General features: G+C 39.5%; 4 protein-coding genes across 10 annotated transcripts in view; 3 read left to right on the top strand and 1 right to left on the bottom strand.

Annotated features, from left to right (window-relative positions):
- Positions 1-22,013, top strand: part of pde4d (phosphodiesterase 4D, cAMP-specific) — a 323,831-nt gene extending 301,818 nt beyond the window's left edge. For all 6 annotated transcript variants that reach the window (XM_072432614.1, XM_072432613.1, XM_072432616.1 and 3 more), the window contains 9 exons: positions 4,155-4,248; positions 4,859-5,031; positions 5,845-5,943; positions 6,131-6,295; positions 7,224-7,323; positions 11,161-11,315; positions 11,834-11,956; positions 13,136-13,318; positions 14,493-22,013. In XM_072432614.1, the coding sequence (XP_072288715.1) occupies positions 4,155-4,248; positions 4,859-5,031; positions 5,845-5,943; positions 6,131-6,295; positions 7,224-7,323; positions 11,161-11,315; positions 11,834-11,956; positions 13,136-13,318; positions 14,493-15,095 (1,695 nt within the window). In that variant the 3' untranslated portion in view covers positions 15,096-22,013. The remainder of the gene's footprint in view (positions 1-4,154; positions 4,249-4,858; positions 5,032-5,844; positions 5,944-6,130; positions 6,296-7,223; positions 7,324-11,160; positions 11,316-11,833; positions 11,957-13,135; positions 13,319-14,492) is intronic.
- An 8,609-nt stretch (positions 22,014-30,622) lies between these two features.
- Positions 30,623-54,290, bottom strand: rab3c (RAB3C, member RAS oncogene family). 2 transcript variants are annotated; one of them, XM_072432623.1, is made up of 5 exons: positions 54,239-54,290; positions 48,663-48,887; positions 40,318-40,436; positions 32,060-32,184; positions 30,623-31,211 (listed from the first exon to the last, which is right to left on the bottom strand). In XM_072432623.1, exons 1-5 carry the CDS (start codon positions 54,254-54,256, stop codon positions 31,021-31,023), a joined length of 678 nt encoding a protein of 225 aa, XP_072288724.1. In that variant the 5' UTR covers positions 54,257-54,290; the 3' UTR covers positions 30,623-31,020. The 2 variants fall into 2 exon arrangements, with proteins under 2 accessions (XP_072288724.1, XP_072288725.1); XM_072432624.1 differs by lacking the exon at positions 54,239-54,290 and adding an exon at positions 52,033-52,242 and having other exon boundaries at positions 30,625-31,211.
- A 1,830-nt stretch (positions 54,291-56,120) lies between these two features.
- Positions 56,121-63,531, top strand: LOC140346830 (adenine nucleotide translocase lysine N-methyltransferase). The gene is made up of 6 exons (XM_072433044.1): positions 56,121-56,210; positions 57,806-57,977; positions 60,163-60,267; positions 60,791-60,931; positions 61,162-61,212; positions 62,717-63,531. The coding sequence occupies exons 2-6, from the start codon at positions 57,816-57,818 to the stop codon at positions 62,897-62,899; spliced, it is 642 nt and encodes a 213-aa protein (XP_072289145.1). The 5' UTR covers positions 56,121-56,210; positions 57,806-57,815; the 3' UTR covers positions 62,900-63,531.
- Positions 63,532-68,586: 5,055 nt separating this feature from the next.
- On the top strand, positions 68,587-82,160 carry plk2b (polo-like kinase 2b (Drosophila)). The gene is made up of 14 exons (XM_072432619.1): positions 68,587-68,783; positions 68,864-68,971; positions 69,092-69,208; positions 69,293-69,422; positions 70,810-70,993; positions 71,675-71,873; positions 73,013-73,160; positions 73,942-74,036; positions 74,712-74,844; positions 76,098-76,178; positions 76,301-76,460; positions 78,297-78,426; positions 78,514-78,624; positions 80,851-82,160. The coding sequence occupies exons 1-14, from the start codon at positions 68,607-68,609 to the stop codon at positions 81,040-81,042; spliced, it is 1,965 nt and encodes a 654-aa protein (XP_072288720.1). The 5' UTR covers positions 68,587-68,606; the 3' UTR covers positions 81,043-82,160.
- Positions 82,161-132,500: the final 50,340 nt, after the last annotated feature.

Genomic DNA, 132,500 nt, shown 5'->3' with positions numbered 1-132,500 from the left:
CACTGTGTCTGAAATGTCTCCACTGTGTCTGAAATGTCTCCACTATGTCTGAAATGTCCCCACTGTGTCTGAAATGTCTCCACTATGTCTGAAATGTCCTCACTGTGTCTGAAATGTCCCCACTGTGTCTGAAATGTCTCCACTATGTCTGAAATGTCCTCACTGTGTCTGAAATGTCTCCACTGTGTCTGAAATGTCCCCACTGTGTCTGAAATGTCCCCACTGTGTCTGAAATGTCCTCACTGTGTCTGAAATGTCCCCACTGTGTCTGAAATGTCCTCACTGTGTCTGAAATGTCCTCACTGTGTCTGAAATGTCCCCACTGTGTCTGAAATGTCCTCACTGTGTCTGAAATGTCCCCACTGTGTGAAATGTCCCCACTGTGTGAAATGTCCCCACTGTGTCTGAAATGTCCCCACTGTGTCTGAAATGTCCCCACTGTCTGAAATGTCCCCACTGTGTCTGAAATGTCCCCACTGTGTGAAATGTCCCCACTGTGTCTGAAATGTCCCCACTGTAAATGTCTCCACTATGTCTGAAATGTCCCCACTGTGTCTGAAATGTCTCCACTGTGTCTGAAATGTCTCCACTATGTCTGAAATGTCCCCACTGTGTCTGAAATGTCTCCACTATGTCTGAAATGTCCTCACTGTGTCTGAAATGTCTCCACTGTGTCTGAAATGTCCCCACTGTGTCTGAAATGTCTCCACTGTGTCTGAAATGTCTCCACTATGTCTGAAATGTCCCCACTGTGTCTGAAATGTCTCCACTATGTCTGAAATGTCCTCACTGTGTCTGAAATGTCTCCACTGTGTCTGAAATGTCCCCACTGTGTCTGAAATGTCCTCACTGTGTCTGAAATGTCCCCACTGTGTCTGAAATGTCCTCACTGTGTCTGAAATGTCCCCACTGTGTCTGAAATGTCCTCACTGTGTCTGAAATGTCCTCACTGTGTCTGAAATTTCCCCACTGTGTGAAATGTCCCCACTGTGTGAAATGTCCCCACTGTGTCTGAAATGTCCCCACTGTGTCTGAAATGTCCCCACTGTCTGAAATGTCCCCACTGTGTCTGAAATGTCCCCACTGTGTGAAATGTCCCCACTGTGTCTGAAATGTCCCCACTGTAAATGTCCCCACTGTGTCTGAAATGTCCCCACTGTGTCTGAAATGTCCCCACTGTCTGAAATGTCCCCACTGTGTCTGAAATGTCCCCACTGTGTGAAATGTCCCCACTGTGTGAAATGTCCCCACTGTGTCTGAAATGTCCCCACTGTAAATGTCCCCACTGTGTCTGAAATGTCCCCACTGTGTCTGAAATGTCCCCACTGTGTCTGAAATGTCCCCACTGTAAATGTCCCCACTGTGTCTGAAATGTCCCCACTGTAAATGTCCCCACTGTGTCTGAAATGTCCCCACTGTAAATGTCCCCACTGTGTCTGAAATGTCCCCACTGTGTCTGAAATGTCCCCACTGTGTGGACTAATGGAGGTTTATCTTATCTTAAAAGGTTCTGCATCATAATTTTTCAACATTTATCTATTCGTCTACTTCATGCAAGTTGATTAATTGTTGTTAAAAGGTTAAGAATACATCGACATAAAATCTGGCAAAATAACAATCAATAATGCTTAAGTAAAAAGGTTATATATATAAAGGAAGTATCTACAGAGCCGTCATGTTATTTTGTGCCGCGGCTCCTGAAACTGCTGCGCTATTTGACCGCGCCGTTTTAGACCACGCCAGGTTAAGGTTAAGGTTAGGGTTAGGGTTAGGGTTAGGGTTAGGGTTAGGGTTAGGGTTAGGGTTAGGGTTAAGGTTAAGGTTAGGGTTAGGGTTAGGGTTAGGGTTTTATATAAAATGTATAATATACATTTTATATATATTATTTATATATTATTATGTCACCGTATTCTTATTGTTAACCTTTATTTAACCAGGAAATCAAAAACCTCTTTTACAAAGGTGATGAATAAAAATGTATTTATTTCAAAAGACAAAATCATTTAACGATTAAATCCAAAAAAGTCAACGCAACTTTGCTGAATAATTATAAATTATCATTAAACAAATAATGATCTTATTAACTTAAACAAATCATTCTTAGATATTTGGCATATATTAATACATGGAGTTTACCATAAAAGACCAAATATAAGACCAATATAATAATACACATGAACTCTCGTTTGGGAAATAATACATTTTCATGCAATTAGGTTGTTCCAGCTGCCCACACAGAACACGGCAGAAAGCAATTCATTCATAAAACGATTAAAAGCACGTACAAATACAAAAACATAATGCTGAAGTGGACGCCATGTACTCCAGGCTTTTCAGTGCTGAGTTTGCATGTTCCTCCCGTGTCGACCTGAAACAAGAGGTCAAATCCTCAAGCTGAAGTCTTGACCAAGACCTGAGGTTAATCCATTCATTTTGACACATTTGACAGTATCATTCAATTTTTTGCCGATTTAGATTTAGTTTTTAGTTTAGTTTTAGTTTAGTCAACGATAATTTCACGTTAATTTAGTCGACTAAATCCATAATAGTTTTGGTCAACCAGAACATATATAATTATTTTTAACTGACATGATTGTCTTGTGTTTTGTTCTGAGAAGTTGAGATTGTTCCTGCTCTGGTTTGAGCCTCTGGGTCTGAAAAGTGGAACTTGGATCTCATCTTCCCTTTCATTCATTTATCTTTAGTTATTATTATTTGATGAAAATATCGGTATTTTATCTGATAAAATAATTAGGGATGAGCGATAGTTTAGTTTCAGTATCGGAAAATATTTAGCGTCACTATTTTCATTTCACATTCTGTTATTAATTTAGCTATTAGTTATTATTGAGTGTAAAGTTACTAAAAACTTTAACCTTGCTATGGATTTTAAAATCTAAAATCGACACCGGCAAATATCTAAATGCATGTAATTTTAGTCATCGTTTTAGTCTCTATTATTACTTTTTATTTTGTATTTTTTTGCTTTAGCCAGCAAAAGACAAACACGATGATAAAAACATTGTAATTGACACGATCAACACTGTTGCCGCCGCCCACTGCTTCTGACCAATAGAATGAATGAATTATTAGTGTCATCTCTTTACATCCTTATTGTTTCAAACGTAAGTGCTATGACCAGGTTTTTTGGGTCTCGATCATGTCTTCAGTTTAATCAATTACACATTTTCAAAACATATAACATCATTTCCATGTTTAATTCTTGTATCCGCTGCGTTTTGTGAAGGGGCCTGTGCAGCGTCAGTGTCAACATCAGTCAGAGCAGGAGGCTAAATTTAGGAGGAGCAGACGGGCGGCAGATACATGTGTGAATGAAGAAGACGCTTTTCTCAACCTAAATGACAGCATATGAAGGTTTTATTTAGTTTGTTTCTTTTGGTTTGTTTTTTTGTTTGAGAAAAAAAGATTTAAAATTAAATAAATAAATAAAAAAAGGGTTTTTCATAGGAGTTTTATTCAAAAGTTGTTCTACACTGTCCTGTCTTATGAATATTTAAGTTCTCTACATGTTTATAAGTATTACACGGTCTAATATATTAATGAACTTGGAAGGGTTAGACATATTGACATTGAAAGTGTAAAATTGCTTGAATTAAGAGGATCTTTATTTGAATATATTTTGAAGAATAATGAAAAATACATGATATATGGCAAGTCATTATCCAAATCTTCGCAAGCAATTTTTTTTTTTTTATCCTAGGCTAAATTAAACAATAAGTATAACACATATCACTGTGACCTGAGAAATAGTTTGAATTAGGGATGGTCTAACAATAATTGACTTGCTGTTGTGCCCGAAACGATAAACCGATATTAAGACCACACATTTATGTGAAGTTATAGCAAATAAACATTTCACTTTTGTATAAATAATAACATGTATTTATCTGTTGCATGATTGCGTGAACATACAGCCCATCACATCACCGATAACCGATATACCATCCCTAGTTTTAATCATATTTCATCATGAACTGTTTGGTACTACAATAAGTGTGCTGTATTTCTCGATGATTCGCTGTCCCCTTTTTACCTATAGAACACCACGTGACATTTCTATCATGTAAAACTGTGTTAATACGTCGTGAGCCATAAGCAGCGCTCCTCATGTCCGTGTGTGATGTTTGTTTCAGTTCAAGAGGATGCTGAACCGCGAGCTCACGCACCTGTCGGAGATGAGCCGCTCGGGGAACCAGGTCTCCGAGTTCATCTCCAGCACTTTCTTAGGTCAGTGAAATGAGCTGTACACACGGAGAGGGTTGTTTCTTCTTTCTTCAGCAAAAATACCTGCTGTAATTATCAGTCTCATTTGATTTTTGAAGTAAATAGTCTCAATCAAGAATGCTGCAGTTTGTATTTTTAATGTTTAATTGGTTAAATCCTTGGATTGGATGAGAAAAATCTCCAATACAACTGAAGAAATGTGACTCGTTGATGAATCAAAATGATTATAATTTCGGACTAAAGTAGACAACTAAAATATTCGTTAGTTGCAGCCTTAGTTTGTGGTAATTACCATCAAAAGGTCTGTTAGTCTGCAGGTTTTTACTTTAAATATAAAAGATATTAATAATACTCATCATCATTTTTAAATAATTATAAAATACCTGTATATATTTTCATGTTAACTATCTGAACAAATGCTCCAGTGCACATGTTTGGTTCTCTGTAAAACATAATAAATCTTCTTCTGATCTTCTTTATTTATGGATTTAAGTGACAAAAAAATAGGATTGCTGCTATAATCATGAACAATTATTATTTTACAAAGATCAGAAGTCCTTAAAATGGCATCCGTGCAGAAAAGTATTGTGACTTGTTCCTGCTTGTATTTCAGATAAGCAGCATGAGGTGGAGATGCCTTGTCCTCAGGCGCAGAAGGACAAAGAGAAGAACAAGCCCATGTCTCAGATCAGTGGAGTCAAGAAACTGCAGCACTCGTCCAGCCTCACCAACTCCAACATCCCACGCTTCGGAGTCAAGACGGAGGCTGAGGACGCACTTGGAAAGGTCTGCACCACAACCAGAACAGCACCAGAACAGCACCAGAACAGCACCAGAATAGCACCAAAACAGCACCTCTCAAGAATAGGGAAAGAACAGCACCAAAACAGCACCAGAACAGCACCAAAACAGCACCTCTCAAGAATAGGGAAAGAACAGCACCAAAACAGCACCAAAACAGCACCAGAACAGCACCAGAACAGCACAAAAACAGCACCAGAATAGCACCAAAACAGCACCTCTCAAGAATAGGGAAAGAACAGCACTAAAACAGCACCAAAACAGCACCAGAACAGCACAAAACAGCACCAAAACAGCACCTCCCAAGAATAGGGAAAGAACAGCACCAAAACAGCACCAGAATAGCACCAAAACAGCACCAAAACAGCACCAGAATAGCACCAGAACAGTACCAAAACAGCACCAGAACAGGGCAAAAACAGGGCAAGAACAGCACTAAAACAGCACCAGAACAGCACCAAAACAGTACCAAAACAGGGCAAAAACAGCACCAGAATAGCCCTAAAACAGCATCAGAACAGCACCAAAACAGCACCAAAACAGCACCAGAACAGGGCAAAAACAGCACCAGAACAGGGCAAAAACAGGGCAAGAACAGCACCAGAATAGCACCAAAAACAGCACCAAAACAGCACCAAAACAGCACCAGAACAGCACCAAAGCAGCACCAAAACAGCACCAAAACAGCACCAAAACAGCACCAAAACAGCACCAGAACACACAGTTTCTCCTCTCCCTCTATGATTGTTTCATTTAGAACCATCTTTAACGTGTATCTTCCTGTTTGCTCTTTCACAGGAGCTGGAACATGTAAATAAATGGGGCCTTAATGTTTTTAAAATCTCTGAGTTTTCTGGGAATCGGCCGCTGACAGTCATGATGCACAACATATTCCAGGTTCGACTCTCACTTAATATTGTTTGTCATGTTACTAGTGCTGAACATTTTTATTCAGGGGGCCGATGGCGCAGATTGGCAGCCTATCTTAAATGAAAAATGCAATGTAAAGCACTTTGGGTGACTTGAAATGCTCATTATAACTCTATTAACACCGTCGAAACTTTGCCCTTTTTTTCTTTTGCAGGAGCGAGACCTGTTGAAGACATTTAAAATCCCCCTGGACACCTTTATAACATACCTGATGACCTTAGAAGACCATTACCACGCCGATGTGGCTTATCACAACAACATACACGCTGCTGACGTCACCCAATCCACACATGTGCTGCTGTCCACCCCCGCCCTGGAGGTACGCTCGAGTACTGCAGGGAGCTGACCTTTAGGGGCTGTTGACCTTTAGGGGCTGTTGACCTTTAGGGGCTGTTGACCTTTAGGGGCTGTTGACCTTTAGGGGCTGCCTCTTTGTCATAAGGCCTCAGTGATGGCCTCAATGGTGGATGAGACATACATGGACTTTGATGATGAGGGACATACTGGGTCAACGATGTATAGAACCTTCCAGAAGTGATGTGTAAAGAGTAAATACACACATAGTCCGGAACTTGCCTGAAACTTCTATCACATTTATTTTAATGAGGCAGCAAAAAAAAAAACTGTAAATGTGCTTTTTGTAGACGGCGCAGACACATGGTTGTTTTTAGATGTTCATGACATTTGCCAGCGAGTTCTAACTATCAATATCTAGTTCACTTTTTTAGTGCCTGGTACTTTTTTCCACACTTTTTTGGACTCCTTTGGCTCCTGCTCAGGGGCAGCTGCTTTCTAGTCAGACCAAGAACCTTTTGGGTACTTTTATAACACTGCTATTGTTTGAAAATAGTCAAAAGATGAAATTCTACATGAGTAAATAGTAACTAAAATGTCTAGTCGAGTGATGTTCAATCACCAAAACAGCTCTCGATTTTTGTAGTTTGCGACGTTTGGAGGCTAACGCTAACTCTTGAATTGATAATGCATCAGAGATAACTTATACAATGCAATGTGTTGTTTAAAACACTGGAAGGGTCTATACATTTATATGATATAATTGTTGCATAGCTGAGTTTTGCCTCTAGCGCCACCTGCCGCTGTAAAGAGTCATTACGTCTCACAAAAGAGCAGATGGGATTGAGTATTTTGGCAGTGTAAATGTTTCTAAAGACAAGGGGGGCCGTGTTGTGGGGTCCCCTGGTGTAAAGCCTTCTTAAAAGATTGATTTTCTCTTCTTCTCCGCTCAGGCTGTGTTCACCGACCTGGAGATCTTAGCTGCCATCTTTGCCAGTGCGATCCACGATGTTGACCATCCAGGAGTCTCCAACCAGTTTCTCATCAACACAAGTGAGTAGGAAGAAACAGTTATGTGTTTATTTATATGTTTGTGTGTTTTTTTTTTTTTTAAACTACTTATAAAGTGTCTTCACTACAATCTGTTAAAGTCATATTTTGTCAAAACGATCCAGGGAAAGAACCAGAACAGCAAAGGTTTTCACACAAAGACCATTTTTACACAATTTTCACAACGTTCAGTTTAGTTCAGTTTATTTGCCATTTGTAGTGTGAAAACCACTTTGGAACACACACACGTACACACATACATACACATACACATACACACATCCATACACACACATACACGTCCACGTCCACACACACATAAATACATATACACATACACGTACACATACATACATACACACATACATACACACACATACACGTACACACATACATACACATACACACATACATACACACACATACATACACGTACACATACACACGTACACATACATACCCATACACATACACGTACACGTACACATACACATACACATACACATACACATACACATACATACATACACATACACACATACATACACGTACACACATACATACACATACACATACACATACACATACACATACACATACATACATACACATACACACATACATACACGTACACACATACATACACATACACACATACACACATACACACATACACACATACACACATACACACATACACGTACACATACACATACACGTACACTTACACATACATACACGTACACACATACATACACATACACACATACACACATACACACGTACACATACACATACACGTACACTTACACATACATACACGTACACATACACACGTACATATACACGTACACGTACACATACACGTACACGTACACATACGTACACGTACATGTACACGTACAAATACACACACACATACACATACACTCTAAAAGAAGCATGAGTAGTTGCAGCTTACAAAGTCAAGCACGTCCTGCCTAATGTGTGTTAGTCATTGCTCTTGACCGAAGTACCTGCACACACACTTCAGTTTCATTGTGAGAACCTTTCATTATCCAAACTGGAAACCCTGCGGCTCCGGTGACTCACTAACTCCTGAGAACTCTTTTAACGGAACCTCTAACTCACTGTGGGCAACACGGCCATGTCACCACTGCCCAAACCTGTGCTAACGAGCAACACATTTCATATCAATATTATTTACACATTCATTAGATTATTATTAGTATTATTATTATATATAACTTCTCTTCATAAGCATAAACAAGTCATTATGGCTTGTTTTGCCGGGGCCATTTTACACAAATAAATACAATTTGTTGCTCTCAAGTCTGAACTCCAAACCACATGCTTTTATCTACAGAGCATTGGCTGCAGACCTCTTGATTAAAAAGCCCCAAGCTGACTATTAGGGATTTCAAATGACTGGATCTAATTGCACAGTCCAATATGAACATATAATACAAAGCCCCGGATAATCAAACCTCTTTTATACAATGTCTTTGGACTAATAAAGGGCGCGGTACTCAGGCTGGACCAAACCTCAAGTGAACAAGAAGAGGAATGATACATGTGACTCACCAAACGATTAAAATGTATCTGTTTGGTTTATTTAACAGGAACATTACACATGGTTTTATTGTTTTATTATCATATTTATGATTAAATATTGCCATTACGTGCTTGGTCAGTGGTGCAGTGGTTGAGAGAGTTGCACATGTGTACTTGCTGCTAATAATAAGGATTTTGGTTGCTTATGTATCAATAAGTAATTATAAATGTGCTGAAATTTAGTTTATGTTTAACTTGTACGTGCCGAGCTGATTCCAATGAACTATGGCTCTATAAAAAACACTGTTTGTCTTAAAGCGAGGAAGTTTTAGATGTGGATACGCGTGTGCTGTTGAAATGTCCCTTTAACAGTGTGTGGATATGTGTTTGCTGTTGAAATGTCCCTTTAATAGTGTGTGGATACGTGTTTGCTGTTGAAATGTCCCTTTAACAGTGTGTGGATACGTGTTTGCTGTTGAAATGTCCCTTTAATAGTGTGTGGATACGTGTTTGCTGTTGAAATGTCCCTTTAATAGTGTGTGGATACGTGTTTGCTGTTGAAATGTCCCTTTAATAGTGTGTGGATATGTGTTTGCTGTTGAAATGTCCCTTTAACAGTGTGTGGATACGTGTTTGCTGTTGAAATGTCCCTTTAATAGTGTGTGGATACGTGTTTGCTGTTGAAATGCCCCTTTAATAGTGTGTGGATATGTGTTTGCTGTTGAAATGTCCCTTTAACAGTGTGTGGATACGTGTTTGCTGTTGAAATGTCCCTTTAATAGTGTGTGGATATGTGTTTGCTGTTGAAATGTCCCTTTAACAGTGTGTGGATATGTGTTTGCTGTTGAAATGTCCCTTTAACAGTGTGTGGATATGTGTTTGTTGTTGAAATGTCCCTTTAACAGTGTGTTGATATATGTTTGCTGTTTAAATGTCCCTTTAACAGTGTGTGGAAATGTGTGTGCTGTTGAATTGTCCCTTTAACAATGTGTGGATATGTGTGTGCTGTTGAAATGTCCCTTTAACAGTGTGTGGATACGTGTTTGCTGTTGAAATGTCCCTTTAACAGTGTGTGGATACGTGTTTGCTGTTGAAATGTCCCTTTAATAGTGTGTGGATACGTGTTTGCTGTTGAAATGTACCTTTAACAGTGTGTGGATATGTGTTTGCTGTTGAAATGTCCCTTTAACAGTGTGTGGATATGTGTTTGCTGTTGAAATGTCCCTTTAACAGTGTGTGGATATGTGTGTGCTGTTAAATTGTCCCTTTAACAATGTATGGATATGTGTTTGCTGTTGAAATGTCCCTTTAACAGTGTGTGGATATGTGTGTGCTGTTGAATTGTCCCTTTAACAATGTATGGATATGTGTTTGCTGTTGAAATGTCCCTTTAATAGTGTGTGGATACGTATGTGCTGTTGAAATGTCCCTTTAACAGTGTGTTGATATGTGCTTGCTGTTGAAATGTCCCTTTAACAGTGTGTTGATATGTGTTTGCTGTTGAAATGTCCCTTTAATAGTGTGTGGATACGCGTGTGCTGTTGAAATGTCCCTTTAACAGTGTGTGGATATGTGTTTGCTGTTGAAATGTCCCTTTAACAGTGTGTGGATATGTGCTTGCTGTTGAAATGTTCCTTTAATAGTGTGTGGATATGTGTTTGCTGTTGAAATGTCCCTTTAATAGTGTGTGGATACGCGTGTGCTGTTGAAATGTCCCTTTAATAGTGTGTGGATATGTGTTTGCTGTTGAAATGTCCCTTTAATAGTGTGTGGATATGTGTTTGCTGTTGAAATGTCCCTTTAATAGTGTGTGGATATGTGTTTGCTGTTGAAATGTCCCTTTAATAGTGTGTGGATATGTGTTTGCTGTTGAAATGTCCCTTTAATAGTGTGTGGATATGTGTTTGCTGTTGAAATGTCCCTTTAATAGTGTGTGGATATGTGTTTGCTGTTGAAATGCCCCTTTAATAGTGTGTGGATACGCGTGTGCTGTTGAAATGTCCCTTTAATAGTGTGTGGATACGCGTGTGCTGTTGAAATGTCCCTTTAATAGTGTGTGGATACGCGTGTGCTGTTGAAATGCCCCTTTAATAGTGTGTGGATACGCGTGTGCTGTTGAAATGTCCCTTTAATAGTGTGTGGATATGTGTTTGCTGTTGAAATGCCCCTTTAATAGTGTGTGGATACGCGTGTGCTGTTGAAATGTCCCTTTAATAGTGTGTGGATACGCGTGTGCTGTTGAAATGTCCCTTTAATAGTGTGTGGATATGCTTGTTCTCCGTCTAGACTCCGAGCTGGCTCTGATGTACAACGACTCGTCCGTGTTGGAGAACCATCATTTAGCTGTGGGCTTCAAACTGCTACAGGAGGAGAACTGTGACATCTTTCAAAACCTGACCAAAAAACAGAGACAATCACTGCGAAAGATGGTTATCGACATAGTAAGTACACAACCTACATTTATTTAAAGATAGCTGAAATATTGTCTAATAAGGAATAATATAAAAACTGATTGTATTCCGTTTTTTAACAATACATAGATCAAATTATGTATCAATCACTTAATCTGCATTTTCCAAGGTTTAGAGCTATTTTAACTTGGATTAGGGTGTAAAACTTGTAATGTTCTTATCACCAGCAGATTGAGCAATTACAATGGACTTTTTACAGCACTTTTTCTAAAGTCCGTCAAACAGCTTCAATTAGTTCAAAATGCTGCAGTTCAAAATATTCAATCTTAAATCTCTCAGTTGATTTATTAATCTATAAATGTTTCCGCGGTGCAGTATCTGACTGAGATGCTTCTTCCATGGGTTTTATTCTTGACTTATTACTGTGATCCTTTTTTTTTTCTTCTGCTGCACAGGTTCTGTTTTGTATGAAATGTCCTCATGGTTGAATCTAGGTTTGTAGTTTTCTTGTTTTTGTGGCTAAATGTTTGCCTGCCGTGTGTGAACAGGTCTTGGCCACTGACATGTCCAAGCACATGAACCTCCTGGCTGACCTGAAGACCATGGTGGAGACCAAGAAGGTGACGAGCTCCGGTGTGCTGCTGCTGGACAACTACTCGGACAGGATACAGGTGAGTGCTGGCACCTGCGCCATCATCCCACTTATTGCTTTCCTTTCAGCAGAAGTATTTTAACACGTGTATGTTGTTTTATAAGCTCAGTTTTCACAAAGATCGTAAAACATGTACTGTATTTTCCGGTCTATAAGTTGCATCGGCCAAAAAATGCATTATAGAGAAGAAAAATACATATATAAGTCGCACTGGAGAATAAGTCGCATATATGGGGGAAATTTATTTGATAAAATCCAAGACCAAGAACAGACATTTAATCTTGAAATGCAATTCAAAATAATAACAGATTAGAGAACATGGTGAATAGGTGTACGTATGCTAACATTTGATCAATATAAAGATTTCATTGTCAATATCATTGACAGACAAAATACTTGACATCTATAATGTGTGCCAACATATTTAAGGTCATTTAAAGGAGACATATCATGCTTTTTTTTAGGTGTTTAGTATTGAACTATAACATTAGTAGATCATCATTTTTACATATTATTCAGTCTAAACCCAAATCAATGATCTAAAATGGCATGGTAATCAAAACAGGACCTTTTACTTCCTGTTCAAAACTGCATAACTAATAAGCACCGCCTCCTCATCGTGACATTTCACCTTAACAAGCAGCAGATTGTCATTTACGAGTTTTTATTGTTGATTTTATTGTTGGCTACGTGACGTTTTCCTAGGACTTTTTAATGACAGGAGAATACAGGATTACTCAAACATGCATTGATCGATCCAAATACTACTTTGACTAAACTAAAGTTGAGGAAACACTGTTGTAACAAACAGTAAAGCTCATCTGTCCCCTTTAAATTAGAGTTATAAGTTCTCCGTCCACTCCTCACAGCCTTTTCCAGTCATTAGCAGTGTTTTTAAGCTCTGCAAAGCCTCCACAATCAGTGTTAGTGCCTCTCCAGGCGTTAGCGTTAGCATTCACAATTGTCTTTGCCTTACTTCACAACTCTGAGCAAAAACAACAACATGATGTAATTATTAATCAAACACATATTTTGGCATCGAGGGCCCAAAATATAACAGAGAACTATACTAATATTATGTGTATGGAACATTAAATATTACTGTCATCCAGGGCTACCCCAACAGCAACCCCACAGCTCCCTCTGGTGGCCACACGTCAGACAACAGTGTGGTCCAAACACGTACTGCTGTGTACAGGTTTTGCAGAACATGGTGCACTGCGCTGACCTGAGTAACCCCACCAAGCCCCTGCAGCTGTACAAACAGTGGACGGACCGCATCATGGAGGAGTTCTTCACCCAGGGCGACCGGGAGAGGGAGAGGGGCATGGAGATCAGCCCCATGTGCGACAAACACAACGCCTCGGTGGAGAAGAGCCAGGTACGACGCACACAGGGGACAGCACATGGGTGTTTTTTTGCATTTTTAAGATAAGATAAGATAATCCTTTAATGTCCACACATGGGGGATACAGAAGGAAAGGACAGATTATAGGAAGTTTCTCTTAATTGAAGAACTCTTATGAACAAAACAAAAAACTCTCGTTAACAAAACTCCTCTCATATGTTAATAGGGAATGGAGGAGGGGGGATAAAATAAAATAGATAAATAAAATAAAAGATAAAAATAAGATAATAATAAAATAATAATAATAAAATAAGACTAACTAATACTAATAGTAAGTAAGTAAACTAAATAAAACACTCATATTTACATCAGTTATATGCACATGAATATGGCCTTAATTGCTTGTGAGTACAACAGTAATTGCACATGAATATGACGGTATTGTATATGGTTAATTCAGTTTTGCGCGTGTTCAGGGCTAGCAGTGTTTGAATGTGATAATACAAAGACACAAAGATATATAGGCCATGATGTGTTTAGGACATCTGAGCACCCAGGTTGGTACTTTTGCAGGCACCTGGTTGTTGTTTATATGTTTATCATATTTGCCAAAGATGAATAACTATCAATAGCTAATGTCAACCACCACTTTCTGAAGTTCACTCATTGCTGTAAGTTTTGTGGCGCTTGGTGCAACAAAACAAACATGTTCTTGTCAAACTGTTGCATGTTTTTTAGTGCATTAATGTCCAGAATCATGTTAGATTTAAGAAATGATTCTGCGTAATCCCTCATTTGCCATTGTAGTTTCAAAGGTAATCATCTGGACATCAGAAAGTTATTTTCAATCTGAGGAGCTGTACTATACACTACTCTGGGCTGACTAAGCCCTGCCCAAACGAACCTCCCTCTGTCTACCTGTTATGGGCCATTACAGTCCTGTTGGGAGATTCCGTCAGATTGTAAGGTTTAGTGCTCATTTTGATCTCACTAGTTCCAAAACAATAAAAGCAGTCAAATCAAAGCAAACCATAAATCCCTAAAACACAAAAAATGACAATAAACAAGTAAAGTAAGTTAGCCAGAGAGTAAAAGTAGACCTTGAGACGAGACTTAGAACACTTGGACGTGACAGACTTGAGTGTCATGACAACACTTCCTTTAAGAAACAGTATCAGAAAGTATCACAGACTGTGCTTTGTTGTAGGTGGGCTTCATCGACTACATCGTGCACCCGCTGTGGGAGACGTGGGCCGACCTGGTGCACCCGGACGCCCAGGACATCCTGGACACGCTGGAGGACAACCGCGAGTGGTACCAGAGCACCATCCCCCAGAGCCCCTCCCCGGCGCTAGACGAGCCCGACGACGGCAGCGGGCGGCCGCCAGGGGGAGACAAATTCCAGTTCGAACTGACTTTAGAAGAGGACGGAGAGTCGGACACAGAGAAGGACAGTGGCAGCCAGCCCGAAGAAGAGGAGGAAGAGGAGGAGGAAGAGGAGGAGGAGAACAGCTGCACCGACTCCAAAACGCTGTGCACGCAGGACTCTGAGTGCACGGAGATCCCCCTGGACGAGCAGGTGGGGGACGACGTGGACGAGGGGGACGACGAGGACGAGGAGGGTACACTGTGCTCCCCGTGCGTCCCAGAGGAGGAGGAGGAGGAGGAGCGGGGGACACTCTGCTCTCCCTCCTGCGTCCCGGAGGAGGAGGAGCGGGCGGAGGAGGAGGGGGAGGCGCTGCTGTGCTCGCCCTCCTGCGTCCCAGAGGAGGACGAGGACGCAGACGAGGACAGGACCGCCGACACATAGCAGTTTATACTCACCCAACGTACTCTTCTTAGTAATGACAGAGAATTATTTATAGAATATTTTTGGGGAGGGGCTGGGAGTCTGCGGCTACGTCCACGCTAACGCATCGTGTGTGTGTTTTTAATGCTAACACTACTTAAACGCTCCAGCAGCAGTTTTCAAAGTGCAATATACAAAAAGTATGTAAGACTTGGTGCTTCACATTAGTGTTGTAATTATAATTATGGATGTTATATTACTACTAAAATACAAGCAGTTTGGCACAAAAATATACAATTGAATAACGTTTCGAGCATTGACCTCTACAAATGCAAATATTCAAACTATTGTCATTATAAGTTTGTCCGTCGAACGATTAGTATATCATTGCATGCTCAAAAGTCTCATCAGTGTGGATCGTTGGCCAGTAGGTGTCGCTCAAAAGCTTCTCAACACTAATAATAGACCCAAACCGGAAGGTCATTTCATACTTTTGTTGTCCGGCCCGTTTATTTCAGCGTCCGAGGAAAATGCGCTAACGTGGACGTAGCCGCCGTGTTTTGTTTGTGTTCTATTCCAAAGCGCGTGCTGCTGTTCACTTTGACCACTCCCCGTTTCTCTTCAGACACGCCCACTGGTACTCCCCACTTATTTTTGCACTCAGGAAATCTTCTTTTCATTCCTGTCCCTCTGAACTGAAGCGGTGTCTCACTCTGTGCATAGGTTGGGTTCACGTGACGTCACAACTTTCTAACAAAAAAAAAAACATCTGGAGCTGGAGGACGGGGCAGAAATCGATTGTTTTTTGCCGTCAAAATACAGATTTCTTGACCTGTTTTATGGTTAATATCTCTGTAATTACTGGGCTCAGTGTCTTCATCTTCGGCACAAATGAAAAAAGAAGAAATAAGTATGCTTCGTAGTTAGTGGTGCTATTCAAACACACTCTTATAAAAGATATTAGCCACAAGTGCGTACAGTATGACAGGTTTATATGATTTCCACCTTTGGCTTTTGTTGGTGGAATAATACCTGCCATACGTTTGTTCAGAAATACCTTGAAAAACATGCAATCTTTCTGTGAATATGCTCGCCCCGTTACAGACCGGACCTGTAACTAACACGCTTGGCAAAACAATAACCCAAAACAATAACCTCTCCATGGCGACGTTCTCACTGCAGGATGAATCAAATGTGACCTGAGACGTGGGAAAAGCCCAACATTTTCTAAAGTGATCTCCACTGACTGAGCGTTTCTGCCGTGGAATTACGATCATTACGACATTGCGTGGCTGCATTAGCATGTCGAAGGCAAGCTAGCGTTCATCTCAAACGTAATACCCTCTGCAGCCAGTAGATGGAACCAAATGTGTTTTTGTTTTGTTTTTATGGTTCTAAAACGTGCAATACCAAAGTAAAGGTACTCACTGTTTGGAGGTCAGTAACAATACAAATAATTCATAATAGTTGTCCTTTAAGCTAATTGTTAAAGATGACTATTGCATCACGTTGACACATGGTCTTCTTCTGCAGTTTGAACGTCGCCAGTGCGGTTCATTTATTGAAACAAACACAACAAAAGTGGGTCGGTTATTTATTTTTCAAAAACAGCAATTTCCTCCTGCCCTCCATCTGAAACGGTTTTCTTATTTTTTTTTAACACCGTGAACGCAACCTATCGCTAAACATCCGGGCGACCACATTCCCTTCATCCTTGCCTGTGTTCAAACAAAGTGCCCGTTCAACTCCACTGCAGAGAATGTCCGTGCGTTTAGGTCATCTCTCCCCACTGTGAACCCGATATCTTTTGGCCGTCGTCCCGCACGAAAGAAGCGAAAGGAAAACGTTGGCGTGAAGCTGCAGCACATTGGGGAGCTTTATGAACATCCGACGTGGAAGTCTTCCTGGAACAAAACTCAAAAACCGTGACCGACACAAGCTCGAACCTTACAGCTGTTGACGCTGTCCTCAACCTCTGATTATTTTGTTTCGTACTGTATGTAAGATTCAGATATTTTCTAGAATTCACTTTTGCTAGAATTTACTTTTTTTGGAGTTCAATGAAAGAATTTTGCCAGTGTTTGAAGGGATATACAACAAAACAACAAATCAACACAATATATATATAGATATATATATTGGGAGTGATGATGCACTTGCTCCAGATAGCATTTATACTACTAAACCCATACCATCTCCTCACGTTGTATTTTTTGTTTCATTGACAGAAATGTTGACGCTCATTCAACTCCATGATGTGGGTGAAGCCTTTACATTTTCTTACTGTTGCCTGCAGTTCAGTTTGAACACGTCAGACAATGCAATGCTTTGTAGTTGTTGCATTTTGCACCTTTTCGATAGAACTACTGCGTTACTTTACCGCCCGTTTTGTCTCCGTATGCCTTTTCTGCCTCTCACGTGCTTTAATTTATTCGATTTTGTCTTGTTCTACCATCGTGCGAAACCGGTCGTTGTCTTTTCTTTTGGCAAGACAATCAGCTTCATTGCATTGGTCATCGTCGGACGCCACAGAGCCTAGAATGCACTGAAACTGCTGTCTCAAACTCTGCACATCACACCTCACTCTTATTTATTGTTTTGTACTTGTGTGTGCATGTTTCGACGGCTCATTTGAACCCGATTCAGCAGGCTTTTTTATTTGATTTGATTTTTTTCTAAGTTCTAAGCCTGGTCAGCCATCTGAAATATTACAAATGTACAAAAAGCTCTTTGGATTTGATGTTTTTCAGCTGCGATTGTAAAGGGTTCTGAGTATATTCTCTGGCAGTATAATAGAAACCACAAAACAAATCAAAGAAACAAACTATTTCATGCAAGTTACTTTAACACAGCGACACATTTAAACAATTTGTTAGCACTCCACAAGTAAAACTGCTAATTACTTCAAAGTGTTCCACAGCAGTCTTAAAAATGCCTTTGTATCTATTAAATTAAAGGTGTTTTAATCCTTGCAAACTAGAAACGTAAATAATACTACATCTTAAAAACTAATAAGATGAAAAATTAGCGACGCTCACCTGGTCCGAGTTTATTTTGTGTAAATTGTGCCCTAAATATGCAACATCTGGACATCTGATTTACTTTCCAGCTTCTAATATCATCAAAAAGTATCTGGAAATACACTTACTTACAAAGCCCTGTACATGTAACATTTGCTGATATTGATAATGAATGTACTGCATCATGAAGCTGTTGTACATGACAGAGGCTGATTACTTTTCAAACAGTCAAGTATGAAAACAGTGTCGAAAGAGCGTTTGTGATCGTTTCGCTCTCCAAACTACTCTCAATCTCCCGTAATTGATATAGATCGATGATATAGAATTAAGAGAATCGCCAATACGCAATCTTGATAAACATGTTGAATCGTTTTGAGACGATGGTGAAATGATTTGCCAAATGATTTGCTAAATGAAGAACCAAATTAATTCAGAAATACATCTGCAGTGTGGTTAGTGTGAGGCCTGACTCAGTTTAGTAACATAAATCCACTTAATAGTCCAGTTACTAGTCAGTTTAGTTGCATAAATCCACTTACTAGTCAGTTTAGTAACATAAATCCACTTTATAGTCCAGTTACTAGTCAGTTTAGTTGCATAAATCCACTTACTAGTCCAGTTACTAATCAGTTTAGTAACATAAATCCACTTAATAGTCCGGTTACTAGTCAGTTTAGTTGCATAAATCCACTTACTAGTCAGTTTAGTAACATAAATCCACTTAATAGTCCGGTTACTAGTCAGTTTAGTTGCATAAATCCACTTACTAGTCCAGTTACTAGTCAGTTTAGTAACATAAATCCACTTAATAGTCCAGTTACTAGTCAGTTTAGTTGCATAAATCCACTTAATAGTCCAGTTACTAGTCAGTTTAGTTGCATAAATCCACTTAATAGTCCAGTTACTAGTCAGTTTAGTTGCATAAATCCACTTAATAGTCCAGTTACTAGTCAGTTTAGTTGCATAAATCCACTTACTAGTCAGTTTAGTAACATAAATCCACTTTATAGTCCAGTTACTAGTCAGTTTAGTTGCATAAATCCACTTACTAGTCCAGTTACTAATCAGTTTAGTTGCATAAATCCACTTACTAGTCAGTTTAGTAACATAAATCCACTTAATAGTCCGGTTACTAGTCAGTTTAGTTGCATAAATCCACTTACTAGTCCAGTTACTAGTCAGTTTAGTAACATAAATCCACTTAATAGTCCAGTTACTAGTCAGTTTAGTTGCATAAATCCACTTAATAGTCCAGTTACTAGTCAGTTTAGTTGCATAAATCCACTTAATAGTCCAGTTACTAGTCAGTTTAGTAACATAAATCCACTTAATAGTCCAGTTACTAGTCAGTTTAGTAACATAAATCCACTTAATAGTCCAGTTACTAGTCAGTTTAGTTGCATAAATCCACTTACTAGTCAGTTTAGTTGCATAAATCCACTTACTAGTCCAGTTACTAGTCAGTTTAGTTGCATAAATCCACTTCCCTCGTTAATCTGGAGCTTTGTAAATCCAGTAAAAGGCTGGTTTTCTTCTGCCCTCCTCAGTTGAACATCCAGGTGTGCAAAAACAATCCACAATCTCTAAAACTCCAATAAAGTTTGTTAATCGCACCCGGCGTTGTTAGTTTTAACGCAAATCCCACGCCAGCGCCCGTGTGCAGTGGTGGTGCATGCTGGGATAGGCTACAGGAGCTTTTCCACTGAACATGGTCCACAGTGAGCGAGTGTGGCTGGCCAGGCTCCTGTTTGCAGTTTGTTTACAGTGAACGCTGCTGTAGCTGTCATTAAACTGTTCAAAACTCATCAACTCCAAAAGTTCTTGTTTTCTCCTGCCATTTCACATCTTTGTTTCACTTGATTTAGTGCCAAGATCTGACTCCTTTTCCATGCTCACCTGATGCCCTTACCTGTAATAAAAATCCTGGTTTATTGCTGTTTACAACATATTTATTGTGCTGTATATAAAGTATAATTATTAATGTTATTACTATCATAATGCCGTTTGTTGTAAATGGTTGATCTTATCATCCCTTTTGGTGATGGTGTGGCTGTATTACGTACCTCTTGTTAAGAGAATGTTTATTCCACATGAGCTTCAGTGTAAAATTGATCCATCGACATGTTGCTTATCTGAGAAATAGCTCAGTGACATCGAGAGGAAAGCCAAATTGTCTTTTTTTTTCTTAAATACTAACTGTTCCTTGGCCCATGGGCTGTGCCTTAAATTCATGTCATTTAGCCTTTTCGTTCTCTGTCGTTTTCTAGTTGCTGCATCAGCAAACTACTCGACTGGGGTTGTCCTGATCTCGTTCAAATGTCTTTTTACAGAAACAGACAAACACGATGAGAAAAAGGCTGAAACGTAAGACGACTCTTACAGAGATTCAAAACAACCTCCAGTCACAGGTTTGCTCTTGGATGAAGTGTGGAAGCCAACTGGATTTGATGTAAACATGGTGTGGACAAGCTGGACACCCGAAAGGCCCGAAAGCCGCAAACTCATGAATGGTTTAGGGGGGTCTCGGTTTGATGCGAGAGGGGTTTCCTGAATGGACAAGTCAGAGCAACAGATCACAAAGCACAACTCATTATACTTATTATAATTAATAAGAGTTTATTCAAATGTTGGATGTACAAGAAGCTCAAATTTGGTCAGGCTTTTGTCAAACACCACATTAATTTGGTCATTTTAAAGTGCATATGACGGACTCTCCTCTTTTTCTAATTATGACTTTGTTCGGTGGGATAGAACCTGTGATCAACATTATCATAGTTTATTTATTCATATTTGTGAAGAAACATTTAAAAATAAAAGTTAAAAAGTACAGGAAGTAGAGCGGAATCAACACGCAACATTCCATCCAAGAAACAGGAACAATTCATACATTTGTACAACAGTTTAAACAGTCATTTGGTGCTATCAGGCATTATTATTTGTCAAATCATAACTATTGTGTAAGTTAATTTGTTCTGGCACTTGTTTGGACTATAGTTGCTAGGTAACAGTTGTGGAATTACTTAAGTCTGCTGCTCAGATTCAACATGATCCAAAACTGGGGAAATATTTAGTCAAATCTTCAATATAATCCTGTTCACTACGTTTTTGTCAAAAGTGTAGTCCAACCTGTCAGATGCACTTTAAATATGTCGTCTACTTTTAACTTTTTACGTTTGATTATTTCATTTATTTCATTTTTAGCAAGTTCATTACCGTTTCTCTTGTTGCTTTTGCCACTCGTCCCTTTCGGAGCCACCGCAAACGTCCAACCCTGACCACTTTCCTTCCGGGTGTTCAGCCTGTATCCCGTTTGCTAAAGCACAGACCCGGAGAGCGCCCGTAAGTTCAGCCACTGCTGCATTCGATCTGGCTGCAACCGCACGGGCCGCTGTCTGCTCGGCACCCGCACGCGCCACACTCCACTCACACCACTGACGCAATATCCCAAAAATATATCACTGACATCTCTCTGCCTGGGCGGGGCTGTGGCGGGGAGGTGGGCGGGGCCTGTGTGCAAAGAGGGCGGGGGTTGGGGAGTCGTCGCATTGTCGCCCCGCCCAATGGGAGCTCTTATGTCGACACGCATACTGTAGATTTGAAACAGCCCTGGACCAATGGAAACAGTGGATTCTTTTCTCATTCTGTGTTCTATTTTTTATGGTATGAGAGGATACACAAACTGTAACTTTAAAGGTCTTCAGGACAAATTATTTTTGGGTTACGTCTTTAGAATGCCAACTTGTCTGGAAGTTTTCACAGGACAATTAAAATGTTATTTTAATGGATTCCTTGTTAATTGCAGTCTATTGGATAGCACTGTAGATCATACAACTTTACGTAAAAAAACGTTTGAAAAAACATGAAAAAAAAAAGTTTTATATGCAATGGATTCAATAAAAGCATGGGTTGATTCTGCCTATGACTGCCTCCTGGTGTTTCATTCATTTGCACCACACACAGGTTTGAATCATGGTGTGATATTAAAGGCATTATGGACGATTTTTTGGCGATTTGAGAACTCAGGCGGAAGTGCACATGCCACTCCCCCGTGCGGACTGATACAACACACACGTGCGTTTGTTTATTAGCGCGACAGATCGCATCGCAACTCTCGTCTCTGTAGATTTCCGTCTCTTATGAGACAGCTCAAACTGTCTTTCTCTGTCTTCATTTTGTCCCATACACTGATAGATCAATGCGCTTAGACACGCGGAAACGTGCTGCTCTCATGGGGACGAGCCGGACGCGGCTGCAGGTGAGCGGTAGGTGCGTTTTATGATTGATACGTGGCAAGACCATGATCCTTTGCTCCATTTCAACATGGCTGAAACAACTGTCCTAAGCACTTTTATATCTGAATTCTTTGAAATATGACAGTAGTGATTCACACAAATGCTTGTCAAGGTCTTTGTGAAGGAAAAAATGATGTTAGACTCTCCTCAATATTGCAATAAATATCATATAATTGAATGAATATTGTGGTAATATTGCATCGTGACATTTGTTTTTTGTTGCATCCATAGTTATGACGTTCTCTCATCAAATAGTTGTATTTTGCTTCATTCACACTTGTTTCCTTAATACTGTCTTGCTCTGAGGGTCATAAATCTCTGTTTGAATTTCCCTCAAATTATTGCATCACACATTGAAATTCTGCAGTATTTTGGGACCATTTATCAACATTTCTGATCTCCAATTACATTTATTAACACTGCATTCCTGGTATTAACATGCCGGTCACGTTGCTCGCTTAATTTGCTCGTTGTGTTATTTTTTTCACAGTTCATTTGATTCCCGCTGCTGCTGGTGGATGGCGTGCGAACACAAAATCCGAAGAAGGGACCAAACTGATAAAAATGATTATAATCACCACCATCACCGCCATCATCCTAATATATTACGGCTGTTGCTATTATGCTATTATGTATTCTCTACATACGGGCTTTGATTTAAGTTCTACAAACATACGAAGTAAAGGTTTAAAGGACAATCCCATTATAAACACATACACCTTTCAGCCGTTCAGTTCCTCCTGGACGTTCAGTGTGAGACATGTCTGACACTCTCATGAGCCAGGGTGTAATTACATCCCTTCCACTTCAATAAACCATGATCCAATTTTGAACTATGAGTATAAGTATGTTTCAGAATGAACTGTTTGCCCTGCAGTGTCCAGTGCTTCTTCTCACTTTGATTTGGATCATGACATAAAACATTTGTCTGAGATGGTCACAGGCCGCTGTTGTATGACTCTCTTTTCAAAAAAAGCCTCAAAAAAGCCCTAAAATGTGTTGGTACTATCACAGAGATTATGGTTTTGCTACAATAATAATAAAGAATCAAACAATACATAAACTGTCGGAGTGAAAGGTGTTTTCCTGAACTAGAGGAAGCAAATGTCAGGTACAGTCCTTTTAATTAAATCCATAATAACTCAACTAAGTGGATATTTTATATATAATTATAATTGCACCTTTTTATTATTATTATTTTATTTGTATCTTTATTTTTTTATTTTCCTCCATTCCCTATCAAGATATGAGAGGAGTTTTGTTAATAAGAGTTTTTTGTTTTGTTTATAAGAGTTCTTCTATTAAGAGTGTTTTTTCTGTCCTTTTCCTCTGTATCTACTGCGTTGTAACACGGAAATTTCCCCATGTGTGGACAATAAAGGAATATTTTATCTTATTATATCTTATCTTAAACCTAATATTACTGATATGTTTTAATTTTCCGAGTCAGAAGAAAACATTTGAATTGTCAATGTTATTATGTTGGTTGAATTGCTCTCTTTAACCTCCCTTATACAGTCCAGGAGTTACGAGCGTGGACTGGCATTTTGCACCACCAGATGCCATTGTTCAAAAGTAACTGCCACTAGCAATTTTTTGTGCTTGTGTTTTTAAAAGCCTCTGATTTAAATCCCCCTAAAACTCTATCGTATGCGTACAGACCCCAATGACATTTTCTGCATTTATTCCAATTTGTCCACCATTTGATAAAAAAAAAAGTAAAATATAAAAAAAATGTACTAAATTGATTAACATTTCAATCAATCAATCAAATTTATTTTACCAATAAAAAACATCTATAATACAAAACATGCACGATAGACACATTCAATGTCATATTCCAAACACTCAAAGGAAAGAACGTATTCAACGACACTATCAAATCAAACACATACAATTATGTCTAGATAAATTAATATTTCAGTGTGAGTGCTGTTTTGAGAGAAGTTTAAGCGTTCTACCTCATCACACATAGATGTAGATTTACTGGGAAACCACTAGGGGGCAGCCACACCTATGTTTTCAAATAGACCTCAAATTGTAGAAAAAGGGGAATTTAAGCTCATAACTGAATTAATGAATGTATTTATTTATTTCAAACATGTTAATATACCGTAAGTCACAAGTCGTGTTATAAATAATGACATCACAACACAATTGAAAATAAAAGAATAACTTATTAAATCCCATCCCCTTTCCCTGTTATAACTTGAACATGTCAGTTTCCTGTTGTTAATAATGTATTCAATAAATAACAGGAAACATATCCAACTTATTGACACTATTCATTATGTTCATAGTTTTGGAAATAATTCTAAATCTTCAAAATGCTGTATCAAATCTAGGCTACAGAAGCGTTTCATAGTTTTTTTCCAATATTTGGGAGGAATGTATTTGTATTTCTTCTTAAGTTGTAAATATTTTGCTGCTGATTAAATGTTTTGTTTGCATATTTCTTTGGTAAATCCTGCTGTGAGAATTAAAGATTGTTTTATGTCCTTTTGTAAACAGATGATATGCAAAATTAAACTTTTTTTTCATCCTGTTTTCAATGTAGATCTCACCTTTTATACAGTTCACAAGACTCACAACAACAACAAGAACAACAACAACAAGAACAACAAGATCAACAACAATGAACTGGAAAGAAAAGACAACATAACAACAAAACAAATAATCACAGCACAAATAAATTATTATAAGAACAAATAAAACAGAGAACACAAGAAAATATATACAACAAAACACACTCAACACAAAATACAAGAACATATACACCACAAAACACAATCAACATAAAACAACTAAATACTTTCAATTGTTTTCTGTTAGTTTTGTTTTGTTGCAGATGTTTTGTTGTTTCTTCTTTTGATTGTGATTTGTTATTGTTTCTTCTGTCGATTATGATTTGTTGTTGTTTCTTCTGTCGATTATGATTTGTTGTTGTTTCTTCTGTCGATTGTGATTCGTTGTTGTTTCTTCTGTCGATTATGATTTGTTGTTGTTTCTTCTGTCGATTGTGATTTGTTGTTGTTTCTTCTGTCGATTGTGATTCGTTGTTGTTTCTTCTGTCGATTATGATTTGTTGTTGTTTCTTCTGTCGATTGTGATTCGTTGTTGTTTCTTCTGTCGATTATGATTTGTTGTTGTTTCTTCTGTCGATTATGATTTGTTGTTGTTTCTTCTGTCGATTGTGATTCGTTGTTGTTTCTTCTGTCGATTATGATTTGTTGTTGTTTCTTCTGTCGATTGTGTTTCGTTTTTGTTTCTTCTGTCGATTGTGATTCGTTGTTGTTTCTTCTGTCGATTGTGATTTGTTGTTGTTTCTTCTGTCGATTGTGATTCGTTTTTGTTTCTTCTGTCGATTGTGATTTGTTGTTGTTTCTTCTGTCGATTGTGATTCGTTGTTGTTTCTTCTGTCGATTGTGATTTGTTGTTGTTTCTTCTGTCGATTGTGATTCGTTTTTGTTTCTTCTGTCGATTGTGATTAGTTGTTGTTTCTTCTGTCGATTGTGATTCGTTGTTGTTTCTTCTGTCGATTGTGATTTGTTGTTGTTTCTTCTGTCGATTGTGATTCGTTTTTGTTTCTTCTGTCGATTGTGATTTGTTGTCGTTTCTTCTGTCGATTGTGATTCGTTGTTGTTTCTTCTGTCGATTGTGATTTGTTGTCGTTTCTTCTGTCGATTGTGATTCGTTGTTGTTTCTTCTGTCGATTGTGATTCGTTGTTGTTTCTTCTGTCGATTGTGATTCGTTGTTGTTTCTTCTGTCGATTGTGATTTGTTGTTGTTTCTTCTGTCGATTGTGATTCGTTTTTGTTTCTTCTGTCGATTGTGATTCGTTGTTGTTTCTTCTGTCGATTGTGATTTGTTGTCGTTTCTTCTGTCGATTGTGATTCGTTGTTGTTTCTTCTGTCGATTGTGATTCGTTGTTGTTTCTTCTGTCGATTGTGATTCGTTGTTGTTTCTTCTGTCGATTGTGATTTGTTGTTGTTTCTTCTGTCGATTGTGATTCGTTTTTGTTTCTTCTGTCGATTGTGATTTGTTGTTGTTTCTTCTGTCGATTGTGATTCGTTTTTGTTTCTTCTGTCGATTGTGATTCGTTGTTGTTTCTTCTGTCGATTGTGATTTGTTGTCGTTTCTTCTGTCGATTGTGATTCGTTGTTGTTTCTTCTGTCGATTGTGATTCGTTGTTGTTTCTTCTGTCGATTGTGATTCGTTTTTGTTTCTTCTGTCGATTGTGATTCGTTGTTGTTTCTTCTGTCGATTGTGATTTGTTGTCGTTTCTTCTGTCGATTGTGATTCGTTGTTGTTTCTTCTGTCGATTGTGATTCGTTGTTGTTTCTTCTGTCGATTGTGATTCGTTGTTGTTTCTTCTGTCGATTGTGATTCGTTGTTGTTTCTTCTGTCGATTGTGAAACGTTGTTGTTTCTTCTGTCGATTGTGAAACGTTGTTTCTTCTGTCGATTGTGATTCGTTGTTGTTTCTTCTGTCGATTGTGAAACGTTGTTGTTTCTTCTGTCGATTGTGAAACGTTGTTTCTTCTGTCGATTGTGATTCGTTGTGTGTATTTAGCTGAGTTTTCTGTTTGCGTTTTGTGGCATACATTGGTTTGTGTTCTCTGTTTTGTTGTGCTGCTGTATTATTGATTTGCGTTTTGCGTTTTTTTATGGTGATTATTATTATTTTTTGGGCAGTTATTTGTTTGCTTTTCAATTCGTTGCTGTTGCGAGTGAACGGGTCCAAAAGAGGGACAAGGCGGCCACCGCTTATGAAAGAGCACAAAACAACAAGAATCCCAGATAATCATTTATTTATTGAATTATTTCAATTTCAAAACATACTTCATACATTGCCTGCACTAGCGTCGGGACCGCCACACGAGCTTTAGTCCGGCCCCGTCTCACAATGAGGTCATTCAGCTGATGGCTAAATAGCAGGTTTATAATGGTAAAACGCACACGCTCTTCTAATTGGTTAAAAGATCCATAGTTTTCTACGGCGGGACAGTCGCCTCCCGGACTTGACAACACTGCATTGGACATGAGCACGATAAAACCAACAATTAGCAGGGTTTATACCACGTGGATACATTTGTACAAAAAGGTATTCACAAACACGAAATATCCAACTCCTTTTGAAGTGTTACACGTCATTCACACGAGCGCTCGGCGTCTGCGACACGTCAGCGCCGCAGCCGCGCCATTCAAACCAGGAGAATCTATGTACAAGGTTCATTCATAAAATATTGCACTTGTTGGCCCATTGCATCTCACAGCGAGTGCTACGAGGATGCTCCTAATTTGTAACATATAGACTGATGTTTATATATATATATATATATATATATATATATAAATATATATATATATATATATATTTACATTATTTGGATAAAATCTACATTATAATGGGAATACATCATGCATTTCTTTTCAGAGATCTTATTATTTATTATTATTAAACTATGCAACATACGACAATGTGTAAGGGAGCGACGCGTTTGGCACAAGTGTTATTTGTAATGGAAAGAGACTAAAATGTAGAAACGCATCCTGACAATATAATAAGTACTAAAAAGGCTTTACTCATTGAACAATATGGTGGCCCAAATGGATTGTTTTGGGAAGCTCGACCACGAGGCCAGAGGAGGATCAAATCAACGATGATGATGGCGGCGGTTGATGCAAGCCCCAAAGAACTGCAAGGAAAAGTTCCTTCCAATCTTTAAAAAAAAATCCACTTTCAGCTAATTTGTCTCGTAATATATGGTTTGGAGCATTTTGCATTTGCTCTTTTTGTGTTTTAACCTTTGAAAAAGTTGAAATAAGCACAAAAACAAACAGAAAAGCGCACTCCCTCACTTCTTCTGTAGGGGGCGATACAATTTTCCACTGTGCTGCATCAAACTGATCCTGTCTCAATAACAGAGGCTTTTATGGCTAGAAAAATGTGCATGGTTCACCTCTTCGCAGATCTGACTTGTAACCTGGCCTGGTGATGTCACCTGCTTGGTTTAATGCCATACTATGGGAGTTCATGGCAAAGCATTAGCCTTCTATGGAGGTTGCAGACCTTCCATGCATCTTTAAAAACAGAACCATATCTTCTTGCTGAGGCCGGCTCTGCGTTAAACCCTGGGCCCAAGGGTGTTCAGCGAGGGCCCGTGTGGCGTACAGAGCAGGGGCCCACAGGATACAGGGTGGCACAGCCTGGACAAGCGTTTCTGACTGTATTTGATTTGCGGTTTATGTCTTGATTGTAGGATTCTGTTCAAAGTTCACATTTGACACATGAGCTTTAACATTTAAGAGACTGAAATATCAACTTAATCCATGCATATGTTTAATCCATGCATTTCAGAACGTATTTGTACCGGTCTAAACTGCAGTAGCAAAGGAAATTATGATAGTTATTTGTAACTTTTCAAATTGATTTAGATTTGACATACAGCATCCTGCAGCGCTTTACAGGACAAAATGTTTGGACGTACTGTGTATTGGACAGACGCTGTTGCAGACGTTTTGTTGTTTCTTCTGTTGTATTTAGTGGAGTTCTCTGTTACATTTGTGTTTTGTAGCATAAGTTTGTTTTGTCTTCTCTGTTTTGTTGCGGATAAAGGTTGGACTGAGCCATCACGCCTTTGCTAAGGCTTTGAACATTAATATTAGGTCTTTGTCACATCATAATGTTGTTATTTAGGTTATGAATGCAGATTTTTTTTTTTTTTTTATTTATAAAAGCGGTGGCAGCAGCTCTCAAATCATTCTGAGAGCACCCCTGCTTTAAACAAATGTATTTTAGTGCAAAAAAAGTGTTTATCTTTCAAATTCAAGCATCTAGATTTTTCTGTATTTTTTTTTTATATTTGTAAAAAATAAAAAATAAAAAATTAAATTAAAATCACCTTCTGGGCCACCATAATTCCTACACAGCACAGACGCCATTATTCAACATTACCACGACAACATAAAACGTCAGCATGCGAGGTGAAAGTGAAGGGTCATTTTATATATGGCTGTAAATTCCCTGCCCGAGCTAAATGACCAGCTGACCGAAGAATCGCAAAGGCTTGTCTTTAGATTACAACAGCTAAGTAAGATTGGCTTTTTTTTCTTTTTCTTTTTTAAAAGCATGCTACTCTCATCCAACGCTCATTTTTCCAAAACAAGGATGGAGACATCTGCAGACACTGAACGCACCTGACTACTTCCACGTGTTATGTTCATTGAGCAGAGAAGCGAGGAGGGGCCGGGGGAGCATGGTAAAAGGCCACTTAATCCAAGGTGGAATATTTTCAATGGTAAAACTCTTCTCTCTTAGGGTGTGTTTCATGTGTTGGACTCACTCATGCACTCGTCACACTCCGGTCAAGTCGACAAACACGCAAAATTCAATGAAAGCTGCTACATCTTATATAATAGGAGGTGGAGGTTCTGGCAGCTTCTGGAGACTAAACTAAACATAGAAAAGGACTGTACAAAAATAAAAAGAGGAAGAATCTCAACGCTAACACACTATTCCTTATATTACTTTAGGACATCAAGATTAAAGGTCTTAGGGTTGACTTTACAGCGTTACTATGTCAGCTATTCGCAGTTTGATCAATGGTTTGCACTGCAACGAATATCGAGACATTAGTTAAGATGACTTCAATTCAGAATGTCAAACCAGAATTGAGCAGAGTTGAGGTTTGCTTCAATGCGCTCTGTGCACAGCCGCGCTTTGGCTAGGACCGTTTAGCTAATGCTAACTTTGAATAAAACATAGAAGAAAGCCACCAATTCAAATTTTAAGTAAAGACTACCTGGTTGTTTTTATTTCAAGAGTACGACAGTTTGTTATTTCAATTTGTTGTGTATGTTTTTTATATTTATTATGCCTGAAATTAGCATTAGCGTTAGCACCGACTCACAAACACCGCTCTGTACAAACACGGACTTGTTTGCTGGGGGAAGTATTCAGCTCATTTGTAAAGTCTTTAACACGTCGTGACATCCACCTGCAGTAACTCACTGTTCTTTAAGTACGTATTTATTTTAGCGTGACTCGTTAAAACCCCATAGAATTGGACAGGAAAATAGTGACGCTAACGCTGAGCTAGCCGACGCTGCTGTGCACAGAGCCCATTGTGTATGACAAGATTAAAGAAGTATCACGCTTTTTTTTTTGTAGTAGGGTAAAATTTGAGTTTTGTCCTAGTTCTTGTAAACACAGTATATTGTAAATGCAACTAACTGCATCTTCTCTCTATTAGAGTTCTGAAAACGCTAAAAAATGTCATGACATTTTCAACTGGTTCCAAAATACATTTAGAAATATGTTTATTTATTTAAATTTGTATCCTTTATAGGGAATGTTTTGAAATAAGAAGCAATGTATTGAAAGAAGTCATCGAGTCAGTATATTTTAACTGGTCAAAACTGCTCAAATTAAGGTCAATATCCAGAATAGAAGTCGTTTAACAACTCCAGATATTCCTTTATTGCAGTATTCTAAATGTGGAACGTGAGAGTGTGTCTATGGTTTACTGTTGTCTACAAATACTCGGGTTAGATCACTACTGTATTGGAGGATTGGAGTGTCCAGAGCGGCGCTGCTAGCAGGAGGGTAATGCTGAGGAGCACAGGTCAGTCGCTAACAGTTGCACCCCTGCTGCTGCAGAGGGGGGGCGCTGTCCGTCAGTTTGGCGGTGGGGGCTCCGGAGGTCACGGCGGGGTCACTGTCCAAGCTTTCGGACATCTTGTCGCAGATCAGATCAACCAGGCGCTCGAACGTCTGCTTTACGTTGATGTTATCTTTGGCGCTCGTTTCGAAGAATTCAAAACCTGGAAAGAACGCGGAAGATTGATCGACGAAACACAACATTTACAACATTTACAGTCGACTATTAAACTGTTATTGGAAAAACTAGTTATTAAATTATGTACTTCACGTCTACTTTTGTTTTTTTAAATGTGTTTTCTGGACTTTTTGTTTTTTTTTGGACAGGACAATTGCAGCGTGAAATGGGGAGAAAGAGGGTAGAGACATTTGGCACATTTAGCACAGTCATGGCCCACAAAAAAAGAGTACTGTGTTCTGAATATTTAGAATACTTTTACATCAACTTGCGTTTTATCATAGTGTAAAAAGCTACATAAACCAATGGTATAATTGTGTCGAACTACATGTTGGACCATGGAAAATGTCTGTATGTTCTCTCTGTGTCTTGTTCCTTAGTAAAAGCAGTTTTAAGTATGTTTTCCTGTTTGAGAGGCATTTGAACCCTGTACTTAGTTACTTCCCAATACTGAGTTAACTCTTTATAACACTGGAAGGATTTAAAAAAAAATCCACAGCAGATCACAAACTACGTTAAGCTCATGATGTATTTACCTCTTCCTTCTGTAGACCGCTTAAAGGACAAATATGAAGCATTATTTGTACTGTCATTGGTCTTATGCTCTGGAGTACAAACTATTGGCTTGACTTTGTGTGAAGCTGAACCTCTGTAGTTTTGTTTTCTGATTTCTGGTTAACTCAATGTAGAAACAAGCTCAGAAAAATCAGATTTTAAATTCCGCCTCTTTGTTTAGGCCCAGTTTCGTACTCCCATCTCTCATTTTGCCTTTTTGTTTATCTTAAGCGCTCAAACTGAATGTCACTTCCACTTCCTGGGTCCTGCGCAACATACCCAGCTGTTCAGCCAGCAGTCGGCCACTGTCCACGGACACCACTCGTTCCTCCTCCATATCGCACTTGTTTCCGGCCAGCACCACCTGCGCGTTGTCCCACGAATAGGTCTTTATCTGGGTCGACCTACGGGACAAATAACAGGATGAAGAATTAAATATTTCAGAACACACAATACTGAGTCATTCCCATTTGTAGGAAAGTGGGTCGGATGCCGGACTTCTTCTGTCTTCATTCACAAACAAATGGAGCAAATTGATTCAAAACGCGTAAAAGCAAAGCCAGTGGAGCAGTGACATAATGTGAATAAGTATACGTTTTACCCTTGAAAATACAATTCTTGAGTCATGTGTTCTTACGCGGAGCTAACGTGAGATTGAGAGGAAATGAAGGAGCGATGGTGGTGCTGAAGTGAAAGTAGGGCAGGGGTAAAGGGACGAAGGCAAGAGGTTCTGAACACCCAGCTTCCAAAAGTGGTGCCCCATCACTCAACTCCTAACCAAAAGTGGTGCCCCATCACTCAACTCCTAACCAAAAGTGGTGCCCCATCACTCAACTCCTAAGGCGGGACTGTCACGACATTAGCACGGCAAGTCTGTGGAGCCAATCCTAAACCAATAATGATACGCTTCAACATCCATGGATCATATTTCTTTCAATAAACTCTTCCATAAATTTACCCTTGTCTTCCATCTGAAAATATGACAAGAAATTCAAGCAAAAATGACCAAATCTCCAGAAAGGTTCTCTTGATCTCCGGCACTGCTCTCACTGCTCTTGTTGTCGCAGTGCCAAAGACATTTTTGTATAACTACTGTATTTTCCACACTATAAGGGGCACTGGATTAATGGTCTATTTTTGATCATTTTTCATATAAAAGGCGCATTAAGCGAAACAAAACGTGTACTGCACAAAATCGCTTCAAGGTCAGTAATCAAAATCAGAATGAATCCTAATATAAGGCGCACTGGATTATAAGGTGCACTGTTGTTTTTTTGAGATAGGCTTTTAAGTGCGCCTTATTGTGTGGAAAATACGGTAATGCCTACTTTTAAGTGCATCTGACGGGTTGGACTAAGTTTATAATTTCACTTTGTGTTTGATGACTCTAGGAAACAGTGAGAAAAAACTCATCTAACGTCACATTTTTTTAATTTGACAAATGAAAAGCACTTATGAGAAAATATGAGAGCACTTTAATTTTGTTGAATTATGTTTAGAATGTCAAAAAAAGCTGTTTATTTTGTGTCATTTATGTATAAACCACCATTTTCCACAGATTTTTCAAAGTTTTCACCACAAATACCTGCTCGATTGGTGTGAAACTATAGTATTTAAGTACAACAGGTATAAAAACACTATAGTAAAAAATAGCACAACGTAAAAACCTATAATACACACTTTATGTCTTGGTTTTAGTTCCCTGACAAAGTCCATATGGATATCACAGCGATGAATGGGAGTTCTTGACAATTTTGCCTGTTTAGGTTCAGTGTTAGTTCCTTTCTGGGACAGTGCGTGTTTTTTGTACTTATTGCTACTTAAAATAAGGTCCAATACTTGTATGGATGATTAGATTGATAGTTTGGCCATCTGAGATTTCATACATCAGAAAAAGTTGGTGTTTTTGACGATCCTCTGTGGGTTTTTTCCATCAGAAGCTACAGACAATAAGGACGTGTTCTGTTTTCATGGAAGCATTTAACACCCGCTCACCTGAGATCCAGAATACACACTCCTCCAATACTTTACGAAGATGATCACAGATAACTGAAATATATCTCGGATTTCTGCAGAATTAACTAGAGAAGCACAAAACTCTGAATCTGAGAGAAGCTCCTCACTGAAATAAACAAACCTGATTGCACGGTTTTGTTTGAGTTTGGCTCAAGGGAATGGTGACCGGAGAGAAAAAGATACATGTCATTCTGGACTTATGGAGCTTCATAGTTATACTCCTGGTGGTCAACTAAAAGACGTTCCAAGGCTATTTGAGCCCTGAAACGGTCTGAATCCGGGTGAAGCTGCTTAACAAAAGACAATGAAGGATCAACTTCTATTGTAAACTGGCACATCACACGGTAGAACGAAGTATTTTCAACTATTTACCAAAAGCGCAAAGGAAAATAGACAACACTTGCAGCATAGTAATTAGCTTAAAAAAAGAAAACATACAGCGGAAACTTTCAACTAAGTATGATTCTTTAGTGAGAACGAGTCTTGTTTCAATTTCTGCAGCGCAACAAAAACTAAGTGTCCTTATTCTGCTATATAAACATACATCAATCTAATATAATTATAAATATTACATCGGATGAGATTAAGATACTATTTGCAACCCTAAAAATAAAACAATTAGATTAATTCACCGCTAACTGTAATAGCTGTAATACGTTTCCATTCGTCCATGTCACGGGCAAGAAATGGGAACGTCATCCATCGGTCTAATGCAGAGCAGGAAGACGATGTTGCCATAGGAACCGTGTTTTTTTCTGCAACCTTGTCACAAAGAAGGAGGGAACGAGGGAGAGTGGATTTAACGCCTGAGGGAAAGGCAAATCAGAGAGAGAGAAAGGGGACGGCAGGGGTGGGGTCTGCGCCGTCTGAGGCACTGCATATATAGAAATACTCGTAAAGATGAACATTTAAGACCTGAGTTAGTTTTCTTATACAGTCCTGCGTTACAGCTAGTTCAAGTTGGATTTAGCCCTGGTTTCTTGCTGAGCCCTAGTTTAGTAACATTTTTGTTTTGTTCATTTAGGTTGATTTTGTCCAGTTTTAAGCCCGGTTTATGACTGGTTTTGGCCTGGTTTAGTCCTGCTTTAAGCCTTTTTAGCCCAGATTGAAACCCCTTGAAGCCTGCTTTTTCTTTTTGTCTTGCCCAGTCCCGGTTAAATCTTAGTTCAGTCTTGCTTTAGTCCTCGTTTGGGCCAGTTTCTAACGTATTATTGTTCAGCTTTAGTGATCGTTCAGATTGTATGGTTTAGTCTTGATTGAGACCTGATTGAGCCCTTCAGACCTGGTTTGGTCCTGGTTTAGTCCTGGTTTAGTCTTGGTTTGCTCCAGTTTTATACATGGTTTAGTCCTGGTATAGACCAAATTGAGACCTTGCTTTAGAAATGGTTGAGACCTGATTGAGTCCTTGTTTTGACCTGGTTTAGTCATGGTTTGGTCTTGGTTTAGTCTTGGTTTGGTCTTGGTTTAGTCATGGTTTGGTCTTGGTTTAGTTACGGTTTGGACTTGGTTTAGTTCTGGTTTGGTCCTGGTTTAGTCATGGTTTGGTCCTGGTTTATTCATGGTTTGGTGCTGGTTTTGTCATGGTTTGGCCTTGGTTTAGTTTTGGTTTGGTCCTGGTTTAGTCATGGTTTGGTCCTGGTTTAGTCCTGGTTTAGTCATGGTTTGGTCCTGGTTTAGTCATGGTTTGGTCCTGGTTTGGTCCTGGTTTAGTCATGGTTTGGTCCTGGTTTAGTCATGGTTTGGTCCTGGTTTAGTCATGGTTTGGTCCTGGTTTAGTCATGGTTTGGTCTTGGTTTAGTCCTGGTTTAGTCCTGGTTTAGTCCTGTTTTATTTATTGTTTGGTCCTGGTTTAGTCCTGTTTTATTTATTGTTTGGTCCTGGTTTAGTCCTGTTTTATTTATTGTTTGGTCCTGGTTTAGTTATGGTATGAGACCTTGCTATTGCCCCGGTTGAGACCAGTTTGAGACATTGTCTAGTCCTGACATTCAATCAGCTCCAGAGGACGGAGCCCTTTTTAGAGCGCGGCTGTGGTCACAAGTGCTCCATCAAACTGCCCGACGGCCTTTAAAATATAATGTGTCTGGCCCTAAAAAGACACGAGGACTTTAACAGCGCCGTGTTAGAACGTCTTTATCTGTCCTCGGCTCAGTCGGGTTCATTCTCAGAGAAGACAGAGGACGACAGTGGACACAGAACCGACTGTGTCCCGCCAACTACAAAGAAACGCTACCATTTTATCTGAGGGCGGAATGAGTCAGAAGTAAATCATGCTGTGCCTCACAAATATAAGTACATTCTAGGTCTGGGCCATATCATATTGTTCATATTGTAACGTGCTTTTGGGGCAGTATTACATTTGGAATATCACAAATATAGCTCATTTTCCTCACCGCGAACGGAAGCAGATTGCAGCTAATCGCGAACGCTAACGCCTAGAGACACAGTTACACTGATTGTGAAGCTTGTGCACAGTCTAGAAACATTCATAACAGCGACAAGGCGTGAAGAGTGGAAGCAGAACATATAACTATGACTTAAATAACCTCAAACAAGTTAGAACAAATAGTATAAACGTCACTGATCACTGAGTGTAAATAAAGAAGGCTTTGAATTAGAACAAATCTCTGTATAATCCATCAAAATCTTGTTTAGTACAAGATTGTAAGGTTTGGTGTGTGTTGGTTCAACTTGAAGGGCAGATTTAGTCTCTGTGGGAGAAAAATGCATTTGGAGAAGTTACAATCTCTCATACATCTATGGACTTTAAATGTAATAATAAATAATGTTGTTTCCAGGTGAATGCAGTGTATTGAGTCATGTCATGTCTCACCTTAAAATGTACCATCATTGCAGAATAAAGTTCAAATCAAATTGAATGTAATGTGAATAAAGAACAACTATTTTACCTTGATTTTGAATAATAACCTTACAAACTGGTTACAACCTCTTTCCCGTGTGAATGATTTGGTATCTAATATTAGCACGTGTTAATTTCTCCTGTGCTGTCTCTTCCCCTCTCTCCTCCCTCCTCTCCCTCTCATGTTGTCATGGCGTCGGTGTGTGAGGTGCAGTGAAGGTGAGAACGACACTTGCAGCTGCGCAGACAAAGAAACACATGTATCTGCACAAACAGATGAAGTGAGTGTGTCTGTGTTTGGCCTTCAGACTAAACCAGGACAGATCCTAAACATGCCTCTCAGTGTAACTCAAACATACGTGAGTGTGTGTTTGCTCCTGTCCTGGTTTGTGTGCAGTTTAGTCACGACGACGTCTCATTTTGGTGATGTTTTAGCTCTGGTTTAGTCTCGGTTTTTAGCCCCTCGCCGTTTTTGATGACGTGTGCTACTGTGAATGCACTCTAAAACTACTTTTCTGTGTTCAGTTTCCAAAAATATGGCTATAGCTCTAATGACATGAATAATAGATTGTGTAAGCTTCTCCACAGAGCCGTTTGGGCTGATGGATGCAGTTGTAGGCCTCTCGCGCTTTCATTTCAGGCACAAATGCAAAATCTACATCATTACGAGCGCTCTCTGTTTTCTTCTATCAGACGCTTTTCACACACTGCCGTTCTTCAGAGAGGATCAAACATGAGTGAGGCAGGAAAAGTGTTCGGTTAAGAGTGCGTTCATGCTTTATTCTGGTTTAGTCCTGATGCAGACTTGGTTTGGTCCTGTTCTAGACCTGTCAGTTCAGGTTTAGTTCCAGGTTTACTGTCAATTCGGTCCAAATTTTGAAATGTTTTGTGTCTAAAATGTGAACTGTGTAAACCATGTGTAAAATAACTGATGTTTCCCATTAAGATTAGGTCCATAAATATGTGATATTGTTAATAAATCTTGCCCTGACAACATCCTCAGCCAAACAGAGGCCAGATCAAATACTCAGTGATTGTATTAACTGTTTGTACTAAGATATTTAAGTCATATTACCACGTTCTGCCTCCACTCTCTCACTTTCATTGTTAGTAGTCATGGTTTGGTCCTGGTTTAGTTATGGTTTGGTCTTGGTTTGGTCTTGGTTTAGTCATGGTTTAGACCTGGTTTAGTCCTGGTTTGCTCCAGTTTTAGACCTGGTTTGGTCATGGTTTTAGACTCTTCAGAACTTTCACAATCAGTCTTTTTCTAAGTGTTTGAATATAAAACTAGATACAATATGGTTAATTCAACAAAGATGTGATATCATTATTTTGATATGATTCATCTTGTGCCTTTACATAGTATTTGACAAAGATGATGTTAATGAAAGGTTCAGTGAATGTGTATGTCCTTTGCACATATTCAGTGATTACAGACATAATAAAGCAGCACATTCACACTCGGCCTGTGCTTGTTAATAAAACTGCTGCTTGGCTTTTCTGTTCGAGCTAAAATGAGGAAATAGGTTTCTACATGAATCACTATCAGAATGAGCAGATTCAGGATGGTGCGTAAGCTGCTGAGGTGGCACACTGCACGGAGCGTCTCTTAAGTCAGGAAACAGTCCTTCACATGTGCAGACAGTTTTTAGAAGACGGCACATTTGTAAATGAAGGTAAAATACAGACACATGTTACTCAAAACTTCCACTACTTTGTCAGTTGGTCTAGTTTTGCAGAAGCTGTGTGTTAACATTTTGAGATTTAAAAAGATGTGTTTCTTAAGGTATTATATTCATAATTTGGATTTTTCATTTGATCTGTCTATTGCATAGTCTTCTTTTTTATTTTTGTCGACTGCCACTTCACCAAAACCTAAATTTAATTCAATTATCAAAGCTACAGAAAGACTAGAGTCCAGATGTCCTTTTCTCATCCAGATGTTTTTACTGTGTTTGGTCTGTCTGTTTGCCCCTGTGCTGGTGGGTGCTGGAGGGTGCTGGAGGGTGCTGGCGGGTGCTGGAGGGTGCTGGCGGGTGCTGGCGGGTGCTGGCGGGTGCATTGATTGTGTTTTGTGGGCCATGCAGTGAGTTGATGTCTTTGATCTGATGCAGTGGCTTCAGGTTTCACTCGCTCTGAGGACCCGGGACATTTACTTTGCTTTGTCTTGCTACTGTACTGTCTACTTTTACACGGTAGGTCCAGCAGTAAGTTACAGCTCTTATGTTATGCATCAGTTAGTCTATGAAAACTACTTTTGTATAACTTAGCTTTGGTCTATTATGGTGAAAAATAAAAGCGAGGACTCCACTCCCCAAACTGGAACCAAAGGTCAAGTAGATGAGGACACAATCTGGACAAACAGGACCAAACCAAGACTCCATCAGGACTAAACTGGACTAAAACCAGGACCACACCAGGGCAAGTCAGATTACTGAAACATGTGTAAGCCACTTGACAGATCCAGTGACTTTGGAAAGAGGGGTGAGGCAGGGCTGTGCTTGGTCCCCCCTCTTGTTTTCTTTGTACTTAGAACAGAAACAATACGTGGTGGAACAGTTCATGGGATGGAACATAAAACTGCCTTCAAGCTGATTTTGTCTAATTGTTTCTGACCAAGCCAGAGATTTTCATGCCTAAAGTGATGCATTTCCTCGATAATATAGGCCCAATGTCCGGATACAAATTCAAATAAAATGAAACTCTTACTCATTTGTAACCACTAAATTATAATGGTTACAAATGATTATGGTTACAAATGATGTCTACAAATCATATTCCAACTTTACAAAGAAAATGTTCTAAATTCAAAACAGTTTTCTTCTAGTTTGAACTTGCAGATGAAAAAGGAAAAACATGATTGGTGTGTCTGCGGATGAAAAACATAATCTGTGTTTCCTTGAGTGTTTTTTTTTTTAACAATAAGTTGAAATACTATAACAAGCAGAATGTTACTGAAGGTGGTTTCGCTCACATGTCGGGGGAATCTCCATGTCTAATTCTGAAGCAGTATGGTTCTCTGTAATATATGTCTGAACATGTATTCACTCTAAACTAAATGTGAACCGTATGGCGCCCTCATATTCATAGTGTTCATAACCCTAACCCAGGGGTGTCCAAACTTTTTTTTCACCAAGGGCCGCATTTTGACACTTAAACGGGGCAAAGGGCCACAAACAACGTGACAATGTCGAATTTGTTGAATAACTTGCATTTGGCGTAATTGCGATGAACTAGAATATTAATATTAGGTTGGTATAACATCAATATGCCTTAATTTTCCCAATTTCACAGTAAAAAGTACTACTTTTTGTTGTTTGGGCCGACATAGCAGTAAGCTGGAGGGCCAACAAAAATTGGTTTGAGGGCCGCATTTGGCCCCCGGGCCCTAGTTTGGACATGCCTGCCCTAACCCAACACTTTTGTAGAGTTCACTTCCCGGGGCCAGGGACTGAGTGCAGGCAGCGAGCCAAAGCTGATGATAGATGTACAATACTTTCTCACACTCAGAGTCCACCTGTCAACGGCTTTGGCTTTACCTGGACCCGGTGCCCTGGACCCGGTGCCCTGGACCCGGTGCCCTGGACCCGGTGCCCTGGCCCCAGAAGGTGAGCCTTGCTGTAGAGACCTGCAACGTCCAAGTATCAGTGATAGATCGACTGACCAGTCCTGCACAGCTCCAAACGACTCCTCGTTGGTGATGTCGTACATGAGGATGAAGCCCATAGCGCCGCGGTAATACGCCGTGGTGATGGTCCGGTAACGCTCCTGACCCGCCGTGTCCTGCAACACATTAACGCACATTGAGCCACACACTTTGCTCAGACATAATAATCTATCATTAAAAAAAGAAGAATGTAGTGTTAGACAATGATAATTGATGAAACGAAGTGCCATTAAATAATAACATGAATTGGTGTCTTGCTCTTTGTATAACAATGTTTTCCAAAAGCCTTTTTTCCATTATTCCAATTCATCAACATATAAGTAGAAAATTACAAAACAGAAATGTCAATATATTGTTTGTTTAGATAGCATTAGCATCGGCAGTGTAGCGTGTCAGGCATGCTTCCTGTGTTTTTAAATTTTTTTTCAAATTTCAAATATTACCAGTCATAAGTAGTGACTTACAATCATTCAAATAAACAACAGTTACATTTTTCACAAATACAGTCATGTAATTGCTTTAAATACCGTCTCAGAAAATGCTATTTAATTCCACTGTCACATATTGATATCAAGAACAAACCAATAAGAGTTCACACTTTCCATCTTCACACCGATCCATACATTTGTTTATAATAATACATTCTTCTGAGTTGCTTTTTTAAGCCACACGCGCTGCTTTGTTCCCTTTTATCCATCACCGCAGGGCTCCAAACATCACTGCACATTAGCTCTGACTTATTTAACACTGTTGCAGAGACGTCATGACACCTTGTTGAATAATGATGAGTATTTTGACTGAAAGGCCGTTTGTGGCAGAACATATAGAGAGAGTAATGTTTATCCATCCTTCACCCTCAGCCAGAAGAGTTTGTATCTGCTTTTATAAATCAACTCTTCAGTTCTTGCCTAGCCTCAAAATAGGGGTTGATTTAACTTTGCATTTTTATTTCATATATAAATCTATTGTTGTCACTTTTGTCTCAAGCGCTCACATATTTATCAGGTAAGAATGATTGGGCGCGACACAATGATAAGACAGTTATTGAGTGCTGTCTGAGTGAGTGGATTCCATGGTGTGCACATAATCGTTGGACTCGCTGCCTCTGCATCGACACAATGCCATATTTTGAGTCTGGTTTAGCTGATGAGATTGATCCTCTCCTCGCTTCATTCCATTAATCACTCAGCCATAATAAACAGAAGCTGATGTGCATTCAAAAGCCCTATGCAATCTCAGAAGCAGTATATGGACAAGCGTTTAATACACCATCACAAAAGCTTACGTGACATGACATATTAGAATTATATTGCACAGCCATGTAGAAAGTATTGAAAGTAAAATAAATCATGGCGGCGAGTGAAAATCACTTTATTTATATAGAAACAAGCTGTTTCCAAAGTGCTGCACTGAGGCAGAGAACAATAAAGCATTTTATTCTCATAAAGGTCCCGTGTTTGGTCAGCTTTTATTTATTTGTTTAACCTTTTTTTATTTAGGTCGATTGACAACCAATTCTCCTTTACAACGACGACCTGCAGGAGGGAGCAGCACGAAGACCAGAGCAACACTGGGGCCTTTTCTGTGAGCAGTTTACAAGTATGTTAAAGCCATGAACCAGCTGGGACTCTGAGTCCGGCCTCTTACTGGTGCCAGAGTCTGGACTAAACATGGACCGGCCTCCTGCTGGTGCCAGAGTCAGGACTAAACATGGACCGGCCTCCTGCTGGTGCCAGAGTCAGGACTAAACATGGACCGGCCTCCTGCTGGTGCCAGAGTCAGGACTAAACATGGACCGGCCTCCTGCTGGTGCCAGAGTCAGGACTAAACATGGACCGGCCTCCTGCTGGTGCCAGAGTCAGGACTAAACATGGGAAACATCTGTAAAGCAAGAATTCTGCTGAACAAATAAAGTGGCATTGCCTGGTGTCTGGGCTTTGCACAATATGTTACTCCTCCTGCTTGGTATTACTATTTTATTTATTGTTTATTATGGTCTCAATCCATCAAGATTGAGACATCTTTCTTAAGAGGGGGTACACAGGGTACACAGGGTACACAGGGTACGCAAGGAACACAGGGTACACAGGGTACACAGGGTACACAGGGTACACAGGGTACGCAGAGTACACAGGGTACACAGGGTACGCAGGGTACGCAAGGAACACAGGGTACACAGGGTACACAGGGTACACAGGGTACACAGGGTACACCGGGTACACCGGATACACAGGATACACAGACCTAAGCTCAGGGTCCCTGGGCCTGACAGGTGCCACTGAAGGACAAGGGACAGATTGAGCTGCACTTATGATTCAAAATGCCTTCGACCAACTCATTTTTAACCGTTTTCACAGTCCAGCCATTACATAATGGTTGAATAGATTCCCGTTGCTCTCGTCCCACCCACGGCCGTGTGTGCGCCGCGTCTGGGGAAGCATTGGCTGCTCCACTTGGCGAGAGCGAGCAAGAAGCAGACGATTTTGATACGACCCACAATGCATTTCTCTTCCCTCTTTGTCAACCGCGCATTGTTCAACCGCTGAGCCTCGCTTGCCAGGGGACAGTGTTGACCTTCAGACCACAGAGCCCAGAGCTACGGAGCTCCGTGTTCGCCAAACCACACCACACCACGAGCACGAGCACGAGCACCAGCACCAGCACCAGCACCAGCACGAGCACCAGCACCAGCACCAGCACGAGCACCAGCACGACCACGAGCACCAGCACCAGCACGAGCACGAGCACCAGCACGAGCACCAGCACGACCACGAGCACCAGCACCAGCACGAGCACGAGCACCAGCACGAGCACCAGCACCAGCACCAGCACCAGCACGACCACGAGCACCAGCACGAGCACGAGCACCAGCACCAGCACGACCACGAGCACCAGCACCAGCACGAGCACCAGCACGAGCACCAGCACCAGCACCAGCACCAGCACCAGCACCAGCACGAGCACCAGCACCAGCACGAGCACCAGCACGAGCACCAGCACGAGCACCAGCACCAGCACCAGCATGAGCACCAGCACGAGCACCAGCACCAGCACGAGCACCAGCACCAGCACCAGCACGAGCACCAGCACCAGCACCAGCACCAGCATGAGCACCAGCACGAGCACCAGCACCAGCACCAGCACCAGCACGAGCACCAGCACGAGCACCAGCACGAGCACCAGCACGAGCACCAGCACCAGCACCAGCACCAGCACCAGCACCAGCACCAGCACGAGCACCAGCACCAGCACCAGCACCAGCATGAGCACCAGCACGAGCACCAGCACCAGCACGAGCACGAGCACCAGCACCAGCACCAGCACCAGCATGAGCACCAGCACCAGCACCAGCACCAGCACCAGCACCAGCACGAGCACCAGCACCAGCACCAGCACCAGCACCAGCACCAGCACCAGCACCAGCACCAGCACGAGCACCAGCACCAGCACCAGCACCAGCACCAGCATGAGCACCAGCACGAGCACCAGCACCAGCACCAGCACGAGCACCAGCACCAGCACCAGCACCAGCACCAGCACCAGCACCAGCACCAGCACCAGCACCAGCACGAGCACCAGCACGAGCACCAGCACGAGCACCAGCACGAGCACCAGCACCAGCACGAGCACCAGCACCAGCACCAGCACCAGCACGAGCACCAGCACCAGCACGAGCACGAGCACCAGCACCAGCACCAGCACCAGCATGAGCACCAGCACGAGCACCAGCACGAGCACCAGCACCAGCACGAGCACCAGCACCAGCACCAGCATGAGCACCAGCACGAGCACGAGCACCAGCACCAGCACCAGCACGAGCACCAGCACCAGCACCAGCACAATAGCATCACCACCATTATGTAAAGCCCTTTATCCCGTCTGTTTTCACGCTGACAGCAATTGTTCGGCTAATTGTTACGTGCGTGATTTGAAAGGCATTTTGCTGTCATGTTTTGTCTTTAATTCTTGAAGATGGCATTTTAAAACCCAAGCTCAATTAGAAGGAATGAGCAGACGGGGGGGAAACAACTGATTACAGAGTGTTGAGGAAGAGCTTTGGTGCTGTTTGAAGCTTAAGAGAAAAGTCCATCCAACTAAACTCTTTAACATTAAGAAGTTAAAGTTCCGGCTGATTGACATTTTCTGCATTTTCCGTCAAATCAACTTTTCTGGATAGACTCTGGGTCAGTTTCTTCTCCAAACCCACAAATTAAGTAAATATGCCTTATTATAATAGGCCTCAGGAATTCCAGCGACATTTTCTTGTCTAAATTATTATTATTATTTATTATTACAAGTCCCCAAATCTCAGTTTAGTGAAAATGTGCTTCAGCTTTGAAAAAGGAATTGGCCAAAACCAACACAAGTCTTCTGTCAGTCCAAACCTCCAAACAGCAGATACAGTATTTACTAAATCTACTCAGGATCAGATTTTCCATTGTGCAGAGCTTTTTCCCCATGGATTTAATTAGATTAAAACAGAGATAACAACAGAAGCCAAAACTACAGAACATCAGCTTCAGAATGTTCTCCAAAGTGTCTCGCTTTAAAACAAAAGACATTTCGGTTAATATAGATTTGGTTTATACTTTTAAACCACTTTTTGGGTTATCGCTTATACACGGACAAGCAGGTGACACCACCAGGCCAAGTTACAGGTCAGATCTGTGGAGAGGCGACACATAAGATGTATATGATTGTATTAAACATTGCATAAATAGAAGAAGTGGAACATTCCTAAAGCAGCTTTAAATACTTAAGTCCAATTATGAAACATTTAATTTCAGCGTTGACTTTCTGAGTTTATTAACCTGAAAATTATAATAAATAAAATGTACAATGCATGTTTGATCGAATGAAAGACTATTAAAGATAAGCTCATCTGGTGTGTGCTGACTGCAGTATTGCAAAAGGACAGTGGATTTGTAACTAAAACACCACATAAACATTTCACCTCATGAGCGATCATCTTTTGGGAATAGCTCCTGGCTTTGCAGACAATCGGCGCCTCGTCCTTGTCCATGTTCGTCACAAGAGATTCTATAGCAGAGCTGTACTCGCACTTTACCATTTAGCAAATGAAAAGAGTGACAACCGCATGGCCATCACGGTGAATGGGCCTTTTCTGTGGCTCAGCTCTCTCTGAGCCTAATTAAAAATGACAAAGGCCAAAGAGCCTCCGTGTACTTCTGCCTGTGCTCTGTTTGCTAACATTATCACATATATATTGTGTCAGCCTCTGGCTCCTCAGACACATGTGTTCTGGGGTCACGGGGTCACAACATGCTCAAGAGCCCCTGAAAAAACTGAAGTGGGTTGTGGATGTGATTATTATGTAACAGGAACCTCCTGCTAAACAGTTTTAACTGACTCTTTTAATCTGATCATTTTTAAAAATGACGATCAAATAGATGAGAATTGAATGAAAAAAGTGAACTAAAGGGAATTATTTTACACTAATGCATCAAAAATGTTGACAATGGTTATACGTTTCATGCAAAATGGCAGGACCAATTACAAACAGACTTCTCTTGATGAGAAAATCCCGTTATTGCTCTGAGAATCCTGTCTCCTCTCCATCTGAGCTTAGCATGTCATTGTAGATTCTGAGCATAATCTATGGAAGCATGAGGAAACTGAGCTTACAATAAGAGTAGCTGCACCAAAAGCACTGTTCCTGTCCTTCACACAAATGGAGAAGTTCTTGATTAAACAGCCAGTCTGTTGGTCGCTTTCCCACGCGCTCTCGCTGAGCAGAGGTGTTGTTTGTGCCGTGGTCCCGCTGTGCACCGCGCTCACACGTACTCGACTCCTGTCAGGAGAGCGCACACCTCCATCTGCCCCCGCGCTTACATTAGAACTGACAACACAGACGTCTGCGGCTCCGGCTCGGTCAATAAACACTAAAGTGCGTTCCGCGTGAATACATTGAGCAGGTTATATCAGTGGAACGAGGCGTGTTGCTGTGTCATCTGCTCAGGCGTGTTTGTATTTGACTGTGGGCAATCAAAGAGAAAAAAGATGGCTGCACAATGTTTTGGAGAGCATTTGATATTGATCTAAAATGAAGAACTATTGTGGGGTCAGCATTTCTGTCATTCTACACACAATACTCCATAATGACAACGTGAAAGAAGGTTGTTTGTTTCATCAGAGCAGAGAAGGTTGTTTCCTTCAGGGGCCTTTTCTCCAGGAGGCTGTCGTGTGTCTTTTACTTCCATCTGACCACTCTGACCACACAGGCCTGATTGTTGGAGTTGCTGCAGAAATGGTTGTTCTTCTGGAAAGTTCTCGTTGGAGATCTGTCAGAGTTCCTGGTCACCTCCCTGATGAAGGCACTTCTCCCCTGATGGCTCAGTTTGACCGGGCCCAGTTCTAGGAAGAGTCTTGGTGGTTCTAAACATTGTTCATTTGCAGATGATGGAGGCCTCTGTCTCCATAGGAACCTTTAATGCTGCAGACATGTTTCTGTCCCTTTTCCAGGTCTGTGCATCGATGCGATCCTGTCTCGAAGATCTACAGACAGTTCCTTGGACTTCATGGCTTGATTTGTGCTTTTTAAAAAATACATATAATACATAATTCGAACAACCTTCTTTCATGTTGTTATTATTGGGGTGTTGTTTGTAAAACGTTGAGGCAAACAATTAATTTAATCCATTTTGGAATAAAGCTGTAAGAAAATATGGATGTTGGAAGTTAATGTAAAATAAAATGTCTTTAAACCAGGCTCTGACATCACTGTCCAAGTCACTATCATTTTGTGACATTCTGAATTAATCGTACATGATGTTCCACTTCAAGTTTGTCTCCATTACAGAATTGTACCACGTTACTACAAAAGAATGTGTTTTTGTGGTGTTAAAGTCCTTTCCTTGTCCTCTGCGGCGCTCTCATCCTGTCAGGCCTTCAGCTGTATTGATTCACACAGAGAGATTGAGCCAGAGGTCAGGAAACATACACGGACACCAGTTGTTCAGTCAGAATGAAGACCCCACCCCTTTCACAGATTCTGGAGTCCTATTGGCTCTTTCTCACCAATCCCACCTGTCACTCCGTCAGGGCGACAGCTTGTGTGTCTCTACAGTCTAAACTGTACCAGCAACACAACACGACCTTTTACAGCAGAAGTGTAGAGCACAGAGCCAATCAGCACTCCTCTTGTGGTAACTGGAGATGCAGATTCTACAGATGTATCCTACAAAAACCTTCTGCACTCCTTCACGCTCCGCTGTGCTCCTCTGTGCTCCTCTGAGCTCCTCTGAGCTCCTCTGTGCTCATCTGAGCTGCTCTCAGCTGCTCTGATGAGCTCCTCTGAGCTCCTTCTGCACTCCTCTGAGCTGCTCAGAGCTGCTCTGAGCTGCTCTGAGCTCCTCTACACTCCTCAGAGCTCCTCTGCACTCCTCTGAGCTCCTCTGAGCTCCTCTACACTCCTCAACGCTCCTCTGAGCTCCTCTGAGCTCCTCTAAACTCCTCTGAGCTCCTCTGCACTCCTCTGAGCTCCTCTGAGCTCCTCTACACTCCTCAACGCTCCTCTGAGCTCCTCTGAGCTCCTCTACACTCCTCTGAGCTCCTCTGCACTCCTCTGAGCTCCTCTGAGCTCCTCTACACTCCTCAACGCTCCTCTGAGCTCCTCTGAGCTCCTCTACACTCCTCTGAGCTCCTCTGCACTCCTCTGAGCTCCTCAACGCTCCTCTGAGCTCCTCTGAGTTCCTCTGCACTCCTCTCTACTCTTCTGTGCGTAATTCACACTAAACAAAAGCAGCCCAAAGGTCGCCAAATCTAGCTTCTGCCTATGTGATTGAATGTGTTTTGTTTTTGTTTACAATAAAACAAGAAACTAACAAGGCCGTAAACATCAAGTGCAGGTGGATGGCACTGGACCAGAGGACGTTTCTGTCTTTTTGCCTCAATGCTAATGCTTAGTTTTGAAACACAATAAATTATAATCTACATATAAAAACGATCGAGTGGCATTTTCTTAAAATTGTATTTTACATTTGAATGAAATGAGCATTTCCTTTAACTCATTGTATTCACTACAGTAAAGTAGTTAACATGTTGTCCCTGCTCTAATCTCAAAGACTTTTCTACTGTACGGGGTCAGCCTCTGTCGTGCTCTGAGTCATTGACAGGCGGATGTAACCAATCAAAGAGCTCTCAGAATAAATAGATATTACTGTAATTTCTGGCACACAATTGCCCGTGCAGGTCTCAAATAAACTAAGCACGTTCCCTTCTCCGATTCCATCTGCAGTAACCTCCAGCGAGCATCTATTCCTGGACCTCACGTTGTATGTACTTTATTGTGCGGTTCCGCGTGTCCTGATAGAGTTTCATACCCAGATCTGTAGCTTGATCCTTTTGTCATTCTTGTAGACGGTTTTCACTTTGAAGTCGATTCCCACGGTGCTGACGAAGGCGGAGGTGAAGGCATCGTCTGCGTACCGAAACAGAAAGGAGGTCTTGCCCACGCTGCTGTTCCCGATGATCAGGAGCTTGAACATGTAGTCAAAGTTCTGGTCTCCTCCCTCTCCCTTCCCTTTCATGTCCTGAGTGGCAGCCATCTGCAGAGACAAAACAATCAGACGGGTTCATGTTAAATCTGCCCACGGTTTAAAACTGAGCAGCTGAGTTTTCAATGGTATTTAATGTCCAACAGTCAAGTCATGCAGATGATTTAAAACTGGTTCATGCTAATCCTCACATTTCTGAGCCTATCCACATCACACAAAGATATCTCAATGTTTTCTTTGGCTGCAAATGAACTTGAGATGAAATATGAGCTATAAGAGATTCATTTCTTTTAATTAGATTTCACTGGGCCCTTTTATAGCAATATAAATTTCACTGTATAGTGTTTATTGCAATATTGGTAATTGTAGAAATGCCACCTTTTCATTAAAAAAGCCTTGAAAAGCCTTTGGTGCTATCATTACTGTCATTTTCACTGTAAATAAGTATGATTTAAAATGAGTTTGATAACAGTTATTGCTTCATGTTGTCCATCTGCTTTATCTGCAGCTACAACAAAACAATGCATTCAAGCAGAGGAGCGTATGATGCATTATATTGTGTCCTCCCACAATATTATTGGCAACATATTACAATATTTTGGTCATCCCTATACATCACTAATAAGTAGGAAATCTTTTAAATCACAGTGCACATTATTAACTATAGCTGTCAAGTGGCTCATCTCTACCATGTGTTTTGGGACCGTCTTATTTTCCATAAATTCTAAACTGAAATGAACGAGACACTGCAGACCGTCTTCCTCTGAGCTCATTCCATTTGACTTTAAAACAATATATCTCGGATGTAAAACTCCAACAACAGAAACGATAGATGGATACCTGTGCAGTGTACTTTTGTCTGCAGCAAAAAAAAAGCAATGACAAGGAGATGGACGACGGGGACGGAGCTGACTGTCAAAGTCTGGACTGAAATAACATTGGACATTTACAAAAAGGAAAGACAAGATGGACACCGGGACAAACGGCTGTTTTTTTGTTTTCTGCTTATTTTGTTGTGTGTGTCAACAATTGTAATTTATCAGTTTATTTCAAAAACGGACGGGCCTTTTTCCTCTCCATCTGAAAAGAGCACGTCGATAGAAGGTCATGAGCACAACCTCCGCCCGTGATCAAGCGAAAGACAGATACCAGAATGTGACTGTGCTGATTATGTTACACAGAAGCTCGCGTTTCATCTGAAGAGCAGCGGTATCGATGAGTGCCGCGTGGGTGTGTGTGTGCGCGTGTGTGTGTGTGTGTGTGTGTGTGTGTGTGCGTGCTACAACAGGGCGACGTGCAGGAGCAGAGAGGAGCTTGTAGCACGTGCAGCTGATCAGAAGGGACAGAAGGCTGCGTCAGGCAAAGCAGCATGACACTTAGCTCCGCAACAGCGCACCGTGGAGTCAGTGTGGTACGGGGGAAAAGGGCTGTTTTTTGAGTTGGAAGAATATGGTATAACTAATATGTCGACTTTGAGTGTTTACTGGTTAAATAAGGGAAGAATTGCAGTTTTGGAGAGCCGTAACTTAAATAGTGAAGACAGCGTAACGAAATAACTGTTGGCACGTCCTGACTGTGAACATTTTGATTATGTTTCAATAAATCATTCTGCCAAAAAAAGGAATTGAAATCAGCTCAGCCCATTTATGAGAAAAATATAGACCTCAGCAAACAAAACAATGTAAAACTTCTTTACTGTCATCATGGTTAACCAACAGGTTTTTCTTGGGACACATATGTATTTTTTCCTTCCAACTTGGCTACTACTACTAGGATAAATGGGACTACTTTATGCTATTTCTTTGGATTTGAAGTTTATATCTGGTTCACAATCGGTATAAGTGTATTGGCCACTTCCCAATTGTTGCCTTATCAATGTGGGTGTGACAGGATTTTCACAGATGCCCTTCCTGTCCAGATCAGTGGAAAATGATGTGTCCTGAAGATTCAAACTGGTGAGCCCCAGTTACAAGACGAACGCTTAACCCATTACTCAACCCTCTCTCTGAAATGACCATGAGTGGAGAGGTTTACAGTGGGTTGCATTGACGTTGACGAATTTAACGAGGTCATCGAACTCTAGGAGAGACTTGTTTTGAATAGAAATATCCAAAATAGAACATGTCGAACCTTCTTCTCATTTGTTTGCGATTGGGTTCTCAAAAGTGTCACAATAATTATATGATAAGTCCTTTCACCTGACAACAATCACAGCTTTGGAGGTGAATAATGGCACCACTTCTTGAGGCTGTAGTGACAAAAATATTCCACTTTTGTTTATTTATACTGACAGAAGATGTTAAAAAATGTGTGCCAGTTTTTTGGTTTTATATGGATAGGCCCAGTAATTACACCTATGTGAACAATAAACCAGGTCAACACACCTACAATCTGACAGTTAAACAGTGAATTCCACCATAGTTATAGGGATTAGAACGACGGAATGTCACATGAACGCAACCTTTATGATCTATGTTGAATGAATCCTCTTTTGGTCCATCTCCATTACAATAATTCCCTTATCCCAGGTAGCAAGAGGCCTTAAATGTAGCGTCAAGCCTCTGTTGCTTAAGGACGTCCTCACAAAAAACGACATTTGATGCATAAATCACACACACAATGCCGTGCTTATACAGTGGACATGTTTAGGATTGCTGGCAGATGTTATGTCACAGTCATCTGAGTGGTTCTTAGAGGTTCCACACCATTTTGGATGCTCGACTAGAGTGTATAGGCATAAGGAGGTCACATAACAGCCATTCTCGTATGTGAAATGCTCATTGAGTACATCCCTGCAGTAAATCTGATTTGCGAGAGAGCTGAGCACTACTACAGCATGTCAGGAGCAGTCATCTTTGCTCCAAGGTGAAATGTTATGACAAAGCCGCCGCGCTCCACTGCCAAACGCCCAGAATAACTGTTTTTAGCCCTTGCAGGAGGGGAAAAAACGGACCTATATCGGGGCCTGCACCTGCCCTCCCCTCCTCCATTCCTGTTCCTCGTCCTCCCATCCCTTAAAACACAAATAGGGCAAGGACAAGAACGTGCAATTCTGAGATAAAGGCCTGTATCCGTCGATATGTCGCCGATTCCCCAGTGATGCTGACGCGCGCAGCCATCGCTCGCTGCGGGAGGTCATTTCGCCTTCCAAAAATAACCTATAAATAGCCTGGAAAAACGATGTAAAGTGACCAACCTGTTTTGCACGCCTCGGATCGGAGCAGGCCCTGAGCTGTCTGTAAACGACGGTGTGAAACGACTAAAATAGCTAAAATGTCTTCTTTTGGCTCCGCTCTGCGCTGGTTCTCCGCTGCCGTGCTTGCGCCGCAGACTGTTTCAGCACCGGAGCTGTCCACCGCTGCCGCACGCGCCCCGAGCTGACGAGGCTCGCGTGAGAGAGAGAGAGAAAGAGAGAGAGAGAAAGAGAGAGAGAGAAAGAGAGAGAGAGAAAGAGAGAGAGAGAAAGAGAGAGAGAGAAAGAGAGAGAGAGAAAGAGAAAGAGGGGGGCAGGCACGAGCAGGAGCGAGCCGGTCTCGTGCGTGCGTAACTGGGACGTCACCGTGAACGCTCTTTTCATCAGGAAAGAAGGAAAGACAGGCGAGTAGTTTTGTGTTGGATGACGAGGCACGAGTCAGAGCCTGGCAGAGGTCGGAGTTGCACTACGTTTCCCAGAATGCAGTGGGGAATGCAGTCGATTTCCTGGTCGTGGGAAAGGCGTCGGTGCAGCGGTAATGGCTGAATGCACAGGAGGAACGAGCTCACACTCAGCCAAATTATTATTATTATTTCATTTTATTTAACGTTTTATTGTTTTTGTTCTCTGTATGGGATTGTTAAGTGTGACATCACGCGTCCTGTTCCGTTTCATTCACACAAACAGCAGACACAGGGACTTTGTCTGAGCCTGACTCATTGTAGACATTTTAGGGAACTTAAACCACTTCCGACATAATATCTGTGAGTTTATTCATTTATTTTTAGCCTGTTTCTTATATTTACAGGCCCATATTTTAGTTGAAATTTATTGACAATTGGTGTCTAAAAAATATTAGAGACCTTTAATATTTTGGTACAGTTTTACATTTTAAAACGAAAAAACAAGAGGAAGAAAAAATATTTTTTCAAAATCATGGAGCAGGTTAAAATCACCAAAATGCCATTACAATGAACAAGACAGGACCCCCTTTTTAATTTAACAACCCCCTATTGAAAGAAATGATGCCTGTATCCATTTTTGATGACTTTGACTGAATAAGTTGTAACGCTTTTTAATTGTCCCCTTTATGTTCATATATGTTTTTCTTTATTCACATATGTTTTGCATACATATGTTTTAATGTATTTTTTTGGTAATATATTGCATACATTTGTTTTTAGGCTTCTTGAACGTTTTGCAATAACAACCATAATAAAACAACTAAGATATTATTATTTTACAAACACTTATTAGCATCCAAGTACCTGCTAATTTGCATACATGTAATTGCCTGTTATGATGTTATGACATCTTTGTATGATCCTAATGTTAATTTAGTGTAAAGGGTGTTGTTATGAACTATTATCACATGAAAGGCAACATTTTACCAAAAGCCTTTTAGGATCATATAATTCAGTCAATACAGCACTAATTAGAGGTTTTAAGGAGTTTATTGTGTCAGGAAAATATATATGGTTATGCACAGTAAGGACGACAAATAAATATTAACATCAAATCAAAAATGTAAATTAGAGGCTAGTTAGATTAGTTAAAGCAGAGGCTCCCAAACTTTTCAGGCCAAGACCCCCCAAAAAACGTGCAACCGGCCTGGGACCCCCACTGTAAAATGAAACTGACGTTAATGAAACAAGTATAATCAAGTTTATTTAGGCTTTTGGTTTTTCTTTTGTGGCATTTCATATATATTGTTATCATTACATAAAATAGCTTAAACACAGACTTTTATTTCTAAAGTATTGTATGGCTTTGGCATGCATAAATGTTTACCACAGGCCTATTATCAAGTCATTACCAACAAATCAGTACATTTAAATGTTGGCAAATTTTTCAACTCTGAAAAAACATTTTTGTTTGTACTGTATCAAAAAGGAAAAATGAAAGATGTAATTTATATATAATAATAAAACCAGCTACTTAGCAAGGCAATAGCGATCAATCAATCTTGAATCTTTGGCATGAATTTGTTCACGGTTTGAATTGAGATAGTTTGAATTGAATTTTTAAAAGATGAATTTGTCATTTTAAAAACAGACATAAAGTGTAGACAAAAAAGTCAGCAACTGGAATTTTGTGTAAAAACAATGCAAACCGTTTTTTTCAGAGTTAAGTATTCCGACTTAGAGTATTTAAAATTGAAAATCTGATGCTCAGATTGTCATCGTATCTGCCGTGTATCTGATCTTACCTTTCCATACAAGTCCATTCGACCGCCGTCCTGTAGCACCGACCTCAGATGTTCTCCTTCTGGTTTAGATTGAATTATTTTCTTTCTGTCGTGTTTGCGTCACTCCCGGTTGCCGTTGCCCCCTGCAACAACAAGCAGCAGCTCCACACAGAACACGAGCCCAGCCAGCGAGCGATGGTAAAATAAGAGCCGCTTGAGTGCTGCTGATGAATATTCTCATCATGGGCCTTTCAAACGGCGCGGGGGGTCACGGTGAGGCCGGGGCGGAGCACGAGCTCGGATGGAAACAAAACGACTGCTGCAGCTGGATTATTGTGTCTGCGAAGTCGAATCAAATTACTGCAGGATAGTCTCAACATAAATGGAGATTAAATACACTCATTGGAGTCATAGACAGTGGAAAAAGTACTGTAACAGACTGTAATACTGTAGAGCTGTGACATAACATAAAAGTACTGTATTTGTACTTTAATTAAGCAGATACTTTTTACTTTTGCTTCACTACATTTGTTGCTGCTGCTTTAAATGGCGGCCGGCAGCCAACTGCAAAGTGTATTTACTCCATCTACTTTATTCTTCCTAGTCCTGTTGTCGTTATACATTTATTGTATTTGTATGTTTGTATCCATCCCCTGTTTGTTAGATTATATCCACTACATTTGTGAGTGAGCAGGGACTTGCACTTTTTTGTGTCTATTATTTTGAGATACCTGAATCTATGCATTATGTATAATTTTTTCTCCCCAATTATGAACTCATAAATCAGATTTAAAACCCCTTTTTTTGCCCAAACTGTTATTCAGTCTTCTAGTTTCTCCAAATACTTTTTTCACTCTTATTCAGCCGATTATGGCAGTATTTGGGTGATAATTGAAGATAATGTTACTTGAGTACACATATTGGCTACATTAACATGCATAAATCTGATATTACCTGTTTGCATTGAGAATCTTGTACAGCACTAACTACAAATACCTACTTTTGTATCATATCAGATCAAAATGAGTGTTTATTTCTTGTCATTACATCCCAAAAGCCAACTTTTATTTTATATTATTTTGTGTTCGTTTGGCAGGGACAGCGCAGTCGGACATAGTTACAAAGCAAAGATGCAGCTGAAGCGATGCTAAACTCTCATCCCTGGTTGGACTTTTCTACACCAACAACTTCTGAAAACATAAAGATAACAGTTTTGTACAGAGCAATATCCATTTGGAACCTGTTGATGTGTCACAATATGCAATCATTTAAAACCAATCTGTCATGTATGAACTGGCTTTTAAAATACATGGCCTGTAAATGTGCACTGGAAGTCAACTTTGCAGTATTTTATTTTGTAATGAAATATCAATGTAATGGTGATTGAATACAATTGTATGATTGTATTTGCATGGTTGAAACATATTATTACCTTGTTTTTCTTTTCTTGAACGGGACCCATGAACACTAGCTGATTGCTAATGGATTTTGGATATTGCATCTTAATGAACAAATAAACATCGAACCAGACCACTTGGATAATGATTTTGCTACACTTGCTACTATGATACCACTATGACTTTTAATATAATACTATTTATTCACTAGACCTATAATTTAGATCAACGCTTATCCCATGATTCCCACATTCATTTCGGCTCCTTTGCCTCTTGATCCATAATAGATCCATGGTTGATCCTCCCTAAGAGCAAACGTCCTTTAATGATTGGCCTTCTATTAAAAGATAAGAGGCTGCTATAGTGACGTCATTACGTAAGAGCACGTTGTTTCCGTTTTGACGCGTAAAACGGCTCGCTTTGAATGACAGGCGCTTTTCCCAATAGAATCCGAGCTCTATCCTCTGATATAACGTCACAGGGCGGGATGTGCGTGCCAGATACGCGTGCAGTACGTGCCTTTACGTGACTTTACGTGTCTTTACGTGACTTTACGTGTCTTTACGTGCCTCCACCAGTTACAGGGAGCGCGTCAGGTAATCTCCACAAGCTAAACACATTTCTGCAAACGCTTGTGCACGTTGCGTTAAAATAAATACTTTACATAATTATCAGAGTGCATGGTTGTTACAGTTATAATTCTGGACGGTTTGTTAGTCAGTTAGGTTTGATTTTCATGCGTTAAGAGAAGTGGAAGTGTTTTGTTTCCTGCAGGAGAAACGCAGTCAATGAGGAGAATGTGCAGGAGTGAATTATTAAAGATAAATTGTCACGCCTTTACAATGATCTAATGCTAGTACCAGATTGTGTTAAACATACTTTTCTAGAAGAGTACTGCGTGCCAGAGGTCACTGGGGCGCCATCTGCTGTTCGGGAAAATCCACTCCACTGCACACATGACCAGCTGGAGCTCAGACACTTTTGGAATGAGTTTGTCTGTTGGAAATGATTCAAGAATGGTGGTTTCTGGTTTAAAAAGGCGTTCACAATAATCCATACTAACATAAACCAATCTGGCATACCTTCACTTCAACCTTCACCGTGTAACTTTTCTTGATCATTATTTAGTTTGAATTGGCTCCACAAACTCTCGTGGCCTTTTCACATACAATAATCACGTCATTGGAGTTGAATAGTGGCTCCACATATTGCTTATTGTGAACATGTGTTGACAGAGACGGTGTTTAACTTGATGAATTCTGGAATGACGGAGATATGAACCATAAACCAGGATGACTGACAGTTAAACAGCAAATTCCACCATAGAATTGTGTTCAAATTCAAGAACGTTGTGATGTCACGAGAACACAATCTATGGGTTTTAGGCAAATGATTCCTTCCTGATCTGAAGGTTTTGATAAGGCCTATGTCTTCTATTGATAATTTTTATGGCTAAATACATCGCCGTCTTGTCTCCATGGATAAGATAAATATAATGCCATATGGTGGAACATTCCAGGTAAAACCATTAGATCTTCCATGGAGAAAACTGAATTTCAGAATCTTACACAGTGCACCTTTTTTCTTTTTTTTATATTTTCTTTTTTGATTGAAAGAATAAACACAGACCAATCAATACTTGTGTGTAAATAAAGATACAGTCCAGTAACATTGTCAAAAATGAAGAAAAAAAAGAGAAAGAAGGAGAAAAAATAAAGAAAAAGAAAAAGAGAGAGAACAAAAATAAAATTAAAAAAAATAAAGAAAAGAAAGTGCGGAGTGGGCCTAACCAGAGATAATACAAAGTGTTTATTGTTTGAGATTACCGTTTTTAGAATAATGCATCCAAATGAATCTAAAATACAAGGTTAGAGCACCTGATCCATAATGTGAGTCCCATTTCGTCCAGTTTATGTCGAATTTGTACACAGAGCACCTTTTTAATTGTATTAATATCACATTTTCTTACTGTAAAAGAGAAAGCGCTTTGTTACTGAATGTAAATACATCTCATTTTTACAGATTTTACATATTGCTAATAACACTTTCATATTGCTTTCCTTTGCCTTAATTATTTGTCAAACAATCTCATAAATAACTCAAAAATCCACTGTATTGTCCCTTTTAATGTGTTCTGTTTCTTCACAAAGACTCAGAAGTAACAGTGTCTCGTCTCACTCTCCCTCATCAGCCGGGTTGTGATGGAGGACAGCATCGAGGTGATTCTCCAGGATGCTTCCGTCTCACTGGGGAAGGAGCACCCGGTGGTGACGGCCTGCACCGGGGCCCTGTTGACCGGCGTGTACGGCCTCTGGAGCCTGTTCGCTCTGCCCGGCCTGCGCAGGGTGCCGTGGAAACTCAAGGTCAGAGAGATGCTTTGATTACCGTCTGAAAACTCGTAAGATATAAGCAAGTGACATTCTAAGAAAGGCAGGGTCCATATTCAGCTAATGGTGGTGACGTGCACTATTAAAGGACAAACATGATGCGTTATCTGTGTTGTTTTTGGTGTTTAAACTTGCTCTTGAGCGTCTTTACTTTGGCATATCATGTTTTAGAACAAAAGCAAATAATAAAAAAAGACAAACGACGTCATGTCACTCTGGCTTTTCTCATGCTTGGAACTGACGTTTGGCTCCATCTACTGGCTGCAGAGGGAATTACAGGAGAGAAACAGATGCTAGCTTACCTGTGACGTGCTAATGCAGCCAGGCAGTTGTAATGATCGTGATTTGAGGCAGAATTGCTCAGAATAAGTCTGGAGATGATTTATTAAATTAAAAACAGAGGATCTCATCACAGATCAGGGTCATCCAGTGTTTTCGACGCTCCGAGGGACAGAACTTACTAAACAGATTACATCAAGCTAGCGTAAATGAAGCTAATTATAACTCCTGGAGTGTTTTGGATGAGGGAACAATGTTAAAACACGGTTAAAAACTCAAAAAAGCAATTTTTGCATAATTTTGGTTCCTCAAAAACAAAACAGGAAATACATAAGTGTTGAACATAGTTGAACTTTTTGTTCTGCATTGAAAGATAATCTTGTGTTTAAGGTCCTGACTATCTTTGTGTGATTATATAATGAGTAATGGTAATGAGTATTACAGTTATAATGATGACAATTTGTTCAATTTTTAGATCCTGTAATTGTTCCACCAAATGCCTCTGTCTCCATTGTAACTTGTGTGATCTCTGTCAAGTTATGAATGTGATCTGTATTTCCTCCCAAACGTACCTTGTGCATGTGTGGTGTGTCTAACCAGAACAACATCATAACTTGCACTGTAACAATGATTTGCTTATTTTGAGCGTAGTTCTTTGACCTAGTAACAAATGTGGAAAAGGAGCGTTGCGGTAAGTCTACATTTGATCATGATTAAGTATTACCTTAATGTCTTGTAAAATGTTTTTTTATAGAATAGCATTTTCCCAATCAGCCTGAATAAACTTAACTTTAAAACTCTGAATTAATGTTGAATAAAATTAACTTTCATGAGTCACAGAAATTACTTGAATTATCTAGAGTTAAAATACTACTACAAATCAAAAGGTGAAGAAAGAATTCATACATAGAACTCTCCTCATGTTACTGCAATATTAGAAACATTAGATAAATATGTTACAGGTATCATAAATACACTTTTATATCAGCGCTGTAGTTGATAAGTTGTGTGTTAGGGTCAGTGTTTTGTCATGTTATGTAGCAATCATGTTTTATTCCTTATTAATTTAGACTTTTTGATGTAAGAATCTTTTTTTTGCTGTGATGAACTTGCTTAAAAATGTTCACACACATTGCTTGCAAATTATTCAAAAATATTTATTTAAAGTCATGTCTTCCTCAAATGTATACGTAAAAAAAAAAACATAGAACATTTATTTATTTGTTTGTAATCAGTGTGGCAATGCCAAAGTACAAGAACAGCAGTGGAAATGAAAAATATTAAATAAATAACAATGCAAAATCAGACCTTCAGTTCAACCATTTAAAAAAACAAAACATACAACACTTTTCTGGTCTTGTTTCCTGGAGCTGTTGTGTTGCCTGAAATGTTCCTTATTAAAGGCATTAAACGAATATATACAACTTTTATTCAATAACAGATGTTTAAGCAATATCTTGAAAAACAATCTTACTGTGTTGCCTCTGCACAGAGTCTCATTTATATTTTAAACTATGCGAACACACAAAAATACTGTGTACGTGACTTTCCACGTTAACTTTGTGATCTATAAATATAAAAATGGTTCAAATTATGCACTTTGAGGGTTTCCTAAATGAGGCAGGAAGTGATCTGAGGTAAGAGAGATGAGACTTCAGCAAGTTTGAAAGAGTTTGTGGACATATTTTTAGTACGATTTACACGTATAATTGTACAAATGAGCGCCCTGGCCTAATGCTGTCAGCTGCTCGTTTAATGCCATACTATGGAACATTTCATCCACACCTCCATGGAAACAAGCCGGCGTCGTTCCCTCAACCAGAAAAGTTACTTCTTAAAAATACTAAATAAGAGCAGAATTATAATAAAATGGACTTTGCAGGTTCCGTATTTGCCCTCCAGTAAAGAGCAGACTGTGAACGTGATGAGGCTCCTCCAGGGGCGCTCGGGACGCCTCGCTGACCTGGGGTCAGGGGACGGCCGGCTGGTGAGTGGGCAGAGCACTGGTCACGTCATACATCCATAACTAAGGCTAATATCATGTCATTCACAGCAGCTCAACTGAACTGTAACTGCCACAGTAACACCACGTCTTTGTCCTGAAGGAATGAATGGATCTTTGTTCAGACACTATCATACATAACACATTCTTTTGTGTTATGTGTTATACATAATACATAACATATTATGTGTTATATGTATTATACATATTATAATACATTATAATACAGTAAGCAATCTCTTCTTGTTTTATTATTGTTAATACCAATTTACTCACGTCACTGTCTAAATGCCCTTGGCCGTGCTCTGTACCAGATATAGTGACGAGCTCATTTACATGTGGGAAAAGTCTCTTTCTCAACAGTGACCTAATGAAACTGTATCACCTGCTTACATCTGATATTATAGAAGTGTGATGTCACAATATTGTCACAAATGTATCATAAAAGTAACACCATGTTCCTAAAGCCTGATTGTTTCTTTACACGGTTTGGTCTCGTGTGTGGCAGGTTTTTGCCGCCGCTTCCTCCGGGTTCCGGAGCACAGGCTTTGAGATAAACTCCATCCTCGTGGCCTACGCTCGAGCCAGGGCCCGGTGGACAGGCCTGCCCTCCAGCCACGCTAACTTTGTTAAAGCAGACTTCTGGAAGGTTGGTCCCAATAAAAGCGTTATTATTAAATCCTGTGAGGCCTGCTCTGCACCACGCGGTTGTTCATCCTCTATATCGTTATAGCTATATCAAACACAAGTTTATATTCCTACATAAGATTTAAAAACATGCTGTTCCGTTGTGTTTAAATGCACTTTGTCTTCACTTAATGCTGCATTGAGAGTTTCTCCTCTTTAAACTAAATATAAAGTCGTGTTTTATGTTTCCAGGCTGATTTGTCCTCGTACAACAACGTGACGGCCTTTCTCGCACCAGGAGCGGTGAGAACATGTTTCATTAAAGTTTGGAGTGAGAACAAGAAAGAACCAAAAAAAAACAAGAATAGAACTTTTAAACTGTAAAATGTATCTATGTAGGGTTTTTTATAATAGAGAATTGTGCTCACCAGGAGGCCAGGATTTCTGTGAAGATGCAAACAAAAGAACCACTCAATCCATGCAGAAAGTACTTTTAAAAAGTCCAGTTAAAAAGTATCCTCTGTAAAAAGTAAATGTTACTTAATTACAGTACTTTTACTTTTGTACCACATAAAATAGGATAAAAGGTTTAACTTTGAATTGGGGTAAAGACTAAAAGGATTTGGGCTGAAGTGAAACTTGTTATGCCGATATTCAAACAATAAAATAAAGAATAAACGTGCTTAGACTAACTCAATTGAACATATTTATTTTAGATAATATGAAATGTCTGCTGAATAGAGTTACTAGAGTTAATAGAATCTTCCAACAACAGCAAACAACAACAGAAGCGAAGCACAAAAAACACAGCAATAGAATTAAAATAAATAAAGTATAAATCAACAAGAAATATCTATATTTCACTGGGCCGTAATTTGCCTCCAGAGGTTATAGAAGAATGAATACAGTCCAATTTGATGTGGTTATTCTTTTTCCCTCTCATGTAAACAGCGCCGTTACCACTCATGTCTTAAAGCTCAGTGCTGGCACCTCCACCTCCCGTGTTTGACCCCTGTTACTGCGCAGCCTGGACTAAACTGGACTGTACAGACTTTCATGTGCTCAGCTCAGAGAGGAACGTCTATTTGTGAAACACATTCACTCAAAATCCTTGTCTCAGTCTGCATAAAACGAGTCTTCTTGTTCTTCTTCTAATTGGTCAGATAAACCAGCTCACACACACAGTAGTGGAGAGAGGACTTTGTAGATCTGTCCTGTCATTTTTAAGCTTCAAAATGCTTCACGTTTTAGTGCAAATCAGTCACATATTCACAGAGAAAAGATCGACTGAATCACGGACGTGCGAGACAAATGTGAGAACAAACTGACACATCAGGACGTCATTTAGTTCTTCCTGCCGAGGTGCAGCAGTCTGAGGGTGTTTGCTTCAGGACGAGTTCATGAGCAGAGATGTGTGCGTTTAGTCCAACCCGTGATGAAGGCGAGCGCTCCATGTTACGCAAAAACAAATAAAGGTGAATTATATAAAGAAACAACGCTCCGAGGCTGCATTTCAATATTATATTGGATTCATTTGAAAGATTTGGGGATTTTTGCTCACGGGATTGGATCGAACACCATATATGGTCTGGCCCCATCCCACTCCAGCCTCCAGCGGCATAGTCCCGCCTCTTTACGCCACTGTCAAGGTCCGCAGCAAAAGAGCACCCTGGCCCCGCCCCCTGCAAAAAGGCCCCCGTCAACGCTACCTCCGGGGTCAAAATATGGCCCACTAAATCTTGGACTAAAACTAGTTTAAAAGTAATTCCGATATGCTCACTCGTCAACAATGCTGTTTGATTGACAGATAGAGGCGCTTGGGGACAAACTGCTGAGGGAACTCCCCGATGGTGCGTTTGTGGTCTCGTGCCGGTTCCCGCTCTCTCACTGGACCCCTCAGTCGTCCATCGGCTCCGGGCTGGACCAGACGTCGGCCTACGACATCAGCGCCGTGCGAGCCGGTCTGACGAAGGCGACAGCTACAAAGTAAAGCAGCCACCGGGGATCGACTCGTACACGTTCAGTAGAAAGTCTATATATGATGGGGATTGGCTCCACAAAGTTCTTTCTCCAACAGTTTGGCCTGTGTTTGAATAACTACATCCTTTGTTCCATCCTATTTAGAAAAGTGTATATAATTGACAGAAGTTCATAAATACAGCAATTGTGCTCATTTATTATATGCTATTAACTTAAGTGTGTGTTTAAATGCTAGCTTTAGCGAATTAGTTAGTGTTTGATTATTTATTCAAATCAAAGGTTTGGTTGGAGAACAGTGTCTCGTACAGATCTCATAATGATCAAGATGATTTAAACTGCGCTTCATTTAAAATATGAATTGTAATTTGTGTATGTGACTTATTTCCGACTGGTTTCAACCCACTGTTTGGTCAAATCTACTCAAATCAAGGGAAATGTTCTGAATTCAAGTCATTTTGTCTCGATATATCACAAAAGTGTCACAAACGTCTCACAAACGTCTCACAAACGTCTCACAAACGTCTCACAAACGTCTCACAAACGTCTCACAAAAGTCTCACAAACGAATTGAGTGATCCATATTTATCTGTGTTACGTCATTTGATTGCCGTGTTTATATTTTGTTCTCATTAAATAAATCATCTAAAGAAAGGGCCCGATTGAATTATTGAAATGATTATTATGTGTTTAAAAGTTCATTGTGTAACTTCTCTGGGTCTCCACTTACTTGTCTTTTATTGCTTTACCGGAAATGTTCTTCACTGTGTCATTAGGTCTATTTTTATCGCTCAAAATCCATTATAAAACCTTTAGTCTTTCCATGGAGGAGTTTAATGCCACACTGTGAAACATTCCAGGCAAAGCAATAAGATTATCAGATGGTATAAGCGGGTGGTGAAAGGTTACATAGTCCACCTTTAATTATGTATTTATTCAATCAGCAAAAAGCATGCATTGTTAAACTAATTCTGAGATATTGGATGATCTTGAGGCAATATTGTCATCACTGATTCCTAATATATGCACATAAATATACCACAATAATTGTAAGTAATCAAGGCAAAAGTGGAAACAAACCACGAGGGCCGGGATATTAAATATGTTTTCAATAACTGTATTTAAAATGGGCAGTGATCAGCTTCTTTTGACAGGTCTGTTAGAAGAAAAGCCTGATTTTGGAGCCGAGTTCAGACTTTGGAGGAATAAATTGGGCTATTTTTGTGTTTAATGGCACCGTTTGGTCTGTTTTTATCCATGACATTTCTATTGAAAGACATATTTATTTGCTCTTCACAGCAAAATCGATCAATTTGAGAAACTAAATTGTCCCACATGCTTTTCTGGCTGCGCTGGTGCCGTTATGATTCTTATCACATTCACACAATTACAGATTACAAAAACTCCATTTGTTCTGTTATCAAGATCCTGCTTTTAATTCAAGCCTTTATCTCACCACAAAGAAATTTGGGTGAAATTGCTTTTAAACCGGCGTCGTTCTAAGAGTCGAGCGCAACGTCACATCAGAAGAAGCAATAACAGACATTTGATCACAGAGATTTCCCTTTGTGCTTCTTATGTACAATGTTACAAAATTAGAAAATCGTGCTCATTCACATTTATTATTTCATTTCGAGTGTTTTCCCACCAACCCGAAGCTCAGAGGTTTGATTTCAGCTGACACTAGTGCTCGTTGTGTCCTTGGGCAAGACACTTCCCCCGCCTTTCCTATGTAAGAACGAGGTTTGTGCAAAGGTGAATGGCAGATACAACAAAAAACACATTTTTGATGCGTTGTCGACCCAAACACATAAGATATTGACTTACAAGGGGAAATGTGATACTTTTAAATATGTTATAGAGCAGTAATGATAATAAAAAGGGCTTTATAGACGCGGTGAACGTGCCACTCCTCGCACTATCTTGTTTGTATCTGTTTTCCATTAACTCCTGAGAATGTTTAGGACCCAAATGTGTGTTCGGGCCCAGGTTGGGAATGGCTCTTGTACAGATTTAAATTGGTGGAGGAGATTTGCCATTCAAAACAGCCTTCCTTTCCTTTTGGGACATGTTCTGGTTCTACTACAGTGTTGTTATTAGTGTGGCAGAGGCATAAAGGAGGTATTTACAAGGTCAGTAAAGATCAGATGACTAGAATAATCAGATAATAGTGTTGTGTGTTTATATGATCAAAAGAAAAGGTCAGTTATTAATGGATTTTTAGAGTAACAGTTGATTTTGGAAGACGAAGTACGATGAGTTTTGGAAATAATAATAATAAATCTTTCACGTTTTCTCTTTCATTAGTTTAGCACTGTTTTCTAATCCTTTCTCCATTGTTGGTGTTGATGATTAAACCTGCCACAGTCCAATAAAAAAAACATGTTTTTTGTCATTTTATTCCAAAACACAAAAGTTTAACAATGACGCTTTTAGTCCACAATTGTAATAAAAAGTGTTGTCTGCAACTTAATAAATCATGAACAAAGATTTTATTGGTAATTAATAAATAAATACAAGATTAAGGCTGTGGTTTGGTTCAGTATAGAGTATTAGGGCCTAAATCGTTTTAATAAACTCTTTGTTGATTATGAATGACGTCTTTGTTTGTCCTTCATTGAGGCTAGTACAAGTGTAGCTATAAAGTGTTACCAAAACATCCATTTGTTTTGACTTTTAGCTTGTGGTCTGCAAACCACACTGTGATTTGATAGTTATTGCTCGTGTCTTTTATTTGCCTCAGTAATATGAGACAGAAATGCATTGGTGGATGTGATTTACCATTCAAAACAGGACCTGCTGTTGCCATTGTGTCCATCAGAGGGCGCCAGTGCTCCAGACTGCCCCACACGTGGAGCTATTACCTCGCCTCAGGCCTGATGAATGTGGAGCTCTTTGCAATCCATGATCCTGTTTCCATGCACACCAAAAACACGATCATTATCCGATTTATGGCCCTGTAAGATTGTTTGAATGACGTGCAAACTGCAAAATCTGATGTGGTTAATCAGAGGGCCCATGATCAGAAAATAATCAAATGTTTTTGCTGTTTGTCATTTTAACATGTGTTTAACTCCAGAAATAAAAAATAATCCGATTTTGTGTGACCACAGCCACTTACAACTGATTTATTTGCAATTTATGCAGTATTAGTATTAGTATAGTATATAACACAAAAATGAAATAGAACATGTTCAATATTTAAATTGTCTTTCAAATACAACAGTTATTCTAGAAATCTATACAGTAACACTCATCGGACTTCAGACCAGAAATCAGATCTAATTATCGGGTCTGTCTGATTAATCTAGTATTAGTATATATAGTATATTTACCTCTCCAATCATAACCACAACAAATTCTAGTCCAAAAGCAAAATCGAATGTGTTTTTTTGAACACGAATACCAACAAAAAGTCTTTCAACAAACGTGACGCACATTAATTCCAGAGACACAATTACAGCCAATATATCACATGTAATCTTAGTGTATATCACATGTAATCTCAGTGTATATCACATGTAATCTCAGTGTATATCACATGTAATCTTAGTGTATATCACATGTAATCTCAGTGTATATCACATGTAATCTCAGTGTATATCACATGTAATCTCGGTGTATATCACATGTAATCTCAGTGTATATCACATGTAATCTCAGTGTATATCACATGTAATCTCAGTGTATATCACATGTAATCTTAGTGTATATCACATGTAATTTTTGTGTATATCACATGTAATCTCAGTGTATATCACATGTAATCTCAGTGTATATCACATGTAATCTCGGTGTATATCACATGTAATCTCAGTGTATATCACATGTAATCTTAGTGTATATCACATGTAATTTTTGTGTATATCACATGTAATCTCAGTGTATATCACATGTAATCTCAGTGTATATCACATGTAATCTCGGTGTATATCACATGTAATCTCGGTGTATATCACATGTAATCTCAGGGTATATCACATGTAATCTCAGTGTATATCACATGTAATCTCAGTGTATATCACATGTAATCTCAGGGTATATCACATGTAATCTCGGTGTATATCACATGTAATATCAGGGTATATCACATGTAATCTCAGGGTATATCACATGTAATCTCAGTGTATATCACATGTAATATCAGTGTATATCACATGTAATCTCGGTGTATATCACATGTAATCTCGGTGTATATCACATGTAATCTCGGTGTATATCACATGTAATCTCGGTGTATATCACATGTAATCTCGGTGTATATCACATGTAATCTCAGGGTATATCACATGTAATCTCGGTGTATATCACATGTAATCTCAGGGTATATCACATGTAATCTCGGTGTATATCACATGTAATCTCAGTGTATATCCCATGTAATCTCGGTGTATATCACATGTAATCTCGGTGTATATCACATGTAATCTCAGTGTATATCACATGTAATCTCAGGGTATATCACATGTAATCTCAGTGTACAGCATATCACATGTAATCTCAGTGTATATCACATGTAATCTCAGTGTATATCACATGTAATCTCAGTGTATATCACATGTAATCTCAGTGTATATCACATGTAATCTCAGGGTATATCACATGTAATCTCGGTGTATATCACATGTAATCTCAGGGTATATCACATGTAATCTCAGGGTATATCACATGTAATCTCGGTGTATATCACATGTAATCTCGGTGTATATCACATGTAATCTCAGTGTATATCACATGTAATCTCAGTGTATATCACATGTAATCTTAATGTATATCACATGTAATCTCAGTGTATATCACATGTAATCTCGGTGTATATCACATGTAATCTCAGTGTATATCACATGTAATCTCGGTGTATATCACATGTAATCTCGGTGTATATCACATGTAATCTCAGGGTATATCACATGTAATCTCGGTGTATATCACATGTAATCTCAGTGTATATCACATGTAATCTCAGTGTATATCACATGTAATCTCAGTGTATATCACATGTAATCTCAGGGTATATCACATGTAATCTCAGGGTATATCACATGTAATCTCGGTGTATATCACATGTAATCTCGGTGTATATCACATGTAATCTCAGGGTATATCACATGTAATCTCAGTGTATATCACATGTAATCTCAGGGTATATTACATGTAATCTCAGGGTATATCACATGTAATCTCGGTGTATATCACATGTAATCTCAGGGTATATCACATGTAATCTCAGGGTATATCACATGTAATCTCGGTGTATATCACATGTAATCTCGGTGTATATCACATGTAATCTCAGTGTATATCACATGTAATCTCAGGGTATATCACATGTAATCTCAGGGTATATCACATGTAATCTCAGGGTATATCACATGTAATCTCGGTGTATATCACATGTAATCTCAGGGTATATCACATGTAATCTCGGTGTATATCACATGTAATCTCAGGGTATATCACATGTAATCTCAGGGTATATCACATGTAATCTCGGTGTATATCACATGTAATCTCGGTGTATATCACATGCACCTCTCTCATCTCCACGCTCCAAAGCGGAACGAGCGCGCGGCCCGGTTTGACTCGGTGACGTCAGCGGGGAGGGCAGGACGCGCGCGCGGGGAGGGGCGGGGCCCTTCTGGCGAGCATAAAAGCCGGCGCGCGCGTGCTCTCCGGGCTTCATCCTGACTAACTGCCGGACTTAAAAGCCCCAGAACCCTATGGAAGTACACACCAACACGCAGCACCACAGCCCCGGCATGTGCGAGTCCACGCAGCGGGCCGTCGAGCCGCGGCGCAAACGGACCGACGAGCGCAACGGCCCGTCGGAAATGGCCCGGATTATCACCGACGCGGCCACGGGAAAGTGCTACTGCCGCGGCAAAGTTTTGGGAAAGGTAGCGGCGTCCGTGCAACACTGGATTTACCCGAGAGAGAGAGAGCCGGTGCTAACGCTGTTTGATTTGTGCTTTTGCAGGGAGGCTTTGCGAAGTGTTACGAGCTGACGGACTTGTCCACGAGCAAAGTTTACGCAGCCAAGATCATCCCGCACTCGCGCGTCTCCAAACCGCACCAACGGGAGAAGGTAACGCGCACCGACGCACCGAGCGCACCTGCACGAAACATCACGCTGTTTTGTATTCCAACATGATTTTCTTATGCTTTTTTGTGTGTTTGTTTGTTTGTTTGTTTGTTTGTTTGTTAGATTGACAGAGAAATCGAGCTGCACAAGGCGCTTAACCACAGACACATTGTGCATTTTTACCACTATTTCGAAGACAAGGAAAACATTTATATTCTACTGGAGTATTGCAGTAGAAAAGTGAGTAGTTGAGTTACTGCTTCTTTCACTGTTCGCAAATGCTTAAATGCTCATTACGTGTGTTTTATTGTGTGTGTGTTTTAGTCGCTCGCGCACATCCTAAAGGCGCGCAAAGTCCTCACTGAGCCCGAGGTGCGTTATTATCTCAGGCAAATCGTGTCCGGGCTGAAGTACCTCCACGAGCAGGAGATCCTCCACAGAGACCTCAAGCTCGGTAAGCAGCACAACGCAATGCATTCAAGAAGTGTTCAAGTGTTCATCCAGGCTCTGGATGGATGGACCCTGAGATGTTTGTGGTGCAGAAGGTCACGCTGGTGGTTGTGGACATGTTGGTGCAGTGGCAAAAGGCGTGTGCAATTTAATACATTTATTTTATTTTACATCGTGTGATTCAGGTTGTCATGTAAATGTTCATATAATCGAGAGGTCTGTGGACAGCCAGTGGTTTGGAGCAAAGTTCGGACTATTGTTTGGGTCAGATGTTTCTTTTTTTATGGTCAGGAGATGTTTAAGGAGACGAGGGCTGAGCAGTGTTGGAAATGATTGCAATTTGGCTGTGAAGCACTGCAAGATTTCAATCTGTGCATACTCTTTGACCCGATAGTTGTCGTTGTATTGAAGCAGCTCATTTATTCACGTGTTTGTCAAACTGTGTCAAAATGAAACATTAACAGAGCCAAAACTGAGACTAAATCAAGGCTGATGTCTAAGAACACTGGTGTGATGAACCTTTATGTTATTGCGATGTATGAAGAGTAAATGTGATTGATATATAGTAGGCAAATTATAGTATGTAATTATTGTGATTTGGAGATATGCAGAATTGGGATATCGAGTACATTGTCTGTAATTAAAACGATTAAAGATGAGCTCAAAAAGAGACAGAAACATCCAGTGAAATCTTCCAAACAGTATTTATGTTTCATTCACGTGTTTTTAGCACTTGAACCTCAGGCAAAACATGTACTGGCACATTTTAGCACATTATTGTTGCATTGTTTAAATATTGTCTGAATTATTAAGATAATACAAAAGAAAGTGTCTTATTTTTGTCAATATCGCCCATTCCTAATGCAGAGGACAAATTTAAAACGAATTAAGTTTACCTTAAAGCACGACAAAGAAACTGTAGCATTAGAGCTCCCCCTACAGTTCCCTTGTGAAAATACACTGTCAGAGAACAGACTCAAACATTTTTTTTGTTTGTTCTTTTCCTAAATACTTTTAAAAGGTTTCCAAATGTAAAAGAAAAATGTCAGTTGTTTTTGGGTTGATGTCAGCAATGTTGCAAGGCTGGTTTTCTGCCCATAGACAGCAGGGGGCGACGACAGACACTGCAAACGCCACAAAAACACCCATTTAACCATCACAGGGACCTTATCGAAATACATCTAATCAGGTTCTGCATTAACATCGGGTGAAAGGGAGCTGCAGCTGAATGCCAGGCAGACAGAGGGGAAAAAGAGTGCTTTTATTGTGAAATCCACAGTCGCAGGCTGTGATTGCACTTTTCCACGTTCTATCCTCTGTCTATTTGTTTGTGCGCCTTCATTGATCTTGCATATCAAATGATGCTCATCTTCTCCGTTTCTCGCCTTCAGGTAATTTCTTTGTGAGCGAGTCCATGGAGCTGAAGGTCGGCGACTTTGGTCTCGCTGCCAAGCTGGAGCCGGCGGGGAACAGGAGAAAGACGATCTGTGGAACTCCAAACTACCTGTCGCCTGAAGTGCTCAACAAACAGGGCCATGGCTGTGAATCCGACATATGGGCTCTGGGCTGCGTCATGTGAGTGAGCAAGAGCATTTTATAGACCGAGATCAGAGATATGGACGAATTAATGCTGTGTCATGTTTTCTGGGTGAATCTGCAACTAACAATTGGACTAGACAGCAATTTGTTTGTTGTTTAGTCCGACATTATCAGACAAATTGAGGTTGAAATGTGGCGACCAAAGACTTATAGATCGTAGTAGTTACAAATACAGCATGTTCTTGATGGAAATAAAAGATTGTTGAGTATTTTTTGGGTCATTTTGCTTCAATAATGCCACCGTTGTTGTTATAAAATGTCTTTTCACATGTGTTTTAGAGTCTGTGTTGTAGCTAAGGATTATGAAGATCAAAATGCAGCTACTCTTGTTTTTCATAGTCGACTAGTCACATTTTGTCAATTAATCCGCCTATTTGCTATAGATTATAAACCCTAAAATGTGTCTGTAATGTTTTTAAGCGTCACACTAAAGTGAATAGACAGAAATTTCACCTAAATCCTTTGTTTGCAAGATTACCCTGAACTTTCTTTTCTTTTTATCAATTTAGCAACTATTCTAGGAGTTTTTTTTTTTTTTTTCATTATAAGTGATAAAGTCAATATTCTTCATCCAAATCCTCTAAATGTGTCAATCCAACGTGTGGGGAAACAACACGTTCCTAGTTCTTACATTATTCTCTCCTTCTCGAACGACAGGTACACCATGTTGCTGGGGAGACCGCCCTTTGAAACCACAAACCTTAAAGAGACGTACCGGTGCATCAGAGAAGCCCGGTACTCCCTCCCGTCGTCACTTTCACCGCAGGCCAAGCAGTTGATAAGCAGCCTGCTGGCCAAGATCCCGGACGACAGACCCAACCTGGAGCACATCCTACGGCACGACTTCTTCACACAGGTCAGACATCGCTCTGCTCGTCCTCATTGAAGTGTTCTTTCCCAGCACTGAACGCATAAAAGTTTTAGCTTGTTATTACGTAATAGTGAAGGGGTGTAACTACATCTGAACTTCACGTACTGTATTATCTCATGGTGCATTATTATTATGGTTTTCAGATGGCATCACAGCCTTCTATAGGTCTATGAAGTTGCATTTTTGATTTGTTTATTTCATTCATATACAATATACAATAAATGAATGAAAAAGAGAAGAAAGAAGTGCAATTTATGTCATCCACCCTCTTAAAACTAATACTTTACATTACACTTTAATGGAGATGGGGTGGGCAAATGACCATTGTTAAAGGTGCACTATGTAACTTTTCTGTTGGAGGTCCACCACCCGCTTGTGTTCATGGAGATGTTTCTGCTTTGGAATGGCCTTAAACATCTACAACGTGCATTTAGAATTCAATCACAGATGTTCTTATAGCTCAAAAAAGCCTTGAAGAACATGCATTCTTTGCCTCTCCATAGATCTGACCTGTAACTAGGCTCTGTGATGTCAGCTGCTTGTCTCCGAGTTTAAAGCATGACATCATCACAACAATCCTCTAGTGATGTCATTGTTTTCATATTTCAAAAGATTAAAATCACATGCGAAGGAAAGAAAGAGCAAAGGATTGTGGGCTATGTAGTTTTTTTTTTTTAAATGTCCATGATATTACGATGTAGTAGTGAGTAGATGATCAAAATATGGATAATACTGTGGTTTTGTTTTGAGGATATACAAAATGTGAATGTTTATAATAAAACATGTGACCAAAACAGCTTTTCAAAATAAAAGTAGGCAAAAAATGGGTATAAATTGTAAAATCATTCACAAACGTGCCGAATTATGTTATTTCACAGTTGTTTGACCTTAACTAATACATTTAAAGATATGTTTGAACACATTTCTGTTTGATTGACGTAACATTGAATATTGTTGATGCTCAAAAAGAAAAGAAAAATGTTGAGCTCCATTTTCAGTGTCACAATGCTAAAGTGTTCTTTCATCCATTTCTCCATGAACTCCTCTGACACAGTTAGAGATTTGCTTTGGTGACCATGTTGCCACCGGTTACACACTGACCCACTTCTTGTGTGTCCAAGCAGGGCTTCAGTCCAGAGCGCCTGTCCCCGAGCTGCTGTCACTCTCCTCCAGACTTCCACGTCTCCAGCCCGGCCAAGAGCTTCTTCAAGAAGGCGGCGGCCGCTCTGTTCGGGGGCCGGAGGGACAAGGTCAAATACTACGAGACCCTGAGTGAGTACTTTGGAACGTGCATCTCTCAAGGCATGAGCAGGGATGTCACCATTTCATAACGTCCTGATCAAAACGACATTGAATAAAATCTTACATTTTCTCCATTTCTGCTTCTCATTATGTGACCTACTTTATGAAATCAAATGTTCTGAATGATTCTTTTGATATAAACAGCAATATAAAAAAAGAACTTTTACATTTAGGTTTACTTTTTTGAAGAAAGGCCGGGTGCACAGAAAGGACTTTTGCCTCTTTTTGCCTCTAAAATGGTCAAATTTATTTTAAATGCGCTAAAAAATACCAAATTGAGTTTTAAAAAATTGTCACATTTCTATACATGTCATGATTTTTTGAAACTTTCTTCTAAAAATGTCACAATTATAATTTGTTGGGTCTTTGCGATTAAATTGTGACTTCCCATTATCGATTAACCTAATAATCTTGGCATCCCCGTTTCTTTATTGTATCTATAAGAATCTATCTATTTCTATAATGATATGATTTGGTTTCATTCATTGGTTTTACACTTATGCAGCAATTAATAATAATATTACGTAAATTGTATTGTATAGTGCTTTACAATAAACTCAAATATACTTTAAAATCATGAACTTTGTTGATCTGTGTGGTTTAAAAGAACTCTTATTATTGTGAATGACAATAAATAGAAGATTTGACTAGTTTTTTAATGCTAAACACTCAATAATGAGCATAAATGTTAAATGCAGCGATGTTTTGATTGGCAGAATAACTTTACGACGTGATTGTTTTCCTCCCGTAGACAAACTGACAAAAGAGGAAGAGGAAATCTACAAACTGCAACACAATCTGGAGAGAACCGTTATCAGCCAGCAGCAGAACCGCAGGGTCCCAGAGGTTTGTATTCTCAATTTAATACTTTCAATACGACTAAAAAATCCATTTGAATTGAACATGATGAAAGACACGCAATATCGCACTTGTTCTGGTGACGTTCAGTTTGGAATTAACAAATAATACACGTGTTTTTTTACATTTAAGATTACAATAACTGCTCTAATGGTCTAATCTTAAAAACAATTATGTTTTTTTGATTCTAGTTTAATGTTGATTAATATCAGATTTTTGATACTTTTGACAGCACTACCCTGTATAATTCACAGTGGCTAAATTATATTGTGCCTCTACAGGTGTTTAATGATGTTTTTAATGATTTTTAATGATGTTTAATGATGTTTTTTTTTAATTTATAAACCAAATTATCATGATTTAGCATTATGTGTAATTGGATATTTCTAACTGAATCAGAGCTAGGCTAAGAAAGGGCCAAATAGTAAATAGAATCGACACAATGGACATACAAATAGCTGGTGCGCTCGCTAATGCCACATTTGCAGGCTTTTTGGTCAGAACAATAGTGATTCACCTTGATACAAAACGTCCGCGTCGCGCACAGTTCGAGAGCCGAGCCAAAAGTGCCGTTCGTCTGTGGGAGTGCGCTGAGTCACGAGGCAGAGAAATGAGCTAAAGCGCTTGATTCTCAGACCCTTTCGTCACCGCTTCTCTCCTCAGAATGGAGCTCCGCTTCCGCCGTCTGCCGAGAGCCCCGTCGCCGTGGCAACAGAGAGCCAGTCCCCCACGTCGCAGGACACAATCCGCCTGATAGTGAGAGGCAGTCTGGGGAGCTGCAGCAGCAGTAGTGAATGTGAGTCTAACGATACGCCTGCAAAATAAATAACATTCATGGCACGTCGCCAAATGCACAATAACTGCTTTTGTCTTCTCAGCGTGTACGTCTTCTCATTTAGACACATTTGTTGTTAGATTTCAGGTGGAGGGCAATCACGGTCAAAACTAGATTGCTTTTTGAGCGCTCGAAATAACAAAAGCTGCAATTATTTCCTCACGTAGAGTCTGTCAACTGCTTATCTGTAATGAAATACACTCAAGAAAAATATGTTTGATGTCATACTCTAGAACCAGCTCCGCCAGAAAGGTTACACAGTACTTCTTTTATAACATAGTAAAGTATAGCATGTCCTTTGACTGTATACACCTTATACAATATAATATTCCTCTATAATTATTAGGCCTGCCATTATAACATTTTCTGAAATACAATAAATTGCAACTGAAAATATCACACTAAATTATATTATATTATATATTCAATTTACCTTATGCAACTGAAACAATACATTTAAAGCAGTATAATCCACCAAAACCCTTTATAATAGCACAATATTGTTAAAAACATGAACTGCAATACATAAATAAAGAGCATGATACCAAATTTTATAGTTATTAGTCCTTCCATAATGAGACAACTCAGAAATAACAAAGATTTCCCCAATATTGTATACAAAAGGTACACACGATAAGTACTGAGCCTCAAAAAGTATTGTCTTATCTGTCATTTATTGAAGTCGATATAGTAAATATCATGCCAATCATAATAATTACAGTCGATTTTTGCATATTTCCATACACTTTTGCTTTGCAGTACTTTGTGGCATTTACTAGTTGGAGTAGTTTTACCACACCATACTTTTTCTTATGTTTGAGTAATATTTCGTTTGCAGTAACAGTACTCTTACTCGAGCAAACATTTTGGTTACTCCTCCCAAAGTGTGCAAGTCTACAAAGCCCTTTTCTTGTTTTTTAAATATACAAATCTGTGCATCTACTGCATGTTTCCAATTACGTGAACTAAAAAGTTAGATTTTAAACACATTTTACACAAGTAGTACAAGTACCGTAGCAGTTCCTCCGGATCCTTTTGAATACTTATTTTAGTCACTACGTTTGCCTTCTACAGTATCTCTTCTTACGTTACTTTAGACGACACTGTAAACATAAATAATGCAAAGTTACCCGCACACGGTATTTGCATTGCTATTGCTATTACTCATGAACGTATACTGAACATAATTAAATTCGTTTCTTGTGTCTCTTAAGGTTTGGAGGACAACACGACTTGCAGCGTGGCAGAAACCGTCGCCAGTGTATTGCGAGGTTGTCTGGAGAACATGCCCAAAGGTGAGTCCCTGCGCGATATATAATTATGACTAATATATCATTATGTATCTTTAGAAGCATGCGGACATTGTTGTGTTGGTAAACTGTCACCCATCTAACCCGTTGTCCTTTTGGCCCCACAGCGGACACCGTACCCCAGGGCTCCAGCACTTGTAACCTGCAGTGGGTGACTAAATGGGTGGACTACTCCAACAAGTACGGCTTTGGCTACCAACTGTCGGATTACGCCGTGGGAGTGCTCTTCAACAACGGGACGCACATGAGCCTGCTGCCAGACAGGAAGTACGCACCTTTTAACTATAGACACAATAAAAGCCTTGAATCATCAGGTATTATTATTGTTAGCTTAGCGACTGTTTTGTCATTGTTAAACTAGTGCGTGTTCTGGTGCAGAATCTGTGTGTGAATAGATGTGACAATTCAAACAAAAAAAATATTGGTAGACGTGGAAGTTACGTACTTTTATTTATTTTTTAAAGTAGGCAAAAGCTAAAAAAGAAAGAAAAGAATACTGTATTTTCCAGATTATAAAAAGCCAAAAAATGCATAACAGAGAAGAAAAAATCACATATAAGTCGCTCTGGAGTATAAGTTGCAGTATAATAATATCACATATAAGTCGCTCTGGAGTATAAGTCGCAGTATAATAATATCACATATAAGTCGCTCTGGAGTATAAGTCGCAGTATAATAATATCACATAAGTCGCTCTGGAGTATAAGTCGCAGTACAATAATATCACATATAAGTCGCTCTGGAGTATAAGTCGCAGTATAATAATATCACATAAGTCGCTCTGGAGTATAAGTCGCAGTATAATAATATCACATATAAGTCGCTCTGGAGTATAAGTCGCACTATAGTAATATCACATATAAGTCGCTCTGGAGTATAAGTTGCAGTATAATAATATCACATATAAGTCGCTCTGGAGTATAAGTCGCAGTATAATAATATCACATATAAGTCGCTCTGGAGTATAAGTCGCAGTATAATAATATCACATAAGTCGCTCTGGAGTATAAGTCGCAGTATAATAATATCACATATAAGTCGCTCTGGAGTATAAGTCGCACTATAGTAATATCACATATAAGTCGCTCTGGAGTATAAGTCGCAGTATAATAATATCACATATAAGTCGCTCTGGAGTATAAGTCGCAGTATAGTAATATCACATATAAGTCGCTCTGGAGTATAAGTCGCAGTATAGTAATATCACATATAAGTCGCTCTGGAGTATAAGTCGCAGTATAATAATATCACATATAAGTCGCTCTGGAGTATAAGTCGCAGTATAATAATATCACATAAGTCGCTCTGGAGTATAAGTCGCAGTATAATAATATCACATAAGTCGCTCTGGAGTATAAGTCGCAGTATAATAATATCACATATAAGTCGCTCTGGAGTATAAGTCGCAGTATAATAATATCACATAAGTCGCTCTGGAGTATAAGTCGCAGTATAATAATATCACATAAGTCGCTCTGGAGTATAAGTCGCAGTATAATAATATCACATATAAGTCGCTCTGGAGTATAAGTCGCAGTATAATTATATCACATATAAGTCGCAGTATAATAATATCACATATAAGTAGCTCTGGAGTATAAGTCGCAGTATAATAATATCACATATAAGTCGCTCTGGAGTATAAGTCGCAGTATAACAATATCACATATAAGTTGCTCCGGAGTATAAGTCGCAGTATAATAATATCACATATAAGTCGCTCTGGAGTATAAGTCGCAGTATAACAATATCACATATAAGTTGCTCCGGAGTATAAGTCGCACCCTGGCCAAAACTATGTACAAATTTGCGACTTATAATCCGGAAAATTGTCAATATTAAAAATGATACGAAACAGCAAAAAAAAGTGCAAAAATAAATTCATAAACTTGACTATAATCTTTAAATATTTGCACTTTTGTGGTTAATTTAATTTTCCGTTTTCAAGTCATTTACCGACATTTTGAAATACGTTTCCACATTGTTTCCTGCTTGATTGAGTTGTGCCTCGACTTCATCACGAAATCATCTCGTTCACACAATGTTTCTCATCGACGTGGAGTTTGAACACATATTTACGATTTCCAACTCTTTTTTTTCCAGAACCATCCACTACTACGCGGAGCTGGGCCAGCGCTCCGTCTTTCCGACTTGTGAGGTCCCAGAGCACTTTGTGGGCCAGGTCACCGTCTTGAAGTATTTCTCTCACTACATGGAGGAGAATCTCATGGATGTAAGCGTTGTTTGTTTTGGATTTTCTCTTGTGCGTCGGCGTGTCCCAGCCTGCCGGATATTAACGTTGCTGTTTGCTTTTTTCTAGGGCGGGGATCTCGGCACCATGACAGACGCACACATGCCCCGGCTCTACCTGCTGCAGTGGCTCAAGTCGGACCGCGCCCTCATGATGCTGTTCAACGACGGCACTTTCCAGGTGAATACTGAGCAGCGGTGACAGGCCGGGCAGAGAGAGCGAGCAGGAACGAGTGCTCGGGTCGTTGTGCTTGTGCCCGATTTGATTTGTGGGAGAAAAGAACAGTTTAAGTGTAATTCACGTGATCATTGTGGTGATTTCAATATCCATATGTATCCCTTTTAGGCAACAGCAGAGTCAGAAACTTTACTGGGCACTTGCTTTGGCAGGAAGGTGTGAAATAAAACAGTGAATAATAATAATAAGATAATACTAATAATAATAAATGGATAGACTTTGCTGAAATAAAAACATAAATATATATATAGCCAGATCAGAACAACGCATTGTAATTAGTAGAAATCACAAATAGTTCAAAAATAACTTTTATTTCAGCGCATGTTCGCACTCGCGTTGGTTTTATATATACAAAAAAGGTGGTATTTATCTGCAAAATTATAGTAACTAAAAGTTTGCGCTTTTCAAATAGTTAATTATTCAGCTTTTTTAATGTTTTTTTTTTATTTAAACATACAAAACACAGAATGAAGAACACCAGAGAGCAAAAAAATTAAGAAAAAACAAATATTAAGCGGTCCCCAGATGAATCGTGGAAAAATGTAGATTCCTATTCCTTTTCACATCAAATACATTTATCCAAACCTACAGTAAGTCCTAAAAATAAAAATAAGTATTTAAAAAAAAAAAAGCTACTTTACCGTTTTGTGCGTAGGCTATTTTTAGTTTGGTTTTTAGTGTGGCAAATGCCAAAGGTGGTAATTAAAAAAAGATCTGGGCCTCCATTACTACTTCTGCATATTGTAATATATGGCCCCAGGTGCTGCATGAAGTGACTCTTTTGGGGTTTTCTGTGTAACAAACAAAACAGTATTTCACAGTGTTACACAGGTTTTCTGTGTAACAAACAAAACAGTATTGTGCCAATCCAGCCTCACATTTTGATTTAAGTTAAGTTTATTCAGGTCATAATATAATCCAACTTAAATGTATAGTTCTCTTTATGGCTGTTTGTATTGCAATCCTTTTAGAAGCTCGTCACATACCAGCTTAAATATTTAGTTTTTATGTGTCAATAATCGTTATAACGTGATTCTTCTTCCACCTTTTGCTATAATTGTAGACTTTTAAGTTACATATAGTCATTACACCTTAACAGTCTTGAAGAAAGGAGTCTAAAGTTTGTTTTGTGGGAACATTTCGACACTTTGAACGGCCGGCGTGGCGTTAGTCTGGCACATTTTAACAGTGCAAAGTCTTTTCCTCTCTTTTCTTTTTTCTTTTACCCGAGCTGTTCATTACATAACTCCACTTGCACCGTGATAACAAGACAACTGAACACCAGCTGCTAACCATTCAGTCCAAAACTACAAACGGCCTCTTGTAACGTCAGCGTGCACATTGTGGGATCTCACTGAGCGTTACCAATCCGCAGTTTTCATTTCAATTTCGTCATAGTTTTTACCACTCTCATGTTTTTGCAGACTAAAACTAAATTGAAAGCATTACAAATGACTAAAACTATGACTTAGTAGATTATTTCAGTTACTAAAAGTGCTAATAGTCAGATTTTGGTTGAATAATAAAAACTAAACATAAATTAATGAAAGGAATGAGTGGAAACTAAAGCCGACTAAAACCAACTTAACATTTCTTGTCAAAATAAACACTGATTTGCTGTAATAAAACTAAAATACTAAAATACAATTAATTCAAGAAATACATTGTGATTTAAGCTGTTCCATTCAAGCCAACATAACCTGACTGTTTGTAGGTTGCTTTTCTTACCCCACAACACAAGACATTTATAGGTCTAATCAGTTAATATCACCAAATTAAACTCTTCTGTGAATATTCAAGGTATGTTATCCATTAGAATGATTATTAGGCTTTTGCTGCGATGCACGCTGTGGCTGTAGTCGACAAAATGATAAAAAAAAAAAAAAAAACGGGAAAAAGCTGTCAAAATGTTAAAATTTGTCCCATCTGCAAAAACTTCATTCAAAAACAGTAGTCGTAAAATGTGTATTCAAAAAGGCTGATTAAACTCATAATTTGCCTCTAAATCTTTCTGTTTAAAGAAATTATTCGACTAAGACACCGTTCATTGACTAAACGGCTCCTACGTACACAACCTAACCACAAACTATCGATGTATTGTAGTGTAAGCGTGGTTATTGACTCGTGACAACATTTAACAGCATTTTCCCTCCTTTTCTCCACCTCCAGGTCAACTTCTACCACGACCACACCAAGCTCATCCTGTGCTGCCAGCAGGACGAGTACACGCTGACGTACATCAACGAGGACCGCGTCTCCAAGAACTTCAAACTCAGCTCGCTGCTCTCGTCCGGATGCCCCGCCGACCTGCGCGAGCGGATGGTCTACTCGCTCAACATGCTCCTGCAGCGGTGCAGCTGAGCGAGCCCAGCGGGAACAAACGAGTCCGTCAGTCGAAAACCCACGCCAGCTCGGGCCGCGGACAGATGAGGACAATGAAATGTAGCAAAAACACGGAGGCGGATGCAAACGAGGCTGTTTTGTATGTGGAGGAGAGGAGGAGTGCTGGAATGTCGCCGTGAATGGAAATACTAAGTAAACGCTGGGCTGGAACTAGCGTACGTGTGTTTGGAATAGGTTGCGTTCACGAAAAAGCCAATCCCAGGGTGTTTGAAACTGAGCTGGAGACAGAATTTGGTGGTAGAATGTATCGTTTGGAGGTCAGATTGAGCTGGTTTATGTCACAAAAACTGACACAAAGTTCAATGTCGTCTCTATCATAAGAAAAATCTTCAGAAACTGGTGCCATTGGAGCCAAAAGGATTTCAAGCCATACTGTTAAAAATTAAGTTTTTTTCATTCATTTCATACATTTTTGCAATATATTTTTTTTTTCAATATATGATTTACTCATGGAACAAGCATAACATGGGTCACTGCGGTCAAAATAAGCAAAAAATAAATAAAGCTTATACAAATCTGCTCCATTGGCCTAAAAAATTGCTTAAATTACTATAAATATTTCTTTATTCAAGCACTTATTTGCAGAGTCCATAGATTAATACATAGATTAATTTGTGGAGCCACAAGCAATGATACATTTCAGCAGTTGTGGATTTTATACATTCATATATTTCTTTCAAAACCAGTAAATTTCACCAAAGTTAAATAGACCCTGAAATCAGAGAATGGAGAAAGTGAACGCAGCCTATTTAGCGCCAATTCCAATGCAATGGAGACGAGTTCAAAGTGGATTTAGTACATATGTAATTTCTGTACAGTGTACGTATGTAAATGACTGCCAGTGCAATTGAAAACTGATTTGTTCTTTTTTCATAACGGACACAATGGGACAATGTTAGAGCTCGTGGAGAGGGAGAGAAATATAAAGGGGGATAAATAAAAAGATCAGAACCTGTTAAGATCCTGGTCTGGAGCCATTAATAAAAAAAAACACACACACTGTCCAAAGTAATTTATTGTGTTCAAAGTGCCGTATTTATTTATTTAATAATAAAAAGCTTTTTGTAAAGAAAAAATCTACTCTGGAGTGTTGGTCCTTCTGTAAAGAGTGTTTTTGCCAATTCAGTTTTTTCAAGTTCAGATAAGGACATCTACTATTGCCAAAATGAATCTCTCTGTTTGCGAGTATCCTGATAATAACAATACTCATACAACATACATGTTATTAAATATCTTAGTTAACTGAGGTTTTTAAGAATCAGACCAATTAGTCCAGAAATATCACAGGAAGTTAACAAGTTTTCATTTTTGATCCGTTCGTTTGGCAGTATTGTTGCGACTAACAATACACACAATATTCCAATTTGTCTTATATTCAAAGTACTCACAATAATGCAATAACCTGCCCACCTCTATCGACTTTACGCTGTGTATTCAAATGTATGGAGACAAAAGCGGGTCGTATTTGAGCAAAACCACATTAAAAGCAAACGTATTTGACCCTAAATTGAACCTGTTTTAGTCCTCATGGAAGATTGTGAACTTTAAATAGTAGCCTTACTCTGGATGATCTTTCAAAATGTGCTCAAAAATGTGTTTTTCTCAAATTCCAAAATTTCAAAATGACAATCGCTCCTTCTAAATTTTAAATCCAAGCGCTCAAATCCAAAAATCTGTAGTGAAATATCATAGCAAAGATACAAGATGCTGAAATTCACTGCGTTTAATGGTTCAAAGTCATATTTTTCATTTTGAGTTTTAAAACCGTCACAAAGTCTACACTGCAAAATTAAGCGATTGAATAAAAACTGTAAATCTGATGAAACAAATTGTCTTCCATAAGTCCTGATGTTGGACTTGGTCAGGACTTGTTCTAGTCCTTGTTTGGTCCTGTTTTAGTACAAGAGAAGTTTAAAGGAGACATACAGTAAACTCAAACAGAAAAAGGTCATTTAATTTACAATATTGACACAGAACAGCTTCTCTTCTTTCTCATTAGAAAAGAAGAGTTATGGCACATCCTGACCTTTTAATGCTCCACGTGACAAAGACAAAATGGTTGTACATTTCTAAGTCTTGGACGTGTATAATGAGCTTATCCATCAATTGTATTTGCAACATAGATTTCCTATTTTCCTCAAGAAAAATATTGTTATTGATATTAGCTTTGACACGTTTATCATAAATTAGGTTCATTTTTCTTAAGCTGTTTAGTCGATTAATCGGTCGGTGGTGTATTATTTGAGTTGTATTTACACGATATGGATTTATATGGTTAATGGCAGAGATTTGGGAGCGAACCATGAGCTTATTCTGCATTTTGCACGTAAATATACCGTTTCCTAGTACTCCTGTGTACTCCTGTGTACCTTTAGTCTTTTTCACTGCAGTTTGGGTCCGATGGTCAGATGATGCAGATACTTCCTCTATTGCCCCTGATTGGCACAGCTATAGCAGATCGAGGATTTATTTGAGTCGACCACAGTTCTATTATAAATCTTGCTTTATTGTCATGCAGTGGTTGAAACAGAAAAGACACAATAAGAAAGATTGAAGAAAAAATGCCATAGCACACTTTCTTTTTGAATTAAATCCAAAATCAGGCCATTTAAGTTGTTATATTTTGTACTACTCTGTAAGTATGTACTACTCTGTAAGTATGTACTACTCTGTAAGTATGTGCTACTCTGTAAGTATGTACTACTCTGTAAGTATGTGCTACTCTGTAAGTATGTACTACTCTGTAAGTATGTACTACTCTGTAAGTATGTACTACTCTGTAAGTATGTGCTACTCTGTAAGGATGTACTGCTCTGTAAGTATGTACTACTCTGTAAGTATGTACTACTCTGTAAGTATGTGCTACTCTGTAAGTATGTACTACTCTGTAAGTATGTACTACTCTGTAAGTATGTGCTACTCTGTAAGGATGTACTGCTCTGTAAGTATGTACTACTCTGTAAGTATGTACTACTCTGTAAGTATGTGCTACTCTGTAAGTATGTACTACTCTGTAAGTATGTACTACTCTGTAAGTATGTGCTACTCTGTAAGGATGTACTGCTCTGTAAGTATGTACTACTCTGTAAGTATGTACTACTCTGTAAGTATGTGCTACTCTGTAAGTATGTACTACTCTGTAAGTATGTACTACTCTGTAAGTATGTGCTACTCTGTAAGTATGTACTACTCTGTAAGTATGTGCTACTCTGTAAGTATGTACTACTCTGTAAGTATGTGCTACTCTGTAAGTATGTACTACTCTGTAAGTATGTGCTACTCTATAAGTATGTGCTACTCTGTAAGTATGTGCTACTCTATAAGTATGTGCTACTCTGTAAGTATGTGCTACTCTGTAAGTATGTACTACTCTGTAAGTATGTACTACTCTGTAAGTATGTGCTACTCTATAAGTATGTGCTACTCTGTAAGTATGTGCTACTCTGTAAGGATGTACTACTCTGTAAGTATGTGCTACTCTGTAAGTATGTACTACTCTGTAAGTATGTGCTACTCTGTAAGTATGTACTACTCTGTAAGTATGTACTGCTCTGTAAGTATGTGCTACTCTGTAAGGATGTACTGCTCTGTAAGTATGTACTACTCTGTAAGTATGTGCTACTCTGTAAGTATGTGCTACTCTGTAAGTATGTACTACTCTGTAAGTATGTACTACTCTGTAAGTATGTGCTACTCTGTAAGTATGTACTACTCTGTAAGTATGTGCTACTCTGTAAGTATGTACTACTCTGTAAGTATGTACTACTCTGTAAGTATGTGCTACTCTATAAGTATGTGCTACTCTGTAAGTATGTGCTACTCTGTAAGTATGTGCTACTCTATAAGTATGTGCTACTCTGTAAGTATGTGCTACTCTGTAAGTATGTACTACTCTATAAGTATGTGCTACTCTGTAAGTATGTGCTACTCTGTAAGGATGTACTGCTCTGTAAGTATGTACTGCTCTGTAAGTATGTACTACTCTGTAAGGATGTACTACTCTGTAAGTATGTGCTACTCTGTAAGTATGTACTACTCTGTAAGTATGTACTACTCTATAAGTATGTGCTACTCTGTAAGTATGTGCTACTCTGTAAGGATGTACTGCTCTGTAAGTATGTACTGCTCTGTAAGTATGTACTACTCTGTAAGGATGTACTACTCTGTAAGTATGTACTACTCTATAAGTATGTGCTACTCTGTAAGTATGTGCTACTCTGTAAGGATGTACTGCTCTGTAAGTATGTACTGCTCTGTAAGTATGTACTACTCTGTAAGGATGTACTACTCTGTAAGTATGTGCTACTCTGTAAGTATGTACTACTCTGTAAGTATGTACTACTCTATAAGTATGTGCTACTCTGTAAGTATGTGCTACTCTGTAAGGATGTACTGCTCTGTAAGTATGTACTGCTCTGTAAGTATGTACTACTCTGTAAGGATGTACTACTCTGTAAGTATGTACTACTCTATAAGTATGTGCTACTCTGTAAGTATGTGCTACTCTGTAAGTATGTGCTACTCTGTAAGGATGTACTGCTCTGTAAGTATGTACTGCTCTGTAAGTATGTACTACTCTGTAAGGATGTACTACTCTGTAAGTATGTGCTACTCTGTAAGTATGTACTGCTCTGTAAGTATGTACTGCTCTGTAAATATGTACTACTCTATAAGTATGTGCTACTCTGTAAGTATGTACTACTCTGTAAGTATGTGCTACTCTATAAGTATGTGCTACTCTGTAAGTATGTGCTACTCTGTAAGGATGTACTGCTCTGTAAGTATGTACTGCTCTGTAAGTATGTACTACTCTGTAAGGATGTACTACTCTGTAAGTATGTACTACTCTATAAGTATGTGCTACTCTGTAAGTATGTGCTACTCTGTAAGGATGTACTGCTCTGTAAGTATGTACTGCTCTGTAAGTATGTACTACTCTGTAAGGATGTACTACTCTGTAAGTATGTGCTACTCTGTAAGTATGTACTACTCTGTAAGTATGTACTACTCTATAAGTATGTGCTACTCTGTAAGTATGTGCTACTCTGTAAGGATGTACTGCTCTGTAAGTATGTACTGCTCTGTAAGTATGTACTACTCTGTAAGGATGTACTACTCTGTAAGTATGTACTACTCTATAAGTATGTGCTACTCTGTAAGTATGTGCTACTCTGTAAGTATGTGCTACTCTGTAAGGATGTACTGCTCTGTAAGTATGTACTGCTCTGTAAGTATGTACTACTCTGTAAGGATGTACTACTCTGTAAGTATGTGCTACTCTGTAAGTATGTACTGCTCTGTAAGTATGTACTGCTCTGTAAATATGTACTACTCTATAAGTATGTGCTACTCTGTAAGTATGTACTACTCTGTAAGTATGTGCTACTCTATAAGTATGTGCTACTCTGTAAGTATGTGCTACTCTGTAAGGATGTACTGCTCTGTAAGTATGTACTGCTCTGTAAGTATGTACTACTCTGTAAGGATGTACTACTCTGTAAGTATGTACTACTCTATAAGTATGTGCTACTCTGTAAGTATGTGCTACTCTGTAAGGATGTACTGCTCTGTAAGTATGTACTGCTCTGTAAGTATGTACTACTCTGTAAGGATGTACTACTCTGTAAGTATGTGCTACTCTGTAAGTATGTACTGCTCTGTAAGTATGTACTGCTCTGTAAATATGTACTACTCTATAAGTATGTGCTACTCTGTAAGTATGTACTACTCTGTAAGTATGTGCTACTCTGTAAGTATGTACTACTCTGTAAGTATGTACTACTCTGTAAGTATGTACTGCTCTGTAAGTATGTACTGCTCTGTAAATATGTACTACTCTATAAGTATGTGCTACTCTGTAAGTATGTACTACTCTGTAAGTATGTACTACTCTGTAAGTATGTACTGCTCTGTAAGTATGTACTACTCTATAAGTATGTGCTACTCTGTAAGTATGTACTACTCTGTAAGTATGTACTACTCTGTAAGGATGTACTACTCTGTAAGTATGTACTACTCTGTAAGTATGTACTGCTCTGTAAGTATGTACTGCTCTGTAAGTATGTACTACTCTGTAAGTATGTACTGCTCTGTAAGTATGTGCTACTCTGTAAGTATGTACTACTCTGTAAGTATGTGCTACTCTGTAAGTATGTACTACTCTGTAAGTATGTGCTACTCTATAAGTATGTGCTACTCTGTAAGTATGTGCTACTCTGTAAGTATGTACTGCTCTGTAAGTATGTACTACTCTGTAAGTATGTACTGCTCTGTAAGTATGTACTGCTCTGTAAATATGTACTACTCTGTAAGGATGTACTACTCTGTAAGTATGTACTACTCTGTAAGTATGTACTGCTCTGTAAGTATGTACTGCTCTGTAAGTATGTACTACTCTGTAAGTATGTACTGCTCTGTAAGTATGTACTGCTCTGTAAATATGTACTACTCTGTAAGTATGTACTACTCTGTAAGTATGTGCTACTCTGTAAGTATGTACTACTCTATAAGTATGTGCTACTCTGTAAGTATGTGCTACTCTGTAAGTATGTACTGCTCTGTAAGTATGTACTACTCTGTAAGTATGTACTGCTCTGTAAGTATGTACTGCTCTGTAAATATGTACTACTCTGTAAGGATGTACTACTCTGTAAGTATGTACTACTCTGTAAGTATGTACTACTCTGTAAGTATGTGCTACTCTGTAAGTATGTACTACTCTGTAAGTATGTACTACTCTGTAAGTATGTACTACTCTGTAAGTATGTACTGCTCTGTAAGTATGTACTACTCTGTAAGTATGTACTGCTCTGTAAGTATGTACTGCTCTGTAAGTATGTACTACTCTGTAAGTATGTACTGCTCTGTAAGTATGTACTGCTCTGTAAGTATGTACTGCTCTGTAAATATGTACTACTCTGTAAGTAGTCTTTTGGGTTTTTTGTTTGTTTGTTTGTTTTCAGAAGAAGAATAACTTGCAGTTCTTCTCTCTTTTAAAATTGTCAATGTTTTTGGAATAAAATAATTTAGTTTGATCTATCTGAAAGCACAAACTCATAACAATTTCCCTGTAATGACCTGAAACATTATGCAAATTGCAGTTCATGTGGCGTGCAATGATGAATTAGAGTTCATTTAGCTCCCCATCTCTGCACTGGAGCCGAGCAAAGCAATTACAGAGAGGTAAGCACTAAATGGCAACAGGAAGAGTCTACTTTGGCATGCAAAGAGAGGTACAAACTGGACCAAACTGGATCAAACCAAGTCTACGTAAGGACCAAACCAGGTTCAGCGCTCACAAGGTCCAGTATTTGAGCTGAAGCCCACAAGAAAGGACCGGAGAGCCGAGCAAGAGGAGGAAAAAGAGAGTGACCTTGATGGTGTCGTTGTGGAAAGATAAACCTGTGCTTTGATCTCTGGAGTACGGTGGCTCTGAAAGGACAATACAGATAATACGGGTGCTCTACCACCACCTAAAAGGCATTTATATTTGTAAGAACTAACCAAAATAAAAGTTCTGAGTAGTGGCTTAGTGGTAGGGCATGTGCCCACCAATCAAAAGGTTTAGAATTTGAATAATGGGTTTAAAAGGCAAAATATCTCCTGCTTGTCTCCATGGCGATGTTAATGCTTTGCATGGATGTTCCACAGGGTGATATTTTATTTCTCTATCCTCTATTTAATTTATTACAGATATTTTTATTGCATACAAAAGGCCTGAAAAACATGTATTCGAGGGCGCCTCTCCACAGATGTGACTGGTAACTAACCTGGCGACATCACCCGCTTGTCTCCATCGCTGGTGGAAAGTAAGAAGTTTCTTTGTACTTTACATAAGTCACTTCACTTCAGCACTTCTGAGAGCGGGTTCTGAACCTCCTGCTCCACCAAGTGTTTGAACGTTCTGCTCCACCAAGTGTTTGAACGTTCTGTTCCACCACCTGTTTGAACGTTCTGTTCCACCACCTGTTTGAACGTTCTGCTCCACCACCTGTTTGAACGTTCTGCTCCACCACCTGTTTGAACGTTCTGTTCCACCACCTGTTTGAACGTTCTGCTCCACCACCTGTTTGAACGTTCTGCTCCACCACCTGTTTGAACGTTCTGCTCCACCACCTGTTTGAACGTTCTGTTCCACCACCTGTTTGAACGTTCTGTTCCACCACCTGTTTGAACGTTCTGCTCCACCTCATGTTTGAACGTTCTGCTCCACCACCTGTTTGAACGTTCTGCTCCACCACTTGTTTGAACGTTCTGCTCCACCTCATGTTTGAACGTTCTGCTCCACCACATGTTTGAACGTTCTGCTCCATCACCTGTTTGAACGTTCTGCTCCACCACATGTTTGAACGTTCTGCTCCACCTCATGTTTGAACGTTCTGCTCCACCTCATGTTTGAACGTTCTGCTCCACCACATGTTTGAACGTTCTGCTCCACCACATGTTTGAACGTTCTGTTCCACCTCATGTTTGAACGTTCTGCTCCACCACCTGTTTGAACGTTCTGCTCCACCTCATGTTTGAACGTTCTGCTCCACCTCATGTTTGAACGTTCTGCTCCACCACATGTTTGAACGTTCTGCTCCACCACATGTTTGAACGTTCTGCTCCACCTCATGTTTGAACGTTCTGCTCCACCACCTGTTTGAACGTTCTGCTCCACCTCATGTTTGAACGTTCTGCTCCACCACCTGTTTGAAAGTTCTGCTCCACCTCATGTTTGAACGTTCTGCTCCACCTCATGTTTGAACGTTCTGCTCCACCACCTGTTTGAACGTTCTGCTCCACCACATGTTTGAACGTTCTGCTCCACCTCATGTTTGAACGTTCTGTTCCACCTCATGTTTGAACGTTCTGCTCCACCACCTGTTTGAACGTTCTGCTCCACCTCATGTTTGAACGTTCTGCTCCACCTCATGTTTGAACGTTCTGCTCCACCACATGTTTGAACGTTCTGCTCCACCACATGTTTGAACGTTCTGTTCCACCTCATGTTTGAACGTTCTGCTCCACCTCATGTTTGAACGTTCTGCTCCACCACCTGTTTGAACGTTCTGCTCCACCTCATGTTTGAACGTTCTGCTCCACCTCATGTTTGAACGTTCTGCTCCACCACATGTTTGAACGTTCTGCTCCACCACCTGTTTGAACGTTCTGCTCCACCACCTGTTTGAACGTTCTGCTCCACCTCATGTTTGAACGTTCTGCTCCACCACCTGTTTGAACGTTCTGCTCCACCTCATGTTTGAACGTTCTGCTCCACCTCATGTTTGAACGTTCTGCTCCACCACCTGTTTGAACGTTCTGCTCCACCTCATGTTTGAACGTTCTGCTCCACCACCTGTTTGAACGTTCTGCTCCACCTCATGTTTGAACGTTCTGCTCCACCACATGTTTGAACGTTCTGCTCCACCACCTGTTTGAACGTTCTGCTCCACCTCATGTTTGAACGTTCTGCTCCACCACCTGTTTGAACGTTCTGCTCCACCTCATGTTTGAACGTTCTGCTCCACCTCATGTTTGAACGTTCTGCTCCACCACCTGTTTGAACGTTCTGCTCCACCACCTGTTTGAACGTTCTGCTCCACCTCATGTTTGAACGTTCTGCTCCACCTCATGTTTGAACGTTCTGCTCCACCACCTGTTTGAACGTTCTGCTCCACCTCATGTTTGAACGTTCTGCTCCACCTCATGTTTGAACGTTCTGCTCCACCACCTGTTTGAACGTTCTGCTCCACCTCATGTTTGAACGTTCTGCTCCACCACCTGTTTGAACGTTCTGCTCCACCACCTGTTTGAACGTTCTGCTCCACCTCATGTTTGAACGTTCTGCTCCACCTCATGTTTGAACGTTCTGCTCCACCACCTGTTTGAACGTTCTGCTCCACCACCTGTTTGAACGTTCTGCTCCACCACCTGTTTGAACGTTCTGCTCCACCACCTGTTTGAACGTTCTGCTCCACCACCTGTTTGAACGTTCTGCTCCATCACGGTTTAGTAACTGTAATAAAGTAGGTCAGAGCAAACATGTTTCTTTCTCTTCACCTTCACGTCTTCCATGAATGAATCTATTGTTATAAAACAGAAGTGTGAATTGCCCTTGTGTCTGCAGTGTTGATGCTACTTTAAAGTACTGAATAAAATGCATTGGATTTATACTGCACTTTTCATGACCAAAGCGCTTTACAGTGCATTATTCATTCACACTCGGCGGTGGTAAACGTATTTTACAGTGATATTAAAAGATTTGCATTATTTTATCAAATTTAATTTTCAAAGTTGTGCCCAAATAACAACCCTCCATTCAATTCTTGATTTTCTAAAGGAGCTTGAATTTTAAACTCTCTGATGTATTGGTCGCTCCAGAGGAAATTACATAGGTGAGATAAACGCTAGCTTACCGCCGACATGCTAATGCAGCCGCGCAGTTGTAATGATTGTGATTAGATGGAAGAAATGCTCAGAATAATCCTGGTGATGATTTATGGACTTAAAAACAGCACAGAAGATAGTGGAGTTCAACGTATGACATCATCAATCATTGAAATTCAGAATGGTGTGTTTTTAACGCTCGGAGTGAGAGGAAGTTCCAAACAGGATTCATAAAAACTGTAAAAAGTAAATACAACAACAGGAATGACGTGATTAAGAAGTACATTTTACACAATAATAGTCCTTTTAAACACCTTCCACTTGAAATGTTTGTGTTCCCATTTTCAGTCCTGTTGGTGTTTTGTTAGTGTAATCGCCGCGGTGACGTCGAGGCAGGGGCACCGTGGTTCGGGGCGGGGCATCGAGGAACCCCGGCCGTTTTGGAGACAAACAATGACCATAAAGAGATTTTTTTGTGACGAAAAATTAGTCACACCAAATTACATCAGAGCTCCGATTCATTCTTCGGCATCCTTTCACAGGCAGTGCGTCGCCATGGAAACAGGCAAGGCACAGCAGCGCGGTCGGAAATAAGTGCGAGGTGCGTAAACTACAACACAAAAACTCACACACGGATGTACACACCGGCCAAGTACATGACGCACGTGCTAAAGTATACCCTGGCCTCCCACGCCACTGCTGATTGGCCCGTCACTTCCTGCATTTGAACTCTCCGCTGTGGAAACACCTCGGCACTTGTTATGTTCACAATTCGCGTTTGAATCGCGCGTCGACATGACCACTGCCGTGAGAGAGAGAAATTCAGGAATACAGAAAAAATCTCATGTGTCAAAAAGTTGCTGCAAACCAGGGATCTGATACAACTTTATTTTTAAAGCACACAAGATGCTTCCCTTTTTGTAATCGATGTTCCACTTTTTGAATACAACACGTAATAACAGAACATTATGTCCAAATGTCCGGCTGTTTTTTCAACAAGATGCTTTCCAAAGTGCTGCACATAATAGCAATATAAAACAAACATTTAGCTCTGAAAGTAGAGTCAATGCATAAACGCCATTCAATGCAACTTTATTACAAGTTTTACTGTTCCTACCAAAGCACCATCAAAAATGTCCAATTCACTAGCAATGACCACGACCCCAGCGACGATGCAAAGTGTTTATTGGCGTATGAGAAACATGAACAACACAAATGTACAGAAATGGATGTTGTTTTGGGGCTTCTTTTGCGATGAGGGCTGTAGGCTCCCGGGCCTCGATATCCTCATCTATGAGATAAATTAGAATAATTAGGACAATAAAAAGAGGGTGGGAGGAAGGGGCACGAAGTCATGAACACAGGTGTATGTGATCTGGATGCTTAAATAGTGTAGCCGCAGGAAGGGGCGTGGTCCTGCTCCCGAACCTAATATAATTTGTCTTCATAAAGGAGTGAGCAGAATGTATTTTTTCCTCACCCCCTTTTACGGACATAGAGATAAAGATTATCACACAAAAGTAGTAAATATTTTTTCATACATTTATTTATGCCTTTATTTAACCAGCAAGTTCCATTTAGATTCAGAATGTTTTGTTGTTGTTGTTGTTGTTTTTTGTTGAGAGACCTGGCAAAGGCAGCAGCAACATATTACATCATAAAAACTGTTCTCTATCATCACACTTTTTACATCTTTGTTGAACTTGTTAAGTGACATTACAGCTTCCAATTTAAGGTATTTTTGTGAATCATTCCAAGACCATTGAGTTGGAAAAAGCAGATTTTTCCAGCTCAGTGAAGCATCAAAGTGAAGCTCAGTAAAATGTTGGAGATAGTGAAACCAGTAACTACTTTACCCAGATTTGATGTGTAAATGACTTTGTACTAATGTTGTTTTCTTCAAATTGACAGTGATTTCTGACAAACTATAAACCATAAAGAGTCCAGTGATGATTATTAGTGATGAACTGTAGTGACGCATGATCCAAGGATGTCATTTCATGTAATAAAGAATATAGCATAAGTTATTGTTTGTTTGAAGCGTCTGAATTTTTCATTATTTATCTCTGAATTGAATAACACTTAAACCTGCTTTGATTTCTTCTTTAAGATTATTCCACACAACCACAGCAAATAATGTAGAGTGTAGTTCAAGTAAAGTACTGTTTCTTATTTAATTTGATCCTTAAATGTCTTACACTTAGAGCGTCCCACGACTTTTTCTTTACTTAATCCATTTTGTCCACATCTTATAAAAGGGAACTCTCTTGATGGAAGCTGCTTGATGTGCTGTACTTAAAAATAAAACTGTAACCCACGTATTTCCAGTCAAATCAATCATTCTGGGCAGCATCAGGGAAAAAACTGCCCTGAATTAAAATGAAAAATGTATAGGACATTTTTGCTTTACTACGAGTCCCTAAAACTATGTTTTTGTGAATTTACCTTCAGCTCTTAAAAGTGAATTGTCAAAACCCAACAGATGCTCATTTTAGTGTCAATTAGCCGAACCCTCCAGAAACCAGCTTTACTCCTTTATATATTTAAAATTATAAGTAGAAGCAGAGCTTGTTTCTACTTATAATTAGAGTAAAACAGACATCAGAGTCCAAAACTTCAGTCTCAGCTTCACAAAAGCTCCAGCCAATCGTTTGTGCTCCAGGTTCAGTTTCAGCAGCTTCAGTGGGAAATGAGGCTCATTTTTTCAGGCATTTTATGTAAAAATAGGCCCCAAAGCAAAAGAGGTTAAAGTATAAGTATGTATGTAAGTATAATAGTGTACGATTAGTGTCTAAATGTTCTCAGGAAGTGAGAACATATAGAGAACACATATATTTTAATTTAAGTTAATTTATGACAAAGGAACTAAAATCAATCAAAACACTAAAACAAATAAAAGAAATGCATTCAAACCAAAATAAATAAAAGCAGTGCAAGAATGAAAATAATAAATACATAAAATGACTAAAAGACACAGAAAACCACAAATCCTACACAGAGTTAAAAGAGTTTTCCAAAACCATGGTTCAGATACGCAGAGTACCCTGTAGGGTATCGCAAAGAAAAATGATCTTTATTTGTTTTTAATTACTAATATCTCCCAGGCTGCTCTAAACATTTCAATTTTTAAGTGTAAAAAGTTCAGAAAATGTGTACACAAGTAAAAGTACATGGCTAAAAAAGTGCCCAATTACAAGAGCTGCTGTCTTAGGTATTACTTAGGTACACATTTAATGTGTACCTAAGTAATAGTAAGCATGAAAAATACTACTCAGAGTATTATTAGTCACTTTTTTTGATCAGTTTTAGTATAATTTCTGATCATGGGTGGGCGATTTTGACAAAAGTTAAGTTTTTTTTAGTATCCTGATAACAATAAGTCAGATAATATTATGTCAGTCCAACAAAAAAGTGTTAAAACATGTCTTTAAACGTATAAGTTTTGAGGTTTAAACATCAGAAAAAATGCATAAATGTCACCTTTACATCCTTATTCGAGAGTTTATAACATCACTTTTTTCATTTTCATTTTTGATCAGTTCTTGTTGTTGCATTTTTCATTCCCACATGAGCATTTGTACACATAAAGAACATTTTCGATCATACATGGATTGCTTCCTGTGAGTCACGACACAATCAGTGAGCGCTGCGTGCGTCGTCCCGCTGCACGCTACACGATTATAACGCGTTGTACTTTGGGGTCCTTTGCAGATCTGTTTGCTGATGTCAGACCACCTCCCCTTTGTGCAATGTTCTAATAAAACACGTGATCGCACAGAAATATCACATCAATCACTCTGAACAATAGCACTCGTGATGCAGACAAAAGTCCCTAATTCTTTTGAGTTTGTCTCTGGACCCAAACAAGCTGTTGCTGATGTCACGGTGATGACGGCGACTTTACGGAGCCATTACAGTGTTGTCGCTTCATGAAGATAGCGGGTTAAACTGTGTCATTCTCAAATAGGGCATGATGACACTGGTCATTCTGTCCCTCTGCCTCACCTCCCCTCGCTCTTCGGCGGCTTCAGTGTTTCGACAGAACTGCTAATGGCTGAGTCCTGGACACATGTGCGGCCTGTCCGTCGATGGGAATGGATCTCGCTTCCATTATCTTATTTCCCTCGACCTCAAAACTGTTGTTCTCTCCCAAGTGCATCACACAGGCTCTGAAAAGGACATTGAAAGACTGCAATTAGTGCAAGGAATAAGGTTTGAACTGTACCAGTAAATAACCCGGAATTTAAAGCATGAAAAGAGCATAAGCCGTTGGTGAATAGCAGTAAATTGTGCTATAAATTGTTTGCGTTTTCAGGAACAATGCTTTGTATGACATGCTTTTAACACACAACATGCAGTTAATAGTTGTTTGCTCTTCCTGTAACATGTAACATTCAGAGAATTGACGGGACCTGCCTTCCAATGAGCATTACAAATACGGCAAATAGTATCTAAAAATGCATGTCATTTTTCATGTTTTAATCTTGTGTGTATTATAAATTGTGTACATATATATATATATATATATATATATATATATATATATATATATATATATATATATAATGGCTATTGCATAGGCAGTGGCTATAGGGATCCAAATAAATAATCAAACTGTTACTTTATTTTCCGGACTATAAGTTTCATAGTTTTGGCCGAGATGCGACTTATACTCCAGAGCGACTTACACGTGATATTATTAATTATTTTCAGACTGGCATTTTACAAGAGGGCGCTCTAGGCTCTAAGTGATGCAGAAGAAGAATCTGCACTTCCTCTACCTCTGGAGTTTGTGGAGTTGTTTAGAAGTGACACAGAGGAAGAAGAATTCAATGGATTTAGTGATTTGGGGTAAAACTGATGCTTTGGTAAACTTGTTAGCATGTTCTTTATGCTATAGTTATCTGAATAACTGTTAATATGTTACGTTAACATACCAGACACCTATTCACCATGTTCTCTAATATCTTTTTTTAAATTGCATTTCAAGATGAAATGTCTCTTCTTAATCTTGGATTCCCCCAAAATGCGACTTATACACCAGTATAATAACCATGTTTTTTCTTCCCTATTATGCATTTTTTGTTTTATAGTCCGGAGCGACTTATAATCCGGAAAATGCGGTTTTACCCTCGAGGTTTTTCTTGTTTCCCTTTTATCCTTTTTCCCTCTTTTGTTTTATCTAATGCTAGGTTCAGAACACAGCCTCAAAGCGTTGGACTTTCCTGTGTTTCGCTACTAAAAAGACCGTTGATGCTACAAATTAGAACTCTAACTAAATGAAGCGGCACGTAACGTAATTACACTCGTCAGACACGCGCGATTGTCTGACCGTCATGTTATTGCGCTGGTGTAAATTAGGGTTAAGCTAAACACAATACTATTTTATTTAATGTGTTATTCATGTTGTGAACTGCACTTATCCCTCATTGTCACTCTATTTCCGTGCTTTAACTGTGCTGTAGATTAAGTGCAACCATTATATCATTGCCACTAATAACATCAGTGTTTCTGAACCAGTTTTTTAGCAACGCCACGAGTGACGAAAGAAGTCAACATTTGAACCGGTCAGACAAATGTGAAAGGCAAGGAACATTTATTGAATAGATAAACTTGAGCAGATATATCAGCTTTAAAATGGTAGAGGAGAATGATACGTTTAGTTTAGAGAGTGACTGCGGTAAAGCAAAGAACACTGACAGGTTACATGGAAGTACCGTGGCAGAGTGGTTAACCTTAATGTATTTTCTGTTACATCGCCATCTTTTTCTCTCTACTTCTTCTGTCTTGTTCATTTTATCTGTATATTAATGTGTTCTGTGCGTGTTGTCCCCCCTGTCTGTAAATACCCCCCCCCTTTTTTATTATGTTCAGCGTCTTTGGGTCACTGAAAAGCGCTATATAAATAAAAGTTATTATTATTATTATTATTATTTTAGGTCAAGTTACTAGTCAGATCTGTGGAGAGAATGCATGTTTTTTTCCAGAATGTGTGTAACTACTTTGCAAAATACAAATACACCTGTAATTGAATGAATGGAAGACCCTTCATCAGAGTAGTTACATAATGCACCTTTAACTGTCAACATAAGAGAGGAATTTAGACACCGATTTTCTTTCCACAATCCCCCACAATGCATCACTCAGAGAAGCTTTGATAGTGGCTGTAAACTGCATGTGAATGTTCCACAGCAGCTGCGACTGGATTTAAAGGCAGAACAAAGTGAGTACGATTAGTGCTATTTGTAAGAAATGCCATTATGTTCTTTTCCAGCCCATTATCCTGGATCCTGAAGCATTAGTACTTCACAGTATAACATATATATATATATATATATATATATATATATATATATATATATATATATATATATATGTACTGAGCGATATATATAATGAGTCGTGGTCTTTGTTAGTGAAAGAACATTATATGTGTCAGATCAGAGCACTGTGCAATTTACACATGTCAGAACATGGTTTAGTGCCATTATTATTGCAAAGTATATGAAATCTAATTAAAAATAATAGCAAAGTATATCAAATCAAATAAGGCATGCAGAATATATATAACTTGAGATATATATTTTACAGTGAATAAAAGATTTGGTTACTTCACTGTCCAATATCCTTCAGATGTGATTTACTTTCTATCCTTTGAAAACACCAGATTTTTTTATTTTGTCCATCAAATAATATTAACGTTAAACGACTACATACAGACAGGTACTCTTACGGCTACTCTTACAGGTACTCTTACAGCTACTCTTACAGGAACTCTTACGGCTACTCTTACAGGTACTCTTACAGCTACTCTTACAGGTACTCTTACGGCTACTCTTACAGGTACTCTTACAGCTACTCTTACAGGTACTCTTACGGCTACTCTTACAGGTACTCTTACAGCTACTCTTACAGGTACTCTTACAGCTACTCTTACAGGTACTCTTACAGCTACTCTTACAGGTACTCTTACGGCTACTCCTACAGGTACTCTTACAGCTACTCCTACAGGTACTCTTACAGCTACTCTTACAGGTACTCTTACAGCTACTCTTACAGGTACTCTTACGGCTACTCTTACAGGTACTCTTACGGCTACTCCTACAGGTACTCTTACAGCTACTCCTACAGGTACTCTTACAGCTACTCCTACGTCAATAGAAGTTCCCTAAAATACACTTATGCAATATTTGTAATATTTAAGGCCGTGGCTGCAGAGCCGCGGCGCGGTCAAATGGCCCAGCAGTTTCAGGAACCGCGGCAGTGCCATATAGCCTCATGGCTAACCCTAACCCTAACCTTAACCTTAACCTTAACCCTAACCCTAACCCTAACCTTAACCCTAACCCTAACCTTAACCTTAACCTTAACCCTAACCCTAACCCTAACCCTAACCTTAACCCTAACCCTAACCTTAACCCTAACCCTGACCCTAACCCTAACTCTAACCTTAACCTTAATCTTAACCCTAACCCCAACCTTAACCCTAACCTTAATCTTAATCTTAACCCTAACCCTAACCCCAACCCTAACCCCAACCTTAACCCTAACCTTAATCTTAATCTTAACCCTAACCCTAACCCTAACCCTAACCTCCCAATATTTAAATAAGTAATATTTTAAGCAGCACTGCCTTTTCTTTCAGCCTCTCAGTGGTTGAAGCTCCTCCACAAACCCAGAGGTCTTTGTTCTGATCCTGCTGCGACTTCACCTCAGCTTTATGTCCATCACAGCGCTTCAAATCAACGCTCTAAACACGCCTGTTTACATTGCATGTCCTTGAGTTTTACGTCCTTTCTGTCCCTTTAGCGTGCAGTGACTTCACAAATGGACAAGCAGACTTCGGCTGTTCATCCATATTTGCAAAAAAGTGCTATATATGTTGTAGGTATTATTATAGTTTTATGAATGTGATTAGTAGCGCTTGGAAGGGCCTGAGGCGAGATTAAAAGAGCAGAGGTTTTCCGTCTGCATGTCTCCACAGTCTCATGGGCACAGAGATCCATACGTTTAATGCAGTGCAGTATTGTAAAGCACTATCTCCACGGAGACAGACCATAATGCAGATGATATTTGATGAGATGATTTAAGTTCAATGTTTCCTCATCTTTTTCACTCAACACCTGCACCAGCGTGTCCTGTAAGCGGCAGAATGAGTGAATATGAGCGCTCGCCTCATTCCCCGCCCACACGAGGCAGCCCCTGTTATGTCATGTACCGTGCAAAAAGACCCAGGAACAGTGGAACGCTTTGCACTCACAGCATGGGGGGATCTCTCAAAAACCTGGTCGATTCTGAACGTTTTCTCTGCAGGAAACAGTGTTAGTCACAAACGGTGAAGAAAAAAAAAAAGAAAAAGAACATTGGACAGAGAACAGTCTTTGATATTTCCTTGTGAGAGTTGGAAGGCCTCTGTATATCAAATGTCAGTGTTTCTACTCCCACGATGTGTATGGACTAGACACATAATGGATTTATTATAACAGCATGGAGAAGTTGTTAACGTTCACACTTCTGAATGATAAAGGACACATATTTTCCGTTATTTTACCTGTTATTGGCCTTCAAACATGCTCTTGAGTACCTTCGATCCGGCATCTCATGTTTTAAAATAATGTAAAATTATAAAAGATACACATTACTTTCCATCAGCAGCTGCCATCTATTGGCAGCGGTGGGAATTATCGTGGAAAAAAGACAAAACCTAAGCTCTCTGTTGTATTTGTATTTCTGAGTATTGTATTTTCCTATTTTTCATAGTTTTGGCCGTGGTGCGACTTATACTTATACTTATATACTTATACCTAAACTTATACTCCAGTGCAACTTATATGTTTTTTTCTTCTCTATTGTGCATTTTTTTGGCTGGAGCGACTTATACTCTGTGTGACTTATAGTAGTTGAGTGGGAGATAACCTCTTAAACAGGATTCATACATAAAACTAGCATGAGTGAACCTACATACAACTTTTTGACGAGGAAACATTTTGTAATTAAAAGCTCAAAAGTCAAATGTGCATGAAATGTGTCCTTTAATGTTAAATGTACACTAACATTTCTATCATATTGTTCTTTCTTTGTCTCCAATATTCCGCAGAATGGCATTAAACGTGTCTATCGTCATGCAGACAAGCAACTCGGCATCACCAGGCCAGGTCAGATCTGTGGAGAGGCGTCCCTGCTCACAGTAAGAAGGCATGTTTTTTAGTTTTAGTTTGAAGTACGTTCGAGCATTAAAAACACTGGTAATTCAATACATAGATGGAAGTTAAATGCCAGACTGTGGAACTATAACATTGCATGGACACAAGGAGCCAGACCAGAACAGTTTAATGGTAGACTTTTCAATAATAATAATTTAATTTGTCGAGTAGTGGCCTATTTCAAGCAGGTCGCCAGGGCCTTTTATTGCTGCTTGCGGTCATCAAAAAAATCTCCTACTTTCCATTTTATGCAAACATTTTCTCCTTATTTCTTAAAATAATTTTCGACCTTTAAAAATGACTCACTCATTTGTGCAATTTTTCTGTTTCTGTGTAAGACATTTTTGTTCCTTGGGTTCTTATAATTTTCATCAATCACCATTTGCTAAAAAGGTTGCACTTAACTCCTTGCTATTTGTACAATATCATTGGAAATATCTACGCTAAAAGCTAATATCTACCACTAAAAGCTTGATGATTTTGTTCTGACGCAACATCTTCAGTACAAAGACAGATATAAATAGCTTAAAAAGTATAAGTGGACTTTTGTATTGACGGAGTGAATAAAATTGTACGGATGCATGGGCCTGCATCATCGCTGTGTTATTTCCGCTGAACAGTTTTTAGTTCATAGAATAGAAAATGTGCCTTCTTCAGATCTTGGCTGAGCGCCTTCTGTCTGCTGACATCACCAGCTCTGTGTGGGCAGAACCAGCACAAAATGAGCAGAAAAGCTGGACCGCATGAGGCCAGAGAGAGGAAAACATCGCGGGGAAGTTGGTCATTAGCAGCCGCAGTTACAGCAGCAGCTACGTAAACTATTGTCATGTCCGTTTGCCTTTTGTGGTCATTTTATCAGTACGTCTCGGGGACAGAGTTGTTGTTGCAGTGTGGTCAGTGCTCCTGTGGGTGGGATTCTCATGGTTGATCTCGGGTACACCTCATGGGATTATGCTCCGCCTCTTCCACTCAGTTTAAGGGTTCACATTTTCTGATGAGGAGATATTTCTGCTTTGCCTGGAATGTTCCATGACATTGAACATTATCTATCTTGCAATTAATAATCTATAGAGGTTTTTATTGTTAAAAACATCTCTGGAAAAACATACAGTACATTCTTAGGGTTTTGGTGAAGGATCTTTATTTGTGCAGCCTTTTAGCACACTCACACAACATATTTCAAATGTAGAATTAAAAAAAAAAGACTAAAAGGGTAACCCTAACCCACACAGGGTGCATCTTTGAAAAGAGAAAACACCTCTGTCTTTCAAATTAAATGTGTTTGGTTTTTTATCCACTTTGTGAAGGTTATGAACCAAATGCTTTCAACAAGAGAATTGAATGCACTCTTTGTCTCTTTGTGACTATAGGTTTTTTATATTAACAATACGCCGCCCCTGTCAAATCTGACTACGTCAAGACACTACGTGTCTAAAAACTATATAACTTATTCAGAAATATCTTACATTCTTATTAGTGTAAATGTGTAAAATAATAATATATATCCATCTATATATATTACTATAAATAGATATAGACTCACTTTTCTACATTCCCGTGGGGCGGTTTGAAAAGCGCCCCATAGAAAAGCAATGGAGATTTTTAGCCAATCAAATCACAATCAAAAGTGACTACGTCACTATGGTTTTCTCCATAGGAAAATAGAGACTGATGGGTGCAATCTGGAGCGCCCTTTTGAACATAGTATTTACCCCATGGAGCTACGCTTTTTACGCAAGAGACACAGACATGTGCGCGCGCCTACGCGGAAGTGCCACACACGCCGTGTTTTGTTGTCTTTTGTTATTAGAAAACCCATGAAAGAATGTTATAAATGACATGTCTTTAACTTTCCATAAAGCAATAATGTCTCCATCCATCCATCCATCCATCCATTTTCTACCGCTTGTTCCCTTTCGGGGTCGCGGGTGACTGGAGCCTATCCCAGTGACTTCGGGCCTTAGGCGGGGCACACTCTGGACAGTGGCCAACTCGTCGCAGGCAATAATGGCTGTGATGATTAAATATAAAAATGTAAAATGTTACACATGTAGTTCAGAGTACTTTTTAAAGTCGTGGGCCGAGGTATGTATTTGATCACTGATCCCGACTCGTCCCTGGTACTAAGGCTTCTGAAGAAACACTTATCTGAAAATGATGACGAAGATTGGCATTAGTTATGACTTCTTCTTCATAGGCTCATCAGACAAAAGTTTTACACTAATTAATAACGAGTATTGATACAGTATAAAAGCACACAAATGCAGGAAAACCATTGAAGAATCTTTCCATTTTGTTTAAAGGGCTCTGTACCCAATTTTTTTAAATATTGTTGAGCATTTACTCTGGTCAAAATGAGACCACTGTGTGCTTTCTCTCTCTCTTTCTTTATAAATGTAAAAAGTTTTGCTTTCCAAGAACCAGGAAGCGTGCCGTTAGCATGCTAGTTGATTCTGCTAGTTTGACCACGTCGGAAAAAGTCAACTCTGGCCTCTGAAAGTTGTGAAAAGTACTTATAAATTTATTGCAGTGAATAATAAGGACGCTTGAAATGCGTTAGGGAAGTGGGGAATAATGCTGCATTCAATATATTACACAGTTTATGTACAATTATGATTCCAAAAATGCCACTAAGAGTGTTCCAGTGTAGAATTAGCACACTTTATTGTCCCTTTATTGTCCCCGCGCATCTGACCCATCCTTCTTCCGCCTGGGGACCTATCTCCAGATCTTACTTATTGTGCATTGAGGAACCAGGTGGAACCAGGAGGAACCAGGAGGAACCAGGAGGAACCAGGAGGAACCAGGAGGAACCAGGAGGTGGGTGACATGCAAACTGCACAGAAAGGCCCAGTCCAGCGAATGAGTAGAAACCTTCGCCGCTCAAATCCGGAACTTAACAAAATTTGGACCGCTGCAGACCATTTAAAATAAGCTAGTTCTGTTTTTTACGAGTCTAAGACAGTATAAAGGTACAGCGGCTTTAGTATTCTGCGTTTTCCAAATAGAAAGAGCAGATTTTTTTCAGTTTTCCTTGACCTGAACTCCATCGAAATGATCCAAAATGTTACTTTTGTCATAACGAACTCGCCATAAATCAACTCGCCGTCTCCTGCGAACACCTCACATGTCATTTTCATTTCACGTGGGAAGCATTTTTGCACAGTTATGTGAAATGTAGCAAGTGTGTTTGAAGCTAGACCTGCCTCGACACGGGGGGAAACTCCGGCGGCTTCAAGGCCACGCTTCAAACCGGTGAGTCACGGGAAGGACGCGGAAAAGAGCAGCCTAATCCTACACTCGCCTCTGCAGGGATCAAAGTGAGAATATTAGTCATTCTGTTTGATTTAAGGCCCACTGTTATGCCAAAATACTTGCACAACTGTAAAAGAAAGCACTCGGATGCACAACGTCACTTAACTTGACCTATTATTTGAGTCGCCATTATGTGAAAACTGGTTCTTGACACAAAACAGATTCTTGAATAAAGTGTGACTACGCTGGGATTAAGACAAACTACTGATGAGAACAATGCATTGAGGAACAGCAAAACAGAGAACAGTTTGTATGCAAAAACATTGGAAAGCTTTGCAGCACTTTGGGTGTTTCTAAAGGGCTGAAGCACGAATGAACCGACATCTTTTAGGGGCTGTGCAGAGAAGAACTGTGAGCTCTTTTGGGCTTGTTTACAAGAAACTGTACTATTGTGAACATTCTTATACACATATATGGTCAGTGATGGAAGGAATCTGCAATTGTGCCAATGATGCCAATGAAAGGACATTCACAACAGAATAAATGTGAATTATAAAGTAGAAATGTAAAGGAGAAATGCACTTGCACAGAATAGTAGATACAGAGCTTGGCAGGGATTGTGAGACAGCCAGAAGAAAAGCAGATTATTAAGACACAATCTGTCTGTTTGAATATGTTTGTTTAGTTTTCACATTAAACACACAAACACATAAAAACAGACGTTTACAACAGATTAAATGACATGAAATCAAAGCGTGATACTGTGACAGAAACCCAAACAGGCTTATGCTTAAGGCCACACCCCTAAAATGATTTATTATTTAGAACAGCTCAAATTGAGAGGGACAGAATATAATTTCAAAGTCAAAAAAAGAAAGAATCGATGTATCAGCATTCTGAATTTGAGCTAAATCATGAGTCACTGACAGGAGTAATGACATTTTCTCCTGTAGGAGCTCAAAACACGACTAAACTGAGTGCGCTGCCTTGTCTAATAACATAAGAAGGCGCTGCTGAATATTTAGTTTGTACTTGATGACATCTAAACAGAAGAAAATCATGGAAACAGTTGTAGAAAACCAGATAGAGAACAGGAACACAGCCGCAAAGCACACATTCATCACTGATACAGACTTTGGGATCTCACATCTCAAACTGATCTAACTGATCTAACTGATCTAACTGATCTAACTGATCTAACTGATTACCTTTAGTCGCTTAAATATGATATGTCTGAGTCTGTGTGTTGATGAAAACCTCCCCCAGACCATAAGCCAACACGCTAGAGACGCTCTGCACATTCGGAGCAACAACGGAGAGACTGCTTCATCCATTTTAGTGTCTAAAGTTAATTTGAACAAAACAAAAGCTCCATAGAAAATTAGGCCAAAAGAGCAAAGAAAGAAAGGGAGAGTGTTCAGACTCCCTGTCGAGTCTGGCCAAAAGATCAATTGTAACTTAGCTTTTCAATTGCTATAAATACCTTAGTGACAGTTTATACAGTCCTGTGTTTCTAAACTAATCCAGCTAATCCATACACCCGGCCACACCCTCACACATGGAAAGACAAAAAGACACACTGTATATGTTTTTGGCCGTGTTACATCGTCTCACTGTACATGCATTTATTACCTAAATATCATACTCATTAACTAATACCAAAAATACTACTGTGGTGGATATTACTACAACTACTATGGATTATATTACTGATGCCAGAACCTGTTTTTTACCCTTTTTTTTTTCTTCAAACAATTGGGCAGTGTGGTGCAGTGTGTTGTGTTTCCCACCATTTAGGAGGTTAAACTTAAAAAGTTGTTGAGTTCCTGCAATAAAAACACTTCCAGTCATATTGTTAAAGTTGTTAAAGATGGGATTTGAATAGCTTTGTCTACTTTCTAGTTTAGTTTTAGAGCTAGCTACAGACCTCTGAAATGCTGTGAGCGTTTTACACCAAACTCGGCAGAAGACCTTTGAGAGGACCGTTTTCTAGAGACCGGCTCATCTCATCCCCAACGAACCAAAAGAGTGAGACTTAGAAGAGAGTTTTCTAGGGTCTCCACTTCAGAGTTCACCTGCTCCCTCTCTGGATGCTGGTTGTGATGCAGGACTGAGCAGGGACACTGTGATGCCCGCGCCGCTGGACACTGGAGTCTTTTGTCCTGAGGGCTGTTACTCTCTTCCAACTGCCATAACACGCGTTCTTCGAAGTCTTCCTGATACTTCTAGTCTTCCTCCTACAAAGCTGCACTGAGACCAAAAGGCGACTGGAAAGCACAACGAACTAGAGTGTCTCTCTCTCTAGTGCTTTGAGTGGCCACTGCATTTCAAGAGATTTCTAACGATCATAAACACAGCGCTGACCTCGCCCTTCCTCCTCCCCCTCTTACTCCGCCCCTCTGGTCCGCCACTGCTCAGTTTAGCTATTTGAATTTTGGTTGTTGCTGAAGTATGTAGTCGAGTATGTGGAAGGAAAGGGTCGGGGGAAGGGTCGGTCAAATGCGAAGGGAAGAGTCGGTCAAATGCCCTCTCTCAGCTCCGCTCCTCGGCTTCGCTCTCTCTCAGCTCCGCTCTCGGCTCCGCTCTGGCTCCTCTGGCTCCGCTCTCCAAGTTCCCAGCTGGACCGTTACTGGACGCGTCGTCAGCCGGCATCCAGAAGGGAGAAGAGAATCCGTAGAGCACCACGATTCAGATGTTTCCTTTCCAAGCACGATGAGAGACCCGCATCCTCCACCAATTCTGTCGAAGTTTAGTCTATACAGACTGCGAGAGACGAAGATCGTTCTCAAGTTCTTTATTTGATGAAAACATGGACAAACAGGCAAAACAGTAGCATGTTGTTCGTCTTGCAGCTGAGATTTGACCCGTCACAAGAATTAGCTGTGTTTTATAAAGCTGTTGCTTGGGTCTGATAATATGGCCTGACGTTGATATGACGTCCGCTTTAAGATTGTTTAGACTAGTCCACAGATGATCAGAAAATACACAGAAAGTTCATTGTGACCCATATGATAAATAGGACACAGACATGACAATAATTTGATCAATATCCACAAGTAGTTATGTATTACCGTAGAGATATAAAACACAAGTTATCTCTACCTCGAGGGGTCCATCCATTGCAGCCTCGGCATTGCACAGTAGCATCTCTGCATCAGTAAACAGTTGCAAAGGGTGAAACCATTTGAGGTCAACTCGCGATTGCGTACGGTATGTGATGGACAAACCTCTGCAGAGAAAAAAAACATGAACAAACCTGGCTGGACAGTTTTGTTTGTCTGCTTTACATGTTTTGGCTCCTTCCAGAGTCGCAGTCAAGACACATCGCATCACATGACAAAAGGAAGTCATCAAAACATGTAAAGACACACTTCTATCTGACTTAAAGAAACTTAAAAACTGTGAAAAGTAAGAAGATAGTTTGAAAGTTTGCAGAAGGAACATGAGTAAATGTGCACAGCAGAGGAAAAACCTGCGCAATCAAACGTATTACAATTATATTTGCAATGTATATGTAGTAAAGACAAGATTCAGATCAAAGTGCAAGTATTAAACAACTGAAATAGTCTAAATCATTTCAGATCATCTTTGTGGAGCTCAAAACTGTTGGTTTCTATTCAATTATAAAATCCAATGGGGACTGGCTGTTTTGCTAATTGCAGAGAAGATCATGCAACGTAAATAATCTCAGTCTCAGTCTAAAACCATTAAATTTGTGTTTTCACGATGGATTTTATGCGTTCCTATTCACGAGACAGTAGGAAAAAGAGAAGACACGAACAGAAGATGGGTTATGTAAGGTTTTATCATGTCAAATTAAAGAAATACATTACAGAATATGACTTTGGCGATGCCTTGGGGCTGTGGCTTTTATATAAAAAAGCGTTTCAAAGGAGACACAAAGACAGCGCGGCTCCAGACTGAAACCATAAACTGCTTCTCACAGGCTGCTTCATGTCAGAGAAATGTGCCCCATAAAAATATACAGAGAATTTCACGCTCTGACAATGAGAAGAAGATGAACCGTATGATTATATATATATTATATAGTGGCTAGGCTGCTGACGTTGTACAACTATTCATAGTTTACCATCAAATGACAAAGTGTGGTGTAATTATATAGAAAGGGCAGAGAAAATGAGGTAAAACTATGATTACAATTGCAAAAGTTTTGATTCAAATATCCTGCGTGAGCCCCAGATTTAAGTTAAATGCTTAGTGTTGTCTGACTGAAAATGTTTAATATACAATTTCATTAACAGCTTTTCCAGCTTTTTATACTTTAAAAAATGTGCAGACTCAAGTCAAAGCTTGTTAACAACATTTCCCCCCCATTGAATATCATATTACTTCATGGGTATAATTTAATTTTCTACTATAATAACACGAGCCTTATTTTGTCCTATTAAATGAGATGCAGAGGAATGCATGACACAGAAGAGACAGCTGCACTGCATTTATTTGCATGCAATCATGTTCAAGAAAGTAGATTTTTCTTTTAAGGGGATTCTCCAACAACATAGTGAGTCAGTTGTATATTAAATGAATAGAAAATGCATTGCAAATGGCATTGTTTGGGCATTTCCCAGCTTCTAAACATGTAAACAACAGAAAAGCACATCCAATGAAATGACGGCACATACTGCGCTGTCAGATTAGTGTTTTTCAAATGAAATCTGAATGTTTTTTATGAATGTCATGTATTATATCAGTCCAGTCTTTGATTCCGGGTTCAGTTTGAGTCATCTGTTCTGTTGTGATGACCTTCTCTTCTTGCAAAACATTGGAGCATACTCCAATGACATTCATTCATTGTGTCCAGGAGATTTGAGGACCAAAAGGTCAAGTGCGGTGGCAATGTCAAAAATAAGCAATGCAGTGGTTTAATCAAGATGTCTAATGATATGATCATTATGGGCCTTTTCCCCACATGGCAAGGTGTTATTAATACATTTCAATTCCCGCACAAAGGTCAACACAATGTGACTTTTGCACTTTTACTTTTTCTTGTCATATCTTTTCATTACATTAATCATATAAAGCATTAGAGGGCCTCTCCTCCAGTCAAGCTGAACCTTTTTGAGTTGTTTGCCTTCGGGGGGCAGTTTAGAGTTGTATCGATTCAATGATTGATGTTAGCCCCGCCCATTTGTCCCTTCTCTCATTCTGATGCTGGACCATGACACAGAAGGGCTCCACATGGCCCTCATCCAGGAACATCTCTCTGACTTGATTCAATTGTCTGTTCCTGGTGGTTGTTTATTAATTGTTCTCGTTTAAATGTCTTGTTTTTGTAGAACATTGGCTTTAGTGTATTTTTGTAATTCGATTTTTAATCTAGCAATTTTAACTCTATTTTCTGGACCTGCACAGCACTTTGGTCATGTTTTGTGCTGAATGCATAAACATTGGATTCAAAATCAAAAACTCCCCTTTGAAATAGTGATCAAACACTGGAGAAAGGTTTTCAATCAAATAGATACTGTCTACTTTGTCTGTCTGTAATATTATGAAATTAAAATTATGCCATGCAAATGATCTTATTTTTTACTCCAGGTAATTCGCTGCATGTTCTGTTCTGTCGTTTCCAGCACAAAAGGGCCTGACTTTTGTAGAGCCTCATTACACGACAAAGATGGAGCCACTTGACTCTGCACATGTCTCTCCTTGAGTTTTTAGCACAACCTGAGAACATCAGGAATAGAATATACTACAAACAAGACAGTGAAAGGCTTCTACCCACAATAACACAAACAAAAGGGATTAAATAATGTATCTGAGAAAGGATTTTCACATTTCTGGAGCAATATTACCTGCTCAAATGTGCACTTCACAGTGTTGTGAATGTAAATGCCTTGAATGTTCCACAGTGTGGATTTTAATCTATCTCCATGGCGACAAATAGGCCAAGTTACAGGCTATATCTGTGGTACTAACAGTAAAAATGAGTTTTATTGTATTTTATTTTGAAATAAAACCCCTGTAATTGAATAATATAGAAATACATAGATACATATAATGACATCCCAAACAGAGCAATAACATGAACATGGATCAGATGGAGCAGATGGCAAACTCTTCACTAGAAAACATAAGTGCACCTTTTAAAGGATACATATTATATCATTAATTATGAATTATTCATATTATATTTGCCTTTGAACATGTTTGTGAGTAACCACTAAATTACTTTACATTAATTTACATTTCTATTTCAATCAAGATATCATTATTTTCTCACGTCGCGGCTGTAGCAAGGACAGAAAAACCCTCTGTTATCTCGATGGGAAAATGTCCACATGTCTGAAATGTGCAAGTGCTTTTAACATGATACTTTTACAAACTCGTCTGAGGGCGTTATCCCAAACAAGTCACATTGGTTTAACATGATCTTGAGGAGAGTAGGTACAAAATTAATTTACAATTATTTTGACAAGTATTACTAGTATTATTTATTGAATTTATTTTGTAGATAGAAAGATAGATTGATATACTCTTCCCAATATTTACATTTTGTTTAGAGTTAGGTTTAGTCTTTTTGCATATTTCCAAAGCACTTTTGCATTATTATTTTGTTATACACAGCTAGGTGCTCTGTAAAATGCAACAAAATGCAACCTATTAAATTGTCTACAATTTAAAATCACATTATGCAGATATTATGCTCAGTACATTTTAAGTTGAACAATAACTAGAACAAGCTGCACTCTGTCCCCATTAGAGTGTCCTCCAGTCTTGTCAATGATCCATCCAATTGATATGTCGTGTTTCACTCTCCTCTTGATACTGAGGGACACGCAGTTGTTCCCATGGTGACCGGCTTTTTTCTTCCCCCCCACATAAACATCCAGACCTCGACTTGGACCCAGACTTACTCATCACAGCCTCAAAATGGTGCAATCCTGGAGAATAGTAGCAGAGTGTTGTGGTCTGTGTACAAGTGAAAGCGTGACTGAGCAAATATCGTGCACAGTCAAAACACTTTGGAGGTTTGAAGGGTCGAGGGTGCTAATAGTCTGGGCCCCTGGCACTGCACTGTGCAGTGGTGAGGTGCTCTCATCTGATGATTATTTCATTTCATTTGTCACGACAAACCATGAACCATAGCTTGATTTCACACTTGACTTGGCTTGTTTAGCCTTTAGACTTGTGACACTTAAGCTTCTTCACACAACCAAAGACATCTGCAGCCAATCACGTGGTCTATACGCCGCCTGCAGCCATATTCAATCTAGTGTCTGTAAACAAAAGAAACTCCGAAAGGAAATGCATGAAAAGCATCGTATATAAGTACAGCTGCATTTTGAAAGGCACATTTAGATTTGTTTAGTCATGCATAAAATCATAATCAATGATTAGCATTTGTGATTTGTATTCAGGTCATACACAATAGACACTAAGAAACGACTGCAAACATTGTAAGCGCCCGGAACATTTTGTGTTTGCAAATGTGCCACACTAAATACTACTTAAATGATTTTGAGACAATTAGTGGTTATTAGTAACCGTCTTTGCCCGTTTTAAGTGTGCGTAAAGCAATGGAAAAGCTGTTGATAGATCCAGTAAATGCCTAGATATCTGCCCAGACATGCCGAGTGACGGTAGTTAGAAGAAACCAATTGGCCCTGCAAGGAAATAAGTACTCTGCATTGGATGTGTCAAATCCACCGACTACGGAAACCTGTCAGGAGCAGCGGGGCCAAACATTTCATCCAAAAGATTACACTACAATAAGAGCTACAATTGTCTATACAATTCCTCTGAAAACATGCATCCTTACTGTGGATACATACCGTACATGATCAAAAGTAACTAGCTGGAGTATTAGTCAAGTTTGTTAAAGTTTTTAGTTTGTTAGGGGAATTGTAAGTACTCAAGGGAAACACATCCAGAAGAACATGAAGTCCACACAAAGGCACGCCCAGCCTGGGATTCCAACTGGGGTGTGTTCACCTATTGGTAACTGTCCTGAGTCTGAATGAATTTAACTGTGACTGGTAGAATGTATGATATTTAGTTTTTCAATCAATATCAATAAGGTTTTCAATTCAAGCTTCTACGTCTCCTCTCTTCTGGTCACAAGACTCAGACCTATGAATAGATTTTTGTCATAAATAATAATCAAATCCGACAGACACACGCATATCTATGGCCTAATATGAATCTTATAAACAGGTTAAATATCAAAACGGACTGGGTTATTCAACAGTTTTTCCATGAGATTGAAGTTCCACGGACCGGCCCCCTAAAATGATCTCATAAAGACAGAACAATTTCAAGTGACAACCATTGCAAAACAAATGCTAGAAGGTTGAAGTCAATGAAAAAATAAACCATGCAGGGCGGTATTTGTTTTGTAAATTCATCAGCAAACCAACTATATTAAGCACAAGTACTGAGTGAAGTCTAAAACAACTTTAGATTGATAGTTTTGCTTATTTCCTTACACAAAATGATAACTCCCACATGTGCAATCATCTGACACAGCAAAACACACAAGGCTAAAGTATGATTTAATGTGGGGTTAATGCAACACTTCCCTTACCTTCCCTGTTAATGACAAAGTTGCACTCATTGCCCATTCCCTCAGGAAGTCTCCACCCTGATAAGGCCTTTGAAAACAGTCCGCTGTGTAAACATCATTATCTTATCCATGTCCACTGTGTTGCTTTTGGTTGGGCCAACGATAAGAGCAAACTTCAAGGGTATTCCGCACCAAACAGAGAGTCACCAAACATTAGCGATGAGAAGTCAGCCGAGCGTTTTGTGTTTACATGTTTGCCTGCCATTGCCGGAGGTTGTTCGAGTCCTGTTGGACTTGGCTCGCATGCAAGAGCAGTGCAAATAAAGCAACTATCAAGTAACAAGGAAGTTGTATGCATTTAGTATAGTATAGTATAGTATAGTATAGTATAGTATAGTATAGTATAGTATAGTATAGTATAGTATAGTATAGTATAGTATAGTATAGTATAGTATAGTATATATATATATATATATATATATATATGTGTGTGTGTGTGTGTAAGATAAGATAAGCCTTTATTTGTCCACACAATGGGGAAATTTTGGTGTTGCAACACAAGTAGGTACAGAAGTAAAAGAACAGATAACTTATAGAAAGCTTAAAAAACAAAAAAAACACTCTTAATAGAAACGTTCTTATAAACAAAACTCTTACAGACAAAACCTCTGTGTGTGTGTGTGTGTGTGTGTGTGTGTGTGTGTGAATATGAGTTGGATTGTAATAAAACACACAGCATTTGAAGCTTAACAAACAGAGAACACATCTGAGCTGTCCCTATTGTCCTTGATGACTCTGTGTGAGCTGATATATATGTTCTTCACATCTGGATCATCTGCTCCTGAGCTTGTACTTATCAAGTGAGTGTTACGATGTAACATGAGATATTTACACAGAAATATGGTCCATGGTAGTGATGGGTCAGGTCGGGCCAAGAAAGTCTAATTTCAGTTCAGGTTATAAACTGCAGACTGCTGTATATCGCATGTCCGCACTCTGCATGTGTCTTTGCGTTTCGCCGCGTCTAGAGTGTCAAGAAATTAGACATAAACCAATGCTATTCCTTAACACACAGAGAACACAATTCAACTTAGAATATGAAACGATACAGAAATGTCAGGCTCTTTGTGTAGCTTGCAAGGGAGAAAACCTCGGGCTGGGTCGCCAGGCTGGCGTAAATAGCCTGGCGACCCTCCTTGGTCTCACAACGTTTTTTCTCTTGCAGGTTGGATTTATTACAAATTATGACGGCGGGTCACATTCTCATTGGTTAACTTCACATAAAGGCACTTGTCTTTTACAACAGTTGGTATTTTCCTTAGAGATAAAGCATGTGTAATGTTTATCTAAACTCCCTTGGGGTGCTACACCCCTCCCTGGGATAAACATTCCTTTGGCCCATCTTTACGACACACAAACAAATGCAGTTTGTCACACATGCCATTTTTCTCTTAGACTAATGATGCAGATAATATACAAATATCATCATATCACTATTATGCAGATAATATACATCACAGAAATATAATCATATATTTACATTTTATCACATAGAGTCACTTCCTCATTAGACTAATTTCTCTGTGAATATGAGTCGGATTGTAATAAAACACACAGCGTTTTGAAGCGTATAATACAGAGAACACAACATGTCCCCTGGACAATGACCACTGTTCACTGACGTCTTCTTCTACTGTGTATCAAATGCTTGTGCTTCCTGCTAGAGTGCCCCCTGGTGGCCGTTAGCCAGTCAAAATCTATAAATTAGACACATCATTGTATAGACCGTAGGGTTCAAACCATGGGAAAAAAGTATCGGCTTAGTTAATAGTGAATGTTCATGTGCACAGCAGTGTGTTAAATAAGCTTTCCGCGCTAATATATTGCGTCATTAATTTTAGACTGTAATGAAAAAGCCTTGATGAATTATTCTTGGCTCCTTGTTGCTTCAAACTAATAGTAGTGCGACTAGCTAAAGCTTAATTAAACAAAATAGTTCTAGGACAAAAATGGGTTTGTGTCATTGTAAGCATATTTTTACCTTTGGATTCTTTGGATGTTTTTTAACATAACGTATTTTTATAGTGGGCCCAAATGACACACTACTGATCACTTCTGAAAAGATTTCTTTGGAACACCACAAAGTAAAAAGCAATCAGATGCTCTCCAGAGTGGGCAGATTAACTTACTTACGAAGAGAAGAGACGAGACACTTTAATGCATCCTTCTAGTTATTTTTATTTTAAGAACATTGTGTCCCAAATGCTCCTTCTTGTATCATAACCACACACACTACGCCAACATAAATGGTGTTTTTATTTCTTACATCCTATTGATGGCAATTTATTTCTGTAACAAATGACTAATGACTGTGACGCAACTCAAAGACTGACTACTGGCAAAAACATATGATCTATTTGAACTATTTGGGGACTGTTGCTGTCTGCTTCTTTTCCCAAAATCGTAGGAAACATCGTGGGTAACAACTACCAGAAGTGTGAAATCGCTGAGACTCATACCTGCCATAATGTTATAGGATTAAGTTATTGTGCTGGGGATCAATTTGTTGAATATTTGGTAGTTTTGGAGCCTTTTTTGCGACGTTTGTCCCTGTGTTTGGTGAGTTTTCATCCGTCTCAACCTCCTCCGTTTTTGCTATAACAATTGGCAGGAATTTAGAACAACGGCTTAAGATCTGGAGAAATGTTGCCAACTGCTCCTGTCCCGCCCATGCCATTGAAAAGGTGGTAAAAACACAGTGGTTTTCTGGGTCCTAACCGTCCAGATGTTCATGTTTTAAAGGGTCAGTGCTGGTTGCCGTTTATTATAGTTAAAATTGTGCATTTAGTGTATTCAGTGGTAATCTCATAGAGTTATTGGTGGTGGCACTTGTTAATGGGTGTTTTCTGTGATGGAAATGGATTTGTTTGTGTTTTAATCTTGTTTCTTCTTCACTGGTAGCATGCCTCCCTCATCCCAGTAGCAATGATTCTGTTTCTGATTGTAAATAAAAGCTGACTGACTTGCTTTATTACGTTCAAAATATAGAAAAAAAAACAAAATCTATGGTATTTTTTCATGGACGGGCTTTAATAGAGTGTATTCCACTGGGAAACTCTATTGTGTTTGTCTCAATTTATAAATGGCTTTGTCCCATTATAGACCAGCAACTGTCTTTTAAATATCGTCGACAAAAACTCATAAACTGAAGGTAAACTGAAGGTTCTTTTATTTGTAAAAAAGACAGTTTTACCTGTGAAGCTTGTGAACATCCGGTATTGGCCACTTTTATGCCTCTATTGCTCTCTATATAAATGCAACTGAAAAATGTCTGAAATGGTTGGATACTGTGAATCCCTGTGCTTTGAGATTCACAACAAGTTGTGGCAGGCTCACCATCACTGTGAACTCTATGCAAAGCCTGGATGGCCTTCTTTGGGTGCCAGGAGTTTCACACATTGGAGGTGTTTAGTGTATAATGTGTCGATATGCACCTTGCTTCTTGTGTGGCCGCACGCAGAGTTCAGAGTTCATTACGCACTGCGCTCACATGACATTAACAGCTTGTCGATACCTGAGTAAAGAGTGACGGAGGAAAGAGAGTGTTTGCCTGGTCCTGCAGCTTAGAACTCCCTACAACTGGACTTGAGGTTGGGAGAACTCGCTTAGAAGTTGCAATCAATTTAAAAAAAACAAAGAAAGAGAATCCTTCACACATTCCCTTTGCTTTTGAATGTAAATGCTGTATATATTTGTTCTTAAATGTGTCTAAATACACATTTTGCCCCAGGTCACCCTTGCAAAATAGATCTATCTCAATGGGCTCTCACCTGGTTCAATAAAGGTTGATAAATAAATCAAAATAAAGCTTACCTGCAGTTCTTAAACACCTCGAGAGTGTTACATAACACTCATGAGTAGGTGTAATCTCCAATTCTTCCAGGAGCGGTCCATGGTTTCAATAACAATTGTTGTTAAAAGAAAGAAAATCCTTCTCTTTGCACAACAGAATCCTCAAACCTTGATCAAGTGAGAAATGAAGCCAGTCCAATGCTAATCAGGTAATAATTGTGAAGAAAAGAATGAAGAACATTTTGTTAAAACAACACATACTGTATCAGAGAAGCAGGTAAACAAAGGCAGAGCAGTTTCAAGTCATAAATCCTTAGATGAATCTAGCTCAAAACTCAAAACCTACTCATTATATTTCACAAATGTTATACATGTCTCTGATGTCCTAATATTCAGCTTTAAGACCTGAGACAAGAGAAATCTGACAATAATCTGACAAGGAGGATAGTTGGAGTACTTGGAGTATGTATTTATGTAAACAAACTGTGAATAGAATACAATATATACATAATACATGCATGCTTCTCTCCAGTAATTTTTTAGTGCAAGCAAAATGCCTTCGTAATCCTTTTTCACATGTCTAGGCGTGTGAATGTGACGCAGTGAGATTGGCCATGTGGCAGGACAAAAGCAGTTGTCAGTGTTTGTGTTTTGTACACGGGATGTGAACACAAACGCATCCTACTGGATATCCTCTGTTCACTCTGCCAGAGGATGAGAACAGAACAATAAGCCTGATGATTTAGAAGGAGGAACCAACAAGAAAAGTGTCTAAAATACAGTGTGGGCGGACAAAAATAGTTCAGTTTAGTTTGACAAACCTTGAAGTGCACATAACTGCATTCCTGTTATTTCCAGTTTGTGGGTTTTATTGTTGTTAGGTGTATTTCTCTATGCATTTGACCAACACTTACTTGATTTCCTTGTTAAAATAGACAGTAACATTAGCGTTGAGGCAAAAATGCTAATAAAACTGTGCTATGGTATGCCAGTACAATACAACATATGATTTTTAAGAACGATTCAATTAAATATAGCTCCCTTAAAACTCAAAAATATCCTTTAAATATTTTGATTTATTACCATTTCTGTACATCATGGTGACCGGAACAAGCTGTGCCAAAAGTATAGTATCTATTCATTAATGCTCATAAGCCCATAACACAAATAACACACAAAAAAAGCAATGAAATGCACATTTGTCTGAGTAGGATTTTCTGTAATCTAATATTCTCCACAGGGACGAGTATTTACGCTCGTTTGAACTGCAGATAATTTTACTATTTGTGTCAATTGTGTACCGTAATCACAACAGAACCACACTATTATTACCTTATTCCCTACAGGCTCACGGAAACCACAGTCTGCACCTCCCAGAAGATCTCCTGCCTGATGTCACAGAAGCAAAAGTTACATTTAAAGTCCATGTTTGCATTGTACAGTCTGTATTTAAGGCCTGTGAAAGAATACACTGTCCGTGCATAAGTGCAGGTGTGCGGACTAAGAACAAACATTTGACTCATCCTGCAGTTCAAAGACGCCACATTACGAGCATATGGATGTGTCAGCCTGAAGACCACCTGCCGATACTACAGGCCTGGGGCTTTCCTACGGCAAGTCATATGAGAGATGACAACATGCAATGGTGTAATGGCACAGGTAAGTCAGAGAAAGAAACATGAGGTAAAGAAATGGGTTTGGACAGTGGTTCTCATCTTCTCTGCAATGAGCGCCAGTGAGTACCCTGTAACCCGGGTACGAGGCAAAGACATCTTTGCTATAATGTAATATTGTTGATTACCGTATTTTCCGGACTAGAAGTTTCACCAGCCAAAAGATGCATAATAAAAAAGAAAAAAACATATATAAGTCGCACTGGAGTATGAGTAGCATTTTTGGGGGAAATCTATTTGATAAAATCCAAGACCAAGAACAGACATTTCATCTTGAAATGTAATTTAAAATAATAACAGATTATAGAACATGGTGAATATGTGTACGTATGCTAACGCTAACACCTTCAGCTACATGACGCACAGACAACGATCTGTGGTAAGTGTATGTTAACGTAACATATGAACAGTTATTCAGATAACTATAGCATAAAGAACATGCTAACAAGTTTACCAAAGCATCAGTTTTACCCCAAATCACTAAATCCACTGAATTCTTCTTCCTCTGTGTCACTTCTAAACAACTCTACAAACTCCAGAGGTAGAGGAAGTGCAGATTCTTCTTCTGCGTCACTTAGAGCCTAGAGCGCCCTCTTGTGGTTGTCAGTGCGAAAATAACAAACGGTATTTAGATTACATGCTCTTGTTTTAATTATATCAATAGCCAAAAATCATCCAAAACGTTCTCAAAGATTTACAAATGAACTTTTTAATTAAAAACAAGCTGTATACTTAGAAAGGTCCCACCCAACCCAGGAAGTCATCTCACAGCCAAAAGTAAAGGTGGCAGGTCTTGGAAGGAGTTTGCAGTTCAAGTTTTGGTTTAGTACTAGTGGCGCCGGGTGTTCACCTAATGCACCATCCAGATTCACATGGATTGGCTCTGACCATTTCAAGTTTTATGAGACATTCAATTCATTCACAAAATAAAGTTTGCAATATTCTACAAATAGTTAAAAGATTGAAGTAAATGTTAGATATTAGATCTGCATTCACTTCAATCTGGAACAAAGATAAAAATGACACCATTTCAATTACTTTTGTACTAATTTCTTAGAGACAACCGCAGCATTAATTTTGGGTTGAAATATTGTTTTTCTCCCCCCTTCACACGCCCACAAACCACATTCCTCTGTACATGTGCATTCACTTCTGCGCTGTGAAAACACTGGAATATGATGTGTTTGGTGGAATGTTTTATGTATTTTTGTACGGGGAACATTCTCCGCGGCCCTCCTCCTCCAGGTCTGCTCGTCAGCTGTCGTGCACTTGACTCGGATCCAAAGTCGGACAGAAGTGCCAGATGACACGCACGATGTCGCTCCTCAGCGGTCGCAGAACACCACACAGAAACCAAGACTCACCGGCTGCACATTAATGCGAGCCGGGCAGGAACACGTTACGTAATTTGTTTTCATAATTTCTGAGGGAGCGCTGGGTGATTTGGGTGATTCACACTTTTGATGAGAAAACATGAAGACGAGAAAACTAAAATGTCAGATTATGTTTTAAGACGCGAGGACACTGAAGCTGAACGTTGGGCTGGCTCGGTCGTGGAGGGCGTGGCAATATCATTTGTTGGAACTTGCCGATCTGCAGTTCCCGCGTACAAGTGAAGCGCAACGTTTTGTGGTAGCACTTATTTTTTTTTCTTCCTCTTGTCAATAACAAGAGTGCCAGGGCTTTTGGAGAAGGTTCAAAACAAAATATCTTTGACAAGTCCGGACGTAACTCTGGATTCCGCCCTTCACTGAGGCTTTTCTTTTACGACAGATGTGCAATCCGAGTGGCCCCGCAGCACAGTTCACTTTACAGGCTGCATGTGCAGAGGAGGACAGGTTACATGCAGGTTACATACAGGTTACATGCAGGTTACATACAGGTTACATGCAGGTTACATATAGGTTACATACAGGTTACATACAGGTTACATGCAGGTTACATACAGGTTACATACAGGATACATACGGGTTACATACAGGTTACATACAGGTTACATACAGGTTACATGCAGGTTACATACAGGTTACATACAGGATACATACAGGTTACATACAGGTTACATGCAGGTTACATATAGGTTACATACAGGATACATACAGGTTACATACAGGATACATACAGGTTACATACAGGATACATACGGGTTACATACAGGTTACATGCAGGTTACATACAGGTTACATGCAGGTTACATATAGGTTACATACAGGATACATACAGGTTACATACAGGATACATACAGGTTACATACAGGATACATACGGGTTACATACAGGTTACATGCAGGTTACATACAGGTTACATGCAGGTTACATACAGGTTACATACAGGTTACATGCAGGTTACATACAGGTTACATGCAGGTTACATATAGGTTACATACAGGATACATACAGGTTACATACAGGATACATACAGGTTACATACAGGATACATACGGGTTACATACAGGTTACATACAGGTTACATACAGGTTACATGCAGGTTACATACAGGTTACATACAGGATACATACAGGTTACATACAGGATACATACAGGATACATGCAGGTTACATACAGGTTACATGCAGGTTACATACAGGGTACATACAGGTTACATGCAGGTTACATACAGGTTACATACAGGATACATACAGGTTACATACAGGATACATGCAGGTTACATACAGGTTACATACAGGATACATACAGGTTACATACAGGTTACATACAGGTTACATACAGGTTACATACAGGGTACATACAGGTTACATACAGGATACATACAGGTTACATACAGGTTACATACAGGTTACATACAGGTTACATGCAGGTTACATTTGGATACATACAGGTTACATCATACAGGTTACATACAGGGTACATACAGGTTACATGCAGGTTATATACAGGTTACATACAGGATACATACAGGTTACATGCAGGTTACATACAGGATACATACAGGTTACATACAGGTTACATACAGGTTACATACAGGTTACATACAGGATACATACAGGTTACATACAGGATACATACAGGTTACATACAGGATACATACAGGTTACATACAGGATACATACAGGTTACATACAGGTTACATACGGGTTACATACAGGATACATACAGGTTACATACAGGATACATACAGGTTACATACAGGATACATACAGGTTACATACAGGTTACATACGGGTTACATACAGGATACATACAGGTTACATACAGGGTACATACAGGTTACATACAGGATACATACAGGTTACATACAGGATACATACAGGTTACATACAGGATACATACAGGTTACATACAGGGTACATACAGGTTACATACAGGATACATACAGGTTACATACAGGATACATACAGGTTACATACAGGTTACATGCAGGTTACATACAGGTTACATACGGGTTACATACAGGATACATACAGGTTACATACAGGGTACATACAGGTTACATGCAGGTTACATACAGGTTACATGCAGGTTACATATAGGATACATACAGGTTACATCATACAGGTTACATACAGGTTACATACAGGATACATACAGGTTACATCATACAGGTTACATGCAGGTTACATACAGGATACATACAGGTTACATCATACAGGTTACATACAGGGTACATACAGGTTACATGCAGGTTATATACAGGATACATACAGGTTACATACAGGATACATACAGGTTACATACAGGTTACATACGGGTTACATCATACAGGTTACATACAGGGTACATACAGGTTACATACAGGATACATACAGGTTACATACGGGTTACATCATACAGGTTACATACAGGATACATACTGGTTTCATACAGGTTACATCATACAGGTTACATACAGGGTACATACAGGTTACATACAGGTTACATACAGGTTATATACAGGATACATACTGGTTACATACAGGTTACATACGGGTTACATACAGGTTACATACAGGTTACATACAGGGTACATACAGGTTACATACAGGTTACATACAGGTTACATACAGGTTACATCATACAGGTTACATACAGGGTACATACAGGTTACATACAGGTTACATACAGGTTACATACAGGTTACATACAGGTTACATACAGGTTACATGCAGGTTACATACAGGTTACATACAGGATACATGCAGGTTACATGCAGGTTACATACAGGTTACATACAGGATACATACAGGATACATACAGGATACATACATGTTACATACAGGTTACATCATACAGGTTACATACAGGGTACATACAGGTTACATCATACAGGTTACATACAGGGTACATACAGGTTACATACAGGGTACATACAGGTTACATCATACAGGTTACATGCAGGTTACATACAGGTTACATACAGGATACATACAGGTTACATACAGGTTACATACGGGTTACATACAGGTTACATACAGGATACATACTGGTTACATACAGGTTACATCATACAGGTTACGTACAGGTTACATACAGGGTACATACAGGTTACATCATACAGGTTACATACAGGGTACATACAGGTTACATACAGGATACATGCAGGTTACATACAGGTTACATACAGGATACATACAGGTTACATACAGGATACATACAGGATATATACAGGTTACATACAGGTTACATACAGGATACATACATGTTACATACAGGTTACATCATACAGGTTACATCATACAGGTTACATACAGGGTACATACAGGTTACTTACAGGTTACATACAGGGTACATACAGGTTACATACAGGTTACATACAGGATACATGCAGGTTACATACAGGTTACTTACAGGTTACATGCAGGTTACTTACAGGTTACATACAGGTTACATACAGGTTACATACAGGTTACATACAGGATACATACAGGTTACATACAGGTTACATACAGGTTACATACAGGTTACATACAGGATACATACAGGTTAAATACAGGATACATGCAGGTTACATACAGGTTACTTACAGGTTACATACAGGTTACATATAGGATACCTTGAATCCATACCATGAATACTCCATAAGATTCCCGTCAAAGTAAAAACTCATCAGAATTTTAACAATGAGATTAAACATACTTTATCATAAGTATCAAGTCATAAGAAATGAAGACAAAGACAAAATTCTGATTCAGGTGCTGACATTTGGCACCAAGGAAAACCAATAATATTTTTAATAACAGCATTATTTCTTTGCAAAAATAATAATACATGTTCGAAAAGGAGAGGGTGAAAGTAAAAACTTATTTAATACCACCCTTCGTTCCTCATTGTTTGTTGATCTTATACCTTACTATCCTTCTTGTATTCATTTTCAGCACTCCCATATCTCCTAAGAAATGAATTGAATTGCTTTATATTTACACTTTATTTCAATGCCATAATTTTACTCCACAAACTGAAGCACAAAATGTTTTCCTAGTTGTTCGCACAGTCACTGAGTTAAAGTTAATTTTGTTTTTCAGATTGAACAAAGAGATTTATAGATTTTATGTTTAGCAACAATTACACATACAGCATGAAACATCTATAGAGCTTGGTTTGAATTTCTTCTTTCATTCTGTGCATTCTTGTAAAGTAAAGAAGAAACTAGAGACAAAAACTGCATTTGGACAAAACTTAAAGATAAAGCTATGGATATAAGTGGACTAAATGAAATAACAAAACCTGTTTAGCTGCAGATTGGACTCATATGTTGTTGTTTCCACGTGAGAGCTTTTGAGAGAGAGAGAACCTCTGCTTTGTCCGGAGGCACAGGAAGCAGCCGTGAGAGCACAGATAGCCCGCGGAGATGGCCGTGACGTCACGAGGAGGCGCAGCTGTCTTCCTCCCAAACACTGGAGGTTACGCCAGTGTCAGTCAAATGTGCAGCGCTCCCATGAGAAAAACGCTTCGCCGTTCAGGAGTCCAGGAAGGAGAGCTAAAGGCCACGCCGCACGCCTCTTCCTACCACTGGAGCTGTGAAGATTCAAAAGGAAAAGACCGAGCGTTCATGCATTTGCTGACTGCATGTGGATTTCATTCTGTGTCTCGCTGCTTTTATTTCAAATCTCTGCAAGAAAGAAAGGCACGTTTTATGCCATACGCTGGAACATTCCGGGCAAGGCAATAATTCCTGGTGAAAGTATGATCGTTTCAATCAGCGGGACCGTATAACCACGTTCCTTTTGCCACTGTCAGCAAATCACAACCTGCCAAACCTTCACCTCTATCTCAAGCCAATGAATGCACTCTCTCTCCCTTCACGTCACCGCTGTTGAATTTTCCAGCAACATACTGGTCATTTGTCGTTAGCATCTGAGCACGGCCAACCGCGAGTTATAAAACACTTTTTTTACACAGTTTTGGCCGTGGTGCGACTTATACTCCAGAGCGACTTATGTGATGTTATTTGTCATTTTCACACTGGCAACCGCATTTCACATGACAACCCCAAGAGAGCGCTCTAGGATCTAAGCGACGCAGAAGAATCGGCACTTCCTCTACCTCCAGAGTTATTAACCACAGACCCGTTATCTCCTGGTTAGAACACAGACGGGATTAAAATCTAACGCATAACTGGATACTTAAGCGCTAAAGGAACAAATGCATAGGTTATTTTCGTTAACATCTCAAAAAATAATTAACATGTGGTGAAATGTCATGTATAATGGACCGGTAGAACCAAGAATAGAATCAAGGATCAAGAATCTGAAGAATAGACTGACATTATTGTTTGTCATAGGCAATGATGGCGGATGATCTTCGGCTTGCTCATTCACAAACATCACTGCACAAGCACACAACAACAAAAAAGCAGAAGCAGTGACATTAGGGGGCTGAGACTGGTCCAGTGCCTTGAAGATGGAAACACGTTGTATAAATTATGACCCCATTTACAAACAAATGTCTGTGCCAAGGAAATCTGTCTTACTGCCTCGATGGAATGGAACCTTATCATTTATTTTCAATATTGAATGGCCAAGAGTCTCAAAAGCTCATCAGTGAGTGTAAATGGAACGGACACAGAGACAGAATAAAACAGCTGGCTCTGGTCGCACTAATGCTAATGGTCTAATGCTAAAATATCCACCATTTTAAAAATCCATTTAACTTTTACTGCTGACTTAAGCATGTCTCTTCTCTGCCAATTCTTTGGACATAAATTAATACAATGTCTAAATTTGCTGACTAAATACATCTGTTGTGAAGCACTTTTAGCTTCACCTCCTCAAAGAGACAAAACTTACCAACACTTTACCCTTTTTATTCATGACACATCCGTGGAGAAAGGCTCTATGTTTAGTCCTGACTCTGGCACCAGCAGGAGGCCGGTCCCTGAGGTCCTCAGAGTCCCAGATGGTTCATATGGCACTAACATGTCAGAGATGTGCTTCGGTGCTAGGCCATGGAGAGACCTCTATGAAATAGAAGCAAAAATTTTATGGGAAAACGCTAATTTAGCTGAGAGCAAACACAACAATCAGCCTTTGATGTTAACTTATCAATTACAAATACTTTTTAGTCCCTTTTCCTAATCTGAGGTCAGTCTGTACACTATATTACAGCAGAACTTAAATAATGCACTTGTTAAAGCGCCAGAATAAGCATCTGGAGAGATAATATTGCTTTCTCCAACTTCCAACAGGGAGAACAAAAGCTGCCATGACACATTTCTTTCAGATATATTTTTGTCTCCTCTCCTGGACTCCTTGAATCCTCAGCTTGACTCCAATTCTGTCCCCCAGATGAGGAGCAGTGATGTCACCGTACAGACCCCAAAATAGATCGCATTTGGAGGCTAAGATGATTGCATTGTTGTTCACAAATACACAACACGCTTTCCTGTAAACACACACAACCAGAGCTTTTAAATATAAACCCACTTTCCTGCTCTCATGCAACTGACGTCTGCAAAGATAGAACTCCAGATGACACAGGTTTTCCTCTGCTAAAATCCACACCGGAAACATGTCCAACTTTACCTCTGTCACCACTTTTAATGTCCATTTTAGATCCATTTTAGATCCACAGCGTTTACTACAAATTAATAACACAGCATTAAGCACATAACAGACTTAGATTTCTCTCTAGCTGTAGAAATAATTCAGCCATAACCAACAATAACCTAAAAATAACCTTAAAAAAGAAAAGAAAATTGTTGTACTATAGTAAGGTTTTTTGTAGATTATAGAATCAGAGGTGGACTACTTACAGATACTCTATTTGTGTTTACTTGTACTTGTAATTGAATATCAATTTAGCCACGTAATTGTAATTAGTTACATTTAAAACCACGATGAGTAGTTAGTACAGCCAAGACCAACACTTTCGCCCCAAAACACGACTGCTACGCGCAAAACATCAGCTCATCGTCTGTTCTGATTGGACAAAGCTCAGATAATATGCAAATTGTGCTTTAAAAATTGAATCGAGCTTTAAACTGTTCAAGTAATCAAGTTTTGTATAAAAGACTGAAACTGTGTTAAAAAAAATTGTTTAATACAGAAGTTTTTTCTTGCATTCTTGTTATTACTTTTACTTATTTTTGTTGCAGTACTTGTAGATGAAAGTTAGTACATTTTTAACCATGCAACTAAACTGTACTTTTACCCAAGTGTAAATATTCCACCCCGTCAGATAATGTAATGTAAAAGTGCCTGTATAAGTAATTCTTGTGTAAATTAGACACGCTTTGGCCTTTGTTTACATCCCGCTTTGGCTGCCATGGAAACGGCTCTCACATCTACCACACATGTCCAACCAGGAAGTCAAACGATAAACTTCGCCAAGCGTTTTAAACTATGGAAAACTAGGTGCGATTTTTCACTGTTTTTAAATGAGTTTAAACTGCAGCATAAACTTTTGTCCTATTTGCCGCGGAGTTCATTTACACGCAGTATTATTCTCATCATTATCTCTGGACATTTCGAACCCCGGGGGGACGTAAACGACGCTGCTCACTGTGAATTGTCCAATGCAGAGACAAAGTGTGTCGGTGGTGGAATCTCACAGCGCGTTCTATTCCCAGAGGCAACAACAAAACAACAGAAAAAGATATAAAAGCGATAAGGTAATGTTACAGGAGGAGGTTTTTACGATAACATTTTTACACTATGTTACTGCAAAGATGCCGTTTTGGTTGGTTTTTTGTGTCTTTTGGCACCACACCTACCGCTTACTTCCCTGTTCCTTTATAATTGAAGAGCGGTTTGGCTTGTTGTGCTCGCGGGTCGGTCATGACGAGCCAAAAAGGTCCTGTTTTATTGCTACTGAGCTTCTGCCTTAACCTTAACACACTTCGTGTTAAGTGACCATCTAGGGATGAGCCCCAGGTGCAGAGCAGCAGTTCAAGACGCTCCTCTGTCGCTGAACTCTCGCCCGTTCTGTTACATGTGAAGTGTTCAGATTCAAGACAGATAGAGACTGTGTGTGTCCCTCGTGTCCCTCGTGTCCCTCGTACAAATAATGCCAAAAAGTCACATCTCAGAAAAAATATTTCAGGCGTCAGACCAAATAACTTAAGGAAAATAACAATCACAAATGACACAAATACACAAATGAATAAACACGTAAAATGTGGACTGCTAAACATTAGAGCAATTTCCTCCAAATCGCTATTAGTTAATGAATTAATTAGTGACTATAACATAGATCTTCTAGCTCTAACTGAAACGTGGCTTCAACAAGACGACTACGTCAGACTAAATGAGTCCACCCCACCCACCCATGTTAACTTTCAGACTGCCAGGAGCACAGGCCGAGGTGGTGGTGTGGCAGTGATCTCACACTCAAGCCTACTCATGAGCCCTAAAACTAACAATGCATTTCACTCATTTGAAAGCCTTATGCTGTCGATCACATGTCCAAATATGAAAAACCTAAAAGGAGTTTTGTTCATAGTTATCTACCGATCTCCTGGTCCCTACTCAGAGTTTTTAACAGAGTTTTCTGACTTTATATCAAACTTAGTGTTAGCCTGGGATAAAATAGTTATAGTTGGAGACTTTAATATCCACGTGAACATGAGTGATGACGCTCTCAGTAATGCCTTCAGCGCCTTGTTAGACAGCATTGGTTTCACTCAGAATGTAAATAAAGCGACTCACACTCACAAGAACACTCTGGATCTTGTCCTAACGTATGGAACAGAGATTAGTGACCTCATTGTCCTCCCTCAAAACCCTATATTGTCAGATCATTTCCTAATTACCTTTCAGTTTATTCTTAAAGATCATCCAGTCCCACAAAATAAAGTTATAATGAAAAGGACAATATCTGAAAAATCTATCTCAAAATTCAAAGAAATAATAGAGCCAATATTCAGTGACATGTCATGTGATCCTGCTGAGAACAGCTTTAGTCCCAGTTTAAGTGATCAATGTGTCGACTTGACCATGAATTCTCTGAAGTCTGCTCTTGACGTTGTCGCGCCGTTAAAACAGAAGGTCATTAGGCCAAAGCGCGCCTCCCCATGGTACAACCAAGAACTGCGTTCACATAAACAAAAAGTTAGAAAGTTAGAGGGATTATTTCGTCGCTCTCACACCGAAGAATCCCTAAAAGCATGGAAAAGTTGCCTGCTGTCCTATAAGCAGGCTCTGCGTAAGGCCCAAACCAGATATTATTCAAATCTAATAGAAGTCAACAAAAGTAACACTATATTCCTTTTCAGCACTGTAGCTAGGCTAACAAACTGTCACAGTGCAGTAGAGCCCTCAATCCCAGCTACACTTAGCTCTGATGATTTCCTCCTATTTTTTAATAATAAAATAAAAACAATCAGAGATAAATTAGATGAAATTACCCCCGCTATTAGCCCTGAACTAGCCCAAGCTGTAAATCTAACGTCCCATATAAATCCACCTGTAAACCTAGAAAGGTTCACAGCTGTTGATCAAGCAGAGATAACTTCAGCCATTATGTCCTCTAAAAGCTCAACTTGTGTCCTAGACCCCATTCCAAGCAGACTCCTCAAAGACATTCTTCCCCTAATTATAGACCCTATTCTTAATATAATAAATACTTCACTCGAAAGTGGCTATGTTCCACAGTCCTTCAAACATGCAGTCATTAAACCTCTTCTGAAAAAGCCTAATCTAGATCCCGACCTATTGGTAAACTACAGACCTATTTCAAATCTTCCCTTCGTCTCTAAAATCCTTGAAAAAGTTGTAGTAAAACAGCTTTGTCGCCACCTGCAGGACAATAACTTATTTGAAGTTTTCCAGTCAGGGTTCAGAGCCCACCACAGCACTGAAACTGCACTAGTTAAAGTCACAAATGATTTGTTATTAGCCGCTGATGATGGACTGGTCTCAATCCTGGTTCTGTTGGACCTCAGCGCAGCGTTTGACACCATCGACCACAATATTCTACTGCAGAGGTTAGAATGTGATGTAGGTGTTGGAGGAACAGCCCTCAGCTGGTTTAAATCCTATCTATCTGATAGGTTCCAATTTGTTAATGTAAACCAGAGCTCCTCACCAAGCTCTAAAGTAATTTACGGTGTGCCACAGGGTTCGGTACTCGGTCCAATTCTGTTTACTCTTTATATGCTGCCATTAGGCAACATTATCAGAAAGCATGACATTAACTTCCACTGCTATGCAGACGACACTCTTTATCAATGAAACCTGATCAGAGCGATCAAGTAGACAGACTTAGTACTTGTGTGAAGGAGATAAAAACCTGGATGACACTAAACTACCTGCTTCTTAACCCTGAAAAAACCGAGGTCATTGTGCTTGGCCCTAAGCATCTACGAGACGCTCTATCTGAGCAGATAGTCACACTGGACAATGTCAGTGTAGCCTCCAGTTCTACTGTAAGAAACCTTGGAGTCTTATTTGACCAGGAGCTCTCATTTAAAGCTCATATAAATCAAGCTTGTAAAACAGCCTATTTCCATTTGCGCAACATCGCCAAAATCAGAAGAATCCTGCCTAAAAGTGATGCCGAAAAACTTATCCATGCATTTGTAACGACTAGATTAGACTACTGTAACTCCCTGCTTGCAGCGTGTCCTAAAAGCTCCATAAAAAGCTTTCAACTGGTTCAAAATGCAGCAGCAAGATTACTAACAGGAACAAAAAGAAGAGAGCACAATACGCCAGTGCTGAAGTCTCTTCACTGGCTCCCTGTCGAGTTTAGAATCAAATTCAAAATTCTACTCTTGACCTACAAAGCCATAAATGACATGGCCCCATCCTACCTCAAAGATGCTATAGAACCATATCATCCAAACAGAGCTCTTCGCTCTCAGAATGCTGGCCTTCTGGTGGTGCCAAGAGTCTCTAAAAGTACTGTAGGAGGTAGAGCGTTTAGCTACCAAGCTCCTGTGTTATGGAATCAGCTCCCGACCCATGTTAAATATGCTGACACAGTCTCTTCATTTAAGTCCAGGCTTAAAACGTTCCTCTTCGAAATCGCTTATGGTCAGAGTAGTTAGGAACAGAAACATAAACCCACAGCTTTAGCTACGCTGCCCTAGGAGTAACTATGCTGGGGGAAGTATGACAGCTTGAGCACTATCCTCTTCTTCTTCTGACTACTTATGCTATCAAACAATATTTATTTTTTGATTCCACTTGCAAACTGTTCACCGCCTTCTTTTCTTTCTCTCACTCCTGAGGACCTGTGGACCCAGATGCCCCTCCCCTGGTGAAGTGGTCCCTGCCCTGTGTGGACGGTCCCTCATCTGCCTGAAGAGTGGCTCCAGTTCGCCTCAGTCGGTCCCTCATCTGCCTGAAGAGTGGGTCCAGCTCGCCTCCGACGGTCCCTCATCTGCCTGAAGAGTGGGTCCAGCTCGCCTCCGACGGTCCCTCTTCTGCCTGAAGAGTGGGTCCAGCTCGCCTCAGACGGTCCCTCTTCTGCCTGAAGAGTGGGTCCAGTTCGCCTCAGACGGTCCCTCTTCTGCCTGAAGAGTGGGTCCAGCTCCAGTCTCCTCGTGTCCGTCTGTCCGTCTGTGAGAGTCGGATCTCTCCTTCACTGGAACTCCTCCAGGTTTCTACGCTTTTTTCCCAAAGAGGTTTTTTTGTAGTTTTTCCTGGCCGAGAAGGAGAGTCTAAGGACAGAGGACCCTGGGACATCGTCCCTCGCCACCACAGACATTGTCTGACTTCATCGCCACCACAGACATTGTTGATTCATTTCTCCCTGTGGCCCTCAGAGGCAACTGTTGTTGTGATTTTGGGCCTTACAAAAATAAATTGATTTGATTTGATGATTTGACCTTAAATAACCTTTGTTTGGAGTGGGACAAACGTGCTCGGTACATTCCAGGAAGTCGTTACCTGAAAAGGTGGTTTTGCAAATGAAATCTCCTCCTTGTGCCTTGCCTTGCGTTTAATGCCACTTTGTTTTTCTACTTTGAATATTGAAATGATTAAAGAGACAGTGGCCTTCCTGAAACCAATCATGTCCCACAACGTTTCTACAACGATGTCCTACATTCAGAAATCCTGCTTAACTACTTCATTAGGTTACTTTTTGAAGAAATTGTACTTCTCTGACCTATACTTTTACTCTTACTTGAGATAAGGCTTCTCTTCCCACTAGAAACACAGTAAGTAAAAAATAAGGAACGGTTACAATCCAAAGAAAAGAAGGTTTAAGCGTGTTAAATCCAAAATAGAGGTCCAATTCGCTCTATTGTCTGTCAAATCCGTGTTTTGCGATGGCCTTCGTCCCAGCAGAGTCCGTGCTTCCCGGTGGCACAGTGGGTGAGGGCGTGGCACATCATCGTGGGTTCGTTTCAATTTCAGAGTCTCTGGGTTTTTTCTTTTCTTTTAGAGGAAATAAGGAAAAAAAAGGAAATGCAGAATCTGTGCATTCTTTTTCGTGTTTTTGTTGTTCAAATAGTTGGACTGTAGATCTAGAAGTTGATTAAATGGTCAATGGTGTCAATTTACCTGGACCACAGAAGCACCTGGAGCAGGTCAGTTGGAGCCTTGGGAGCGATTGGACAGTTGAATCTGCCTTTTCTGCTGCTTATAAAGACTTCTCTGTTATTTTTGCATGCGATCTGAAGGATTTTGAAGATTTGGCCACTGCCACACCCCATTTTAGCCAACTACTCAGCTCTACCAAGTAATAGTTTCTCCAAATACTTTTTACTCTCACTTGAGTAAGTACACACTGCTTACACACTTATAATTTTGGCTCTTTCCACTTTTAATAATCCTCATGTGGAGTCAGGGCTGGACCTGGACTGGTTTGGAGTAAAGAGAAGAAGCTAATCCGTGCATTTCACACTGTTGCTAAAAGAATAGCTGATAGACAATGACTAGGTGTTCTTGAATAATTCTGAAATGTGTTGCTTGGATATACATAAAACATAAAACAGCGGAAATTGAAAAGAATATAATATATCAATCAAAACAGGCCTTTATAACTTTTTTTTAGTTTTACTTTATTTTTATTTCACAATGTCTAATCATGATGTAATATAGTTTTTATGATTTGTGTCCCAGATCAGCCCTGTAAAAGGTCTCGATCTCAATACGTTCTTACCGGGTTGAATAAAGCAAATGAAATAAAACAACTACAAACTCTGCCGTCTGCC

The sequence above is a fragment of the Eucyclogobius newberryi genome, unplaced genomic scaffold (assembly GCF_026437365.1).
Source record: "Eucyclogobius newberryi isolate DKJ021-1_F unplaced genomic scaffold, fEucNew1.0.hap1 SCAF_6, whole genome shotgun sequence".
NCBI lineage: Eukaryota > Metazoa > Chordata > Actinopteri > Gobiiformes > Gobiidae > Eucyclogobius > Eucyclogobius newberryi.
The sequence above is the reverse complement of the archived record's forward strand: the minus strand, read 5'-3'. Positions and strand labels throughout refer to the sequence as shown.

Coding starts and splice junctions, on each gene's coding strand:
- LOC140346830 (XM_072433044.1), top strand. CDS start 57,816: ATGGAGGACAGCATCGAGGTGATTCTCCAGGATGCTTCCGTCTCACTG. Junction 60,268..60,790: donor GGTCAGGGGACGGCCGGCTG/GTGAGTGGGCAG, acceptor CGTGTGTGGCAG/GTTTTTGCCGCCGCTTCCTC. Junction 61,213..62,716: donor CCTTTCTCGCACCAGGAGCG/GTGAGAACATGT, acceptor TTTGATTGACAG/ATAGAGGCGCTTGGGGACAA.
- plk2b (XM_072432619.1), top strand. CDS start 68,607: ATGGAAGTACACACCAACACGCAGCACCACAGCCCCGGCATGTGCGAG. Junction 69,209..69,292: donor TGGAGTATTGCAGTAGAAAA/GTGAGTAGTTGA, acceptor TGTGTGTTTTAG/TCGCTCGCGCACATCCTAAA. Junction 76,461..78,296: donor AGCCTGCTGCCAGACAGGAA/GTACGCACCTTT, acceptor TTTTTTTTCCAG/AACCATCCACTACTACGCGG.
- rab3c (XM_072432623.1), bottom strand. Junction 40,437..48,662: donor GGATCAAGCTACAGATCTGG/GTATGAAACTCT, acceptor AATGTGTTGCAG/GACACGGCGGGTCAGGAGCG. Junction 32,185..40,317: donor TTTGGAGCTGTGCAGGACTG/GTCAGTCGATCT, acceptor TTTGTCCCGTAG/GTCGACCCAGATAAAGACCT.